Consider the following 144,179-nt stretch of genomic DNA (forward strand, 5'->3'; position numbering starts at 1 on the left):
ATCATTACACACATCTGCTCCCCATCACTACACACATCTACTCCCCATCATTACACACACCTGCTCCCCATCATTAAACACACCTGCTCCCCATCATTACACACACCTGCTCCCCATCATTAAACACACCTGCTCCCCATCATTAAACACACCTGCTCCCCATCATTAAACCCACCTGCTCCACATCACTAAACACACCTGCTCCACATCACTAAACACACCTGCTCCCCATCATTAAACACACCTGCTCCCCATCATTAAACACACCTACTCCCCATCATTAAACATACCTGCTCCACATCACTAAACACACCTACTCCCCATCATTAAACACACCTACTCCCCATTAATACACACTTGCTCCCCCATCATTAAACCCACCTGCTCCCCATCATTAAACAAACCTGCTCCCCATCATTAAACACACCTGCTCCCCATCATTAAACCCACCTGCTCCACATCATTAAACACACCTGCTCCCCATCACTAAACACACCTGCTCCACATCACTAAACACACCTGCTCCCCATCATTAAACACACCTGCTCCCCATCATTAAACACACCTGCTTCCCATCATTAAACACACCTGCTCCCCATCATTAAACACACCTGCTCCCCATCATTAAATCCACCTGCTCCACATCACTAAACACACCTGCTCCACATCACTAAACACACCTGCTCCCCATCATTAAACACACCTGCTTCCCATCATTAAACACACCTGCTTCCCATCATTAAACACATCTACTCCCCATCATTAAACACACCTGCTCCCCATCATTAAACACACCTGCTCCACATCACTAAACACACCTACTCCCCATCATTAAACACACCTACTCCCCATTAATACACACCTGCTCCCCCATCATTAAACCCACCTGCTCCCCATCATTAAACACACCTGCTCCCCATCATTAAACACACCTGCTTCCCATCATTAAACACACCTGCTCCCCATCATTAAACACACCTGCTCCCCATCATTAAATACACCTGCTCCCCATCATTAAACCCACCTGCTCGTCATCATTAAACACACCTGCTTCCCATCATTACACACCTGCTCCCCATCATTAAACAAACCTGGATTTTATCATCACCTTGATTACCTTCCCTTTATGTATCCCTCAATAGCCTCAGTCATCAGGCAATATTGGTTTGTTTTCATGTTCAGTACGCGACTCCTGTTTTGTTCATCTGCCTTGTATGATTTGTGGCGTACAGCAGGTCAGCCACCTGGGGGAGACTCGTCGAGGCCTGGTAACAGATGGAGTATACATCACGAGATGATGGCTCCATCTGCTGGACGTGCCAGGTCTCCATGGGCTCTCCGCCCAGGACTAATTGAGGCTGATTGGGAGCTGGTGAGTAATCAAGGGCGGATTGCTCACCAGCTGTGCGAGGCCCATAAATCTGCCAAAAGGGCAGCACACAGGGAGAGGACTAGGGGAAGTGAGGTGACTTCCATGTGGTTGGATACGGTTACCCGAGGGAGTTGAGTTGAGTTGAGTTGAGTTGAGTTGAGTTGAGTTGAGTTGAGTTGAGTTGAGTTGAGTTGAGTTGAGTTGAGTTGAGTTGAGTTGAGTTGAGTTGAGTTGAGTTGAGTTTGTGTGCAGGAAGACCCGGAGCCCAGGAGAAGGTATCCCGGAGAGGGTCTCATGGGGGAGACCTGTTCTTTTCTTTTTGATTTATTTTTTAATAAACACCCTTGAAACCGAGGTAATCGTACTCTGTCCGTGTCTGATCTACGTAAACGTCTTGACCAAACCACCTGGTCTGCTACAGATTATTAAACTCTCTTTCTGCACCTGCTTCCTGACTCACTGCGTATACGTCACAGTCCTAATATTCATACATTTCTTACTTCCATTATTTTGTTAGATACAACTGAATTGTTAGATACTACTGCACTGTTGGAGATAGGAACAAAAGCATTTCACTACACCCGCAATAACATCTGATAAATATGTGCATGTGACCAATAACATTTGATTTGATTTGAGATTATTAGTAAATGATAATGATGTGAATTTGAGTCTAATTATATTAATTTAGTAACTGCTAATGATGAAACTGCATTACATTTTGTTTTTCCACAGGTTTTGTGCAGCCAGCTGATCTGAGGATAGTTCTGCTGGGGAAGACTGGAGCAGGGAAGAGTGCAACAGGAAACACCATCCTGGGGGAAACGGTGTTTCAGTCTAAGTCAAGTCCAAATCCAATGACTAAACAGTGTGAGAAACAAAGTGCAGAGGTGAATGGGAAGAGGATTGATGTCATCGACACTCCTGGGATCGGTGACATATTATTGACAGAAACATATTTGATTGAGAAAATATGGAAACAGTTTTCTGGAAAAGATAAAGTAGAAATAGAGAGATGCATCAAGATGTCAGTCCCAGGACCCCATGTGTTCCTGCTGGTGATCAAGCTGGAGAGATACACAGAGGAGCAAAGAAAAGCAGTGAAGTACATCCAGGACAACTTTGGAAAAGTGGCCTCAGACTTCACTATAGTATTATTCACTGGTGTAGATCAGCTGGATAACTCAACAGTAGAGGAGTTTCTGAAGGACAGTCAGGAACTTCATACACTGGTCAGAGTCTGTGGAGGCAGATATCATGTCTTTAACAACAGAGAGCAGATAGACCGTACTCAGGTCACAGAGCTGCTGAGGATGATAGACAATATGGTGAAGTTCAACGGACACTACACCAATGAGATGTATGTGAAGGCTCAGGAAGAGATCAGGAACAGACAGTTGTTGGAGTTGGGTGAACAACCAGCAAAAGGAGCTATAGTAGTTGGCTGTGCAACTGCAGTAGTAGGACTAGGTCTTATCGCAGCCCCAATAAAAGCTGCAGTTGTAGGGAAAGTGATAGCAGGAGGAGCAGCAACAGCTATAGCAGGAGGGATAACACAACTTGTAACCAAGAAGAAAAGCAATAATTAACTGCAGGGTTAGTGTCTGTAAATAAGGCCTGAAGGACCAAAATGATTATTGTCTGATGTATTATTTCTTTGATATGGTTTAAACTTGACCCTCATGTGGTTATGTCACTGCATACTGCATTTAACCAAATGACTAAATCATTCATTAAAGTGTTTAAGTTAATTATTGTTTTACTTCTCATAAATGAAGAAGTGTGACACAGTACATTTGTACAACATGGCTTCCATACCTGATGTGTTGAAGCTGTAATCATGGTTGTAATCTAGTTTAATGTGCTGCTCACTAATCACATTTATTTATAGTCTTTTGTTAAGTACCTTTAACATGCTGTTAGGTAGTGATGGGCACTGATATGGAACATCTATATCGACGTCAGTTGTATTGTTTCTAACCTACCCAACCAGTTGTATTGTTTCTAACCTACCCAACCAGTTGTATTGTTTCTAACCTACCCAACCAGTTGTATTGTTTCTAACCTACCCAACCAGTTGTATTGTTTCTAACCTACCCAACCAGTTGTATTGTTTCTAACCTACCCAACCAGTTGTATTGTTTCTAACCTACCCAACCAGTTGTATTGTTTCTAACCTACCCAACCAGTTGTATTGTTTCTAACCTACCCAACCAGTTGTATTGTTTCTAACCTACCCAACCAGTTGTATTGTTTCTAACCTACCCAACCAGTTGTATTGTTTCTAACCTACCCAACCAGTTGTATTGTTTCTAACCTACCCAACCAGTTGTATTGTTTCTAACCTACCCAACCAGTTGTATTGTTTCTAACCTACCCAACCAGTTGTATTGTTTCTAACCTACCCAACCAGTTGTATTGTTTCTAACCTACCCAACCAGTTGTATTGTTTCTAACCTACCCAACCAGTTGTATTGTTTCTAACCTACCCAACCAGTTGTATTGTTTCTAACCTACCCAACCAGTTGTATTGTTTCTAACCTACCCAACCAGTTGTATTGTTTCTAACCTACCCAACCAGTTGTATTGTTTCTAACCTACCCAACCAGTTGTATTGTTTCTAACCTACCCAACCAGTTGTATTGTTTCTAACCTACCCAACCAGTTGTATTGTTTCTAACCTACCCAACCAGTTGTATTGTTTCTAACCTACCCAACCAGTTGTATTACAATATGAAGCTTGTTGATGGCCATCAGCAGGCAGCAGTAAGCTAAGTTGAGAGCCTGTGTAAGGGTGTTGTGCCTGTAGGAACAGTCATGTATGATAAGTTGAGAGCCTGTGTAAGGGTGTTGTGCCTGTAGGAACAGTCATGTATGATATGTTGAGAGCCTGTGTAAGAGGGTTGTGCCTGTAGGAACAGTCATGTATGATATGTTGAGAGCCTGTGTAAGAGGGTTGTGCCTGTAGGAACAGTCATGTATGATAAGTTGAGAGCCTGTGTAAGGGTGTTGTGCCTGTAGGAACAGTCATGTATGATATGTTGAGAGCCTGTGTAAGGGTGTTGTGCCTGTAGGAACAGTCATGTATGATATGTTGAGAGCCTGTGAGAAGGTATTGTGCCTGTAGGATCAGTCATGTTTGATATGTTGAGAGCCTGTGAGAAGGTATTGTGCCTGTAGGAACAGTCATGTATGATATGTTGAGAGCCTGTGAGAAGGTATTGTGCCTGTAGGAACAGTCATGTATGATATGATGAGAGCCTGTGAGAAGGTATTGTGCCTGTAGGAACAGTCATGTATGATATGTTGAGAGCCTGTGAGAAGGTGTTGTGCCTGTGGGAACAGTCATGTATGATATGATGAGAGCCTGTGAGAAGGTATTGTGCCTGTGGGAACAGTCATGTATGATATGATGAGAGCCTGTGAGAAGGTGTTGTGCCTGTAGGAACAGTCATGTATGATATGATGAGAGCCTGTGAGAAGGTATTGTGCTTGTAGGAACAGTCATGTATGATATGTTGGGAGCCTGTGAGAAGGTGTTGTGCCTGTAGGAACAGTCATGTATGATATGTTGAGAGCCTGTGAGAAGGTATTGTGCCTGTAGGAACAGTCATGTATGATATGTTGAGAGCCTGTGAGAAGGTGTTGTGCCTGTAGGAACAGTCATGTATGCTCTTTTACATACAGTAAGGTTAACAGCAAGGATAAGGCCATATCAAGATATGCCTTGCTCATATTGATATTAAATGATATCATATTGAATTATCGATATTGATGCCCATCTTTACTGTCTTTCATTACATAATAATATATTTATTTTAAAACTTTGTAATACTTTTTGATTATTTACAAAATAGAGAAATGTAAGATGTTGTTGATCAATTGAAACTGCCCTTGATGATGACCTGATGATATAACATGCCCAGGTTAAAGGGGAAGTGTGTTGACCTGTATTTAATGATAAAACATGCCCAGGTTAAAGGGGAAGTGTGTTGACCTGTATTTAATGATAAAACATGCCCAGGTTAAAGGGGAAGTGTGTTGACCTGTATTTAATGATAAAACATGCCCAGGTTAAAGGGGAAGTGTGTTGACCTGTATTTCATGATAAAACATGCCCAGGTTAAAGGGGAAATGTGTTGACCTGTATTTAATGATAAAACATGCCCAGGTTAAAGGGGAAGTGTGTTGACCTGTATTTAATGATAAAACATGCCCAGGTTAAAGGGGAAGTGTGTTGACCTGTATTTAATGATAAAACATGCCCAGGTTAAAGGGGAAGTGTGTTGACCTGTATTTCATGATAAAACATGCCCAGGTTAAAGGGGAAATGTGTTGACCTGTATTTAATGATAAAACAAGCCCAGGTTAAAGGGGAAGTGTGTTGACCTGTATTTAATGATAAAACATGCCCAGGTTAAAGGGGAAGTGTGTTGACTTGTATTTAATGATAAAACATGCCCAGGTTAAAGAGGAAGTGTGTTGACCTGTATTTAATGATAAAACATGCCCAGGTTAAAGGGGAAGTGTGTTGACCTGTATTTAATGATAAAACATGCCCAGGTTAAAGGGGAAGTGTGTTGACCTGTATTTAATGATAAAACATGCCCAGGTTAAAGGGGAAGTGTGTTGACCTGTATTTAATGATAAAACATGCCCAGGTTAAAGGGGAAGTGTGTTGACCTGTATTTCATGATAAAACATGCCCAGGTTAAAGGGGAAATGTGTTGACCTGTATTTAATGATAAAACATGCCCAGGTTAAAGGGGAAGTGTGTTGACCTGTATTTAATGATAAAACATGCCCAGGTTAAAGGGGAAGTGTGTTGACTTGTATTTAATGATAAAACATGCCCAGGTTAAAGGGGAAGTGTGTTGACCTGTATTTAATGATAAAACATGCCCAGGTTAAAGGGGAAGTGTGTTGACCTGTATTTAATGATAAAACATGCCCAGGTTAAAGGGGAAGTGTGTTGACCTGTATTTAATGATAAAACATGCCCAGGTTAAAGGGGAAGTGTGTTGACCTGTATTTAATGATAAAACATGCCCAGGTTAAAGGGGAAGTGTGTTGACCTGTATTTAATGATAAAACATGCCCAGGTTAAAGGGGAAGTGTGTTGACCTGTATTTAATGATAAAACATGCCCAGGTTAAAGGGGAAGTGTGTTGACCTGTATTTAATGATAAAACATGCCCAGGTTAAAGGGGAAGTGTGTTGACCTGTATTTCATGATAAAACATGCCCAGGTTAAAGGGGAAATGTGTTGACCTGTATTTCATGATAAAACATGCCCAGGTTAAAGGGGAAGTGTGTTGACCTGTATTTAATGATAAAACATGCCCAGGTTAAAGGGGAAGTGTGTTGACCTGTATTTCATGATAAAACATGCCCAGGTTAAAGGGGAAATGTGTTGACCTGTATTTAATGATAAAACATGCCCAGGTTAAAGGGGAAGTGTGTTGACCTGTATTTAATGATAAAACATGCCCAGGTTAAAGGGGAAGTGTGTTGACCTGTATTTAATGATAAAACATGCCCAGGTTAAAGGGGAAGTGTGTTGACCTGTATTTCATGATAAAACATGCCCAGGTTAAAGGGGAAATGTGTTGACCTGTATTTAATGATAAAACATGCCCAGGTTAAAGGGGAAGTGTGTTGACCTGTATTTAATGATAAAACATGCCCAGGTTAAAGGGGAAGTGTGTTGACTTGTATTTAATGATAAAACATGCCCAGGTTAAAGGGGAAGTGTGTTGACCTGTATTTAATAATAAAACATGCCCAGGTTAAAGGGGAAGTGTGTTGACCTGTATTTAATGATAAAACATGCCCAGGTTAAAGGGGAAGTGTGTTGACCTGTATTTAATGATAAAACATGCCCAGGTTAAAGGGACAATCTGCAGTTGCTACATCCTTTTTAAGACTTATAGATTAATTAAACGTACCCATTTGTTCTTGAAGAATTTAACTTACACATGTCTCAGGAGCTTAGTTCAACTGTCATACCCCATCAAATAACCATTCATTAAATAGGGTTTTCAATACATTTATCTTAAGCCATCCCTTTAAATACAGTGTACCTTTAATAAAAAAATTGTCAACAGACTTAAAAGAATACATAAAGAGAACGTGTTCAGAATACAGGGATCAATGAAAGAAATATATGCATATTGTCTCAGTTTCAGCAACAATTGGCAGAAAAAAATAATCTAATCCCAAGATTATTTAGGCACATTTTTGGATAAGAAAGTATATACACTACCGGTCAAAAGTTTTAGAACGCCTACTCATTCAAGGGTTTTTCTTTATTTTTACTATGTTCTACATTGTAGAATATTAGCCAAAACATCAAAACTATGAAATAACACATATGGAATTATGTAGTAACCAAAAAGTGTTTAACAAATCAAAATATATTTTACATATTTAAAAAAAGCTCTTACTCTGCCACGTTTTTGTTGAACAGCTAAGGAATGGGTCTGGAGATATCTGTCACACATTCATAAACAGGGCTATGGGTGTAAGGACTGACCATAACTTAACAACTATAGTTTTAACCATGTTTTGTTATTTTTAAACAAACAAGCTATAGTGTTTGTTTACAATTATTATTTTAACTAAGCTCATTGGGGAAGATTTAGACCAGAGTTATGCGTGTGAAATGGAACTTCATTCCCTTGTTATGCATGTTTCTCTCTATGCGCATTCTGAGGTTAAACTTGAGTATGGGTTAGGGTTAGTTGATGTATAAATTGATAAGAACTATTGATAAGACCTAGCAAGAAGTAAGAGAATGTATGCACTCACTACTGTAAATCATTCTGGATAAGAGTGTCTGCTAAATGACTAAAATGTAAAAATATATATATGTAAAATGTCAGCTAGGTAAATGAGTAGGTTCTAATCTGTTTGGAGAAGGGGATTGTAAATGTAACATTTTGCTTCTGCTTGCTGGATACAAATGTGAAACCAGTCATGGAAGCAAACTGAAAACTCAAGTCTACCAACAAGTGGCCCTTTTGCACAGTAAATTGTGGAATGCTGTGACCTTATGGAATGCTGTGACCTTATGGAATGTTGTGACCTTATGGAATGTTGTGACCTTATGGAATGCTGTGACCTTATGGAATGTTGTGACCTTATGGAATGCTGTAACCTTAATGTCCAACGGGACATAAAAAATTGTAATATCTTATGTTCCACTGAGTCGTGGATGTACGACGACATTAAGAACATACAGCTGGCAGGTTATGCACTCTATCGGCAAGACAGAATAGCAGCGTCTGGTAAGACAAGGGGTGGGGGCCTATGTATTTACGTAAACAACAGCTGGTGCACGATATCTAAGGAAGTCTCGAGGTTTTGCTCGCCTGAGGTAGAGTACCTCATGATAAGCTGTAGACTACAATATCTACCAAGAGAGTTTTCATTTGTATTTTTCGTAGCTGTCTACATATCACTACAGACCGATGCTGGAATGTTGTGACCTTATGGAATGCTGTGACCTTATGGAATGCTGTGACCGTATGGAATGCTGTAATCTTATGGAATGTTGTGACCTTATTGAATGCTGTGACCTTATGGAATGCTGTGACCTTATGGAATGCTGTGACCTTATGGAATGCTGTGACCTTATGGAATGCTGTGACCTTATGGAATGCTGTAATCTTATGGAATGTTGTGACCTTATTGAATGCTGTGACCTTATGGAATGCTGTGACCTTATGGAATGCTGTGACCTTATGGAATGCTGTGACCTTATGGAATGCTGTGACCTTATGGAATGCTGTGACCTTATGGAATGCTGTGACCTTATGAAATGTTGTGACCTTATGGAATGCTGTGACCTTATGGAACGCTGTGACCTTATGGAATACTGTGACCTTATGCATCATTTTAACTATATGTCCTTTTAACTTGCAGTGATGCAACTTGATGATTCAAGCCAAATAGGTAGTCTACTGCAGCCTGGAGCATGTGGCCACTCGTTGAATATACGTTGTTTCCAAGTCCTTTCAAGCAAAAAAATATATGTGATGACATTTAATCAATGTGGATATCCAAAAAGTCCAAGACCAATTAGATTTGCAAAATGTTTGGGCATGGTATAGTTTTTTTCACCCAACTTCTTTGTTTTTTGATTTCACGTCAAATTCACAGTTAGTTGACAACTCGATCAAACGTAAATCAAAACTAGACGTGCACTGACTGATGACGATGCAAAGCATTGCCCAATGACAGTTGTACCAAATGTAATCAAATCAAAATACATTTTATTTGTCACATACACATGGTTAGCAGATGTTAATGCGAGTGTAGTGAAATGCTTGTGCTTCTAGTTCCGACCATGCAGTAATATCTAACAATTTCACAACAACTACCTTATACACACAATTTTAAAGGAATGAATAAGAATATGTACATAAAAATATATGAATGAGTGATGGCCGAACGGCATAGGCAAGATGCAGTAGATGGTATAGAGTACAGTATATACATATGAGATGAGTAATGTAGGGTATGTAAACATTATATAAAGTGGCATTGTTTAAAGTGACTAGTAACACATTTATTACATCCAATTTTTAATTGTTAAAGTGGCTCGAGATTTGAGTCAGTATGTTGGCAGCAGCCACTCAATGTTAGTGATGGCTGTTTAACAGTCTGATGGCCTTGAGGGAGAAGCTGTTTTTCAGTCTCTCGGTCCCAGATTTGATGCACCTGTACTGACCTCGCCTTCTGGATGGTAGCGGGGTGAACAGGCAGTGGCTCAGGTGGTTGCTGTCCTTGATTATCTTTATGGCCTTCCTGTGACATTGGGTGGTGTAGGTGTCCTGGAGGGCAGGTAGTTTGCCCCCGGTGATGCTCTGGAGAGCCTTACGGTTGTGTGCGGAGCAGTTGCCGTATCAGGCGGTGATACAGCCCGACAGGATGCTCTCGATTGTGCATCTGTAAAAGTTTGTGAGTGTTTTTGGTGACAAGCCAAATTTCTTCAGCCTCCTGAGGTTGAAGAGGTGCTGTTGCGCCTTCTTCACAACGCTGTCTGTGAGGGTGGACTATTTCAGTTTGTCCGTGATGTTTTGTTTACGCCGAGGAACTTAAAACTATCCACCTTCTCCACTACTGTCCAGTCGATGTCGATAGGGGGGTGCTCCCTCTACTGCTTCCTGAAGTCCACGATCATCTCCTTTGTTCTGTTGACGTTGAGTGTGAGGTTATTTTCCTGACACCACACTCCGAGGGCCCTCACCTCCTCCCTGTAGGCCGTCTCGTTGTTGTTGGTAATCAAGCCTACCACTGTAGTGTCGTCTGAAAACTTGTAACCTTTGGGGGGCAGTCACAAACTGTTTCAATTATATAACTTTCTCTGTTTCCTACTATCTCCATTATTCTCTAATCTTCCAACATCACTATGGGTTGAAGAACATGTGTCAGTTGTTTTGATGGCTACCTTTCATCGGTCTCCATTCTGAATGCATTCTCCATAGACTACATTCTAATATTGTGCCATATCAAATTCTAATTAATTGTACGCAGTATCTAAAGGGATTGGTTTACATAAATAAACACAACAACTAATTTAAGAAAAACCCTCATCAAGTTGGTAGGCCACCCAGTTGGTGTGTTTTCTGGGAATGAATTGAATGTATTCAGTATGCGCAAGGGAGCCACACCTGTAAACCTTGTTACACACCTGCATTAGGTACGTCTGAATACCAAATACTGAGAGGTGCTTAAATCAAAACGCGCAAAAAAAGGGATACATTTACTAAGTCTGAATCGGCTCCATGATGCAATTATGAGTTTGACTATTCAAGAATAAATGGCTATATCACAAATATTTTTTGTTGTTGATATACCTACCCCTTTAACCCCTTATTAACTCTAAGGTCACCACAAACCACAGATGATTCATCAGGGCCATCACTGCTGTTTGCTGACTTCACCCAATTAGACACTGGCATGGCAGGAATGTATGTAACCCTGTACTCTGCCCTCCTTCAGGTACAGGTCGCTATAGCTACAGGAAAAACACCTCATTTCCATAACTCCTCTTCTTTTCTAGTCTGTGATTTCCCAGATCTCTGTTGTGCTGTCATAGAGAGAGAGATGTGAGATGCCAAGCAACAACAACTTTGTGTTTAGTTTGTAACACATGTAATACCTCAGCAGTCCAAGACTGGCAATAATCAGATTCTACAGCGGAACTTGCTGGACTTTTTTCATCTATTCTCATCTGACCACAAGACAAGATGGTGGAAACATGCAGCATTTGGTGTTTGTGTGCAGTTCACTTAAATGTTGCCTGTGAATAAACAAAAAAAAACTATATTGAGGTTATGTTTTCAAATTGACCTGTTCATACCTGTCACATTGCCTTACAGTATTGTTTAGGAACCTTGGGTTGAAGTTTTAGTCCAATGCTCTCCACAGTACACTGCTTGCGGTTTAGGATGAGAAGGTGGAAGACCTCCCACTCCCTTCCCTAATTTTGTCCTCACGGCCTCTCCCTACTGATACTGCCTCACCCTCGCGACCACCACTGAGCTGTAATGTCTTGTGGAACCGAGTATGTTAGCAGCTCGTATTTTCTTTCCAAATCTATAAAATAAGGGAGCACCAAATTTGTGGTGCGAATACTATATGTTCTAGTCCTCAGCAGGGACATTTAATCGATACATTACAACGGAACGACTTAATTAGTGTAGTGTTAGCTAGCTACATAGTTGTCTTTGCTGTCTTTGTATCCAAGATAATTGTGTAGTTTAGAGTAATTATCGAGGTTATCGAGGTTACCTAGCCAGTTATCGAGGTTACCTAGCCAGCTACACTTTCAAACAAAGTCAACAACGCAGCCACTGCTAGCTAGCCTACTTCACCAGCCAGCAATACTGTATCATCTTAGTCAATAAGATTTTTTGCAACGTAAGCTTAACTTTCTGAACATTCGAGACGTGTAGTCCACTTGTCATTCCAATCTCCTTTGCATTAGCGTAGCCTCTTCTGTAGCCTGTCAACTATGTGTCTGTCTATCCCTGTTCTCTCCTCTCTGCACAGACCATACAAACGCTTCACACCGCGTGGCCGCTGCCATTCTAACCTGGTGGTCCCAGCGCGCACGACCCACGTGGAGTTCCAGGTCTCCGGTAGCCTCTGGAACTGCCGATCTGCGGCCAACAAGGCAGAGTTCATCTCAGCCTATGCTTCCCTCCAGTCCCTCGACTTCTTGGCACTGACGGAAACATGGATTACCACAGATAACACTGCTACTCCTACTGCTCTCTCCTCGTCTGCCCACGTGTTCTCGCACACCCCGAGAGCTTCTGGTCAGCGGGGTGGTGGCACTGGGATCCTCATCTCTCCCAAGTGGACATTCTCTCTTTCTCCCCTGACCCATCTCCTTTGAATTCCATGCTGTCACAGTTACCAGCCCTTTCAAGCTTAACATCCTTATCATTTATCGCCCTCCAGGTTCCCTTGGAGAGTTCATCAATGAGCTTGACGCCTTGATAAGTTCCTTTCCTGAGGATGGCTCACCTCTCACAGTTCTGGGTGACTTTAACCTCCCCACGTCTACCTTTGACTCATTCCTCTCTGCCTCCTTCTTTCCACTCCTCTCCTCTTTTGACCTCACCCTCTCACCTTCCCCCCCCCTACTCACAAGGCAGACAATACGCTTGACCTCATCTTTACTAGATGCTGTTCTTCCACTAATCTCATTGCAACTCCCCTCCAAGTCTCCGACCACTACCTTGTATCCTTTTCCCTCTCGCTCTCATCCAACACTTCCCACACTGCCCCTACTCGGATGGTATCGCGCCGTCCCAACCTTCGCTCTCTCTCCCCCGCTACTCTCTCCTCTTCCATCCTATCATCTCTTCCCTCTGCTCAAACCTTCTCCAACCTATCTCCTGATTCTGCCTCCTCAACCCTCCTCTCCTCCCTTTCTGCATCCTTTGACTCTGTATGTCCCCTATCCTCCAGGCCGGCTCGGTCCTCCCCTCCTGCTCCGTGGCTCGACGACTCATTGCGAGCTCACAGAACAGGGCTCCGGGCAGCCGAGCGGAAATGGAGGAAAACTCGCCTCCCTGCGGACCTGGCATCCTTTCACTCCCTCCTCTCTACATTCTCCTCTTCTGTCTCTGCTGCTAAAGCCACTTTCTACCACTCTAAATTCCAAGCATCTGTCTCTAACCCTAGGAAGCTCTTTGCCACCTTCTCCTCCCTCCTGAATCCTCCTCCCCCTCCCCCCCTCCTCCCTCTCTGCGGATGACTTCGTCAACCATTTTGAAAAGAAGGTCGACGACATCCGATCCTCGTTTGCTAAGTCAAACGACACCGCTGGTTCTGCTCACACTGCCCTACCCTGTGCTTTGACCTCTTTCTCCCCTCTCTCTCCAGATGAAATCTCGCGTCTTGTGACGGCCGGCCACCCAACAACCTGCCCGCTTGACCCTATCCCCTCCTCTCTTCTCCAGACCATTTCCGGAGACCTTCTCCCTTACCTCACCTCGCTCATCAACTCATCCTTGACCGCTGGCTATGTCCCTTCCGTCTTCAAGAGAGCGAGAGTTGCACCCCTTCTGAAAAAACCTACACTCGATCCCTCCGATGTCAACAACTACAGACCAGTATCCCTTCTTTCTTTTCTCTCCAAAACTCTTGAACGTGCCGTCCTTGGCCAGCTCTCCTGCTATCTCTCTCAGAATGACCTTCTTGATCCAAATCAGTCAGGTTTCAAGACTAGTCATTCAACTGAGACTGCTCTTCTCTGTGTCACGGAGGCGCTCCGCACTGCTAAAGCTAACTCTCTCTCCTCTGCTCTCATCCTTCTAGACCTATCGGCTGCCTTTGATACTGTGAACCATCAGATCCTCCTCTCCACCCTCTCCGAGTTGGGCACCTCCGGCGCGGCCCACGCTTTGATTGCGTCCTACCTGACAGGTCGCTCCTACCAGGTGGCGTGGCGAGAATCTGTCTCCGCACCACGTGCTACCACGTGCTCACCACTGGTGTCCCCCAGGGCTCTGTTCTAGGCCCTCTCCTATTCTCGCTATACACCAAGTCACTTGGCTCTGTCATATCCTCACATGGTCTCTCCTATCATTGCTATGCAGACGACACACAATTCATCTTCTCCTTTCCCCCTTCTGATAACCAGGTGGCGAATCGCATCTCTGCATGTCTGGCAGACATATCAGTGTGGATGACGGATCACCACCTCAAGCTGAACCTCGGCAAGACGGAGCTGCTCTTCCTCCCGGGGAAGGACTGCCCGTTCCGTGATCTCGCCATCACGGTTGACAACTCCATTGTGTCCTCCTCCCAGAGTGCTAAGAACCTTGGCGTGATCCTGGACAACACCCTGTCATTCTCAACTAACATCAAGGCGGTGACCCGTTCCTGTAGGTTCATGCTCTACAACATTCGCAGAGTACGACCCTGCCTCACACAGGAAGCGGCGCAGGTCCTAATCCAGCCACTTGTCATCTCCCGTCTGGACTACTGCAACTCGCTGTTGGCTGGGCTCCCTGCCTGTGCCATTAAACCCCTACAACTCATCCAGAACGCCGCAGCCCGTCTGGTGTTCAACCTTCCCAAGTTCTCTCACGTCACCCCGCTCCTCCGCTCTCTCCACTGGCTTCCAGTTGAAGCTCGCATCCGCTACAAGACCATGGTGCTTGCCTACGGAGCTGTGAGGGGAACGGCACCTCCGTACCTTCAGGCTCTGATCAGGCCCTACACCCAAACAAGGGCACTGCATTCATCCACCTCTGGCCTGCTCGCCTCCCTACCTCTGAGGAAGTACAGTTCCCGCTCAGCCCAGTCAAAACTGTTCGCTGCTCTGGCACCCCAATGGTGGAACAAACTCCCTCACGACGCCAGGTCAGCGGAGTCAATCACCACCTTCCGGAGACACCTGAAACCCCACCTCTTTAAGGAATACCTAGGATAGGATAAAGTAATCCTTCTAATGCCCCCCCCCCCCTTAAAAGATTTAGATGCACTATTGTAAAGTGGTTGTTCCTCTGCATATCATAAGGTGAATGCACCAATTTGTAAGTCGCTCTGGATAAGAGCGTCTGCTAAATTACTTAAATGTAATGTAAATGTATTGTGTGTCTACTGATCAATCAGGAGGTTTGATGACATAACATGCTTTATGTCCTTTCATAAACTGGTCCCACAACAGATTCCACCAACATAAGGATAGTTCTGCTGGGTAAGCCTGGAGCAGGGAAGAGTGTAACAGGAAACACCATCCTGGGGAGAGAGGTGTTTAGAGAGGAGACTGGAGCAGGGAAGAGTGCAACAGGAAACACCATCCTGGGGAGAGAGGTGTTTAGAGAGGAGACTGGAGCAGGGAAGAGTGTAACAGGAAACACCATCTTGGGGAGAGAGGTGTTTAGAGAGGAGACTGGATCAGGGAAGAGTGCAACAGGAAACACCATCCTGGGGAGAGAGGTGTTTAGAGAGGAGACTGGAGCAGGGAAGAGTGTAACAGGAAACACCATCCTGGGGAGAGAGTTGTTTAGAGAGGAGACTGGAGCAGGGAAGAGTGTAACAGGAAACACCATCCTGGGGAGAGAGGTGTTTAGAGAGGAGACTGGAGCAGGGAAGAGTGTAACAGGAAACACCATCCTGGGGAGAGAGGTGTTTAGAGAGGAGACTGGATCAGGGAAGAGTGCAACAGGAAACACCATCCTGGGGAGAGAGGTGTTTAGAGAGGAGACTGGATCAGGGAAGAGTGTAACAGGAAACACCATCCTGGGGAGAGAGGTGTTTAGAGAGGAGACTGGATCAGGGAAGAGTGTAACAGGAAACACCATCCTGGGGAGAGAGGTGTTTAGAGAGGAGACTGGAGCAGGGAAGAGTGCAACAGGAAACACCATCCTGGGGAGAGAGGTGTTTAGAGAGGAGACTGGATTAGGGAAGAGTGTGTTGGGGAAAAGAGAGGTGGGGGGGAGGAGCATCAGTGTGATTGACACTCCTGGTATTTACAGCACAACACTGACTGAAGAACAACTGAATGAGGAAATGAGAAGGTGCATCTCTCTCTCTTCTCCGGGCCCCCATGTGTTCCTTCTGGTTATCAGACTGGAGAGATTCACACAGGAAGACAGGAATACTTTGTCATGGATCCAGAAAAACTTTGGCTAGGAGGCCTTGAGTTACACCATGGTGTTATTCACCGGAAGAGAAAAACTAACCAGGAAGCAATGGGAGGACTTTGAGAGGACTGAAACAACTAAACAACCAATCAGTGTGTGTGGGGGAGGGCATATTGTCCTCAACAGTAAGCTAGAGGTCCACACCACTCAGGTCACAGAGCTGCTGAGGAAGATAGAAGAGATGGTGGAGAGAAATGGAGGAGGTCACTGCCTAGAGGAGAGGTACCAGGAGGCTCAGAGAAAGATCAGAGAGGAGCAGGAGAGGGAGAAGAGAAAGGAGGAGATAAATGAGAGGAAGGGGAAATTAGAGAGGAGAGAGGAAGAGGTGAGGAGGATGGAGGAGGAGTTGAGGAAGTCACTGGAGGGGGTAAAGAGAATAGAAGAAGATTTGAAGGAGAGACAGAAAGAGTTACAAGAAAAGAGAGAGGAGTTTAAGAAAGTGGAGAAGAGAACAAGACAAGAGGAGAAGGATAAATTGACAGAAAAGGAGGAGCAGAAGAGAGAAGAGAATCTTCAAAAGGTAAAGGAAGAGGCAAGGAAGCAAGAGAACAAAGTAAAGGAAATAGAGGAAGACTTGAAGCTAGCACAGGAACATGTGAGGAAGATGGCAGGAGAGGTGAATGAGATAGAGGAAGTGATGAAGAGAGACGAGCAGAGGAGGAGTGAGCAGAGTACACAGGAGAAGAAGAAAATAGTGGAATTGATGAAGAGAGAGATAGACAAAAGGAAGAGAGAGGAGCAGAAGAGAGAGGAGGAGAAGAAAATAGAGGAGCAGAAGAGAGAGGAGGAGAAGAAAATAGAGGAGCAGAAGAGAGAGGAGGAGAAGAAAATAGAGGAGCAGAAGAGAGAGGAGGAGAAGAAAATAGAGGAGCAGAAGAGAGAGGAGGAGAAGAAAATAGAGGAGCAGAAGAGAGAGGAGGAGAAGAAAATAGAGGAGCAGAAGAGAGAGGAGGATAAGAAAATAGAGGAGCAGAAGAGAGAGGAGCAGAAGAGAGAGGAGAGGAAGAGAGAGGAGCAGAAGAGAGAGGAGCAGAAGAGAGAGGAGGAGAAGAGAGAGGAGGAGAAGAGAGAGGAGGAGAAGAAGAGAGAGGAGCATAAGAGAGAGGAGGAGAAGAATATAGAAGAAGAGAGGAAGGGAGAGGAGCAGAAGAGAGAGGAGAAGAAGAAAATAGAAGAGAGGAAGAGAGAGGAGCAGAAGGAACTCTTGATTTTAACAACTGTTACAGGTGGGTTAGCATTACTAGCTGCAGCGTGTTTTTGGGCCAAACAATAGAAGATTGAATAAGGTGTTTGATTGAATGCTGAATGCTGATTCAATGTTTCATCTCTCCTTACCACAGAAGTTATTTAAGGTATTGTGATATGAGGGTGAAATGTAGCCTAGCTGTTAAGAGCGTTGGGCCAGTAACCAAAAGGTTGCTGGTTGGAATCCCTGAGTCGACTAGGTGAAACATCTGTCTATGTGCCTTTGATCAAGGCACTTAACCCTAATTGCTCCTGTAAGTTGCTCTGGAAAATAGCATCTCCTAAATACTTCAAATGTAATATGATATGAATTTATGTCAGATTAACGGTTTCATGTTCTACCAACACTTTTGTTTATCTTAGTTGGAATCTCCTTTGTGTTTGACACACGACACAACGTGCGTTTCTTCAGTAGAGAATATGTAGTACTGCATCTCCTTAGTCAACGATATTGGATATCATGTCAAATAAAATAGGCATATTTGTTTTGTAATTTTAACAAAATCAGCCCAGAAACATCTGACATGTAGGTAGCAAACTTAAAGACCAAATAAGTGTTTCTCTTGAAATGCTGCTGTCATACCTAACAATGACTCTACAGGTGGATACCACAAGATTATTAATAAGGCAGAGCTAGGGGTTTTCATAAACTCTGTGGGCATTTGTGTGTGAGTGTGTGTTTGTGTGTGTGTGAATGCATGTGTGTGTGTGTGTATGTGTGTCTAGCCGGCAGCTCAATAATGTGAGAGTTGTTGGCCACCTCTGCTATGTCGTCACCATTAAACCAGTTCCTCCAGAAACATGCAAACCACACCTCTTTAGTTCCTCCTATTCTTTACTGATGTCTGATTTCCCAGAATCATTTACATATTCTAACAGAGAGGACAGTGGTTTTTAATTAAACCAGTCTACTATTTGAAACATGGTTTACTTTGACAACTTATCTATGTACAGATGATATTAATTTGATCACTCTTTTGTTGCAAACTTGTAGTGTATTTTTAAATGCAGTTTTAAAAAGGCTTCTAAAGTTTGTAATTTCCACTTAGAAACTTCAACTTTCTCTTTCTACCATTTTATTTTGATTTTCTCTTAACTTCCTCGCCTCTTCCTGTTATCTAGCTTCCTCTTCCTCTTTCCTCTCCTCCTCCTCTCTGATCTTTCTCTGAGCCTCCTGGTACATCTCCTTGGTGTAATAGTGTCCTCCATTCTGCTTCACCATCTCCTCTATCTTCCTCAGCTGGGGCCTCATTTATAAACCGTGCGTATGCACAACATAGACCCCAAAATGTGTGTGCCCTGGTTTTCACGCAAAAGTTATAATTTGTAATATCTGAACTTCACGTGAGAATGTGCTTTCCTCCCCGCAAACTTTACACCATGTATATCCACAGTTTCTAGTGGTAGAAGTATTTCATTGCAAGAAGGCAAAAGTATCCTTGTAGCCTAGTAGCCTTGTAGCCTTGTAGCCTAGTACCCTTGTAGCCTAGTAGCCTAGTAGCCTTGTACCCTAGTACCCTTGTAGCCTAGTAGCCTGGTTGCCTGGTAGCCTTGTGTAAATGGGGAATACAGTGCCTTTAGAATGGATTCATACCCCTTGACTTATTCCACATTTTGAATTAAAAATGGATGAAAACATCTAAACACAATGATAATGTGAGAATGTGCTTCTAGTTTCTAGTGGTAGAAGTATTTCATTGCAAGAAGGCAAGAATAGCCTAGTAGCCTAGTAGCCTAGTAGCCTTGTTGCCAAGTGGCCTGGTAGCCTAGTAACCTAGTAGCCTTGTAGCCTAGTAGCCTAGTAACCTTGTAGTCTAGTAAGCTGGTACCCTTGTAGCCTATTAGCCTTGTAGCCTAGTACCCTTGTCACCTAGTAGCCTGGTAGCCTTTTAGCCTGGTAGACTATTAGCCTTGTAGCCTAGTAGCCTAGTACCCTTGTCATCTAGTAGCCTGGTAGTCTTTTAGCCTGGTAGACTAGTAGCCTTGTAGCCTAGTAGCCTTGTAGCCTGGTAGCCTTGTGAAAATGGGGAACACAGTGCCTTCAGAAGGTATTGCACATTTTGTTGTATTAAAAACTGAATTGAAAATTGTATCACCCATCTACACACTATACCCCACAATGACAAAGTGAAAACTTGTTTTTAGAGATCTTTGCAAATGTATTAAAAACGAAATGCAGAAATATTACATTTACAGTTGAAGTCGGAAGTTTACGTACACCTTCCTCACATTTAATCCCAGTAAAAAATCCCTGTCTTAGTAGCATTGCCTTTAAATTGTTTAGCTTCGGTCAAACATTTTGGGTAGCCTTCCACAAGCTTCCCACAATAAGTTGGGTGAATTTTGACCCATTCCTCCTGACAGATCTGGTGTAACTGAATCAGGTTTGTAGGTCTCCTTGCTCACACACGCTTTTCCAGTTCTGCCCACAAATGTTCTATGGGATTGAGGTCAGGGCTTTGTGATGGCCACTCCAATACCTTGACTTTGTTGTCCTTAATGCCATTTTGCCACAACTTTGGAAGTATGCTTGGGGTCATTGTCCATTTGGAAGACCCATTTGCGACCAAACTTTAACTTCCTGACTGATGTCTTGAGATGTTGCTTCAATATATCCACATAATTTTCCTTCTCATGATGCCATCTATTTTGTGAAGTGCACCAGTACCTCCTGCAGCAAAGCACCCCCACAACATGATGCTGCCACCCCCGTGCTTCACGGTTGGGATGGTGTTCTGCGGCTTGCAAGCCTCCCCCTTTTCCTCCAAACATATCAATGGTCATTATGGCCAAACCGTTCAATTTTTGTTTCATCAGACCAGAGGACATTTCTCCAAAAAGTACGATCTTTGTCCCCGTGTGCAGTTGCAAACCGTAGTCTGGCTTTTTTATTGCTGTTTTGGAGCAGTGGCTTCTTCCTTGCTGAGCGGTCTTTCAGATTATGCCGATATAGGAGTCATTTTACTGTGGATATAGATACTTTTGTACCTGTTTCCTCTAGCATCTTCACAAGGTCCTTTGCTGTTGTTCTGGGATTGATTTGCACTTTTCGCACCAAAGTACGTCCATCTCTAGGAGACAGAATGCGTCTCCTTCCTGAGTGGTATGACGGCTTCGTGGTCCCATGGTGTTTATGCTTGAGTACTATTGTTTTTACAGATGAACGTGGTACCTTCAGGCATTTGGAAATTGCTCCCAAGGATGAACCAGACTTGTGGAGGTCTACAATTTTTTTTCTGAGTTCTTGGCTGATTTATTTTGATTTTCCCATGATGTCAAGCAAAGATGCACTGAGTTTGAAAGTAGGCCTTGAAATACATCCACAGGTACACCTCCAATTGACTTAAATGATGTCAATTAGCCTATCAGAAGCTTCTAAAGCCATGACAATTTTCCAAGCTGTTTAAAGGCACAGTCAACTTAGTGCATGTAAACTTCTGTCCCACTGGAATTGTGTCGAGGCACAGATCTGGGGAAGGGTACCAAAAAATGCCTGCAGTGTTGAATGTCCCACAGTGGCCTCCATCATTCTTAAATTGAAAAGGTTTGGAAACACCAAGACTCTTCCTAGAGCTGGCAGCCAGGCCAAACTGAACAATCGGGGGAGAAGGGCCTTGGTCAAGGAGGTGACCAAGAATCCAATGGTCCCTCTGACAGAGCTCTAGAGCTCTTCTGTGGAGATGGGAGAACCTTCCAGAAGGACAACCATCTCTATAATACTCCACCAATCAGGCCTCTATGGCAGAGTGGCCAGATGGAAGCCACTCCTCAGTAAAATGCACATGACAGTCCACTTGGAGTTTGCCAAAAGGCACCTTAAGACTCTCAAACCATGCGAAACAAGATTCTCTGGCCTGATAGCCAAGCCTCACAACTGGAGGAAACCTGGCACCATCCCTACGGTGAAGCATGGGAAAATGGGGCTCTGCAGTGAAAAATGGGATAAACTGCCCAAATACAGGTGTGCCAAGCTTGTAGAAGACTCAAGGCTGTGATTGCTGAATTATATGATGCCATCTGCTGTAGTTTCAAGCCTGTCATCAACCAAAATATGTTTATTTTCTTTGTTTCATTTACAACTTTTCAAGTATATTTCTGTTTCCTGAAACAAATAACCTAGTGTGTGTGCTAACAAATCATCAACTATGAGTTTGTCTTGTCAGAATAATGCAACGTGTGTTTAAACTATGATACACACTCTACATGATACTATTATACTTGTGTTTTTGTTTTTAGAATTGAAATGCTTTTTTTACTACATCTCTTTAGTCACTGGGTTGAAGTTTAAAGGTCAATATCTAAAATAATAGACCACGTTAGTTAAAATCTGCTTTATTTGTTTCAATGAGCCCTGGAGATACTGACATGTTGATGACCAGAAACAAATGAGTTGAAGAGAAACATGCATTCAACTGATTGGTTAGAAAACATATTAAGTCTATGTTCAACTGATCTATAAGGCACTTACAACTATAAATCACACATAGCGACAAAGTACAAGAAAAGTACGAGTACACAGAGATGGCCAGAGATGGAAAGGGATCTTCTTCACATTAAAATGGGATGACAAATACATCTAGCCAACTATGAATCACTTTTTCCAAATGTTGTTTACAGTTCAGTCATTTAGCAGATGTTCTTATCCAGAGCGACTTGCAGGAGGAATTAGGTGCCTTACTCAAGGGCACATCGGCAGATTAGTCTGCTTACGGATTCAAACCAGCAACCTTTCAGTTACTGGCCTAACAATCTCAACAGCTAGGATATCTGCCGCCACCTTTTCATCAACAATGGACACATGCATTTTCGGAAAAGTATTTTACTGCTATGTATAACAAATGTACATAACAACGTACAAATCAGTAATTTATTCAATCGTTTTGTGTGACTGACTAAGAAGTGTTTGCTAATTGTAGGAGTCATGCTTCAGTATCCCTCTATACTTCCTGTTTCTTCAAGTTCAGAAGCACCATGATAGAAACAAAAAATAAAACAGGGACAAAGACATAAACCTTCCATAGATGTTGTTGAAGGAAACGGTCTGTGGCCACCTTCAGTTTCACTCCAACGGCGATTCCAATGACCAACGTCAACAATCCAACAGTAATCACCATCGGCCCACAATCTGGCATATCAGGAGCTGTGACACACATACACACCGAGTATTAATCATTTAGAATCTGCTGCATATTACAGTATTCACGTCACGATCGTCTTGCGGAGAGAGAGTAGACCAAGGCGCGGCGTGTGCAAAATACATTCTCTTTTATTGTAGAGAAAGGAAAACAACACGCAACGAACACTATAACAAACTGAAACAAAACAACAAACTAATCGTGAAGCTATAGACGTAAGTGCACATACAGGCTACAAACGTACAACATAGACAATTACCCACATAGACCTAGTGCCTATGGCTGCCTTAAATATGGCTCCCAATCAGAGACAATTAATGACATCTGTCTCTGATTGAGAACCATTCAGGCAACCATAGACACAGCTAGACACCAATACTAAACACAAACCCATCTACTCTACATAACCCCCTAAACCATCCAACCACCCTAGACACTACAAAAACACATACATTCCCCATGTCACACCCTGACCTAACTAAAATAATAAAGAAAACCAAGAACACTAAGGCCAGGGTGTGACAATTCACTTGTCATTTAATGATACTTGAAAGAATAAAAACAGAACAAGTGGTTGTCTTTTCCTTTGGCATCTCTGTCAGTTCTATGTTCCCCATTCTGTTACACTGCAATAGTACAGCATCAATACTGAACTGTCCTCTCCTATAGGATAGGGAAGCTGTTACACTACAATAGTACAGCATCAATACTGAACTGTCCTCTCCTATAGGATAGGGAAGCTGTTACACTACAATAGTACAGCATCACTACTGAACTGTCCTCTCCTATAGGATAGGGAAGCTGTTACACTGCAATAGTACAGCATCACTACTGAACTGTCCTCTCCTATAGGATAGGGAAGCTGTTACACTACAATAGTACAGCATCAATACTGAACTGTCCTCTCCTATAGGATAGGGAAGCTGTTATATTACAATAGTACAGCATCACTACTGAACTGTCCTCTCCTATAGGATAGGGAAGCTGTTACACTACAATATTACAGCATCACTACTGAACTGTCCTCTCCTATAGGATAGGGAAGCTGTTACACTGCAATAGTACAGCATCACTACTGAACTGTCCTCTCCTATAGGATAGGGAAGCTGTTACACTACAATAGTACAGCATCACTACTGAACTGTCCTCTCCTATAGGATAGGGAAGCTGTTACACTGCAATAGTACAGCATCACTACTGAACTGTCCTCTCCTATAGGATAGGGAAGCTGTTACACTACAATAGTACAGCATCACTACTGAACTGTCCTCTCCTATTGGATAGGGAAGCTGTTACACTACAATAGTACAGCATCACTACTGAACTGTCCTCTCCTATATGATGTGGAAGCTGTTACACTACAATAGTACAGCATCACTACTGAACTGTCCTCTCCTATATGATGTGGAAGCTGTTACAATACAATAGTACAGCATCACTACTGAACTGTCCTCTCCTGTATGATAGGGAAGATGGTACACTACAACAGTACAGCATCACTACTGAACTGTCCTCTCCTATAGGATAGGGAAGCTGTTACACTACAATAGTACAACATCACTACTGAACTGTCCTCTCCTATAGGATAGGGAAGCTGTTACACTACAATAGTACAGCATCACTACTGAACTGTCCTCTCCTATATGATAGGGAAGCTGTTAAACTACAATAGTACAGCATCACTACTGAACTGTCCTCTTCTCTATGATGGGGAAGCTGTTACACTACAATAGTACAGCATCACTACTGAACTGTCCTCTCCTATAGGTTAGGGAAGCTGTTAAACTACAATAGTACAGCATCACTACTGAACTGTCCTCTTCTCTATGATGGGGAAGCTGTTACACTACACTAGTACAGCATCACTACTGAACTGTCCTCTCATATAGGATAGGGAAGCTGTTACACTACAATAGTACAGCATCAATACTGAACTGTCCTCTCTTATAGGGTAGGGGAGCTGTTACACTACAATAGTACAGCATCAATACTGAACTGTCCTCTCTTATAGGGTAGGGAAGCTGTTATATTACAATAGTACAGCATCACTACTGAACTGTCCTCTCCTATATGATAGGGAAGCTGTTACACTACAATAGTACAGCATCAATACTGAACTGTCCTCTCTTATAGGGTAGGGAAGCTGTTACACTACAATAGTACAGCATCACTACTGAACTGTCCTCTCCTATATGATAGGGAAGCTGTTACACTACAACAGTACAGCATCACTGCTGAACTGTCCTCTCCTATAGGATAGGGAAGCTGTTACACTACAACAGTACAGCATCACTACTGAACTGTCCTCTCCTATAGGATAGGGAAGCTGTTACACTACAATAGTACAGCATCACTACTGAACTGTCCTCTCCTATAGGATAGGGAAGCTGTTACACTACAATAGTACAGCATCAATACTGAACTGTCCTCTCTTATAGGGTAGGGAAGCTGTTATATTACAATAGTACAGCATCACTACTGAACTGTCCTCTCCTATAGGATAGGGAAGCTGTTACACTACAATAGTACAGCATCACTACTGAACTGTCCTCTCCTGTATGATAGGGAAGCTGTTACACTACAATAGTACAGCATCACTACTAAACTGTCCTCTCCTCTATGATAGGGAAGCTGTTACACTACAATAGTACAGCATCAATACTGAACTGTCCTCTCCTATATGATAGGGAAGCTGTTACACTGCAACAGTACAGCATCAATACTGAACTGTCCTCTCCTATAGGATAGGGAAGCTGTTACACTACAATAGTACAGCATCACTACTGAACTGTCCTCTCCTATAGGATAGGGAAGCTGTTACACTACAATAGTACAGCATCACTACTGAACTGTTCTCTTCTATAGGATAGGGAAGCTGTTACACTACAATAGTACAGCATCACTACTGAACTGTCCTCTCCTATATGATAGGGAAGCTGTTACACTACAATAGTACAGCATCACTACTGAACTGTCCTCTCCTATAGGATAGGGAAGCTGTTACACTACAATAGTACAGCATCACTACTGAACTGTCCTCTCCTATAGGATAGGGAAGCTGTTACACTACAATAGTACAGCATCACTACTGAACTGTCCTCTCCTATAGGATAGGGAAGCTGTTACACTACAATAGTACAGCATCACTACTGAACTGTCCTCTCCTATAGGACAGGGAAGCTGTTACACTACAACAGTACAGCATCACTACTGAACTGTCCTCTCCTATAGGATAGGGAAGCTGTTACACTACAATAGTACAGCATCACTACTGAACTGTCCTCTCCTATAGGATAGGGAAGCTGTTACACTACAATAGTACAGCATCACTACTGAACTGTCCTCTCCTATATGACAGGGAAGCTGTTACACTACAATAGTACAGCATCACTACTGAACTGTCCTCTCCTATAGGATAGGGAAGCTGTTACACTGCAATAGTACAGCATCACTACTGAACTGTCCTCTCCTATAGGATAGGGAAGCTGTTACACTACAATAGTACAGCATCACTACTGAACTGTCCTCTCCTATAGGATAGGGAAGCTGTTACACTGCAATAGTACAGCATCACTACTGAACTGTCCTCTCCTATAGGATAGGGAAGCTGTTACACTACAATAGTACAGCATCACTACTGAACTGTCCTCTCCTATTGGATAGGGAAGCTGTTACACTACAATAGTACAGCATCACTACTGAACTGTCCTCTCCTATATGATGTGGAAGCTGTTACACTACAATAGTACAGCATCACTACTGAACTGTCCTCTCCTATATGATGTGGAAGCTGTTACAATACAATAGTACAGCATCACTACTGAACTGTCCTCTCCTGTATGATAGGGAAGATGGTACACTACAACAGTACAGCATCACTACTGAACTGTCCTCTCCTATAGGATAGGGAAGCTGTTACACTACAATAGTACAACATCACTACTGAACTGTCCTCTCCTATAGGATAGGGAAGCTGTTACACTACAATAGTACAGCATCACTACTGAACTGTCCTCTCCTATATGATAGGGAAGCTGTTAAACTACAATAGTACAGCATCACTACTGAACTGTCCTCTTCTCTATGATGGGGAAGCTGTTACACTACAATAGTACAGCATCACTACTGAACTGTCCTCTCCTATAGGTTAGGGAAGCTGTTAAACTACAATAGTACAGCATCACTACTGAACTGTCCTCTTCTCTATGATGGGGAAGCTGTTACACTACACTAGTACAGCATCACTACTGAACTGTCCTCTCATATAGGATAGGGAAGCTGTTACACTACAATAGTACAGCATCAATACTGAACTGTCCTCTCTTATAGGGTAGGGGAGCTGTTACACTACAATAGTACAGCATCAATACTGAACTGTCCTCTCTTATAGGGTAGGGAAGCTGTTATATTACAATAGTACAGCATCACTACTGAACTGTCCTCTCCTATATGATAGGGAAGCTGTTACACTACAATAGTACAGCATCAATACTGAACTGTCCTCTCTTATAGGGTAGGGAAGCTGTTACACTACAATAGTACAGCATCACTACTGAACTGTCCTCTCCTATATGATAGGGAAGCTGTTACACTACAACAGTACAGCATCACTGCTGAACTGTCCTCTCCTATAGGATAGGGAAGCTGTTACACTACAACAGTACAGCATCACTACTGAACTGTCCTCTCCTATAGGATAGGGAAGCTGTTACACTACAATAGTACAGCATCACTACTGAACTGTCCTCTCCTATAGGATAGGGAAGCTGTTACACTACAATAGTACAGCATCAATACTGAACTGTCCTCTCTTATAGGGTAGGGAAGCTGTTATATTACAATAGTACAGCATCACTACTGAACTGTCCTCTCCTATAGGATAGGGAAGCTGTTACACTACAATAGTACAGCATCACTACTGAACTGTCCTCTCCTGTATGATAGGGAAGCTGTTACACTACAATAGTACAGCATCACTACTAAACTGTCCTCTCCTCTATGATAGGGAAGCTGTTACACTACAATAGTACAGCATCAATACTGAACTGTCCTCTCCTATATGATAGGGAAGCTGTTACACTGCAACAGTACAGCATCAATACTGAACTGTCCTCTCCTATAGGATAGGGAAGCTGTTACACTACAATAGTACAGCATCACTACTGAACTGTCCTCTCCTATAGGATAGGGAAGCTGTTACACTACAATAGTACAGCATCACTACTGAACTGTTCTCTTCTATAGGATAGGGAAGCTGTTACACTACAATAGTACAGCATCACTACTGAACTGTCCTCTCCTATATGATAGGGAAGCTGTTACACTACAATAGTACAGCATCACTACTGAACTGTCCTCTCCTATAGGATAGGGAAGCTGTTACACTACAATAGTACAGCATCACTACTGAACTGTCCTCTCCTATAGGATAGGGAAGCTGTTACACTACAATAGTACAGCATCACTACTGAACTGTCCTCTCCTATAGGATAGGGAAGCTGTTACACTACAATAGTACAGCATCACTACTGAACTGTCCTCTCCTATAGGACAGGGAAGCTGTTACACTACAACAGTACAGCATCACTACTGAACTGTCCTCTCCTATAGGATAGGGAAGCTGTTACACTACAATAGTACAGCATCACTACTGAACTGTCCTCTCCTATAGGATAGGGAAGCTGTTACACTACAATAGTACAGCATCACTACTGAACTGTCCTCTCCTATATGACAGGGAAGCTGTTACACTACAATAGTACAGCATCACTACTGAACTGTCCTCTCCTATATGATAGGGAAGCTGTTACACTACAACAGTACAGCATCACTACTGAACTGTCCTCTCCTATAGGATAGGGAAGCTGTTACACTACAATAGTACAGCATCACTACTGAACTGTCCTCTCCTATAGGATAGGGAAGCTGTTACACTGCAATAGTACAGCATCACTACTGAACTGTCCTCTCCTATAGGATAGGGAAGCTGTTACACTACAATAGTACAGCATCACTACTGAACTGTCCTCTTCTATAGGATAGGGAAGCTGTTACACTACAATAGTACAGCATCACTACTGAACTGTCCTCTTCTATAGGATAGGGAAGCTGTTACACTACAATAGTACAGCATCACTACTGAACTGTCCTCTCCTATAGGATAGGGAAGCTGTTACACTACAATAGTACAGCATCACTACTGAACTGTCCTCTCCTATAGGATAGGGAAGCTGTTACACTACAATAGTACAGCATCACTACTGAACTGTCCTCTCCTATATGATAGGGAAGCTGTTACACTACAATAGTACAGCATCACTACTGAACTGTCCTCTCCTATAGGATAGGGAAGCTGTTACACTGCAATAGTACAGCATCACTACTGAACTGTCCTCTCCTATAGGATAGGGAAGCTGTTACACTGCAATAGTACAGCATCACTACTGAACTGTCCTCTCCTATAGGATAGGGAAGCTGTTATATTACAATAGTACAGCATCACTACTGAACGGTCCTCTCCTATTGGACAGGGAAGCTGTTATATTACAATAGTACAGCATCACTACTGAACGGTCCTCTCCTATAGGATAGGGAAGCTGTTATATTACAATAGTACAGCATCACTACTGAACGGTCCTCTCCTATTGGACAGGGAAGTTTGGGTAAAGCACTCGCCTGAAGTCGTCATGTTGTTGTACTTTTCCTCTGTTGTTGATCCTGAACTCAATTCAACTCAATGAAGAGGGTGTCTACAATAAAGCACAGAAATTAGACAACGAAGTGAGGTTGTTTACTAGTTAAACAATGAACATAGAACAGAATATACATAGAAAATAGAACAGAATAAACATAAAACATAGAACAAAATAAACATAGATCACAGAGAAGAATACACATAGAACATAATAAACATAGAAAATAGAACAGAATACACATAGATCATAGAGAAGAATAAAGATAGAACATAATAAACACAGAACATAATTAACATAGAACAGAATAAACACAGGACAGAAGATTATACATATAGAACAGAATAAACATAGAACACAATAACAGATTAAACAGAACAGACTGTTTCACAATAAACAACGAGTCTATTGATTCATCCTTGCTTCAATCAAAGTAAAATAATTTAAAAATCCCCATTAAAATCCTTCAGTTTAAGTTAAAGATACTGTGTGTGTTGTTTTGCATGGGCTGCTTCTCAAACTCAGAACGGAAGAACATACGCACGTCCAAGCACTTTCCGCAGGCGCTGGAGTTGTAGGCAAACTCATGGAAAAGTGTGCAGCGCTTTCCTTTCTGTTTTCCACTGCTTCTCAATCTACCAAATCCGCCTATATCGGATATCTGCATCTGCGGTGGAGGAAGGTGGCGGAGATATAGCGGTGTTTGTCAGACCATGAGGCATCCCGAAAATCGGTCTTCTCACTAAAACGGCTGTAGCGTCCGAACGGTTTGGCCTACAAACGATGTTCTTCGTTTTGCTCTACGACCCCCACAAGTGTTACCAGACTCGCCTGAAGTCTGTACCGCCGATGTGCCAACTTCTGTCTGTAGCGTCTGAATGGTTTGGACTACAAACTAATATGACTCCGCTATGGCAAGGGGAGATTCTCACAAGCACGATGGTATGTGACGGGACTCATCTAAAGTAACTGGTACCATTTTTAAAAAAATAATGGAAGAATGTAGCAGTACTTGGGACGTTAACGTGTATCCTTTCATACACATTGTTCAGGTATCCTTGATTCAAATAGATTTTTCATGAAACTTAATCATTCAACACCTACCTGTTACTTTGTCTCGTTTGTCTCTGCTGCCTCAGTTGATGATATTGTGATGGTGAAGATTTAAGTTTCATTTTCCCTGACCTGAAACCAAGATGAGAGGCACCACCCCCATTCATAGTTCACTACTGCTTAGTGACAGATACAAACCATTATTAACACAGGACAATAACACAAACAGTACAGTTATCACTACACCAACCTACTGCTTAGTGACAGATACAACCCATTACTAACACAGGACAATAACACAAACAGTACAGTTATCACTACACCAACCTACTGCTTAGTGACAGATACAAACCATTACTAACACAGGACAATAACACAAACAGTACAGTTATCACTACACCAACCTACTGCTTAGTGACAGATACAAACCATTATTAACACAGGATAACAACCCATTATTAACAGAGGACAATAACACAAACAGTACAGTTATCACTACACCAACCTACTGCTTAGTGACAGATACAAACCATTACTAACACAGGATAACAACCCATTACTAACACAGGATAATAACACATTACTAACACAGGACAATAACACAAACAGTACAGTTATCACTACACCAACCTGGAAGTCCCCTTCAGTCACAGTTTTTGTTCTAAAATGAAGGGATGTCCAATAGAACGTTATTTTCACTTTGTTGCTTTTCTCATGTACTCACTATCTCCTCTTGTATTTGTTAGAGAGATCTGTAGTCACATGATATATTAATATCATTCTGTTAGAGAGATCTGTAGTGACATGGTCTATTAATATAATTCTGTTAGAGATCTGTAGTCACATGGTATATTAATATCATTCCGTTAGAGAGATCTGTAGTCACATGATATATTAATATCATTCTGTTAGAGAGTTCTGTAGTGACATGGTCTATTAATATAATTCTGTTAGAGATCTGTAGTCACATGGTATATTAATATCATTCCGTTAGAGAGATCTGTAGTCACATGGTATATTAATATCATTCCGTTAGAGAGATCTGTAGTCACATGGTATATTAATATCATTCCGTTAGAGAGACCTGTAGTGACATGGTATATTAATGTCATTCTGTTAGAGAGATCTGTAGTCACATGGTATATTAATATCATTCTGTTAGGGAGACCTGTAGTCACATGGTGAATTAATATCATTCTGTTAGAGAGACCTGTAGTCACATGGTATATTAATATCATTCTGTTAGATCTGTAGTAACATGGTATATTAATATCATTCTGTTAGAGAGATCTGTAGTCACATGGTATATTAACTCACTCTGGAGCATTAGAGGGGCGTGTCCTTACAGGTGTTTATCTGGTGTTGTCTTGACAACTGGCACAGGTAATTTGAGATAATACAAGGTTTAGATTCTTTGAGGTAAGAGACCCAGGAGGGAGGGAAGGTGACCTCACATACTTACTACGGCACCAGTCTAGAATGTGTGTAGCCAACAAGTGTTGGTTCACCTGAGAGAGAGAAGGACTGGAGCACACAGCAATAGGAATATTACGTGAGTGTTTAGATGACTTGCTGCACGGCTTGCTGATATACACACACATACACACACACACACACACACACACACACACACACACACACACACACACACACACACACACACACACACACACACACACACACACACACACACACACACACACACACACACACACACACACACACACACACACTCACACACACACCCTGAAACACCACAGTTTGTGATTTCCTCATTCAGTAATAGTATTTTCCATAACTTCCTCAGTGTGGTGTGATAACATTACTTGTTGTGAGAGTCTCCTTTTCCCCGGCTGAGCTGAGATGGACGTGCGTCTGAGTAAGTTCTGAACTTTCCTTGACTTGCTTATTTCCTTATATTAAACAATACTAAAGATCACTAAATATCCTGTTGTAGTGCCTTGCTCAGGCCAAACTCCAATGTGGAGAATGTTACATAGCAGAACAAAACTCCAATGACTACATTTCCCACCTCACCAGCCAGTTTCACTGGGGGGAGAACCCAGAGGAGTATCAGCAAAGGATCATGGGAGACAGAGTCCAGAGACAACTGCTGACTTCCTACAAAGAGAAGCTGGCCAGAGCTGCACAGAGTACTCCTGTGATTCAGAGACCTACAGTGGGTGAGTGACTCATCATAAAGCAACATACTACATTTCATATTGGCCCCTATATATCTGGTATGATTTAGCTCTTTAATGGTGTGGTTAGTATTTAGTCAGGGTAATCTGATCCTAGGACAGCCATTAGGACCTGTATTAAAGCTGTACTGTAGTTCCACCTTACTCTTTAATGGTTTGGTTAGTATTTAGTCAGGGTAATCTGATCCTAGGACAACCATTAGGACCTGTATTAAAGCTGTACTGTAGTTCCACCTTACTCTTTAATGGTTTGGTTAGTATTTAGTCAGGGCCATCTGATCCTAGGACAGGCATTAGGACCTGTATGAAAGTTGTACTGTAGTTTCACCTTACTCTTTTAAAGGATACAGTATGTGGACATTCCCACACCTTGATTGCCCCTATCCATTTCTATCAGGCCCCCTTCATAGGTCAAAAACACAAAACTGACCTTTTCTGATGTATATACATGGAAGGATTTTGGTGATGGATCATGTTTCTTGATGCGATTATCGAACTTTAATTATGAATCATTTGGAAGTGAATAAAATCCCAATAAAGAGAGAAAAGAAACAGAGAATATATTGATTATTTTAAAGAGAGATGAAACTCTCATATTCATCACCAGTGCTAACCTACTTCTGTGAAGTCAGTCCTGATATGGGTCTGAACCTGTTAGTCATGAAGGGATTAAAACATCCGGATGAGATTCATCCAGAAATATCTTTCCCTGATTTTCATCTGACCAAGTATTCAGATATTGTGTGACGAGAGTTACAGCCCAGGCCACTGAATTAAAGGCCTTTATCCTACCCTGTAAAGTCCTTAAAAATAACATTAACCAGCATTTATGACTAGTTCACCAAAAACACATGATCAGATAATCCTGATTCAACCCATGGTTGCATCAACGTTGTTTCCACGTCATTTCAAGCAAACAACGATTGGTTTTGTAAAAAGTGGATGACGTGAAAGGCATTTCGTTGTGTTTTCACCTGACCTTTAACTTAAATTCAATTATTTAAAGTATTCAGATATTGTGTGACAGGAGTTATGGCCAGGCCAATGATAAGCCTCTATCCTGTAAAACCATCACAATGTACAATAACAACAACAATAACAACAACATGACCAGTGTTTAAGTTGGACATCGGGTGGTGCCAGAACAGAACATGACCAGTGTTTAAGTTGTACATCGGGTGGTGCCAGAACAGAACATGACCAGTGTTTAAGTTGGACATCGGGTGGTGCCAGAACAGAACATGACCAGTGTTTAAGTTGTACATTGGGTGGTGCCAGAACAGAACATGACCAGTGTTTAAGTTGTACATCGGGTGGTGCCAGAACAGAACATGACCAGTGTTTAAGTTGTACATCGGGTGGTGCCAGAACAGAACATGACCAGTGTTTAAGTTGTACATCGGGTGGTGCCAGAACAGAACATGACCAGTGTTTACGTTGTACATCGGGTGGTGCCAGAACAGAAAATGACCTGAGGGGCTCTGAGGTAACGGAACAGATTAAAAAATATATTTCCTTTATAATAAAGCATTGCACATCATAGCATTTGCATCGTGGCATAAAGCATTAAAGTAGAGTTACACTTACAGAAGTTGCACTCATGGCGTTTATACATTTTTACTTTGGTCCGGGAAGAAATGCCTTTTATGAACACATTTCATGCAATTCTAACTCATTTTATATGGCTGGAGACGAGCAGAATATTTTTTCCGCATAAAGATCTAAATGACAGGCTACTTTGACACTGGCAAACTGAGGTCAATAAAGTAAACTTGTCTTGACTATATCAATAACCTAGGCCTAGGTGTGACATACTGTACAATATGAGGAGGAAATGATAGTCCTAGAAAACAGTGGAGGCTGCTGAGGGGAGGACGGCACATAATAATGTCTGGAACGGAGCAAATGGAATGGCAACAAACACCTGGAAACCATGTGTTTGATGTATTTGATACGTTCCACTGATTCCGCTCCAGCCATTAACACAAACCCGTCCTCCCTAATTTAAGGTGCCACCAACCTCCTGAGCTAGAAAATCTTTCCACTTTCCCTGACTCACTCAATGATGCACAGCTCACTCATTGGAGATGGCCAATAGTCTCTTGCCAAAAGCCTCTCTCTTTTGTAATACTTTGTAAAACAATGTTTGCTCATTAGGCCTACTTGGAAGTTTATACAATATTTTGTTAGCCTACAGTCAGAGTAGAGTCTTCTGTTTTAAGCAGGAGACATTTGCTTTCCAACCTGTGTTTTCCTGCGATTGTAGCCTATTTGAAATACTGGGAAAGGTTTGTTCTGGCTGCATGCTGTTTACTGACAGATTTGCAGCGCGTTCCTGGGTTAGGTCTATATGCCTTATGATTGGGCTACACAAACACAATCCACAGCTAGTCTATTGTTTAAAGAAGCTATTGTTCCTCTGTGGCTAAATTATAGACCTACTCCTGGTGTAGTATTCAGAATAATTGAATTTCTTTCTGAACAGAAAGCAGTAATTTTATAACTTCGGCAAATGTATTTAAATGAATCAGGGGTGCTGCAGCTCCTCCAGCACCTTGCCGCGGTATGATTCTATAAGTGTATAAATGATGAAGTGCAACCGATAAGAGATGAGAGTTGCGTGTCTATTAGAGCAGAAAGAGGGAGCGAGATCATAGATCTCTCTCTCACCGCAGCAACGGCTACGCGTTGGTCTCAAAAACATAGTCTATAATATTGCGCAAACCATAAGACCGGGCCGGCCCAACACGAATGAATTCTAAGAATATCAGGCGCAGGCTGAAAATCTACGTTTTACAATTACGAAGCACTGTGCATGTCTAGATCAACCAAATATACACGATCAAAGAATCATTTATGAACACAAAAATAGTGAGCCCCAAATGGGGCACGAACCCAGGGACTGTCCACCCAACACCTAAAGGCTAATATCAGGTCACTACAAATCTCAACAATGTTGTTATTGTTGTTGCCTTTATGTGTAACAGAATCAGTAAATCCTATAAGAATTATATTTCACCAGAAATGACGTGATAGAAAATGGCATAAGAGTGGAAATCCCCCCTAATCCCAGACAGAGCAGCCAGACTCTTTTCCAATAAACTGTCAGTGAGTAATTCACGTTTCGCTAAACTGAACAAAGAAGTCTACATCGATTTGCACACGATTGTCCAACAGTTTCAACAAATCACACCAAATGCAGGTACGTGGTTGTTTCATAATGATCGCTAATAACATTTTCTATTGAACAACATTTACATTATTTACGTCGAAGAAACTGTCAGATCCTGAAATGTAACTTCCGTATTTTTATTTTGTACGCTAAAAATGAGTCTAAAAGTTTGCATTGTCAAAGACATGAAAACGCGATCATATTAAGATAAATATTAAAATGTGTAAGTGTTTCCGGGTGAATTTACTTTTATTTGCCGGTTTTCAAAGTATTTGACAAAGACGTACAGTATGAAGCTATTCAAACTGATGACGTCATCTAGTCTAAGGCAAACTGCGCATGTGCGGACCGTCAAATCAAAGGCACTACTTCAATATAAAGTTTTTTCGAAAATGAAAACGTGTCCGTTTTTACTTTCAGAGGTTGGAGTAATACCATGTTCAACTACTTAAGACATTGGCTCCAATCTAGGTTGTGCCTTTAGATTTCGAGAAAGTTAACAACTTCGGAAGAATCTTTCACTTCTCTAATTGACTTCTGAAACCCCAAACCCCGGGCTGGTCTGTTTGGTGTGTATCGCAATCTTTCCCGGAAGTCTAGTCTTGCACCTCTGGGTTTCGAAACTCTGTATTTGACTGCCAAGAAGAAACGCGAAGCCGAAAAGTTACATTTGTTTATTTAGAACTACAAACATGAACTACAACTCCCACCAGCTGTATAATGTCTCTCTTTCCACAGTTTGCCGGTCTAAAACAACTATATTTTTGCATTTTCTAAATTTACATTAATTCAGAACACCCCCACCCAATATGAATGTAATTTTATATATATATATATATATATATTAAATAAATTATGGTCATGTTCCATTGGTCAGACTTTACTGACACGTGCCAGATCTTACAACGGCTGGATAGCTATTTTATATATCAGCTAACCACATCATATATTATAACAGTCTGGTTCCCAACGGCACAGTTGATGATATGCTACTCAACCATTGGTTGATGAATGCAACCGCTGAGCAGGTTAACACGACCTTTAGGACATGATACTGAAGTGAAGCGAAAGGTTCATTTCACAGGTTATTGGCATGCGAATCCCAACACAGAGTCTAAACAATTAAACTCTCAATTAAACTATATATATATATATATATATATATATATATATATATATATATATATATATATATAAAGAAACTAATTAGGCCAAATAACTGTTGCAATAGTCTGTTATCTACTTTTTGTATCAACTCCATATCTATATATATATATATATATATATATATATATATATATATATATATAGCACTAAACAATTAAACTCTTAATTAAACTATATATATACATATATATATAAACAAACTAATTTGGCCAAATAACTGTTGCGAAAGTCTGTTATCTACTTTTTGTATCAACTCCATATCTTGACTGTAAATGTTTTCATGCTATTTTGATAAGTCTGCTATTTTGATAAGTATTTAACATCAGTGTTTTTAAATATTTTTTTAAATGAAAGATGGCGCTGCCGCTGCCCAGCAGCCCGGCACTGGACTTGATGGGGAATGACAGCCTGCAGGACTGGGAAGTGATTGGTGGAGGGGGATTTGGACAGATCCACAAGGCCAGGCATATAAAGTGGAGGTTTGATGTGGCCATCAAGTTGCTGCATTATGATGATGGGTAAATATGACCATCCCACAGCCGTGCATAAGACAATATGTTCATTCTGTTTGCTCCGGTGCATTCACAATCTCCAAATAAGGGCCCTGGCCAATATGAAAGAAAACTAATAGAACTGTATTACATTTAAAAAATAATATATACTACCGTTCCGTTCAAAAGTTTGGGGTCACTTAGAAATGTCCTTATTTTTGAAAGAACAGCACATTTTTTTGTCCATTAAAATAACATCAAATTGATCAGAAATACAGTGTAGACATTATTAATGTTGTAAATGACTATTGTAGCTGGAAACAGCTGATTTTTAATGGAATATCTACATAGGCGTACTGAGGCCCATTATCAGCAACCATCACTCCTGTGTTCAAATAGCACGTTGTGTTAGCTAATCCAAGTTTATCATTTTAAAAGGCTAATTGATAATTAGAAAAACCCTTTTGCAATTATGTTAGCACAGCTGAAAACTGTTGTCCTGATTAAAGAAGCAATAAAACTGGCCTTCTTTAGATTAGCTGAGTATCTGGAGCATCAGCATTTGTGGGTTGGATTAGGCATTTACAACATTAACAATGTCTGCACTGTATTTCTAATCAATTTGATGTTATTTTAACTGACAAAAAATGTGCTTTTCTTTCAAAAACAAGGACATTTCTAAGTGACCCTAAACTTTTGAACGGTAGTGTACATGTTTTAATGATGTCAACCATTTTGATTAAAGGTGCAATCTGTAATTTATTTCTGGTTTAAAGTGCTGCCCCTACAGTCTTTGTTAAATATTTTTGTTGTTGTTGTTGCTCTTAGGTCAAATGTATTTACGTCAAGGTACCACTAGGGGAAGTAAAGGATTCGTTAAGGCTCTAGTCCACGTGTCAAACTCATTCCACAGAGGGCCGAGTGTCTGTAGGTTTTCACTCCTCCCTTGTACTTAATTTATGAATTAAGGTCACTAATTAGTAAGGAACTCCCCACACCTGGTTGTCTAGGTCTTAACTGAAAGGACAAAAACCTGCAGACACTAGGCCCTCCATGGAATGCGTTTGACACCCCTGCTCTAGTTCATGAGCCAGGGGGGTCGGACCGGCTCACTTGGGGTGACGATGTCTCATAGAGATTTTTGTTGAAGGTCTAATTCCCTCAAGTTTGAAAATGTGTGATAGCAGTGTAGCAATGGGAGCTTTCTCTGTGTTATCACTCTTTTATTCATCCATCCCATCCATTTTCTCTGTGTTATCACTCTTTTATTCATCCATCCCATCCATTTTCTCTGTGTTATCACTCTTTTATTCATCCATCCCATCCATTTTCTCTGTGTTATCACCCTTTTATTCATCCATCCCATCCATTTTCTCTGTGTTATCACTCTTTTATTCATCCATCCCATCCGTTTTCTCTGTGTTATCACTATTTTATTCATCCATCCCATCCATTTTCTCTGTGTTATCACTCTTTTATTCATCCATCCCATCCATTTTCTCTGTGTTATCACTCTTTTATTCATCCATCCCATCCATTTTCTCTGTGTTATCACTCTTTTATTCATCCATCCCATCCATTTTCTCTGTGTTATCACTCTTTTATTCATCCATCCCATCCATTTTCTCTGTGTTATCACTCTTTTATTCATCCATCCCATCCATTTTCTCTGTGTTATCACTATTTTATTCATCCATCCCATCCATTTTCTCTGTGTTATCACTCTTTTATTCATCCATCCCATCCATTTTCTCTGTGTTATCACTCTTTTATTCATCCATCCCATCCATTTTCTCTGTGTTATCACTCTTTTATTCATCCATCCCATCCATTTTCTCTGTGTTATCACTCTTTTATTCATCCATCCCATCCATTTTCTCTGTGTTATCACTATTTTATTCATCCATCCCATCCATTTTCTCTGTGTTATCACTCTTTTATTCATCCATCCCATCCATTTTCTCTGTGTTATCACTCTTTTATTCATCCATCCCATCCATTTTCTCTGTGTTATCACTCTTTTATTCATCCATCCCATCCATTTTCTCTGTGTTATCACTCTTTTATTCATCCATCCCATCCATTGTTCCCATAGGGATTTTACCCTATGACAAACAATGCCAGTATACAAGAAGTTACTGATCACGTATTCCCTCATCATTGGAAAGCTAAGATTCACAGCTATCCGTCAGACACATTTTCGGAATGTTCAGGTCAACAGAAATGTTACCTTTGACCTCTAGGGTACACATCAGAATGACCTGTATAAATTGCTTTAACCAAGAAAAACCCCTCATACAAGTAGTTCTAAAAGATCATGAAATTACCTTTCAACTTATATGTAATATAACCTACTTTGAAAATACCAGCTACAACTATTAAAACATTGTGAAAATTGTACCGTTGACATTCCACGAAGAGAGGAAGCTATGTTTTTGTATTGTAACTTTGGTGATAGAGGCACCACATTTCACACACACAGCTAGAACAGGGTTTAAAAAGCATCTGTAGATGCAGGGCTGAAGGGTCAGTCTAGAATATGTGGAAGGGGTGAATCTACACTCTTAGAAATGAGGTTACGGTTAGGGTACAGTATTTTCCCCTGGGGTACAGAAAGATATCAGGGATTCTGTTTTACGTAATCATCGCTCTCTCCGGATATACTGTCCCCGTCCATTCAGCCAGCGGGGTTCTCCGTCCATCACACGGACAGGAAGAAAGAACCCTCTGGGGGAAAAGAAGAGGAGGTGTTTGTTTCATGATTAAGTCACCGTAGTAACGTACAAGAAGTCAAGTCCTTTTGTTCTCTCGATCTGAAATACCTCACCATCAAACGCCGCCTGTATTACCTCCCAACCTTCTTCGGTCATCGTCACTGCTGTGTACCCCCCCCCCCCCCCCCCCACACACACCCCACTGCGACGGCTCTCAATGAACTACACTGGACTTTGTGAAAACTGGAAACCGCGTATCCTGAGGCCTTATTTATTGTATCTGGGGACTTTAATAAAGGAAATCGGACAAATGCTGCCAACGTTTTATAAACACCTCCTCTGCTACTCTTGGATCTTGACTATTACTACTCCCCCTTCCAGGAAGGCTACAAGGCCCTTCCATGCCCTCCCTTCAGCAAATCCCATTTTGCTCCTCCCTTCCTATAGGCAGAAACTTAAACCGTAAGTACCCGTGGTAAGGACTGTTCAATGATGGTCTGACCAATCGGAATCTATGCTAAGAATGTTGTCCATCGACTACAGCTCAGCCTTCAACACCATAGTGCCCTCCAAGCTCATCACTAAACTCAGGACTCTGGGTCCAAACCCCGTCCTGTGAAACTGGGTCCTGGAAGGACGTAACAACACCTCTGCCACACTGATCCTTAACATGGGGGCCCCACAAGGGTGCATGCTCAGCCCCTTCCTGTACTCCCTGTTCACCCATGACTGTGTGGCCACGTATGACTCCAACTCAATCATCAAGTTTGCTGACATCACAACAGTGGTAGGTCTGATAACCACCAATGAGGACAGCCTACAGGGAAGAGGTGAGTGTCCTGGCAGAGAGGTGCCAGGAAAATAACCTTTCCCTAAACTTCAACAAAACGAAGGAGCTGATCGTAGACTTCAGGAGACAACAGAGGTCATCCACATCGACAGGGCCACAGTAGAGAGGATGAAAAGCTTAAAATCCCTCGGCGTGCACATCGCTGACACCCTGCTGTGTGACTTAAAATCTATAATGCATTGTGACTTAATCTCAGTGTGGTTTTATTTGATCACCCACATGAAATACTGGGGTAAACTGGTCCCGTGTAGCTCAGTGTAATACTGGGGTAAACTGGTCCCGTGTAGCTCAGTGTAATACTGGGGTAAACTGGTCCCGTGTAGCTCAGTGAAATACTAGGGTAAACTGGTCCCGTGTAGCTTAGTGAAATACTGGGGTAAACTGGTCCCGTGTAGCTCAGTGAAATACTGGGGTAAACTGGTCCCGTGTAGCTCAGTGAAATACTGGGGTAAACTGGTCCCGTGTAGATCAGTGAAATACTGAGGTAAACTGGTCCCGTGTAGCTCAGTGTAATACTGGGGTAAACTGGTCCCGTGTAGCTCAGTGAAATACTGGGGTAAACTGGTCCCGTGTAGCTCAGTGAAATACTGGGGTAAACTGGTCCCGTGTAGCTCAGTGAAATACTGGGGTAAACTGGTCCCGTGTAGCTCAGTGTAATACTGGGGTAAACTGGTCCCGTGTAGCTCAGTGAAATACTAGGGTAAACTGGTCCCGTGTAGCTCAGTGTAATACTGGGGTAAACTGGTCCCGTGTAGCTCAGTGAAATACTGGGGTAAACTGGTCCTGTGTAGCTCAGTGTAATACTGGGGTAAACTGGTCCCGTGTAGCTCAGTGAAATACTAGGGTAAACTGGTCCCGTGTAGCTCAGTGAAATACTGGGGTAAACTGGTCCCGTGTAGATCAGTGAAATACTGGGGTAAACTGGTCCCGTGTAGCTCAGTGTAATACTGGGGTAAACTGGTCCCGTGTAGCTCAGTGAAATACAAGGGTAAACTGGTCCCGTGTAGCTCAGTGAAATACTAGGGTAAACTGGTCCCGTGTAGCTGAGTGAAATACTGGGGTAAACTGGTCCCGTGTAAATCAGTGTAATACTGGGGTAAACTGATCCCGTGTAGCTCAGTGAAATACCGGGGTAAACTGGTCCCGTGTAGCTCAGTGAAATACTAGGGTAAACTGGTCCCGTGTAGCTCAGTGAAATACTGGGGTAAACTGGTCCCGTGTAGCTCAGTGAAATACTGGGGTAAACTGGTCCCGTGAAGCTCAGTGAAATACTGGGGTAAACTGGTCTCGTGTAGACCAGTGAAATACTGAGGTAAACTGGTCCCGTGTAGCTCAGTGAAATACTGGGGTAAACTGGTCCCGTGTAGCTCAGTGTAATACTGGGGTAAACTGGTCCCGTGTAGCTCAGTGAAATACTGGGGTAAACTGGTCCCGCACCATTTTAGGGTTCTAGATAGCACCTTTTTTTCTAAGAGTATAAACACTGTAGTGAAAGAAAATGTAGTATATACCATAGTAATTAATGTGGTGTTTTTGCTAATTGTAGTATACTGTAGTATTTAATATTTTTTGTTGTTGTTGCGGACATTACCGTAGCTTTTACTAAAGTGTTGTTGTTGTTGTTGGGTTTTTTTTTTACATAGAAGTGCAGGCTTTCTACTTGAGGAAACCGACTGGTGAAATATTAAAGCAGCACATTTTCCATAACCTGTAGGTCGGTAGAACTGGAGTCTGAACGGATCATTCAGAGCTTCTGCTCTTTTCTTTAATTAACCTTTTATGAAAACAGTTGATAGGATAACATTGTATGTCATTTGAATAAGCTCACATCCATGACTATTCACTTGTACATATCCGTCGTACAGCTTTTAAGACACCACAATTCTGTGGATAATGTGACATCATAATGCGACATCATAATGTGACGTCATAGTGTGACATCATAATGTGACATCTTAATGTGACATCTTAATGTGACATCTTAATGTGACATCATAATGTGACGTCATAGTGTGACATCATAATGTGACATCTTAATGTGACAGCATAAAGTGACATCATAATGTGACATCTTAATGTGACAGCATAAAGTGACATCATAATGTGACATCTTTATATATTTGGGTCATGTGGTTGTGTGTTCTACATCACTATGGACATTTTAAGACATTATTGGGCGTACTACAATTATATTTCATACAGGTATGGTCATTCAAAATGAATCCAATAAGACCCCATTGAGTTGTTTGGCGGTCATATCGGAATGAGTCTTCTGTCGGGTTATTGTGTAAATCCTGTGATGGCCCTGTATCTACAAATCTTTTTTTAAACCCTGTTCTAGCCGTGTGTGTGAAATGCGGTGCCTCTATCAACAAAGTGTACAATCCAAAAACATAGCTTCCCCTCTTCGTGGAATTCTATGGCAAAGCTTCCAACATTCTAATGTCAATGGCATAATATGGCTGATTTTTAAACAATAGTTGTAGCTGGTCCTTTCAAAGTGGGTTATGTTATATATCATTTGAAAGGTAATTTCATGACCTTTCAGTACCACTTGTCAAACAAAGTTAAAATGTATGTTTCTTTTTTAAAGCAATTTATACAGGTTATTCTAATATGTAACCTAAAGTTATGTTGACCTGAACTTTTCCCGAAAATTAGTCTGATGGATAGCTGTGACTCTAATCTTTCTAAAAGGGTGTGCAGTATGTGATCAATAACTTGTTGGTCTGGCTCATGGACTATAATCCCTGTCTTTATCCCCCCCTCCCCACACACACACCTCATTCCAGCTCTAGCACTTCCCTGCTTAAGGAGGTAAAGAATATGCAGAAGGGAGGGAGCCCCCATGTGGTGAGGATTCTGGGGGTGTACCAGGGGTGCCCTCCATCTCCAGGTAGAGGCCTCTCCACCCAGCTGGGTATTGTGATGGAGTTAATGAAGATAGGTTCACTGGCCACCCTCCAGGCCAGCCTCTCTGGCCCCCCACCCTGGCCCCTGGCCTTCCGCCTGGCCCACCAGATCGCTCTGGGAATTAACTTCCTTCACAACCTCCCTCAGCCACTTCTGCATCGCGACCTGAAGCCCAATAACGTGCTGCTGGATGACAACCTTAATGCAAAGGCAAGTCCCAAGATCCTGAGTCTCTACTAGTGGTGAGATACGTCTGAACTATGTGCAGTCATCACTACCAACTGGCAGTATACATATTTACTGAACATGACTATTTCTCTTTAGTCTATGTGAAGCCCATCTCTCTCTCTCTCTCTCTTTCTCACACGCTCACTCTCTTTCTCTCTCTCTCTCTCTCTAGCTTACAGATTTTGGCCTTGCTGAAGTCTCCCATAGTGCTTTGAAGACGCCCAGAGAGGAGCCTGGGACAGAAGGAGGCACTCTAAGCTACATGCCCCCTGAGGCTTTTGAATCATCATATGAACCAACTCGAGCCACTGACATCTACAGGTACAACACAGAGAGAGAGCACTCAGAAAGCACCACTGACATCTACAGGTACAACACACAGCGAGACAGCACTCAGAAAGGACCACTGACATCTACAGGTACAACACAGAGAGAGACAGCACTCAGAAAGCACCACTGACATCTACAGGTACAACACAGAGAGAGACAGCACTCAGAAAGCACCACTGACATCTACAGGTACAACACAGAGAGAGACAGCACTCAGAAAGCACCACTGACATCTACAGGTACAACACAGAGAGACAGCACTCAGAAAGCACCACTGACATCTACAGGTACAACACAGAGAGACAGCACTCAGAAAGCACCACTGACATCTACAGGTACAACACAGAGAGAGACAGCACTCAGAAAGCACCACTGACATCTACAGGTACAGCACAGAGGGAGACAGCACTCAGAAAGCACCACTGACATCTACAGGTACAACACAGAGAGAGACAGCACTCAGAAAGCACCACTGACATCTAGAGGTACAGCACAGAGAGACTGCACTCAGAAAGCACCACTGACATCTAGAGGTACAACACAGAGAGACAGCACTCAGAAAGCACCACTGACATCTACAGGTACAACACAGAGAGACAGCACTCAGAAAGCACCACTGACATCTACAGGTACAACACAGAGAGAGACAGCACTCAGAAAGCACCACTGACATCTACAGGTACAACACAGAGAGAGACAGCACTCAGAAAGCACCACTGACATCTACAGGTACAACACAGAGAGAGACAGCACTCAGAATGGACCACTGACATCTACAGGTACAACACAGAGAGAGACAGCACTCAGAATGCACCACTGACATCTACAGGTACAACACACAGAGAGAGACAGCACTCAGAAAGCACCACTGACATCTACAGGTACAACACAGAGAGAGACAGCACTCAGAAAGCACCACTGATATCTACAGGTACAACACACAGAGAGAGACAGCACTCAGAAATCACCACTGACATCTACAGGTACAACCAGAGAGAGAGACAGCACTCAGAAAGCACCACTGACATCTACAGGTACAACACACAGAGAGACAGCACTCAGAAAGCACCACTGACATCTACAGGTACAACCAGAGAGAGAGACAGCACTCAGAAAGCACCACTGACATCTACAGGTACAACACAGAGAGAGAGACAGCACTCAGAAAGCACCACTGACATCTACAGGTACAACACAGAGAGAGACAGCACTCAGAAAGCACCACTGACATCTACAGGTACAACACACAGAGAGACAGCACTCAGAAAGCACCACTGACATCTACAGGTACAACACAGAGAGAGAGACAGCACTCAGAAAGCACCACTGACATCTACAGGTACAACACAGAGAGAGAGACAGCACTCAGAAAGCACCACTGACATCTACAGGTACAACACAGAGAGAGACAGCACTCAGAAAGCACCACTGACATCTACAGGTACAACACAGAGAGAGAGACAGCACTCAGAAAGCACCACTGACATCTACAGGTACAACACACAGAGAGACAGCACTCAGAAAGCACCACTGACATCTACAGGTACAACCAGAGAGAGAGACAGCACTCAGAAAGCACCACTGACATCTACAGGTACAACACAGAGAGAGAGACAGCACTCAGAAAGCACCACTGACATCTACAGGTACAACACAGAGAGAGACAGCACTCAGAAAGCACCACTGACATCTACAGGTACAACACAGAGAGAGACAGCACTCAGAAAGGACCACTGACATCTACAGGTACAACACAGAGAGACAGCACTCAGAAAGCACCACTGACATCTACAGGTACGACACAGAGAGAGACAGCACTCAGAAAGCACCACTGACATCTACAGGTACAACACAGAGAGAGAGACAGCACTCAGAAAGCACCACTGACATCTACAGGTACAACACAGAGAGAGACAGCACTCAGAAAGCACCACTGACATCTACAGGTACAACACAGAGAGAGACAGCACTCAGAATGCACCACTGACATCTACAGGTACAACACAGAGAGAGACAGCACTCAGAAAGCACCACTGACATCTACAGGTACAACACAGAGAGAGACAGCACTCAGAATGCACCACTGACATCTACAGGTACAACACACAGAGAGAGACAGCACTCAGAAAGCACCACTGACATCTACAGGTACAACACAGAGAGAGACAGCACTCAGAAAGCACCACTGACATCTACAGGTACAACACAGAGAGAGACAGCACTCAGAAAGCACCACTGACATCTACAGGTACAACACAGAGAGAGAGACAGCACTCAGAAAGCACCACTGACATCTACAGGTACAACACAGAGAGAGAGACAGCACTCAGAAAGCATCACTGACATCTACAGGTACACCACAGAGAGAGAGACAGCAGTCAGAAAGCACCACTGACATCTACAGGTACAACACAGAGAGAGACAGCACTCAGAAAGGACCACTGACATCTACAGGTACAACACAGAGAGAGAGACAGCACTCAGAAAGCACCACTGACATCTACAGGTACAACACACAGAGAGAGACAGCACTCAGAAAGCACCACTGACATCTACAGGTACAACACAGAGAGAGACAGCACTCAGAAAGCACCACTGACATCTACAGGTACACCACAGAGAGAGAGACAGCACTCAGAAAGCACCACTGACATCTACAGGTACAACACAGAGAGACAGCACTCAGAAAGCACCGTGGGCATTCGATAACTCTCTCTCTTTCCTCTGTCTCAGTTACGGCATACTGCTGTGGTCCATCTTCACTGGAAAAGAGCCCTATTATGCAGATAACCCTCGTAAGTGGTAGTGTCACTGTTAAGCACACACACATTAACACACACATTAACACACACACATTAACACACACGTCTTCTTCTCCGTCTCTCATCCATCTCACCCCTCACTTCTCACTATTATTTAGACTTTCTTGTTCTCTTATTTCACTCTCCTGTAGATCTCCAGTCCAGTATGGTGAGGTTCCGGGTCCCCTTGGGCGACAGGCCCCCTCTTGAGGCAGTGGACAGGGACCAGGCTGGTGGGCTCGGGGAGATGGTGGACCTCATGGTGAATTGCTGGGACCAACAGCCTTCTAATAGACCCCATTTCCTGGGTGAGACTACAGGAAGGTTGTTTATACTTTGCCCTGTCACTTGATGAGGAACAGGTGTCATTAATCATGATCATTAACCTTTTTTGTATACCTTGGTATGTTGTTTGGTTGTTCGTATTGGAACCCAGGACCAAATACTGATTGGACATTTTATGTCAGCGGTCTGTCACAGGAGACTATTTGGTTGTTAACTCTTTTTGCTTATTATTCAGATTGCCTCACTGTGACAGAGAGAACATATGAGAGGCACAAGCAGTCAATAAACGACGTTGTCCATCAAGTGCTCCTTAAACTGGTACTTTACAAGACACTCTGATTCAAACCTCTCGTTCTATATGTGTAACATTCACTTATAGCAACATAACTGAACAACTCCTCATTTTAGTGCCACCTTTTCTCTCCCTCCCTCCCTCCCTCCCTCCCTCCCTCACTCACTCACTCACTCACTCACTCACTCCCTCCCTCCCTCTCTCTCTCTCTCTCTCTTTACTCTCTCTCTCTCTCTCTCTTTACTCTCTCTCTCTCTCTCTCTCAGGAGGAGGAGAGGATGAGGAGACAGGAGGAGGAGAGGATGAGGAGACAGGAGGAAGAGGAGAGAGAGAGACAGGAGGATGAGAGGATGAGGAGACAGGAGGAAGAGGAGAGAGAGAGACAGAGTAAGTACATTTTTTGTTGTTATAATCATCAACATTACTATGTACTGTAAATTACATTATTTGAATACTTTACTTGATAATTTGTTCAGCATATAATGGTGCCTCTATGTTCTTTTTTTTAATTCACAGAAACTGGTCTAGCTCATCTGAGGATAGTTCTGGTGGGGAAGACTGGAGCAGGGAAGAGCGCAACAGGAAATACCATCCTGGGTGGGGAGCGGTTTAAAGAAGACTCCTCCCCTGAGTCTGTGACTGCTCAGTGTGAAAAACAGAGTGGAGAGGTGAATGGAAGGAAGATTGATGTGATTGACACGCCAGGACTCTTTGACACATCAGTCACTATAGAGAAAATGAAATGTGAACTAGAAAGGTGCTTCTATATGTCAGTCCCAGGACCCCACGTGTTCCTGTTGGTGATCAGACTGGGGAGGTTCACACCTGAAGAGAAGAACACTGTGAAGTGGATCCAGGAGAACTTTGGAGAAGAAGCCTCAAAGTACACCATGGTGCTGTTCACTGGAGGAGACCAGCTGAGAAAAAAATCTGTTGAGCAGTTTGTAGGAGAAAGTGTTAACCTCCAGGATCTCATCAGCAAATGTGGAGGTGGATATTACTCTGTCATCAATGACAGTGACAGTAGCGCCAACCCTGACCAAGTCCCAGAGCTGCTGAAGAAGATAGATGAGATGGTGACGAGGAATGGAGGACAACACTACACCAATGAGATGTACCAGGAGGTCCAGAGGAAGATCGAAGAGGAGGAGGAAAGGAAGAGAGAGGAGGAGAGGAAGAAAAAAGAGGAAGAAATGAAGAAACAAGAGGAGGCGATCAGGAAACGGGAAGAGGAGGTGAGGAGAGAGGAGGAAATGAAGAGAGAGGAGGAGTTGAGGAAGATAGAAGAGGAGAGACAGGAGGAGAGAAGGAAGATGGAAGAGGAGAGACAGGAGGAGAGGAGGAAGACGGAAGAGGAGACGAGGAAGATGGAAGAGGAGAGACAGGAGGAGAGGAGGAAGATAGAAGAGGAGAGGAGGAAGATGGAAGAGGAGCGGGGGAAGATGGAAGAGGAGAGGAGGAAGAGGAGCAGGAGAAATTGGTTCGAGCGGGTTTTAAACCTTTAACCTTGTTGTGGCCAGCACCATGCTCTAACCCAATGAGCGGAACTGTGTGTACTTTCATCTTTATACAAACATTAACCAGACTTTTAACGTCATAACATGCCATAATCATACCAATCTTCAACTTTCCTTTCACATTAAATCCCTGTTCTTCAATAAATACAAAAACATGCTGACTATTACTCAACTGGGTCGTTGATTGTAGACTTTACTCTCTGTAGGAAGGTAATTGACTCTGGATAATATGAAAAATATGCTGTCTGTTTCTATGACTGTATATGGCTCAGCTAATGATAAACGTACCCTAACCCTCCTTTGAGCTTCAGTCACCAGCACCATCTCCCACCTAAATTCATGTTTTTTTCTGGTCATTACTGTCCACTGTCCACCAATGTTATTTAAGCAATAACACACAAGGGGGTGTGGTAGCCTAGTGGTTAGAGCGTTGGGCCATTAACCGAAAGGTTGCTAGATTGAATCCCCGAGCCGACAAGGTAAAATTCTGTCGTTCTGCCCCTAAACAAGGCAGTTAACCCACTGCTCCTAGGCCGTCATTGTAAATAAGAATTTGTTCTTAACTGACTTCCCAGTTTAAAAAATAATATATATACTACGGTCTGCGATACCACTGCTGTCAGCCAATCAATATTCAACCACCCAGTTTATAATAAAGAAGGATTCTGGAAAATATGCTGTCTGTTTCTATGACTGTGTCATGACTCTCCTGTGACGATCTGAAGGATCAGGTTACAGTGGGTCCCCTCTACAGCGTGCTCTCTCTCGTAGAGGGGGAACGTCATGACTCTCCTGTGACGATCTGAAGGATCAGGTTACACTGGGTCCCCTCTACAGCGTGCTCTCTCTCGTAGAGGGGGAATGTCATGACTCTCCTGTGACGATCTGAAGGATCAGGTTACACTGGGTCTACTCTACAGTATGCTCTCTCTCGTAGAGGGGGAATGTCATGACTCTCCTGTGACGATCTGAAGGATCAGGTTACACTGGGTCTGCTCTACAGTGTGCTCTCTCTCGTAGAGGGGGAATGTCATGACTCTCCTGTGACGATCTGAAGGATCAGATTACACTGAGTCTGCTCTACAGTGTGCTCTCTCTCGTAGAGGGGGAGAGCGGAAAGTCGGCTGTTTTATGGTCGGTCATAAAATACGCTGCCTCTATGCTCGGTAGTGTTCGAGTTTGGAATGTAAACTGTGGAACACAGAGAGACCCTTGGACATCAAAAGTTTGATTAATTAAACAATATTTCTACTTTTGAGAAAGTGGGAATGGTCCGTGGACACTAAGGGACAGTCATGACGGGTGTGTTTCATTGGTGATCTTATGAAGGAAACACACATTGCTGTATCTCTGTTTGTGGACACTTTTCAATTATCAGGTTTACATCTACATTTTGTGAAACGTATGTGATTAAACATGAAACTATTTGTGAAAAGATGTAATGTGATGTTAACCTTCTAAATGAGAAAATATGGGTTTTCATATAAAGTTAACCAAATCAGTGGCCACGTCAACGTGAGCATAGGACATTACGTCGGCGTCATGGACCGCCCTTTTCTCAGAAGTGTATAAAACCCGCAGCGGTGGCAACACGGCTGACAAATGGTTTAAGACTACAAGACCAGAAAATATGGAACTGACGCTACATGTTGAAATGGTTAAGAACTACAACTCTCTAGGCCCAGGAGACCAGACAGCGTGTAGTGTTGGCTACACGGCTGGAAATGGTTCAACTCTGAGACTAGCGATGACTACAGAATAAGAGCAAATGCTGTAGTCTGCAGCTAGAAATTACATAAGTCTAGTACGAGAATACCGACAACCGTGGAAGCATCTGTTTTATGCAACGACCATCTGTACACCTGACGTATCCATTACAACCTACACTATCCAGAGCTCCTGAGGAAGCTACAACCACAAAAGACATTGTGACTTCTGGGGAAATTAACCAGAGACTCTGATGAACTGACTCTCCAGCAGACGGACCGGATTCCAACAGAGAAGACAACAACGACATATGGGCGTAAATATATACATTGCAATTATTCTCGAATGAGCTGCCGTTCATGTGCAAACGATTAGCATTTCAATTAATTAATTATAAACTGTGTGTAGTGAATCCGTTTTGTCTTTCCCGCTCTTTTATCTGTCCCCACCCCTTTCCATTGTCTACCAAGCCGTCATACCGGTTTAGCCCACTAGGGACTTATCAATGCATTGTGTTAGTAACCAATATCTACTGTTTGTTATGTATTTCTGTGCTTATTTAGTTAGTTAGTAATTAAATAATTAAGCCAATTTGTATATCGCTGATTCATCATTTATGCTAAGGTTCGTGCAGATATCCAAGGGTTTTACAACGTTCAGTAATGACAACTGATGAGGTAATAATAATACATTAATACAAGACTGTACTCGATAAGATATGAAAATATCTGAAGAGTCGATTCAGGAAATAAACATTTTCCCGTGGTGCCCCGACTTCCTAGTTAATTCAAGTTTGCATGATTAGCTTAATCACGTAATAATAATCACACATACATAATTTATTTGATAAAATAACAGTCTTCACATTTAATGATAGTCGCAGAAACGACAACTGTATATGGCTCAGCGAATGTTAAAATGTACCCTAACCCTCCTTTAGGCTTCAGTCACCAGCACCATCTACCCACCTAAACGAATGTTTTTCTGTTCATTAGTGTCCACTGTCCACCAACGTTATTAAAGAATGGTTCCCACCTTCTGGTTGATTTCCTGGTTTCATGGCTACTTGTGCTTGTCTCATCCTGTTTGTTTGTCAACATCAGACTTACTTTGTTTGTATTTACATATGAGATGTAATTCACTCTCTACTTGCTGACGTAAAAACAAATGAAATCATCCAGAATTCTAGTGAGTTTTCCCCTCTGGTATTTTATTGAGACTCAGAGAACTACAGATGTACTAGAGATTCAGGACAGTTATGCCCTTTTATACAATGGGTGGGTCTAATCCTGAATGCTGATTGGTTAAAACCTCATTCCAGTTGGTGTCTATTCCACAACCAGCTCTGAATACTGTCTGTGATTTAAGGAATGATGATGCAGGAACATCACAGACAGCCTTTGATTTTGAATTCATCTCACACACAAACTTAAGGTAGATTTGATTTGATTGATTGTATTATTAAGCGTCTTCAGAATGCCCAGCCCACATTGGTTTATAAAACACTGTATTCATCATTCCTAATTGCATTTACAGTGTTACTAATCTTGAAAATCCAGAGCTAAAATATTGCCTGCTTTTATTTATTTATCCCTTATTTTATCAGGCAAGTTGAATGAGAACACATTCTCATTTACATCAACAACCTGTGGAATAGTTACAGGGATGAATGAGCTAATTGTAAACTGGGGATTATTAGGTGACCGTGATGGTATGAGGGCCAGATTGGGAATTTAGCCAGGACACCAGGGTTAACACGCCTACTCTTATGATAAGTGCCATGGGATATTTTAGTGAACACAGAGAGTCAGGACACCCGTTTAACATCCCATCCAAAAGACAGCACCCTACACAGGGCAATGTCCCCAATCACTGCCCTGGGGATTGGGATTTTTTTTTTAGACCAGAGGAAAGGCTGCCTCCTACTGGCCCTCCAACACCACTTCCAGCAGGAGCTAGTCTCCCATCCAGGGACTGACCAGGACCAACGCTGCTTAGCATCAGAAGCAAGCCAGCTGTGGGATGCAGGGTGGTTTGCTGCTAGCTGAATGGTGTCAGTTCTGGATGGAGAGGTATGAGAAAGGAGAGAAGGTATGAGAAAGGAGAGAAGGTATGAGAAAAGAGAGAAGGTATGAGAAAAGACAGAAGGTATGAGAAAAGAGAAGGTATGAGAAAAGACAGAAGGTATGAGAAAAGACAGAAGGTATGAGAAAAGACAGAAGGTATGAGAAAAGAGAGAAGGTATGAGAAAAGACAGAAGGTATGAGAAAAGAGAGAAGGTATGAGAAAAGACAGAAGGTATGAGAAAAGAAAGAATAAATAGTCCTGTGAGCTCCAATGGGGTTTCAAATGTACCCCCAAAAAGGATCCACTTTTCACTACGTTCAGACTGTATAATAGGGAAACAATACGTGATTATACAGATATACTAATCACAATATTTCACATTGTATATTGTGGTAGAAAGGGCAATAGAGGAGAAAATGTATCTCTCCGAGGTGATATACTTCACTTTACTGACTTCACTGTCCCCATGGGGAAACGTTGCAGTATCACGTACACGTTTAATTAAAGTGCCGTTTCAATACAACAGACAACAAATTGACAATACAACATTCACAGCCGTTACACAGTTACATCGTCTTTCCTCTTCCATTTCACCACAATACCAACCTGTTTCAATACGCAGAGACAATATCCCTGATCTTACCTGTTTCAATACGCAGAGACAATATCCCTGATCGTACCTGTTTCAATACGCAGAGACAATATCCCTGATCGTACCTGTTTCAATACGCAGAGACAATATCCCTGATCTTACCTGTTTCAATACGCAGAGACAATATCCCTGATCTTACCTGTTTCAATACGCAGGGACAATATCCCTGATGTGACCTGCTTTAGAGCTTATGTGTTTGTTCCTCCTGCTGTCCTCATAGCAGCCTATATATATCCCTCTAGTGGTGTGGGGGCTGTGCTTTGGCAAAGTGGGTGGGGCTATATCCTGCCTGTTTGGCCCTGTCCGGGGGTATCGTCGGACAGGGCCACAGTGTCTCCCGACCCCTCCTGTCTCAGCCGCCAGTATTTATGCTGCAACAGTTTATGTGTCGGGGGGCTAGGGTCAGTCTGTTATATCTGGAGTATTTATCCTGTCTTATCCAGTGTGAATTTAAGTATGCTCTCTCTAATTCTTTCTTTCTTTATTTCTTTCTCTCTCGGAGGACCTGAGCCCTAGGACCATGTCTCAGGACTACCTGGCCTGATGACTCCTTGCTGTCCCCAGTCCACCTGGTCGTGCTGCTGCTCCAGTTTCAACTGTTCTGCCTGCGGCTATGGAACCCTCACCTGTTCACCGGACGTGTTACCTGTCCCAGACCTGCTGTTTTCAAGTCTCTAGAGACAAGAGGAGCGGTAGAGACACTCTCAATGATTGGCTATGAAAAACGAACTGACATTTACTCCTGAGGTGCTGACCTGTTGCACCCTCTACAACCACTGTGATTATTATTATTTGACCCTGCTGGTCGTCTATGAACATTTGAACATCTTGGCCATGTTCTGTTATAATCTCCACCCGGCACACCCCTCAGAGCCTGGTTCCTCTCGAGGTTTGAAACCTAGATGGTGAAACTATAAGGCAGACAGTCACTCTGACATAATACAGGGATGAAACATGTTCTAAAGCATATCAGAGAAATGTAATAAAAACATTAGTCATCAGTCAGACTCTTTACTTCTCTTTATTAAGTGTTCATAAATGTTATCCCTGAACACATGATTAAATAAATAGATCACTGGACACCCAGAGAAATACTTAAGGGAACAGATTTAAGACAATTTTTATCTATCTATCTATCTATCATTCAATCTATGTTTCTGTTGTTTGGTCTTGTTCGGCTTCGTTTACACAGGCAACCTAATTCTGATCTTTACACAGGCAGCCTAATTCTGATCTTTACACAGGCAGCCTAATTCTGATCTTTACACAGGCAGACAAATGCTGATATTTTGCCCAATTATTGATAATAGATCGGATTGGTCAAAAGACCAATTAGTGGCAAAAGTTCAGAATTGGGTTGCCTGTGTAAAAACAGCCTTAATGAGGTATACAGTATGTGAATGTTATACAGCTACAGAGACAGGTGTTTTAGCTCCACACCTTCCATTCTTCAGGCAGATAGCCGTTATTCCACTGGCTGCTGCCAGCACCAGTAAGAGTGGAGCTAGAGCCAGGGCCACTGTGGTATCAGCAGCAGCTGCTATGATCACCCCTACTACTACACACACTACTGTTACTGCGAGAGCGATGTGGAGATTCCTCGTTTTATCTACCTTCTCCCTTTTCTCTTCCTCCTTTTCTTTCTCTATCTCTACCTTTACCTCTTCTTTTAATTTTCTCTCCTCCTCCTCCCTCCTTCTTTTCTCCTCCTCCCTCCTCCTCTCCTCCGCCTCTCTGATCTTCCTCTGAGCCTTCTGGTACATCTCGTTGGTGTAGTGCTCTCCTCCGTTCAGCTCCACCATCTCTTTGATCTTCTCCAGCAGCTCTGGGACCTGAGCGGGGTCGTCTTTGGCGTCGTTGTTGAACGAGTGATACCCGCCGCCTAAAGTGATGGAGAGTCTCCGTAGCTCTTTACACATCTTCAGAGAATCTGTCACCTGTTTCCCCTTCAGCTGGTCTTTACAGGTGAACAGCAAGATGGTGTACATGGAGGCGTCCTCTCCAAAGTTCTCCTGGATCCACCTCACGGCGTTCCTCTCCTCCTCTGTGAACCTCACCCCCAGCCTGATCACCAGCAGGAAGGCGTGGGGTCCCGGGACTGACATGTTAACGCACTCCTCTATTTTCTCTTTCACTTCTTCGTCCGACCTGGCTGTGTCGAAGAGGCCCGGTGTGTCAACCACATGAACCGTCGTCCCGTTGACCTCTCCACTCTGTCTCTCACACTGTCCGGTCACTGACGCAGGGGAAGAGTCGACTTTAAACACATTCTTCCCCAGGATGGTGTTTCCTGTTGCACTCTTCCCTGCTCCAGTCTTCCCTAGCAACACAATCCTCAGGTCAGCGGTCAAACCAGACCCTGTAAAAACCACACAGATAAAGTCAATGTAGCTACCAGTAACTATGACAACAACAAAACATTAAAAGTAATTCAAGTATCACACTGTAAAATAGAGATAATGTATGTTGATTCATTTAATTCATTCAATTGATTCAATGATTCATTCAATGATTATTTTAACCATAACATCCTGCTTAAAGTTACTAGTAGAGTTAGTATTATAAGTTACTAGTATAGTTAGTATTATAAGTTACTAGTATAGTTAGTATTATAAGTTACTAGTATAGTTAGTATTATAAGTTGCCCAGCTGTAATGTGCAGTGTGTTATGTTTTGACTCAACCATGAGACCATAACATCACAGTCCAAACAGAGTACATACCATCATGATTTGACTCAACCACGAGAGACCATAACATCACAGTCCAAACAGAGTACATACCACAGTCCAAACAGAGTACATACATCATGATTTGACTCAACCATTAGAGACCATAACATCACAGTCCAAACAGAGTACATACCATCATGATTTGACTCAACCACGAGAGACCATAACATCACAGTCCAAACAGAGTACATACCATCTCAATTTGACTCAACCATGAGAGACCATAACATCACAGTCCAAACAGAGTACATACCATCTCAATTTGACTCAACCATGAGAGACCATAACATCACAGTCCAAACAGAGTACATACCATCATGATTTGACTCAACCATGAGAGACCATAACATCACAGTCCAAACAGAGTACATACCATCATGATTTGACTCAACCATTAGAGACCATAACATCACAGTCCAAACAGAGAACATACCATCATGATTTGACTCAACCATTAGAGACCATAACATCACAGTCCAAACAGAGTACATACCATCATGATTTGACTCAACCATTAGAGACCATAACATCACAGTCCAAACAGAGTACATACCATTATGATGTGGCTCAACCATGAGAGACCATAACATCACAGTCCAAACAGAGTACATACCATCATGATTTGACTAAACCATTAGAGACCATAACATCACAGTCCAAACAGAGAACATACCATCTCAATTTGACTCAACCATGAGAGACCATAACATCACAGTCCAAACAGAGTACATACCACAGTCCAAACAGAGTACATACCATCTCAATTTGACTCAACCATTAGAGACCATAACATCACAGTCCAAACAGAGTACATACCATCATGATTTGACTCAACCATTAGAGACCATAACATCACAGTCCAAACAGAGTACATACCATCATGATTTGACTCAACCATTAGAGACCATAACATCACAGTCCAAACAGAGTACATACCATCATGATTTGACTCAACCATTAGAGACCATAACATCACAGTCCAAACAGAGTACATACCATCATGATTTGACTCAACCATGAGAGACCATAACATCACAGTCCAAACAGAGTACATACCATCATGATTTGACTCAACCACGAGAGACCATAACATCACAGTCCAAACAGAGTACATACCACAGTCCAAACAGAGTACATACCATCATGATTTGACTCAATCATTAGAGACCATAACATCACAGTCCAAACAGAGTACATACCATCATGATTTGACTCAACCACGAGAGACCATAACATCACAGTCCAAACAGAGTTCATACCATCATGATTTGACTCAACCACGAGAGACCATAACATCACAGTCCAAACAGAGTACATACCACAGTCCAAACAGAGTACATACCATCATGATTTGACTCAACCATTAGAGACCATAACATCACAGTCCAAACAGAGTACATACCATCATGATTTGACTCAACCACGAGAGACCATAACATCACAGTCCAAACAGAGTACATACCATCATGATTTGACTAAACCATTAGAGCCCATAACATCACAGTCCAAACAGAGTACATACCATCTCAATTTGACTCAACCATGAGAGACCATAACATCACAGTCCAAACAGAGTACATACCATTATGATTTGACTCAACCATGAGAGACCATAACATCACAGTCCAAACAGAGTACATACCATCATGATTTGACTCAACCATTAGAGACCATAACATCACAGTCCAAACAGAGTACATACCATCATGATTTGACTCAACCATTAGAGACCATAACATCACAGTCCAAACAGAGTACATACCATCATGATTTGACTCAACCATTAGAGACCATAACATCACAGTCCAAACAGAGTACATACCATCATGATTTGACTCAACCACGAGAGACCATAACATCACAGTCCAAACAGAGTACATACCATCATGATTTGACTCAACCATTAGAGACCATAACATCACAGTCCAAACAGAGTACATACCACAGTCCAAACAGGGTACATACCATCATGATTTGACTCAACCATTAGAGACCATAACATCACAGTCCAAACAGAGTACATACCACAGTCCAAACAGGGTACATACCATCATGATTTGACTCAACCATTAGAGACCATAACATCACAGTCCAAACAGAGTACATACCATCATGATTTGACTCAACCACGAGAGACCATAACATCACAGTCCAAACAGAGTACATACCATCATGATTTGACTCAACCACGAGATACCATAACATCACAGTCCAAACAGAGTACATACCATCATGATTTGACTCAACCAGTAGAGACCATAACATCACAGTCCAAACAGAGTACATACCACAGTCCAAACAGAGTACATACCATCATGATGTGACTCAACCATGAGAGACCATAACATCACAGTCCAAACAGAGTACATACCATCATGATTTGACTCAACCAGTAGAGACCATAACATCACAGTCCAAACAGAGTACATACCACAGTCCAAACAGAGTACATACCACAGTCCAAACAGAGTACATACCATTATGATTTGACTCAACCACGAGAGACCATAACATCACAGTCCAAACAGAGTACATGCCACAGTCCAAACAGAGTACATACCATCATGATGTGACTCAACCATTAGAGACCATAACATCACAGTCCAAACAGAGTACATACCATCATGATGTGTTGAGCCACACCCATCAGACTCAGGCAGCCGTTTCAGCTCCATCTCTCTGAGTGGTATAGCTGTTAGGATAACATAACAAGTATATTTCAGTTAAATGTTAAACAGCTGAATTTGAAGTACAGAATCATTGTGATAGCTACACGTGTTCCAGGTTTAATGAACAGATCAGTCTGCTACATCCTTCTCAAACAGTGAACGTATATGATATTTCATTATATAATATAAGATATTAAACCAAATATTGAGTTTTACCTTCAGCCATGGTTCTGTCCCTCTTTGCCAATATATTGTCAAATGTCACCAGCTCGTTCAGGTCCCCTGCCTGCGTTCAACCAGCTCTTTCAGCTCCCCTGCCTGCGTTCAACCAGCTCTTTCAGCTCCCCTGCCTGCGTTCAACCAGCTCTTTCAGCTCCCCTGCCTGTGTTCAACCAGCTCGTTCAGCTCCCCTGCCTGTGTTCAACCAGCTCTTTCAGCTCCCCTGCCTGTGTTCAACCAGCTCTTTCAGCTCCCCTGCCTGCGTTCAACCAGCTCTTTCAGCTCCTCTGCCTGTGTTCAACCAGCTCTTTCAGCTCCCCTGCCTGTGTTCAACCAGCTCTTTCAGCTCCCCTGCCTGCGTTCAACCAGCTCTTTCAGCTCCCCTGCCTGTGTTCAACCAGCTCGTTCAGCTCCCCTGCCTGTGTTCAACCAGCTCTTTCAGCTCCCCTGCCTGTGTTCAACCAGCTCTTTCAGCTCCCCTGCCTGCGTTCAACCAGCTCTTTCAGCTCCTCTGCCTGTGTTCAACCAGCTCTTTCAGCTCCCCTGCCTGTGTTCAACCAGCTCTCTCAGCTCCCCTGCCTGTGTTGAACCAGCTCTTTCAGTTCCTCTGCCTGTGTTGAACCAGCTCTTTCAGTTCCTCTGCCTGTGTTCAACCAGCTCGTTCAGGTCCCCTGCCTGTGTTCAACCAGCTCGTTCAGGTCCTCTGTGTTGAACCAGCTCGTTCAGCTCCTCTGCCTGTGTTGAACAAGCGTCTGAGTACTGAAGTTCTCACAAACAAAGAAAGGAATATCCTGTGCATCTGGCAGAATGGAGGGGAGGTTCCTGCTTCCCTGGATTGTCTACAGTTCTGACAAACATGGGCTGCGTCCCAAACGACACCCTATTCCCCTCATAGTCTGCTACTTTAGAGCAGGGCCCTGGTCAAAAGTAGTGCACTATATAGGAAACAGAGTGCCATTTGGTATGAACACGTGGACTGTTTCTCTAAACTTCCCCTACCCCTCTGCATCCCCTCGCCCCAACCCCCCTGCATCCCCTCGCCCCTACCCCCCTGCATCCCCTCGCCCCAACCCCCCAGGGACTGGAGTAGATCTGAAAGGCTTGTGTAGGTGTCAGCAGTATGGTGGAAGGTCCACCTAACCTATCAGCAGTATGGTGGAAGGTCCACCTAACCTATCAGCAGTATGGTGGAAGGTCCACCTAACCTATCAGCAGTATGGTGGAAGGTCCACCTAACCTATCAGCAGTATGGTGGAAGGTCCACCTAACCTATCAGCAGTATGGTGGAAGGTCCACCTAACCTATCAGCAGTATGGTGGAAGGTCCACCTAACCTATCAGCAGTATGGTGGAAGGTCAACCTAACCTATCAGCAGTATGGTGGAAGGTCCACCTAACCTATCAGCAGTATGGTGGAAGTTCAACCTAACCTATCAGAAGGCAAGGTAGAGTCACTACCATGTTGCTTATACCTGTCCAACTCCTCCAGATCTACAGGAAGTATGTAGGCTGTAGTAATGAGGCTAGTGGTTGGTTGTAAGGAGCCAGCCTGTAAGGACCAGGCTTGAGGTCAGGCTAGGGGTTGGTTGTAAGGGGCCAGGCTCTAGGGGCCAGGCTAAGGGGCCATGCCAAGGCCAGGCTAGGGGCCAAGCTGTAGGGGGCAGGCAGTGGCCAGGCTAGGGATTGGTTGAATCTGGACTGGGCCTGGAGACCCAATAGGGTGGTTATTGACAATATAGGCCAAGTTCTGAAGAATGAATGAATGAATGAAAGAATGAATGAATTCATTTTATTTGACAGATTTTAATACATATAGAGTTGATTCAGCCACGTACAACAATGCATATAGCTGTAGGATCTTAATTTAATCACTGTTTTGTTGCTGAGAATTTTCCTGCTTTGTGATTAACATAAATGAACTGAAAACCCACACTAACACATGGTCATATTAACACTATTGCTCAGTACTACAGTACTTTTGTCTAGCTAATAGCCTAACCACCGATCAAGCAACATTATCGACAAAACTTTTAAATCCTGTTGCCGCAGTGTTATTTTGCCGCAGTAATATTGGTAAAATTAAGATTTTACATCTGTACATCAAAAAATGATGATTCAAACTTCTCTGATTGTCTGGTGTAGGTGTTGCTGAACCTGTAAGGGAAGTAGCTATACATGTTTTTCTACAACTCTCTCTCTCTCTCTCTCTCAGCCTCACACAACAACTGTAACGATTTCCCTTGCAACTACATTTTAAAAACTGAAATATAATTACTGCACGTTGGCTAGAAACGTATTCAGAACTAAATTAGTGTGGTAAAACATGAGTATACATACTCACCCGACAGACGTACCATGTCTCGTCCTCTAATAACAATTCTGTACACAAAAATACACATCATATAGATATAATTAATTATTAGCAATGTGCTGTCAGAGTCGTGTGTATAGGTGGCAGGGAAGTCAGGCGCAGGAGAGTCAAACGGAGTGTAAATGGAGTCTTTTAATAAATGTCCACTTAACATGCTCCAAACACTAATATGTACATACATAAAATAAACATGGGTACGAGGACCCGTCGCGCACCTATACAACCATAAACAACACTGACATAAAACAATCTCTGATAAAGACATGAGGGGAAACAGAGGGTTAAATACACAACAGGTAATGAATGGGATTGAAAACAGGTGTGTGGGAAGACAAGACAAAACCAATGTAAAATGAAAAATGGATCAATAATGGCTAGAAGACCGGTGACGTCGACCGCCGAGCACCGCCCGAACAAGGAGAGGTAACGACTTCGGCAGGAGTCGTGACATGTGCACTTCCTGTACGGCAGACAGTTGATTCCTACATTAACTATTAGCAATGTGCACTTCCTGTATGGCAGACAGTTGATTCCTACATTAACTATTAGCAATGTGCACTTCCTGTACGGCAGACAGGTGATTCCTACATTAACTATTAGTAATGTGCACTTCCTGTACGGCAGACAGTTGATTCCTACATTAACTATTAGTAATGTGCACTTCCTGTACGACAGACAGTTGATTCCTACATTAACTATTAGCAATGTGCACTTCCTGTACGGCAGACAGTTGATTCCTACATTAACTATTAGTAATGTGCACTTCCTGTACGGCAGACAGTTGATTCCCACATTAACTATTAGTAATGTGCACTTCCTGTATGGCAGACAGTTGATTCCTACATTAACTATTAGTAATGTGCACTTCCTGTATGGCAGACAGTTGATTCCTACATTAACTATTAGTAATGTGCACTTCCTGTATGGCAGACAGTTGATTCCTACATTAACTATTAGCAATGTGCACTTCCTATATGGCAGACAGTTGATTCCTACATTAACTATTAGCAATGTGCACTTCCTGTATGGCAGACAGTTGATTCCTACATTAACTATTAACAATGTGCACTTCCTGTATGGCAGACAGTTGATTCCTACATTTTCCTAAATTCATTGCACTTTTTTATTTCCATTTGAGAACTTAACCCACTAAGGTCAACGCCCCACGCAAATCAAATTAGCATAATACCAAAATCCCCGTAAAAATCTCTCAATTTAAGCTAGACATATCTGTTTTTATTTTGCATAGGTTGCGTCTCAATCCACTGCATTCTCCGATGTTGAATTTTTTTGCTTTGGATGCGTCTCAATCCACCAACATTCTTCTATGTCACGTTTAAAGATAGAGGTGCCTTTAAAAGATCTAAAAAACAGCGATTAGAAATAAAGGGTGAAAAGAACAGCAGGTATTTACTTAATTTGTAAAAGAGAAGAGGTCATCTGAATTTGGTTAGGAGACTCAACATTGATGAGAAGAGGTGAACTGAATATGGTTATCTTTCTCAACTCTACGTGCATAACTTTCGTCACTTTTGTTGAAAGTGAGGCCCGGGAAGCAGCCTCTTCCAAAACGAATGCAATCACTTTTCACCCATGTCAACATAATTTTCCGTTAATTTGCAAGTGGCTGAATCTCAACAGAGAAATCATCTGAGCGAGGAAAACGCCCCTCTGTCTCAGGATGTGTAGCAAATGTGTCTGATGCCGTCTGGACCAAAATAGAATATATAACATGTTGCCGCCGTAGCATTTGATTGATGCCAGCAAGCATTTAGCCTCTCTTGATAAAAACATTGTAAAATAATTAGCTAATCAGCGTTGAGCTGAAATGTGGGTTGTCCTGGTGCAGCAAAACAGCCCCAAGGGATACACCAATCAAATCACATCCTAAGAAAAACCTAATCTTCATAAAAACGTGTCTGTTTCTGGTCTGTTTGTGTTTGTGTCCTGCAGTAGCTAGCTTGCTAAATTGGCCCTTTCCTAAGCCATGGATGGAGACTAGTTTTGACTTAATTCTCTGTACAGGTCAATGATTATGACAGCATTCTGATCTAACCAGAAATTAATATGTTGTGCCACTGGCCTAAGAAGATTGAAGTTCTATCTTAGCCTAGATGTAGCCTAGTAGGCTCACTTTAACTAGCTAGCTAACTTAGCTGGTTCATTGTTGCCAATGTGAGGAATTTAAGCTAGCAAGCATTTTAGCTAGGTAGCATATGACAACAAAAAATGAATGGTGTACTGTATGACAGAGTCATAGACCGTTTAGCCAACCTGAAAGAGAGGAGGATGACATTGGCGTTCAACTAGTCTACAAGTAGGGTGAGTCAACATGTTTTGTTTTACTTGCACAGACAGGAATCAGTACCAAGGGAAGCCACATGATATTTAGCAACATTGATTGGACTAAATTGTTTTTGGTATCTTTAAGTGTGCTTTCTGTGTATTATACTATGCAGATATAGCCTTCTTGATTTGATGATATTTAAATGTTTAAGTGTAAATGGTGCTGGAATAGCGGAGGCGGTGCTCCTGTTGTCTTTGTGCTGACTTGAGGTAACTTCATGGTTCTAAATCAGTAGTGGTTTAGTAAACTGTAGAAAACATTAACCTTCTGGACCATGCTGTACACTGTAAGACTGTTCTGTAATTTCAACAGTAAAACACGGTAGAATTCACAGTAAAATAACTTAAATGTGTTTTAAAGCATTAATGCCGTAGATTGCACTGCATCATGGGTAAAATGCTGAAAAATACTGTTAACTGTAAATGTAAGCCTCCTGTAAAAAATTACTCTAACTTACTGTATTTCTTTACAGTAGTGCAGGAACACTGCTGTAGTGGGCGGTGCCAAACGGTCTGTGGTGTGTGTGAGAGAAAGAGAGCTGTAATCTCATAGTTGAAACCAAGACTGTTCTCAGGGCAGCTCTGCCGGATTTGACTAGCAGAATATACTTTTCGTAGCAGGTTAGGAGAATTAACGCAGCAGGTTAGGATAATTAGGTAAAGGTTATAGAAAGCTAAAATACTAACAATGTCCCCGACGCGACTCGAATCTATCTACAACCAGGCCTGCCCTGAGAAAAGTCTTGATTTCCACTAACGCGATGCGCCTCGCCAAACGGTCTGTGACGGAAGACTCATGAGAAAATAAGCTTTATGTTCTACTCTAGCTATTTTATTGTTGTGGAAAAGTCGCCTAAATATTTTTGTGCAGCTGATTAGTATGTAGTAATTCCATACACTATATTATTCTATATACCTACTGCAGGTTTTCTTAACTAAGCTACTAACTAACTAGCTAACGTTAGCTTGTTAGGATTGTGTTAGCCAACAGTAGCCTAGTTGACATGTCGGTCTGTTGCATTGATCTTTCAGGTTTCTCTGTTTCCCTGAATCACTCAGTGTGTTCTTCTTAAACCAGTGTAGGCATGGAGGATCTTCAAGATGCAATAAAACACCAATTGGCCAAGTTGGAGACCGAGACGGTGAGATCTTTGTCAGAGCATCTGAGGGCAAATGTTGGAGTGGAGAATATTAAAGACCTTGAATATGTTCAACCGGAGGACATCAAAGACCATTTGACGCCAATATAGTGCCAGGAATTGCTTCAGTCCTTCAACCAAAGAGGTGAGATCTTGATTGATGAATGTAACATATTTACATAATTGTTATTAAAAAAGGTGCTATCTAGAACGTAAAATGGTTATTTGACTGTCCCCATAGGAGAACCCTTTGAAGATCCCTTTTTGATTCCAGGTAACATTACATTTATAACCCTTTTGGTTCCAGGTAGAACTATTCTGGGTTCCATGCAGAACCCTTTCCACAGAGGGTTCTACATAGTACCCAAAAGGGTTCTACCTGGAAACAAAAAGGGTTCTCCGATGGGGACAGCCAAAGAACCCTTTCGGAACCCTTTTTCTAAGTGTACACACACACACAAGGTTAAAAAGGTTCTGGAAATAGTTAAATTGTTTGCCCTCAAAATAAATGGTTTATGCTATGAGGGAGCGAGACAAATGTAATAAAAGGGACAGAAATGCCAAAAATACATAAAAGTACAAAATAATACAAATGTTTCTTTAAATTGTTTGTTTGTCTTGTTGTGCTGGTATGGAGCACACTTTTTTCTTTGTAATTTTTTAAGAAAATTAAGAATGGATATTATCTGTAACAATGGATAGGACTCTTGTCCTCCTCCAAGCATCAGTGACCTCCAGGAACAGTGGCCTTTCCTGCGACCACTTCAAAACCCTCCCTGACATCGTGATTGACAGTCGCCTGACTCAAGCTCTCCTGGACAAGAGTAAGAGAATTGTCAAAATTTTTAAAAGCCAAAAGACCATTCTGCCATTCTTTTGTTGATGTCCCACTTCAAAGAGGAGGACGAATCTCTGTTTCTCTTGGCAGATGTAAATAATAGTGTTTTTAGACTTATAAAGTTTATATGATTAATGGTGTTTATACTGTACTATTACACATTATATGAATATTTTTAATGTTTTGTGATTATAGGTTACTGTAACTTTGTTGATGTCGAGACGCGAATTCCTTCCATTTCACATCCAACATTTTTATGCAAGTAAAGTCCAGGTCAGATAAAGAATGTTATGACAGGAATGGAAACAAACAAAATTCAAACAGAATGTGGGCAGGTAGTGTTCTCCTGGCATCCGCCAAACCCAGATTCATCTGTCGGACTACCAGATGGTGAAGCTTGATTAAACACTCCAGAGAACGTGTTTCCACTGCTCCAGAGTCCAATGTCGGCGAGCTTTACACCACTCCAGCCGACGCTTTGCGTATGGTGATGTTAGGCTTGTGTACGGATGCTCGGCCATGGAAACCTATTTCATGAAGTTCCCGACGAACAGCTCCTGTGCTGACGTTGCTTCCAGAGGCCGTTTGGAACTCGGTAATGAGACGAGCAACCGAGGACAGAGACGGACAGAGATGAGCAACCGAGGACAGAGACGCGGCTCAGCTGTTGTTGCTCCTAGACGTTTCTACTTCACAATAACAGCACTTACAGTTGACCAGGGAAGCTCAAGCAGGGCCGAAATTTCAAGAACTGACTTGTTGGAAAGGTGTCATCCTATGACGGTGCCATGTTGAAAGTCACTGAGCTCTTCAGTAAGGCCATTCTACTGCCAATATTTGTCTATAGAGATTGCATGGCTGTGTGCTCAATTTTATAAATCTGTCAGCAACGGGTGTGGCTGAAATAGCCGAAACCACTAATTTGAAGGCGTGTCCACATACTTTTGTATATATAGTGTATATTTATTGAATATCTTATCAATTAAAATAGCCAATTTGTGTGCAGTCAATTAGCTTAATTTCTCAGTGATCAAATTATATTTCCACCCCCCCCCAAAAATAGCTTGAAAACTAATCTTAACTTCAGAACAATCTGAGATGGTGAAGTTCTATTCCTCGTGCTCTTTTGAGTCAGAACCACCCCAATTGAAATAGGCGTCCATGCATTGATAACCTTCAAAAATGGCTGATACAGACCCTGCTGCTAACCACAATGGAGAGGAGAATTTGTATCCCCACCCCAATACGGCCGAACTGACCAACGCTGATATCTTGCATCGAGACAATATTTATTCTCTTTTGATCCTTTCTCTCTCCTTCTGTTGCCTCTCTTTCTCTCTCTTATCCTTTTCCTGTCTCTTCCTCTCCTCCTCTTCTTCGATCTTCCTCTGGGCCTCCTGGTACATCTCATTGGTGTAGTGTTTTCCTCCATTCTTCTTCACCATCTCATCTATTTTCTTCAGCAGCTCTGGGACCTGAGTGTTGTGTTTTCTCTTGTCATTGATGAGGGAGTGATATCTGCCCCCACAGATATTGATGAGTTTCCGTAACTCTTTGCTCTCAGCCAGAAACTCCTCCACTGATTTTCCCTTCAGTTGATCTCCATGTGTGAACAGCAAGATGGTGTACATTGAGGCTTCTTCTCCAAAGTTATCCTGGATCCACTTAACAGTGTTCTGCTCCTCCTCTGTGAACCTTACCCCCAGTCTGATCACCAGCAGGAACACATGGGGTCCTGGGACTGACATATAGATGGCCTTTTCTATTTCACTTTTCATTTCCGTATCAGTCAATTTTGTGTCAAAGAGTCCTGGTGTGTCAATCACATGAATCTTCTTTCCAGCCACCATTCCACTCTGCTTCATACAGTGTGAGGTAACAGACTCAGGGGAGGAGTCTTCTTTAAACCCCTCCCTCCCCAGGATGGTGTTTCCTGTTGCACTCTTCCCTGATCCAGTCTTCCCTACCAGAACTATCCTCAGGTCAGAGAGCTGCCCTGAAACTGGAAACAGACAAGAAGTGCTTGAGTTGATAGTGTCTTGATAAAAGGCTTCTGAAAACTGTGTGTGTGTGTGTGTGTGTGTGTGTGTGTGTGTGTGTGTGTGTGTGTGTGTGTGTGTGTGTGTGTGTGTGTGTGTGTGTGTGTGTGTGTGTGTGTGTGTGTGTGTGTGTGTGTGTGTGTGGTGTGTGTGTGGTGTGTGTGTGGTGTGTGTGTGTGTGTGTGTGTGTGTGTGTGTGTGTGTGTACCTTGGCATTGACCAGTGAAGTCTTGCAGACAGAGTGTCAACAGGAACATAATCTTCAGAGTCCCTCCTGTCCCTTGTTCCATCTCTACTACTGCAGCCAATCAAACACATGGAAACAGACGATGACCTCATTACAAAATACAAAGTCCACATTTCTTCAGTGACTCATCTGGGAGTGTTTGGCAGAGTTCCAATGTTTACAGATGAGAATAAACAAAATTATATTTTTGTCTCAGTGTCACGCCCTGGCCTTAGTATTCTTTGTTTTCTTTATTATTTTAGTTAGGTCAGGGTGTGACATGGGGAATGTTTATGTTTTGTTGGTTTTGGGTGTTTCTATGGTAAAGGGGTTATGGGGTGTAGTATATGGGTTTGTGTTGAGTTCAGATGTCTAGCGTTGTCTATGTATGTTTAGTTATCTAGGAGAGTCTATGGTTACCTGAATGAGTTCCCAATTAGAGACAGCTGATTTCGGTTGTCTCTGATTGGGAGCCTTATTTAGGGTAGCCATAGGCTCTCATTGGTGGTGAGTAATTGTCTATGTAGAACGTTTGTAGCCTGTATGTATGTGCACAACGGTTGTAGCTTCACGGTCGTTTTCTTGTTTTGTTTAGTGTTTAAGTGTTTTTGTTTTGTTCTCCTTCTTCTTAAATAAAAGAAGATGGCTTATTTTCCAACTGCTGCGTTTTGGTCCGTCAATCCCCCACACGATCGTGACAGAATTACTCACCATAGGACCAAGCGGCATGGAAGGCGGCAACAGGACTTACCTACACAAGATTCATGGACATGGGAGGAGATACTGGATGGTAAGGGGCCGTGGGCTCAACCGGGAGAATATCGCCTTCCTCGTGAAGAGCTGGAGGCAGCTAAAGCCGAGAGGAGGCGATATGAGGAGGCAGCACGGAGACAAGGCTGGAAACCCGTGAGTACAACCCAAAAATTTCTTGGGGGGGGCCTTAAAGGGAGTGTGGCGAAGTCAGGTAGGAAACCTGCGCCTACTCCCTGTACTTACCGTGGAGAGCGGGAGTACGGGCAGACACCGTGTTACGCAGTAGAGCGCACGGTGTCTCCTGTACGCGTGCATAGCCCGGTTCGGTACATTTCAGCTCCACGTATCGGCCGGGCTAGACTGAGCGTTGAGCCGTATGTCATGAAGCCGGCCCAACGCATCTGGTCACCAGTGCGTCTCCTCGGGCCGGCGTACATGGCACCAGCCTTACGCATGGTGTTCCCGGTTCGCCTACATAGGCCGGTGCGGGTTATTCCACCTCCCCGCACTGGTCAGGCGACGGGGAGCATACAACCAGGTAAGGTTGGGCAGGCTCGGCGTTCAAGGGAGCCAGTACGCCTGCACGGTCCGGTATTTCCGGCGCCACCTCCCCGCCCCAACCCAGTACCACCAGTGCCTCCTCCACGCACTAGCTATATGGTGCGTGTCTCCAGCCCTTTACCACCAGTGTCTAAACCACGCACCAAGCCTCCTGTGTGTCCCCAGAGTCCTGTGCGTCCTGTTGCTGCTCCCCGCACTAGCCCTGAGATGCGTGTCCCCAGCCCGGTGCCACCAGTCCCGGCACCACGCACCAGGCCTACAGTGCGCCTCAGCCGGCAGGAGTCTGCCGTCTGCACAGCGATGACTGAACTGCCCGTCTGCACAGCGATGACTGAACTGCCCGTCTGCCAAGCGCCATCTGAGCCGCCCGTCTGCCAAGCGCCATCTGAGCCGCCCGTCTGCCAAGCGCCATCTGAGCCGCCCGTCTGCCAAGCGCCATCTGAGCCGCCCGTCTGCCAAGCGCCATCTGAGCCGCCCGTCTGCCAAGCGCCATCTGAGCCATCCGTCTCCCCAGCGCCATCTGAGCCATCCGTCTCCCCAGCGCCATCTGAGCCATCCGTCTGCCATGAGCCTGCAAAGCCGCCCGTCTGCCATGAGCCTGCAAAGCCGCCCGTCTGCCATGAGCCTGCAAAGCCGCCCGTCTGCCATGAGCCTGCAAAGCCGCCCGTCTGCCATGAGCCCACTGAGCCGCCAGCCAGACAGGAGCCGCTAGAGCCGCCAGCCAGACAGGAGCCGCTAGAGCCGTCCGTCAGACAGGATCTGCCAGAGCCGCCAACCAGACAGGATCTGCCAGAGCCGCCAACCAGACAGGATCTGCCAGAGCCGCTAATCAGACAGGAGCAGCCAGATCAGTCAGCCAGCCATGAGCAGCCAGATCCGTCAGCCAGCCATGAGCAGCCAGATCCGTCAGCCAGCCATGAGCAGCCAGATCCGTCAGCCAGCCATGAGCAGCCAGATCCGTCAGCCAGCCATGAGCAGCCAGATCCGTCAGCCAGCCATGAGCAGCCAGATCCGTCAGCCAGCCATGAGCAGCCAGATCCGTCAGCTAGCCATGAGCAGCCAGATCCGTCAGCCAGCCATGAGCAGCCAGATCCGTCAGCTAGCCATGAGCAGCCAGATCCGTCAGCTAGCCATGAGCAGCCAGATCCGTCAGCTAGCCATGAGCAGCCAGATCCGTCAGCTAGCCATGAGCAGCCAGATCCGTCAGCTAGCCATGAGCAGCCAGATCCGTCAGCTAGCCATGAGCAGCCAGATCCGTCAGCTAGCCATGAGCAGCCAGATCCGTCAGCTAGCCATGAGCAGCCAGATCCGTCAGCTAGCCATGAGCAGCCAGATCCGTCAGCCAGCCATGAGCAGCCAGATCCGTTAGCCAGCCATGAGCAGCCAGATCTGTCAGCCAGCCATGGGCCGTCCCTCAGTCCGGAGCTGCAGTCCCTCAGTCCGGAGCTGCAGTCCCTCAGTCCGGAGCTGCAGTCCCTCAGTCCGGAGCTGCCATTCCTCAGTCCGGAGCTGCCATTCCTCAGTCCGGAGCTGCCCCTTATCCTGGTGCTGCCCCTTACCCTGGTGCTGCCCCTTACCCTGGTGCTGCCCCTTACCCTGGTACTGCCCCTGACCCTGGTACTGCCCCTGACCCTGGTACTGCCCCTGACCCTGGTACTGCCCCTGACCCTGGTACTGCCCCTTACCCTGGTACTGCCCCTTAGTCCGGAACTGCCCCTTCATGCAATGGGGTTAATGTGGAGGGGGGTCGTTTGGAGGAAGCCTAGGAGGTGGTTAGGTACTGTGGTGACGTGGGGACCACAACCAGAGCTGGAGCCGCCACCGTGGATGGAAGCCCACCCAGACCCTCCCCTAGACTGTGTAATGGTGCGCCCGGAGTTCGCGCCTCAAGGGGGGGGTTATGTCACGCCCTGGCCTTAGTATTCTTTGTTTTCTTTATTATTTTAGTTAGGTCAGGGTGTGACATGGGGAATGTTTATGTTTTGGGTGTTTCTATGGTAAAGGGGTTATGGGGTGTAGTATATGGGTTTGTGTTGAGTTCAGATGTCTAGCGTTGTCTATGTATGTTTAGTTATCTAGGAGAGTCTATGGTTACCTGAATGAGTTCCCAATTAGAGACAGCTGATTTCGGTTGTCTCTGATTGGGAGCCTTATTTAGGGTAGCCATAGGCTCTCATTGGTGGTGAGTAATTGTCTATGTAGAACGTTTGTAGCCTGTATGTATGTGCACAACGTTTGTAGCTTCACGGTCGTTTTCTTGTTTTGTTTAGTGTTTAAGTGTTTTTGTTTTGTTCTCCTTCTTCTTAAATAAAAGAAGATGGCTTATTTTCCAACTGCTGCGTTTTGGTCCGTCAATCCCCCACACGATCGTGACACTCAGCTATTTGACTTTCAATTGATGAAAACTATAAAACTACAAACTATAAAAAGAGTAATGATATGCGGTACTTCTGTTGTAAAACCCAGTACATTCCCTAAGATAGGGCATACATAATGTACCCACATGCATATCAAATGACATTCTAAACATGGTTATTATTCTACCGTTGCCTGGCTGCTGCTGTTAAGACCAGATAAACCAGTTAGAGGTTGTGTCCCATTACCATCAAACAGCACAGCTACTGTGTAGACAGACAGGAAAAGTTCAAACAATAATTAAGTGGAATCAGTATAACTGAAACCAGTACTTAAAACCTTTTGTCAATAGGGGGAGCTGTTAGCACTATTTTTTTCATGACTTTTCCAAATTAAACTGCCTAGTACTCAATTCTTGCTCGTACAATATGCATATTATTATTATTATTGGATAGAAAACACTCTCTAGTTTCTAAAACCGTTGGAATTATGTCTCTGAGTGAAACAAAACTCATTCTACAGCACTTTTCCTGCCAGGGAGTGAGATTTCAGAAATCTTGGCCTCTGTTCCCAGGTCAGTTTTTAAGTCCCTGTGAATGCTATGGGGCTACAAATACTGCCTACGCCTTCCTCTAGATGTCAGTAAGTGGTGACAATTTGAATGGAGTCGATTGTGCAATCTGGGACTTTATAAAAGACCAAAGGGCGGAAGTACCTTTCTTTTCTTCCCTGCGCTTGACGCACGATGGACGTCGGACTGGCCTCCTTCCAAGCTTTGGTTTAGCCAGTAATATATCTCCGGTCATGTTTTTACTTGTTATAGGTGTTAAAGACATCATAAGGTAGTTAATTTAAACCGACTTATAGCAATTTATGTCAGTTTATTGCGATTTTCAGGTATTTCTTTGTGACGCACTTTGAAGAGTTGGACACTTTTCCTGTACATGCCGAACGTTAATGGCCATTTCGACATGACAAGAGGACATCTTTCGACCAAAAGACGATTAGACCGGAGAAAGGACACCTTGCCCAAGATTCTGATGGAAGTTCAGCTAATAGTAAGAACTATTTATGCTGATAAATCGTTGTTCTGTTGAAAAATGTTAAATGCATTATCCGCCATTTTTTTGGGGGTAGCTTCGCTTTGGCGCACCCTGTATTGCACAGTAAGGATAATTTTAAACATGTAATTCAGCGATTGCATTAAGAACTAATTTGTCTTTCAATTGCTGTCCACCCTGTATTTTTTAGTCAAGTTTACGATTATTTATCGATTAGACTAGGTGACTATTCAAGATGGCGCACGACATTTTTCTTGCCAGTTTGGCTACTTTTCTCATTGTATAACCACGATTTTTGTGGCTAAATATGCACATTTTCAAACAAACTCTATATGTATGTTGTAATATGATGTTACAGGAGTGTCATCTGAAGAATTCTGAGAAGGTTAGTGAAAAAATTAATATACTTTGGTGGTGATAACGTAATCGCTCTTTTTGCCTTGAATCAATGCTGGGGTAATGTTTGCACATGTGGTATGCTAATATAACGATTTATTGTGTTTTCGCTGTAAAACACTTAGAAAATCTGAAATATTGTCTGAATTCACAAGATCTGTGTCTTTCATCTGCTGTACGCTGTGTATTTTTAAGAAATGTTTTATGATGAGTAAATTGGTAATACACGTTGCTCTCTGTAGTAATTCTAGTCGCTTTGGTGAGATTTGTGATGGTGGCTGCAATGGCAAACTATGATTTATACCTGAAATATGCACATTTTTCTAACAAAACCTATGCTGTACAATAAATATGTTATCAGACTGTCATCTGATGAGGTTTTTTCTTGGTTAGTGGCTATCAATATCTTTATTTGGTCGAATTGGTGATAGCTACTGGTGGAGATGTCATGATCGTGTGGCGGATTGACAGACCAAAATGCAGCAGTTGGAAAATAAGCCATCTTCTTTTATTTAACAACCCGAAGATGAACACGACACAAAAACACTTTAACAAAACAACAAAACGACCGTGAAGCTACAAACGTTGTGCACATACATACATACAGGCTACAAACGTTTTACATAGACAACGCTAGACATCTACACTCAACACAAAACCATATCCTACACCCCATAACCCCTTTACCATATAAACACCCAACACCAACAAAACATAAACATTCCCCATGTCACACCCTGACCTAACTAAAATAATAAAGAAAACAAAGAATATTAAGGCCAGGGCGTGACATAACCCCCCCCTTGAGGCGCAAACTCCGGGCGCACCATACACAGTCTAGGGGAGGGTCTGGGTGGGCTTCCCTCCACGGTGGCGGCTCCGGCTCTGGTCGTGGTCCCCACTTCACCACAGTCCCTAACCACCTCCTTAGCTTCTTCAAAATGACCCCTCTCCACATTAACCCCATTGCATTAAGGGGCAGTTCTGGACTAAGGGGCAGCTCCGGACTAAGGGGCAGTACCAGGGTAAGGGGCAGTACCAGGGTAAGAGGCAGTACCAGGGTCAGTACCAGGGTAAGGGGCAGTACCAGGGTAAGGGGCAGCACCAGGGTAAGGGGCAGCACCAGGATAAGGGGCAGCTCCGGACTGAAGAATGGCAGCTCCGGACTGAGGGACTGCAGCTCCGGACTGAGGGACTGCAGCTCCGGACTGAGGGATGACCCATGGCTGGCTGACGGATCTGGCTGCTCATGGCTAGCTGACGGATCTGGCTGCTCATGGCTAGCTGACGGATCTGGCTGCTCATGGCTAGCTGACGGATCTGGCTGCTCATGGCTAGCTGACGGATCTGGCTGCTCATGGCTAGCTGACGGATCTGGCTGCTCATGGCTAGCTGACGGATCTGGCTGCTCATGGCTAGCTGACGGATCTGGCTGCTCATGGCTGGCTGACGGATCTGGCTGCTCATGGCTAGCTGACGGATCTGGCTGCTCATGGCTAGCTGACGGATCTGGCTGCTCATGGCTAGCTGACGGATCTGGCTGCTCATGGCTGGCTGACTGATCTGGCTGCTCCTGTCTGGTTGGCGGCTCTGGCAGATCCTGTCTGGTTGGCGGCTCTGGCAGATCCTGTCTGGTTGGCGGCTCTGGCAGATCCTGTCTGACGGACGGCTCTAGCGGCTCCTGTCTGGCTGGCGGCTCTAGCGGCTCCTGTCTGGCGGACGGCTCAGTGGGCTCATGGCAGACGGGCGGCTTTGCAGGCTCATGGCAGACGGGCGGCTTTGCAGGCTCATCGCAGACGGATGGCTCAGATGGCGCTGGGGAGACGGATGGCTCAGATTGCGCTGGGGAGACGGATGGCTCAGATGGCGCTGGGGAGACGAGCAGTTCAGTCATCGCTGTGCAGACGGCAGACTCCTGCCGGCTGAGGCGCACTGTAGGCCTGGTGCGTGGTGCCAGGACTGGTGGCACCGGGCTGGGGACACGCATCTCAGGGCTAGTGCGGGGAGCAGGAACAGGGCATACTGGACCCTGGGGACGCACATTAGGCCTAGTGCGTGGGGCCGGAACTGGTGGTACCGGACTGGGGACACGCATCTCAGGGCTAATGCGGGGAGCAGCAACAGGATGCACAGGACTCTGGAGACGCACAAGAGGCTTAGTGCGTGGTGCCGGAATTGGTGATACCGGGCTGGAGACACGCACCATAGGACGAGTGCGTGGAGGAGGAACAGGGCTCTGGAGACACACTGGAAGCCTGTTACGTGGTGTAGGCACTGGTGGCACTGAACTGGGGCGGGGAGGTGGCGCCGGAAATACCGGACCGTGCAGGCGTATTGGCTCCCTTGAGCATTGAGCCTGACCAACCTTACCTGGTTGAATGCTCCCCGTTGCCCGACCAGTGCGGGGAGGTGGAATAACCCGCACCGGGCTATGTAGGCGAACCGGGGACACCATGCGTAAGGCTGGTGCCATGTAAACCGGCCCGAGGAGACGCACTGGTGGCCAGATATGTAGGGCCGGCTTCATGACATCCGGCTCAATACTCAATCTAGCCCTGCCAGTGCGGGGAGGTGGAATAACCCGCACCGGGCTATGCACACGTACAGGAGACACCGTGCGCTCTACTGCGTAACACGGTGTCTGCCCGTACTCTCGCTCTCCACGGTAATTACAGGGAGTAGGCGCAGGTTTCCTACCTGACTTCGCCACTCTCCCTTTAAGCCCCCCCCAAAGAAATTTTTTGGGTTTTCCCACAGGCTTCCTACCGCTTCGTCGTGCTGCCTCCATTCGCCGGTATCCCTCCTCGCACTGCGCCAGAGAATCCCAGGCGGGCTCCGGCACTCTCCCTGGGTTGATCGCCCACCTGTCGATCTCCTCCCACGTAGTGTAACCCAGATCCTTTGTAGGTTCCTTTTCCTGCCTCCGAGCTAGCTCCTCATATCGCCGCCTCTCTGCTTTCGCTGCCTCCAGCTCAGCTTTGGGGCGGTTATATTCTCCTGGTACCTCCCGGTCTAAAATTTCCTCCCATGTCCATAAATCCTTGTATTGCTCCTGTTGCCGCTGGTCATGCCGCTTGGTCCTATGGTGGGTAATTCTGTCATGATCGTGTGGCGGATTGACAGACCAAAATGCAGCAGTTGGAAAATAAGCCATCTTCTTTTATTTAACAACCCGAAGATGAACACGACACAAAAACACTTTAACAAAACAACAAAACGACCGTGAAGCTACAAACGTTGTGCACATACATACATACAGGCTACAAACGTTTTACATAGACAACGCTAGACATCTACACTCAACACAAAACCATATCCTACACCCCATAACCCCTTTACCATATAAACACCCAACACCAACAAAACATAAACATTCCCCATGTCACACCCTGACCTAACTAAAATAATAAAGAAAACAAAGAATATTAAGGCCAGGGCGTGACAGGAGAGAAAAAATGGTGGACTAAGAAAAATGGTGTCTTTTGCTAACGTGGTTAGCTAATAGATTTACATATTGTGTCTTCCCTGTAAAACATTTTAAAAATCAGAAATGATTGCTGGATTCACAAGAAGTGTATCTTTCATCTGGTGTCTTGGACTTGTGATTTAATGATATTTAGATGCTAGTATTTACTTGTGACGCTATGCTAGGCTATGCTAGTCAGCTTTTTTACTGGTGGGGGGTGCTCCCGGATCCGGGTTTGGGAGGAACTAGAAGTTAATGTGTAAATCAGGAGGTGTCTGAACACAAAGTACGTGTTCCTCTGTTCCTCTGCTCAGACGTTGCTGACACCAGATCTTACAACACCTGGATAGGTATTTTACATATCAGCTAACCACATCATGTGTTTCAGCAATCTGTCAGTCAACCAATGGTTGACGCATGCAACGTCTAAGCAGTGGAACGCGACCTTATTCAGTATTGACAAAAACCTGCAGGTGTGTCCCTCACAGCAACAACCTGCTATAAGATGGCTGTTGACCCAAGATCGACCCCCTTGAACAAGATACAGTATACTGCACTATCTCTGCACTAAACAAGGTACAGTATACTGCACTATCTCTACACTAAACAAGGTACAGTATACTGCACTATCTCTGTACTAAACAAGGTACAGTATACTGCACTATCTCTGCACTAAACAAGATACAGTATACTGCACAATCTCTCCACTAAACAAGGTACAGTATACTGCACTATCTCTGCACTAAACAAGGTACAGTATACTGCACTATCTCTGCACTAAACAAGGTACAGTATACTGCACTATCTCTGCACTAAACAAGGTACAGTATACTGCACTATCTCTGCACTAAACAAGGTACAGTATACTGCACTATCTCTGCACTAAACACGGTAAATGTTTCAGGTAAAAGTCTAACCATGGTTCTCCTTTCACTGTTCTACAATATTAAAACGTGTATAAATACAAACATACTGTAATCACATGATTATTTACACAAATATTAACAGACCTGTTATCAATAAAATGTCTACTTAATATTGTGCTACAGTTATTCAAATACTTTAAGTAGATTGTTGTACAACATTTAATTAGTAAGGTAGTTAAGTTGAATACTCACTTTTACTGTGGTTGCACAGATCTGTATATTGTTGTCTGCTGTTGTCACAGAGAGCTGAAGCAGTGGTCCTGCTGGTTTTACAGAGCCATGTGCCTCAGGTGGGTGGAGATTTACCTTAGGGACCAATGGAATGGTCTAAAACTCATGCAATACTAAAGTGCTGCACCTTACAATACCATTGTGCTGCAGCTTACATTCTGTTAAGTTTCATTTTCCCAGCACGTACTCAATTCTAGCCAATGAGAGAATGTTGCTAGGCAAACATTATTCTACTCAGGATAGGCAAAATCTGAATTTTGATTGGGTATCGCTGTTCAACCTTGGCTGCTTGCCAGAATCATAAGATAGGCCACATCTTTGGATAAAATGAAATGTGTTGGATACATAGAACTCTACTGGGAAAAAATTGGTTAAAAATTAAATAACAAATAAAACTGCATTTTGAAATGTAACTGTATACTGTAACTTTATAGTTGCCTAACCTGGTCCCAGATCTGTTTCTGCTCTTTCCAACTCCATAGATTACCACAGTATGAGTCATAATACCCATAAAACACCGCTGTCAAACAGGAAAATGGTTCCAATCATTTTTCCACCATTCATTTTTCACATAGAGGATTTTAGAAACACTTAAAATGGTAACACTACGGTCATAACCATGTCATAATATGTCTTAACAACTGACATAACTTGTCATAACCTGTCATAATATGGTCATAACACTGTCATGACACATATATTTAGACCTGACATAGTGAATAATCAGTGTCCTCGGTTCCTGAACTTATACTTTCAGTAACTTACTCTGGTGTCATTTACTATAAACACTGCAGATATCAGCTCAAATTTGTATCTGGTTTAATACAAGTTACAACAGGGAGACACCATCCAGCACAGAAGCTGGTCTTCTATCTGGTCTTCTCTGAGTTCTATCTGGTCTTCTCTGAGTTCTATCTGGTCTTCTCTGAGTTCTATCTGGTCTTCTCTGAGTTCTATCTGGTCTTCTCTGAGTTCTATCTGGTCTTCTCTGAGTTCTATCTCTTCTCTGAGATCTATCTCTTCTCTGAGTTCTATCTGGTCTTCTCTGAGTTCTATCTGGTCTTCTCTGAGTTCTATCTGGTCTTCTCTGAGTTCTATCTGGTCTTCTCTGAGTTCTATCTGGTCTTCTCTGAGTTCTATCTGGTCTTCTCTGAGTTCTATCTGGTCTTCTCTGAGTTCTATCTCTTCTCTGAGATCTATCTCTTCTCTGAGTTCTATCTGGTCTTCTCTGAGTTCTATCTGGTCTTCTCTGAGTTCTATATGGTCTTCTCTGAGTTCTATCTGGTCTTCTCTGAGTTCTATCTGGTCTTCTCTGAGTTTTATCTTGTCTTCTCTGAGTTCTATCTGGTCTTCTCTGAGTTCTATCTGGTCTTCTCTGAGTTCTATCTGGTCTTCTCTGAGTTCTATCTGGTCTTCTCTGAGTTCTATCCTCTCTTCTCTGAGTTCTATCTGGTCTTCTCTGAGTTCTATCTGGTCTTCTCTGAGTTCTATATGGTCTTCTCTGAGTTCTATCTGGTCTTCTCTGAGTTCTATCTGGTCTTCTCTGAGTTCTATTGCTCTGGTGTCATTCACTATATCAACAGATATGAGAACAAACCATAACAAGTCTAGTGACTATAAACCTGCACCTTGAGTGTCACAAATAGATCACTGTATATCATGTGTATTACAGAAACTCTAAATATGCTAAATAATGTGTTGATGTTTAATACGAGATTTAGGGAACTTACATTTCCCCATTGGGTTTGTGTTGTGGGAGGTACGTGTGGGGTTTGTCCCAAATGGCACCCTTTTAACTTTATAGTGCACTAGGGCCCTGGTCAAAGTAGTGCACTAGGGACCTGGTCAAAGTAGTGCTCTAGGGCCCTGGTGAAAAGTATTGTAAAGGGAATAGGGTGCCATTTGTGACACAATCCCACATGTGCTGATGTGTTTCAGACTGTCCTTCCTATTTAGATACCTGTCTCTTACCACATGTGCTGATGTGTTTCAGACTGTCCTTTCTATTCAGATACCTGTCTCTTACCACATGTGCTGATGTGTTTCAGACTGACCTTCCTATTTAGATACCTGTCTCTTACCACATGTGCTGATGTGTTTCAGACTGTCCTTTCTATTCAGATACCTGTCTCTTACCACATGTGCTGATGTGTTTCAGACTGTCCTTTCTATTTAGATACCTGTCTCTTACCACATGTGCTGATGTGTTTCAGACTGTCCTTCCTATTTCGATACCTGTCTCTTACCACAGGTGCTGATGTGTTTCAGACTGTCCTTCCTATTTAGATACCTGTCTCTTACCACATGTGCTGATGTGTTTCAGACTGTCCTTCCTATTCAGATACCTGTCTCTTACCACATGTGCTGATGTGTTTCAGACTGTCCTTCCTATTTAGATACCTGTCTCTTACCACAGGTGTATGAAATGTCTGCTTTGTTCTGCAGTCATCAACATGATGCACTGACTTCCCTCACGGTCCTTGTCATCACGAGGTGTGTTTTGATGGAATGACGTCCTTGTCATCACTAGGTGTGTTTTGATGGAATGACGTCCTTCTCATCACGAGGTGTGTTTTGATGTAATGACGTCCTTGTCATCACTAGGTGTGTTTTGATGGAATGCTGTCCTTCTCATCACAAGGTGTGTTTTGATGGAATGACGTCCTTGTCATCACTAGGTGTGTTTTGATGGAATGACGTCCTTCTCATCACGAGGTGTGTTTGTAATGTAATTTCCAGTAAAAGTTGTGGCAACGTAGCCTGTGTACCCGGATCATACTTCTTTGTGTGTAACAGTCAGTTTAGCGTAAAAAAACATTTGCTTAGGTACCGGACACCAACGTGATCTGTTGGACCAAACGTGATCTGTGATAGAGTTACTATATTTACACAACCCTTGTGATAAGGATATATGTGAGGGTTTTTGAATCAGGATAAATCCTCTTATCTGTTCGAGCTCATTATTGATAGAATGTTCATATGTGACCCGATTCAAGAAGCTAGGCACTACTTCACCACTTGTTTGGCAGAAATGCCTTAAAAAACAAACTTGTATGCCATCTGCAAATACGAGCCTAGTCGGTTTAGCCACGGAAAAAGTCAGGAACCTTCCCGCTAGCCATGATTGGTGGAGATAATGGATGTGCTGGATATGCCAAGCGATGAGTTTGGATTGGTCTGCCATGTAGCATACTTCTGTCTATAACGTGAGTTGCTCAGTATGTGAAGATACTGAGCAGCTTTTTAAAAAGATATAACGTTAGCAATGGACTGCTCTCAACAACATTGCTGCCTTGAATTCATTAGACGCTATAGACAAAGATCAGTGGGGACAAGTTGTGATGGACTACTACTATGCTCAGTGTGAACTGGAGTGACTTGGCACAGGTTGTGATAAGAGTCACAATGATAATAGTCATTGACTCAAAGCAGCATTCCAAACGTTGCTTGTTAGGGGGGTAGTTGCAGAAACGTTGGAATGGTTTAGTCGGCTTCCTAAATAGTTGGTCAGGATGATCCACCGCCTGCAGGAGCGGCGCCACCAGCACCGGGGAATCCACCAGCCATGCCTTCAGGCATACCACCAGCACCGGGGAATCCACCAGTCATGCCTTCAGACATACCACCAGCACTAGAATCCACCAGTCATGCCTTCAGGAATACCACCAGCACCGGGGAATCCACCAGTCATGCCTTCAGGAATACCACCAGCACCGGGGAATCCACCAGCCATGCCTTCAGGTATTCCACCAGCACCGGGGAATCAACCAGTCATGCCTTCAGGCATACCACCAGCACCAGGGAATCCACCAGCCATGCCTTCAGGCATACCACCAGCACCGGGGAATCCACCAGCCATGCCTTCAGGCATACCACCAGCACGGGGGAATCCACCAGTCATGCCTTCAGGCATACCACCAGCACCGGGGAATCCACCAGTCATGCCTTCAGGCATACCACCAGCACTAGAATCCACCAGTCATGCCTTCAGGCATATCACCAGCCCCGGAGACCACCAGTCATGCCTTCGTTCATACCACCAGCACGGGGGAATCCACCAGCCATGCCTTCAAACATACCACCAGCACGGGGAATCCACCAGCCATGCCTTCGTTCATACCACCAGCACGGGGAAATCCACCAGCCATGCCTTCGTTCATACCACCAGCACCGGGGAATCCACCAGTCATGCCTTCAGGCATACCACCAGCACCGGGGAATCCACCAGCCATGCCTTCAGGCATACCACCAGCACGGGGGAATCCACCAGTCATGCCTTCAGGCATACCACCAGCACCGGGGACCACCAGCCATGCCTTCAGGCATACCACCAGCACCAGGGAATCCACCAGCCATGCCTTCAGGCATACCACCAGCACTAGAATCCACCAGTCATGCCTTCAGGCATACCACCAGCATGGGGGAATCCACCAGCCATGCCTTCGTTCATACCACCAGCACCGGGGAATCCACCAGTCATGCCTTCAGGCAGACCACCAGCACGGGGGAATCCACCAGTCATGCCTTCAGGCATACCACCAGCACCGGGGACCACCAGCCATGCCTTTAGGCATACCACCAGCACCGGGGACCACCAGCCATGCCTTCGTTCATACCACCAGCACCGGGGAATCCACCAGTCATGCCTTCGGGCATACCACCAGCACCCTGGTACAACTTGGTGATGATTGGGTTGTACACATTGTATCAATTGATGGTTCAGACTTTTCCATATTCTGTTCCAGTTAAAGGGTTGTTCAGATTCAATTAGATCTGTGGACCATACTTTTTTAATGGTTAGCTCAGAATATGAGCTTTCCAATAGTTCTTTATACATTTTTTATTTATTAACTTTTACTTATTGAGGGTAGCCCAATTGAGACCAGGGTCTCATTCCCAATGGTGCACTGAATACAAACATTTTCTCCCAAACAGGAAGGAAAACTAACATGACAAATTGAACAAGGAGAATAAAAATAAGCACAAATAACCAACTCAACACCACAATTTCAAAATATAAACCACCACAATCAATCGAAAGAACTGCAATTCGCCTCCAGAGTGGCACAGCGGTCTAAAGCCCTTATTGCAGTGCTAGGGGTGTCGCTACAGACCCGGGTTCGATCCCAGGCTGTATCACAACTGGCTGTGATTGGGAGTCCCCATAGGGCGGCACACAATAGGCCGGCATCGTCCGGGTGAGGGGAGGGTTTGGCCGACTCCTTGTGGCGGGTCGGGCGCCTACAGGCTAACCCCGGTTGTCAGTTAAATAATGTTTCCTTCGACACGTTGGTGCGGCTGGCTTCCGGGTTAAGCGGCGGGTGTTAAGAAGTGCGGTTTGGTGCGTCATGTTTCAGATGGCGCATAACTCGACCTTCGCCTCCCGAACTCATTGGGGAGGTGCAGCGATGAGACAAGATCGAAGTTGTGGAGAAAAAAGGGGTAAAATACAATCTTCATTGAAATAATTCAACACCAGAGTCCTAACCTGCACTAGAGGCTCCAGGGAAACAAGATGCAAGGAATTGTGTAGGTTATTCCAACAATGGGGCAATAAAACTGAATGAGTATTTACCTAAATTGGTAGAGACTAGAGGGACCTCAAGAGTTAAGTAATCTTACGAGCGGCTTTGGTAGCTCATTCTTTCATGCAATAGTAACAAAGTTCGATACGTTGGAAGCTTCTGTAGAAGAGCTTTGTAAACAAAAAGGGAGGAATGAAGAGATCAACAAGACTTTAATGAGGACCAGCCAACCTTTTAATACAGGATGTAGTGGTGAGTATTAAAACTGTCACCTGTGATAAAGCAAAGGGCACTATGGTAGACTGCAGCCAAAGGTTTAAGAGTAGTGGCTGCTGCAATCTGGTAAATGGTGTCACCATAGTCAAGAACTGTCAGGAAAGTTGACAGTACAATCTGCTTCCTGCTATTTAGGGAGAGGCAAGATCTAGTCCTAAAACAGAAGCCCACTTTACATACAGATGAATACTACAAGTTATAACAGATAAACCAATATTATTTATATTAATAGTAAAGAGAACAGGTTCCAGTAGCAGGAAACTGGACTTGATACCATCAGAAATCACACATTGAGTCCTGTCTGACAGATCATTCTCAAACCACTTTCAACAAGCCTGATCCAGGCTTATTTCAGTCAACCTTTAAATGAGTGTGATGGTCAACAGTGTCAAAGTCTTTATAATGTTTCTGATCAAAGTAATTGAACATCTAAAACAAGTGTAGCAGCTAAACCTGCTCTGTCCAGGTCTGACACCTGATTGGTTCACAGTAATAATAGATGGGATTCTAACACCTGATTGGTTCACATTAAGAATAGATGGGATTCTTACACCTGATTGGTTCACATTAAGAATAGATGGGATTCTAACACCTGATTGGTTCACATTAAGAATAGAGTGGGATTCTAACACCTGATTGGTTCACATTAAGAATAGAGTGGGATTCTAACACCTGATTGGTTCACATTAAGAATAGAGTGAGATTCTAACACCTGATTGGTTCACATTAAGAATAGAGTGGGATTCTAAAACCTGATTGGTTCACATTAAGAATAGAGTGAGATTCTAACACCTGATTGGTTCACATTAAGAATAGAGTGGGATTCTAAAACCTGATTGGTTCACATTAAGAATAGAGTGAGATTCTAACACCTGATTGGTTCACATTAAGAATAGAGTGGGATTCTAAAACCTGATTGGTTCACATTAAGAATAGAGTGAGAAGTTTAAAAGGTTCTTAGTTGACAGTTGGCCAGGGATTCTAGAACTTTGGGAAGGCAAGATAAATTGCAAATTGTACGGTAGTTATCTAAGTCAGAAGGATCTCCTCCTTTATGTAGGGGATGACATGTCCTGCGTTACAGATACCACACATGTAAATGTATTCTAGTATGGGACCAGAGGCTGTGAAACCCTGCTGGGACAACAAGGGAAAGGGGGATACTAGTCAGTTGTACAAATGAAATGTGTCTTCCACATTTAACCCTTCAGAATCAGAGCAGTGCAGAGGGCTGCCTTAATCAACAGCCACATCTTCAGCACCTGGGGAACAGTGGGTCAACTGCCTTGTTCACGAGCAGAACAACAGATTTATACCTTGTATGCTCAGGGATTTGATCCAGTAACCTTCCAGTTACTGGCCAAATGCTCTAATGTCTTGGCTATCTGCCAACCCCAAGGGGGAGGAGTTGTTTAAAATGTTTTACCACTTTACAGAAGTTAGCATATATAGCACATGTGTTATAAAGATCAGTCCTTTCAGGAGCCCAGATCATTTATTTATAAATCCCATCATTGAATGGTTTGGTAGTTGGGTTTCCCAAGGGACTCCATAGGCTAACATAGCTGACCTAAATTGTAAATATAAACAAAAAGAGTTGCCTGGTAATGTGTATGTATCTGGTAATGTGTATGTATCTGGTAATGTGTATGTATCTGGTAATGTGTATGTATCTGGTAATGTGTATGTATCTGGTAATGTGTATGTATCTGGTAATGTATATGTATCTGGTAATGTATATGTATCTGGTAATGTGTATGTATCTGGTAATGTGTATGTATCTGGTAATGTGTATGTATCTGGTAATGTGTATGTATCTGGTAATGTGTATGTATCTGGTAATGTGTATGTATCTGGTAATGTGTATGTATCTGGTAATGTGTATGTATCTGGTAATGTGTATGTATCTGGTAATGTGTATGTACCTGGTAATGTGTATGTATCTGGTAATGTGTATGTATCTGGTAATGTGTATGTATCTGGTAATGTGTATGTATCTGGTAATGTGTATGTATCTGGTAATGTGTGTGTATCTGGTAATGTGTATGTATCTGGTAATGTGTATGTATCTGGTAATGTGTATGTATCTAGTAATGTGTATGTATCTGGTAATGTGTATGTATCTGGTAATGTGTATGTATCTGGTAATGTGTGTGTATCTGGTAATGTGTATGTATCTGGTAATGTGTATGTATCTGGTAATGTGTATGTATCTGGACATGTGTATGTATCTAGTAATGTATATGATATCGGCATGGTTACAGATTCCACATTTGGACCATTGGGGAGATGCAAATGGCCGCCCTCCAGATAACAAGGCATTAGTGTGAAATAATAGCCAACATCTGATCTGAGGCTTTTGACCATTCTTTGTTCTTAATCATTGTTGGGGAAAAATTGGATCCAGATCAGATGTTGGGTACTATATTAATTGAATAGTATATGAATCCTGTTAATTAAAATGTCAAATTTGGCCACAATAAATTAGCTTAATTTCTCAGAGATCAAATGACAATTATATTATATAACACAATAATGAATCTTAATTTTATATTATATAACATAATAATTCATCTTAATCTGAGATGGTGGATGTGGAAATCTTATTCCTTCTGGTCTTCTGAGTTGGAACTACCTGAGGTGAAATAGGTGCCCATGCACTGATAACCTTTAACAGCGGCTAATGCAGCCCCTGCTGCTAACGACCATGGAGAGCTGTACATGGCTCCCAACCCCAATGCAGTCGTACTGGCAAGTGCTGACCACTTGCAGTCATTCAATTTTTCTTCTCTTCTTCTTATTTCTTCCTCCTCCTGTCTCCTCTCTCTCTCTCTCTTCTCCTCTTCCTGTTTCTTCCTCTCCTCCTCCTCTTCGATCTTCATCTGGGCCTCCTGGTACATCTCATTGGTGTAGTGTTTTCCTCCATTCTTCTCCACCATCTCCTCTATTTTCTTCAGCAGCTCTGTGACCTGAGTGTTGTGTTTTCTCTTGTCATTATTTAGGGAGTGATATCTGCCCCCACAGATATTGATGAGTTTACGTAACTCTTTGCTCTTAGCAAGAAACTCCTCTACTGATTTACCCTTCAGTAGATCTCCATGTGTGAACAGCAAGATGGTGTACATTGAGGCATCTTCTCCAAAGTTCTCCTGGATCCACTTCACAGTGTTCTGCTCCTCCTCTGTGAACCTCCCCAGTCTGATCACCAGCAGGAAGGCGTGGGGTCCTGGGACTGACATGTAGATGGCCTTTTCTATTTCACTTTTCATCTCTTCTTGAGACATTGTTGTGTCATAGAGCCCCGGGGTGTCGATGACATCAATCTTCCTCCCATCCACCACTCCACTCTGTTTCTCACTCTGTGCAGTCACAGACACTGGAGAATCCTCTGCTTGAAACACCTCTCTCCCCAGGATGGTGTTTCCTGTTGTACTCTTCCCTGCTCCAGTCTTCCCCAGCAGAACTATCCTCAGGTTAGAGGGATGCCCTGAAACTGTGGAAACAGACAAGAAATGATTGATTTTGTAATAATATTTTAAGATAAATGCACAAGTCAGAGGACTAAAGGTCAAGAGGACTAAAAGTCGATAGAGAACTAACGATCAATGGAAATAGTGTTTTTTCTGTAATAGCAAATTATTGATCAATGGGTCAGAGACATGGGAGGAATTTGTCTAGACATTGATCCTGAAATAGGCCATTGGCCCAGTTTTATTGCAAGGAATTATGATTGGTCAACCACACGCTAGGCTTGCGTTATAAAACTACATCCCGTCCCTTTGTTCTGCGGAGAGAATCACTGAAAGGAGAGAATATCTGAGGACAGGGGAGAATGAACATCTACCTCTCAGCATAACATCTATGATTTGTCCTCTTTGAATAAACCTATTTGTCTCCCCCTGATTTGCTTTGGGGTCTGTGTTATTGATGAGTAACATCAACTGCTAACACTGATAGTGGTTGTCTTGATAGAAGGCTACTGAAAACCCTATGTAAGTCCATGTATATACTGTATATATATATGTGTGTGTGTGTGTGTGTGTGTGTGTGTGTGTGTGTGTGTGTGTGTGTGTGTGTGTGTGTGTGTGTGTGTGTGTGTGTGTGTGTGTGTGTGTGTGTGTGTGTGTGTGTGATCAGACTGGTACCTTGGCATTGACCAGTGAAGTCTTGCAGACAGAGTGTCAACAGGAACAGAATCCTCAGAGTCCTTCCTCTTCCTCGTGCCATTACTACAACTGCAGCCAATCAAAAACATGGAAAAAGACGATGACCTCATTACAAAATATAAAGTCCACATTTCTTTGGTGACTCATGCAGTGTTCTGCAAAGTTCCTACTTTTACAGATAATAATTTTTCTCAGCTATTTGACTTTCAAACAATTAAAACTATTGAGCTATAAACTATAAAAAGAGTAATGATATGTGGTATAACTGTAGATAAACACAGTACATTCCTTAACAAAGTAGCCTACATCAGGTGAACAAAATGTACTCATATGGGGCGTATCAAATGACATTCCAAACATGGTTATTATTCTACCGTTTCCTGGCTGCTGCTGTTAAGACCAGATAGACCAGTTAGAGGTTGTGTTTCTATTACCATCAAACATCACATCTACTGTGTAGACAGACAGGAAGAGTTCAGACAATAATTACATTACATCACATCTACTGTGTAGACAGACAGGAAGAGTTCAGACAATAATTAAGTGGAATCAGTATAACTGAAACCAGTACTTAATGTGTAAATCAGGAGGTGTCTGAACACAAAGCATGTGTTCCTCTGTTCCTCTGCTCAGATGTTGCTAAAACCAGATCTTACAACGCCTGGATAGGTATTTTCCATATCAGCTAACCACATCGTGTGTTTCAGCAATCTGTCAGTCAACCATTGGTTGATGAATGCAACATCTAAGCAGCGGAACGTGACCTTAGTCAGTACTGACAAAAACCTGCAGGTGTGTCCCTCACAGCAACAACCTGCTATATGATGGTCGTTGACCCAAGGTACAGTATACTGCACTATCTCTGCACTAACCAAGGTACAGTATACTGCACTATCTCTGCACTAAACAAGGTACAGTATACTGCACTCTCTCTGCACTAACCAAGGTACAGTATACTGCACTATCTCTGCACTAAACAAGGTCCAGTATACTGCACTATCTCTGCACTAAACAAGGTACAGTATACTGCACTATCTCTGCACTAACCAAGGTACAGTATACTGCACTATCTCTGTACTAAACAAGGTACAGTATACTGCACTCTCTCTGCACTAACCAAGGTACAGTATACTGCACTATATCTGCACTAAACAAGGTCCAGTATACTGCACTATCTCTGCACTAAACAAGGTACAGTATACTGCACTATCTCTGCACTAACCAAGGTACAGTATACTGCACTATCTCTGCACTAAACAAGATACAGTATACTGCACTATCTCTGCACTAACCAAGGTACAGTATACTGCACTATCTCTGCACTAAACAAGGTACAGTATACTGCACTATCTCTGCACTAACCAAGGTACAGTATACTGCACTATCTCTGCACTAAACAAGGTACAGTATACTGCACTATCGCTGCACTAAACAAGGTACAGTATACTGCACTATCTCTGCACTAACCAAGATACAGTATACTGCACTATCTCTGCACTAACCAAGATACAGTATACTGCACTATCTCTGCACTAACCAAGATACAGTATACTGCACTATCTCTGCACTAACCAAGATACAGTATACTGCACTATCTCTGCACTAACCAAGATACAGTATACTGCACTATCTCTGCACTAACCAAGATACAGTATACTGCACTATCTCTAAACTAAACAAGATACAGTTTACTGCACTATCTCTGCACTAAACAAGGTACAGTATACTGCACTATCTCTGCACTAAACAAGATACAGTATACTGCACTATCTCTGCACTAAACAAGGTACAGTATACTGCACTATCTCTGCACTAAACAAGGTAAATGTTTCAGGTAAAAGTCTAACCATGCTTCTCCTTTCACTGTTCTACAATATTAAAACGTGTATAAATACAAACCTACTGTATAGCATCATGTGATTGTTAACAGCTACATGATTAAACTGTTTTGACATTTTGATGTTAAGTAATGTAATCATATGATTATGTATGCAAAAATGTGAACAGACCTGGTATCAATAAAATGTCTACCTAATATTGTGCTACAGTTATTCAAATACTTAACATAGATTGTTGTCCAACATTTAATTAGTAAGGTGGTTAAGTTGAATACTCACTTTTAGTGTGGTTGCACAGATCTGTATATTGTTGTCTGCTGTTGTCACAGAGAGCTGAAGCAGTGGTCCTGCTGGTTTTACAGAGCCAGGTGCCACAGGTGGGTGGAGATTTACCTTAAGGACCAATGGAATGGTCTAAAACTCATGCAAAACTAAAGCGCCCAATGTGCTGCACCTTACATTCTGTTAAGTTTCATTTTCCCAGAAACTAGTCATTTCTAGCCAATGAGAGAGTGTTGCTAGGTAAACATGATTCTACTCAGAATAGGCAGAGTTTGAATTCTGATTGGGTGTAGCTTTTTAACCTTGGCTGCCTGCCAGAATCAGAAGATAGGCCACATCTTTGGGTAAGATGAAATGTGTTTGACACATTGGACACAAAAAAAGGTAAAACATTTAATTAGCAAATAAAACTGATTTTTTAAATGTAACTCTATAGTTGCCTAGTCTGGTCCCAGATCTGTTTGTTCTCTTTCTTTTTTTTCTTTTTTATTATTATTTTTATTAACAAATATCAACAAACAAAAGAGGAATAGTCTCATGCAAACAAGCATACATACAAACTATTTACATTGCCAGGAATCCTAAACAAACAAATCACATTCTTTGATAATACAACATGTTTTAATTGCCTTTTTGTTTTTCATTTTAGTTAAAGTAGTGCCATAGTGTTTAAATGAATTTATAAAGTGAAAGAAGTTAGGTTTTGAATTAGACCATTTGCATTTGTGAATATTAAACTGACCTAGTATTATTAGCAGTTTAATTAAATATACTACATCTTTATCTATGTCAGAATTTCTGAAATAATTATATCAAAACCATTAAATAGTACTACCGGTCCAATTTGTTTTGTAACTAAATTCTGTATGTCAATCCCAAAAAATCGACTATAAATACAGGCAAAAAACAAATGCAAAATGGTCTCCTTCTCCATTCCACAGAAATCACAATTATAGTCAATATTCAGCTTGAATCTTTCCAAAACATGTTTCACAGGATAAATTCTATGTAACATTTTAAATGAAACTTCCTTTACCTCGTTACTGATACAATATTTGTTATCCATTTCCATGCTTTCCCCCATTGTATATCACCATAGATATTCAACCAAAAGAGTCTTGATGAGGGAATTGTAGTATCACAAACAATATTCCTAATCTGTTTATTACTACATTTATCTTTGATGTTAATATTGCCAATAAATATATTTTAATGTAAATCTATGTTACTTACATCAACCACAGAGGAATTTAAAAAAGATACAACCCCCATTGGAATCGCATCAAAAACAATATGTCACGATCGTCTTGATGAGAAAGAGTGGACCAAGGCGCAGCGTGTGAAAAATACATTATCTTTATTTAGAGAAGAGTGAAACACGAAACGAACGCTTATGACAAAACTAAACAAAACAACAAACGACCGTGAAGCCACAAACGTAAGTGCATACAAAAGCTACAAACGTTTACATAGACAATTACCCACAAAACCCAATGCCTATGGCTGCCTTAAATATGGCTCTCAGAGACAATGAACCACAGCTGCCTCTAATTGAGCACCAATCTAGGCAGCCATAGACATACAAACACCTAGACAAGTTGCCTGACCCATTTAACATACAAACCCCTAGACAATCCAAAAACACATACATTCCCCATGTCACACCCTGACCTAACTAAAATAATAAAGAAAACAAAGAATACTAAGGCCAGGGCGTGACACAATAGCATATTATTTTGGGGTTACTGGAATGATAAACTTATCAAGAAATGTCCCATATGAGAGTAGATATCCATCCTCATTCAGTAACTGACCAACCAAAATTATTTTATTCTCAAACCAGTTACGAAAAAAGAGACTTCTTTTTAAATCGTATATCTTTGTTGTTCCATATAACGTATCTGTGAGGGGAAAATTTGTGTTTATGCGCTAACATCCAAGCTACAATTGCCTGCTTATGGAATAAGGAAGACTTTACTGGAATTTAATCAACATATAAATTAAAACCTGTTGGGGATGGGGGCGCTGTTGAGACTATTTATGCTAATTGGGTAATTTTTGAAACGGCTTCCCACAAAATCCTTGATCGTACAATATGCATATTATTATTATTATTGAATAGAAAACAGTCTATAGTTTCTATAGGAGTTGAAATTTTGTCTCTAAGTGGAACAGAGCCCATTCTACAGCAATTTCCCTGACATGGAGTCAGATTTGAGAAATGTTGGCCACTGTTCTGAAGTCAGTTAAAAGGGCACTGCTATTGCTATGACTATACGGACACTTCTTACGTCTTCCCCTGGATGCCTTTACGTGATGACGATTCCAATGGGGTCGATTGCGCGTTCACAGGCACTACAAATGAAAAAACCCTGTAGCTAGCAAGTCTTTTCTTGCTGCGTAACGCGCGTGGAGGACACCGACCCCCTCCTGTTCCAAGCGTTAGTTTAGCCTGTTATATTTCTCCGGTCATCTTTTCACTCGTTATAGGAGTTAAAAACATCATAAGGTAGTTAATTTAAAGCGTTTTATAGCAATTTATATCCGTTTAGTGCGATTTTGGGACATTTATTTTTGAAACGATGTGAATAGTTGGGCACGCTTTTCAGTTCATCCCGAACGCAGTTGGCATTTCCACATGGCAAGAGGACAGCTTTCCACCAAAAGATGATTACTCCCAAGAAAGGATCCTTTGCCCAAGATACTGATGGAAGAACAGCTCAAGGTAGGACATTTTTATTATGATAAATCGTGTTTCTGTCGAAACATTTTAGTGGCTTAGGACGCCATGTTTTTTGACGTAGCTTCGCTTGGCGCAAACTGTATTGAAAAGTAAGGATAAATTAAAAAATGTAATTCCGCAATTGTATTAAGAATTAAATTGTCTATCAATCCCTGTCCACCCTATATTTTTTAGTCACGTTTATGAGTATTTATGTATAAGAGTAGATCACTGTCTAAGTGGCGCAAGGACATATTCTGACCAGCTGAGTTACATTTCACATTGTCTAACCATGATTTTGGTGGCTAAATATAAACGTTTTCGATCAAACTCTATATGCATTGTGTAATATGATGTTACAGGAGTGTCATCTGAAGAATTCTGAGAAGGTTAGTGAAAAAATTAATATATTTTTGGCGATGTTGACGTTATCGCTCACTTTGGCTAGAATCAATGCTGGGCTGCTATGTGCTATGTGCTATGCTAATATAACGATTTATTGTGTTTTCGCTGTAAGACACTTAGAAAATCTGAAATATTGTCTGTATTCACAGGATCTGTGTCTTTCGATTCGTGTATGCTGTGTATTTTTACGAAATGTTTGATGATTAGTAAGTAGGTAAACACGTTGCTCTAAGTAGTTTTTCTATTCCATTTGTGACGGTGGGTGCAATTGTAACCTATGCCATCTACCTGAAATATGCACTTTTTTCTAACAAAACCTATCCCATACCATAAATATGTTATCAGACTGTCATCTGATGAGTTTTTTTGTTGGTTAGGGGCTATAAATATCTTAGTTTAGCCGAATTGGTGATGGCTACTGGTGTTGGTGGACAAATAAAAGATGGTGGATTATACTAATGTGTTTTTAGGTAATAGATGTACATCTTTACATATTGTGTCTTCCCTGTAAAACATTTTAAAAATCGGACATGTTGACTGGATTCACAAGATCTGTGTCTTTCATTAGCTGTATTGGACTTTAATGTGTGAAAGTTAAATATTTAAAAAAAATATTTTTTTTGAATTTCGCGGCACTGGTTTTTCAGTGGGGGGGGGGGGGGGGGGTGTGCCGCTAGCGCCACGCTGATCCTAGACAGGTTAATTTGAAGCAAAAATTCTAAACCACCAACAGAGCCAAATAAATACTTAGGGAAGACATTCCAAATAATGTTCTGGTGCTTAACATACTTCAGAATCCAATTTATTTTAAAAGTATTATTTAGAGTATTGAAATCTAAAACCTGAAGACCTCCTTGTTCTTGGGAAATAGTGAGAATATATTTTCGTAGATAGTGAGGCTTGTTCCTACAAATAAAATTATAAAGAATCATATTGTCAGGGTATGGGTGAAGGGCTGTAGGAAGTCAGGCGCAGGAGAGCAGATAATTGTTAACAAAACGGAGCCTTTTATTTGGCGACCCAAAAGCACATGGCACAAACTAACACGAAATACAAATAAGGGTTAACATAACCCAGTTTAACCAGCCTAACGTGCGCATACATGAACAGATAAACAATACCACACAAAGACATGGGGAAAAACAGAGGGTTAAATACACAACACATAATGAGGAAAATTAAAACCAGGTGTGTGGAAAAACGAGACAAAACAAATGGAAAAGGAAAAATGGATCGGTGATGGCTAGAAGAACGACGACTTCAACCGCCGAACACCGCCCGAACAAGGAGAGGCATCGACTTCGGTAGAAGTTGTGATAACAGAGTGTCAACAGGAACAGAGTGCTCTGAGTCCCTCCTCTTCCATCTCTGTTACAACAGCCAATCACAAACATGGTAACAGACGATAACCTCATTACAAATAAACAAAGTCCACAAGTCTTCTGGTTCCAAAGTTTACAGATGAGGATAAACTAAATGATGAGGATAAACTCAAATATTTGACTTTCAAACAATCTAAACTATTAAGAGACTAATGATATCTGGTGTAACTGTCCTAGATGTGTGGAGACTATAAAGAGAGTAATGATATGTGGTAAACCTGTCCTAGATGTGAGGGGTCTATAAAGAGAGTAATGATATGTGGTAGAACTGTCCTAGATGTGTGGACACTATAAAGAGAGTAAAGATATGTCTTGTAACTGTACTAGATGTGTGGAGACTATAAAGAGAGTAATGATATGTGGTATAACTGTCCTAGATGTGTGGGGACTATAAAGAGAGTAATGATATGTGGTGTAACTGTCCTAGATGTGTGGGGACTATAAAGAGAATAATGATATGTCGTGTAACTGTCCTAGATGTGTGGGGACTATATATCGTTGAAGAATGAAACAGTATGAATAAATTCATAAAAATAATTTATAAATGAAAATATGTTAATCATTATTTTAATATGTTGGGTAACACATTGTATTAAAGTGATAATGCCCTGGAAGCTGGTGTTTGGAGGAAATATTGACACTGTGGCATAGTTTGCAACACCTAACAACACCCGTGCCAATAACACCGGCTTGTCGGGCATCATCACTTAATTATATATTTTTTCTCAGCAATTTGACTCAGCAATTTGACAACATAATATTCCCGTAAAAAAACTGTAGATTGTTGTACATATAATTGGTGAAGTAGTTAAGTTGAATTCTCACTTTTAGTGCCGTTGTCTCCTGTTGTGACAGTGAGAGCCTATTTTCAGAGTTAGGTTTTGTTTTCCATGTAACTAGTTACTTCTAGCCAATGGAAGAGTGTTGCTAGGCAAAAATAATTCAATTCAGGACAGGCAGAGGGTGAATTCTGATTGGGTGTCGCTGTAATCAGCCTCCTCCTGACAACTTAACCCTGTCTGTCTGCCCAGAATCAGAAGGTAGCCCACATCTCTGATGAAATGAAATGTGTCTGACACTATTAGGGGAAAAGGTATATGATTTTTATTTTATTTTTTACAGCATTTTAAAATGTAACTGTGTAGTTGCCTAGCCTGGTCCCAGATCAGTTTGTTCTCTTTCCAACTCCATTGATCACTACATACTGTAGTTGTCTAGCCTGGTCCCAGATCAGTTTGTTCTCTTTCCAACTCCATTGATCACTACATACTGTAGTTGTCTAGCCTGGTCCCAGATCAGTTTGTTCTCTTTCCAACTCCATTGATCACTACATACTGTAGTTGTCTAGCCTGGTCCCAGATCAGTTTGTTCTCTTTCCAACTCCATTGATCACTACATACTGTCGTTGTTTAGCCTGGTCCCAGATCAGTTTGTTCTCTTTCCAACTCCATTGATCACTATCAAGCCATGACAATGAGTGACAAGGAGATGGAATGATGGCACAAACAGACTGGCACTCAAGGTATCAGTTGCCTAGGTCTTCTATTGTAAAGATTTTCCCAGAAGAAGAGGTCTGTGTCCAACACGTTTCATTTTACCCAGAGATGTGGCTTATCCAAGGTTGAGTTGTCAGAGGAGCTTGATAATAGTGACACCCAATCAGAATTCAGCCTCTGCCTGTCCTGAGGTGAATGATTTCTCTCGTTGGCTAGAAATGACTACTTACAGGTGAAACGAAACTTAACTCGGACTATAAGGTGCAGCACATAGCTTCAGCTCTCACAGTCACAACAGGGGACAACAATTAACAGATACGTTGTTGATGAATCGTTACTTGAGAAATGAGACCAAGTTGAGACGCTGGACGCGGTGGATAAGGTATAGTAAAGACAGTTTATTCAGAGGCAAAGATATCTGGCAAAGCGTGCTGCACGGACTCGTTCGTCTAGTTCTTAGGGAACTATCGGAAGGGTCCATATACATAGTGTGCAGTGCATTTTATACAGTAAATGACGTAGGTAGATTCTGGTAGCTCGTGCTTCTGACTGGTCGTTGGAAGTGGAGGATCGTCCCCTCCAGGCTGTTGTCAATGTCCCATTGGTTCTTGGCACTGTTCTTTGTTCGTGGAACTCCCGCCTGAAACAGGGGGGTGTGTGTGTGTGTGTGTGCATGCGCGTGCTCGTTTAGTGGCATGCCTGTCTGGGTTGTTTCTGCAATGACAAGATGTTGTTGCAGACACCAGCAGCTGGCGCCCGAGGTCAGAGCGCCCCCCCGAGGTCAGAGCGCCCCCTGCCTTATCAGTACTCATAAAAGGTCTGAGTCAACCATCTATCTCTGTGTGTGGGAGTGAGGTTAGTATCTGTTAAAGGCAGAACGTGATTAACTGTGGGGTGTAGCAAAGTGTCACAACAAAGTCTGCTTTAATAAAGAAGGCATTATATCAGTATTATAGCTATGTGTTAAGAACTAATTTGTCTTTCGATTCCTGTCAACCCTGTATTTTTTAGTCAAGTATATGATTAGCTTTTGATTAAACTAGATCACTAAAAGATGGCGACCGACATTTCCAGGCTTGTTTTGCTACTATTTTCATTGTATAACCACGTTTTTTTATGGCTAAATATGCACATTTTCGAACAAACTCTATATGTATGTTGTAAAATGATGTTACTGGAGTGTCATCGGAAGAATTCTGAGAAGGTTAGTGAAAAAATTAATATATTTTGGCGATGATAACGATATCGCTCTCTTTAGCTTGAATTCATGCTGGGGTAACGTTTGCATATGTGGTATGCTAATATAACGATTTATTGTGTTTTCGCCGTAAAACACTTAGATAATCTGAAATATTGTCTGAATTCACAAGATCTGTGTCTTTCCAATGCTATGCTTTGTCTATTTTTAAGAAATGTTTTATGATGAGTAAATTGGTAATACACGTTGCTCTCTGTAGTAATTCTAGTCGCTTTGGTGAGATTTGTGATGGTGGCTGCAATGGCAAACTATGATTTATACCTGAAATATGCAAATTGTTCTAACAAAACCTATCCTATACCATAAATATGTTATCAGACTGTCATCTGATGAGGTTTTTTCTTGGTTAGTGGCTATCAATATCTTAGTTTAGCCGAATTGGTGATAGCTAGTGGTGTTGAGAAAAAATGGTGGACAAAGAAAAGTGGTGTATTTTGCTAACGTGGTTAGCTAATAGATTTACATATTGTGTCTTCCCTGTAAAACATTTTAAAAAACAGAAATGATGGGTTTATTCACAAGATCTGTATCTTTCATCTGGTGTCTTGGACTTGTGATTTAATGATATTTAGATGCTACTATTTACTTGTGAAGCTATGCTAGCTATGCTAATCAGTGTGGGGGGGGGTGGGGGGTGCTCCCGGATCCGGGTTTCTGAGGCAGTAGAAGTTAAGAACTAATTTGTCTTTCGATTCCTGTCAACCCTGTATTTTTTAGTCAAATATATGATTAGCTTTCGATTAAACTAGATCACTCTGAAAGATGACGTCCGACATTTTGAGGCTTGATTTGCTACTATTTTCATTGTATAACCACGTTTTTTTATGGCTAAATATGCACATTTTCGAACAAACTCTATATGTATGTTGTAAAATGATGTTACAGGAGTGTCATCGGAAGAATTCTGAGAAGGTTAGTGAAAAAATTAATATATTTTGGCGATGATTACGTTATCGCTCTCTTTGGCTTGAATCGATGCTCTGGTAACGTTTGCACATGTGGTATGCTAACTTATCGATTTATTGTGTTTTCGCTGTAAAACGCTTAGAAAATCTGAAATATTGTCTGAAATCACAAGATCTGTGTCTTTCCATTGCTATGCTTTGTCTATTTTTATGAAATGTTTTATGATGAGTAAATTGGTCATACACGTTGCTCTCTGTAGTAATTCTAGTCGAGTTGTGATGGTCGGTGCAATTGTAAACTGTGATTTCTACCTGAAATATGCACATTTTTCTAACAAAACCTATCCTATACCATAAATATGTTATCAGACTGTCATCTGATGAGGTTTTTTCTTGGTTAGTGGCTATCAATATCTTTATTTGGCCGAATTGGTGATAGCTAGTGGTGGAGAGAGAAAATGGTGGACAAAGAAAAATTGTGTATTTTGCTAACGTGGTTAGCTAATAGATTTACATATTGTGTCTTCCCTGTAAAACATTTTAAAAAACAGAAATGATGGGTTTATTCACAAGATCTGTATCTTTCATCTGGTGTCTTGGACTTGTGATTTAATGATATTTAGATGCTACTATCTACTTGTGAAGCTATGCTAGCTATGCTAATCAGTGTGTGGGGGGGGTGGGGGGTGATCCCGGACCCGGGGTAGAGGCTCGTGAAAGGTTAAAAACTAACTTGAATGCCATCTGCAAATACGAGCCTAGTCGGTTTAGCCACGGAAAAAGTCAGGAACCTTCCCGTTAGCCATGATTGGCTGAGATAATGGATGGGCTGGATATGCCAAGAGATGAGATCGGATTGGTCTGCCATGTAGCATGCTTCTGTCTATAACGTGAACTGCTCAGTATTTTCACATAGCATACATGGCTACATATGTATATAGCTACATGGCATACCAATCCGAACTTATCTCTTGGCAGCCCATCCATTATCTCAGCCAATCATGGCTTTCAATCATCTTTAAAAAAAAATTATAACGTTAGCAATGGACTGCTCTCAACAACATTGCTGCCTTGAATTCAGCAGACGCTATAGACAAAGATCATTGGGGGAAAGTTGTGATGGACTACTACTACTGTCACTGTGAACTGGAGTCACAATGATAATAGTCATTGACTCAAAGCAGCATTTCAAACGTTGCTTGTTAGGGGAGGTAGTTGTAGGAACGTTGGAATGGTTTAGTCGGCTTCCTCAATAGTTGGTCCAGATGATCCACCGCCTACAGGAGCGGCGAACACCAGCACCAGGGAATCCACCAGTCATGCCTTCGTTCATACCACCAGCACCGGGGAATCCACCAGTCATGCCTTCGGGCATACCTCCAGCACCGGGGACCACCAGCCATGCCTGGTGGTCATGCCATCAGGCATACCACCGGCCATGCCATCAGGCATACCACCTGTGGACAATACTTTTTTAATGGTTAGCTCAGAATAAGACCTTCCAATAGTTATTAATACATTTTTTATTTATTAACTTTTACTTATTGAGGGTAGCCCAAATGAGACCAGGGTCTCATTCCCAATGGTGCACTGAATACAAACATTTTCTCTCTAAATTCTATCTGGTCTTCTCTGAGTTCTATTTGGTCTTCTCTGGTGTTGTCTTAGTTCTATTTCGTCTTCTCTGAGTTCTATCTGGTGTTCTCTTAGTTCTATTTCGTCTTCTCTGAGTTCTATCTGGTCTTTTCTGAGTTCTATCGGGACTTCTCTAAATTCTATCTGGTCTTCTCTGAGTTCTATCTGGTCTCCTCTGAGTTCTATCTGGTCTTCTCTGAGTTCTATCTGGTCTTCTCTGAGTTCTATCTGGTCTTCTCTGAGTTCTATCTGGTCTTCTCTGAGTTCTATCTGGTCTTCTCTGAGTTCTATCTGGTCTTCTCTGAGTTCTATCTGGTCTTCTCTGAGTTCTATCTGGTCTTCTCTGAGTTCTATCTGGTCTTCTCTGAGTTCTTGTGGTTTTCTCTGAGTTCTATCTGGTCTTCTCTGAGTTCTATCTGGTCTTCTCTGAGTTCTATCGGGACTTCTCTAAATTCTATCTGGTCTTCTCTGAGTTCTATTTGGTCTTCTCTGAGTTCTATCTGGTCTTCTCTGAGTTCTATCTGGTCTTCTCTGAGTTCTATCTGGTCTTCTCTGAGTTCTATATGGTCTTCTCTGAGTTCTATCTGGTCTTCTCTGAGTTCTATCTGGTCTTCTCTGAGTTCTATTGCTCTGGTGTCATTCACTATATCAACAGATATGAGAACAAACCATAACAAGTCTAGTGACTATAAACCTGCACCTTGAGTGTCACAAATAGAACACTGTATATCATGTGTATTACAGAAACTCTAAATATGCTAAATAATGTGTTGATGTTGAATACGAGATTTAGGGAACTTACATTTCCCCATTGGGTTTGTGTTGTGGGAGGTACCTGTGAGGCTTGTCCCAAATGGCACCTAGTTCACTTTAGAGTGCACTAGAGCCCTGGTCAAAGTAGTGCACTAAGGTCCTGGTCAAAGTAGTCCTCTACGGCCCTGGTCAAAGTAGTGCACTAGGGACCTGGTCAAAGTAGTGCTCTAGGGCCCTGGTGAAAAGTATTGTAAAGGGAATAGGGTGCCATTTGTGACACATCCCACATGTGCTGATGTGTTTCAGACTGTCCTTTCTATTTAGATACCTGTCTCTTACCACAGGTGCTGATGTGTTTCAGACTGTCCTTCCTATTTAGATACCTGTCTCTTACCACGTGTGCTGATGTGTTTCAGACTGTCCTTCCTATTTAGATACCTGTCTCTTACCACATGTGCTGATGTGTTTCAGACTGTCCTTCCTATTTAGATACCTGTCTCTTACCACATGTGCTGATGTGTTTCAGACTGTCCTTCCTATTCAGATACCTGTCTCTTACCACATGTGCTGATGTGTTTCAGACTGTCCTTTCTATTTAGATACTTGTCTCTTACCACATGTGCTGATGTGTTTCAGACTGTCCTTCCTATTTCGATACCTGTCTCTTACCACATGTGCTGATGTGTTTCAGACTGTCCTTTCTATTTAGATACTTGTCTCTTACCACATGTGCTGATGTGTTTTAGACTGTCCTTCCTATTTAGATACCTGTCTCTTACCACAGGTGCTGATGTGTTTCAGACTGTCCTTCCTATTTAGATACCTGTCTCTTACCACATGTGCTGATGTGTTTCAGACAGTCCTTCCTATTTAGATACCTGTCTCTTACCACATGTGCTGATGTGTTTCAGACTGTCCTTCCTATTTAGATACCTGTCTCTTACCACATGTGCTGATGTGTTTCAGACTGTCCTTCCTATTTAGATACCTGTCTCTTACCACATGTGCTGATGTGTTTCAGACTGTCCTTCCTATTTAGATACCTGTCTCTTACCACATGTGCTGATGTGTTTCAGACAGTCCTTCCTATTTAGATACCTGTCTCTTACCACATGTGCTGATGTGTTTCAGACTGTCCTTTCTATTTAGATACCTGTCTCTTACCACATGTGCTGATGTGTTTCAGACTGTCCTTTCTATTTAGATACCTGTCTCTTACCAGATGTGCTGATGTGTTTCAGACTATCCTTCCTATTTAGATACCTGTCTCTTACCACATGTGCTGATATGTTTCAGACTGTCCTTCCTATTTAGATACCTGTCTCTTACCACAGGTGCTGATGTGTTTCAGACTGTCCTTCCTATTTAGATACCTGTCTCTTACCACATGTGCTGATGTGTTTCAGACTGTCCTTCCTATTTAGATACCTGTCTCTTACCACATGTGCTGATGTGTTTCAGACTGTCCTTCCTATTTAGATACCTGTCTCTTACCACAGGTGCTGATGTGTTTCAGACTGTCCTTCCTATTTAGATACCTGTCTCTTACCACATGTGCTGATGTGTTTCAGACTGTCCTTCCTATTTAGATACCTGTCTCTTACCACATGTGCTGATGTGTTTCAGACTGTCCTTCCTATTTAGATACCTGTCTCTTACCACATGTGTTGATGTGTTTCAGACTGTCCTTCCTATTTAGATACCTGTCTCTTACCACATGTGCTGATGTGTTTCAGACTGTCCTTCCTATTTAGATACCTGTCTCTTACCACAGGTGCTGATGTGTTTCAGACTGTCCTTCCTATTTAGATACCTGTCTCTTACCACATGTGCTGATGTGTTTCAGACTGTCCTTCCTATTTAGATACCTGTCTCTTACCACATGTGCTGATGTGTTTCAGACTGTCCTTCCTATTTAGGTACATGTCTCTTACCACATGTGCTGATGTGTTTCAGACTGTCCTTCCTATTTAGGTACATGTCTCTTACCACATGTGCTGATGTGTTTCAGACTGTCCTTCCTATTTAGATACCTGTCTCTTACCACAGGTGTATGAAATGTCTGCTTTGTTCTGCAGTCATCAACATGATGCACTGACTTCCCTCACGGTCCTTCTCATCACGAGGTGTGTTTTGATGGAATGACGTCCTTGTCATCACGAGGTGTGTTTTGATGGAATGACGTCTTTGTCATCACGAGCTGTGTTTTGATGGAATGACGTCCTTCTCATCACGAGGTGTGTTTTGATGGAATGACGTCCTTGTCATCACGAGGTGTGTTTTGATGGAATGACGTCCTTCTCATCACGAGGTGTGTTTTGATGGAATGACGTCCTTCTCAACAAGAGGTGTGTTTTGATGGAATGACGTCCTTCTCATCACGAGGTGTGTTTTGATGGAATGACGTCCTTCTCAACACGAGGTGTGTTTTGATGGAATGAGGTCCTTCTCATCACGAGGTGTGTTTTGATGGAATGACGTCCTTCTCACCACGAGGTGTGTTTCTAATGTAATTTCCAGTAAAAGGTGTGACAACGTAGCCTGTGTACCCGGATCCTATTTCTTTGTGTGTAACAGTCAGTTTAGCTTACGAAACATTTGCTTAGTAACCGGACACCAATGTGATCTGTTGGACAAAACGTGATCTGTGATAGAGTTACTAAATTGACACAACCCTTGTGATGAGGATATATGTGAGGGTTTTTAAATCAGGATAAATCCTCTTATCTGTTCGAGCTCATTAATGATAGAATGTTCATATGTGACCCGATTCAAGAAGCTAGCTACCACACTGCTTGTTTGGCAGAAATGCCTTTAAAAACAAACTTGAATGTCTGCAAATAAGAGCCTAGTCGGTTTAGCCACGGAAAAAGTCAGGAACCTTCCCGCTAGCCATGATCGGCTGAGATAATGGCTGTGCTGGATATGCCGAGAGATGAGTTCGGATTGGTCTGCCATGTAGCTGGCTTCTGTCTATAATGTGAACTGCTCAGTATGTGAAAATACTGAGCAGCTTTTTAAAAAGATATAACGTTAGCAATGGACTGCTCTCAACAACATTGCTGCCTTGAATTCAGCAGACGCTATAGACAAAGATCAGTGGGGACTAGTTGTGATGGACTACTCCTACGCTCAGTGTGAACTGGAGTGACTTGACACGGGTTGTGATAAGAGTCACAATGATAATAGTCATTGACTCAAAGCAGCATTCCAAACGTTGCTCCACCAGTCATGCCTTCGTTCATACCACCAGCATCCTGGTACAACTTGGTGATGATTGGGTTGCACACAATGTATAAATTGATGGTTCAGATTACAGGATGCCATATTTTTCCATATTCTGTTCCAGTTAAAGGGTTGTTCAGATTCAATTAGATCTGTGGACCATACTCTTTGAATGGTTAGCTCAGAATAAGACCTGTCACGATCGTCGTAACTTGGAAGAGAGGACCAAGGCGCAGCGTGATAGAAATACATCTTCTTTTATTATGAAGACGAAAAACAAACACTATACAAACTACTACAAAAACAACAAACGATCGTGAAGCTATAACAAACAATAAGTGCAGACACTGGCAACTTACACATAGACAATTACCCACAACAGCCCAATGCCTATGGCTGCCTTAAATATGGCTCCCAATCAGAGACAAATGAATGACAGCTGTCTCTGATTGAGAACCATTCAGGCAACCATAGACATACCTAGATACCTACACTCAACACAAACCCATACACTCTAACAAAACCCCCTAGACACTACAACCACCCAAGACAAGACAAAAACACAAACTTCCCCCCTGTCACACCCTGACCTAACTAAAATATTACAGAAAATAAAGATAACTAAGGCCAGGGCGTGACAAGACCTTCCAATAGTTGTTTATACATTTTTTATTTATTAACTTTTACTTATTGAGGGTAGCCCAGTTGAGACCAGGGTCTCATTCCCAATGGTGCACTGAATACAAACATTTTCTCCCAAATAGGAAGAAAAATTACCATGACAAATAGAACGAGGAGAATAAAAATAAGGAACAACCTCAACACCACAATTTCACCATACAAACCACCACAATCAATCAAAAGAACTGCAATCCGCCTCCTGCGATAAAGCCCTTTATCGCAGTGCTAGGGGTGTCGCTACAGACCCGGGTTCGATCCCAGGCTGTATCACAACTGGCTGTGATCGGGAGTCCCCATAGGGCGGCACACAATAGGCCGGCATCATCCGGGTGAGGTGAGGGTTTGGCCGGGGGGCTTTACTTGGCTCATCACGCTCTAGCGACTCCTTGTGGCGGGTCAGGCGCCTACAGGCTGACCCCGGTCGTCAGTTGAATAATGTTTCCTTCGACACGTTGGTGAGGCTGGCTTCCGGGTTAAGCGGGTGGGTGTTAAGAAGCGCGGTTTGGTGCGTCATGTTTCAGAGGGCGCATGACTCGACCTTCGCCTCCCGAGCCCATTGGGGAGGTGCAGCGATGAGACAAGATCGTAGTTGTGGAGAAAAAAGGGGTAAAATACAACCTTCATTGAAATAATTCAACACCAGAGTCCTAACCTGCACTAGAGGCTCCAGGGAAACAAGATGCAAGGAATGTTGTAGGTTATTCCAACAATGGGGGCAATAAAACTAAAGGAGGATTTACCTAAATTGGTGGAGACCAGAGGGACCTCAAGAGTTAATTAATCTGACGAGCGGCTTTGGTGGCTCCTTCCTTCATACATTATTAACACAGTAGGTACGTTGGAAGCTGCTGTAGTAGAGCTTTGTAAACAAAAAGGGAGGAATGAAGAGATCTACGGGACTTTAATGTGGGCCAGCCAACCTTTTAATACAGGATGTAGTGGTGAGTATTAAACCTGTCACCTGTGAAGGGCACTATAGTAGACTGCAGCCAAAGGTTTAAGAGTAGTGGCTGCTCCAATCTGATAAATGGTGTCACCATAGTCAAGAACTGTCAGGAAAGTTGACTGTATAATCTGCTATTAGGGAGAGGCAAGATCTAGTCTTAAAACATAATCCCACTTTGCATACAGATGAATATTAAAAGTTTTAACAGATAAACCAATATTATTTATATTAGTAGTAAAGAGAACAGGTTCCAGTAGCAGGAAACTGGACATGACACCATCAGAAATCACACATTGAGTCCTGTCTGACAGATCATTCTCAAACCACTTTCAACAAGCCTGATTCAGGATTATTTCAGTCAACCTTTAAATGAGTGTGATGGTCAACAGTGTCCAAGTCTTTATCATGTTTCTGATCAAAGTAGTTGAACATCTAAAACAAGTGTAGCAGCTGAACCTGCTCTGTCCAGGTCTAACACCTGACTGGTTCACATTAAGAATAGATGGGATTCTAACACCTGATTGGTTCACATTAAGAATAGAGTGGGATTCTAACACCTGATTGGTTCACATTAAGAATATAGTGGGATTCTAACACCTGATTGGTTCACATTAAGAATAGAGTGAGAAGTTTAAACAGTTCTTAGTTGACAGTTGGCCAGGGATTCTAGAACTTTGGAAAGGTAAGATAATTGGCAAATTGTACGGTAGTTATCTAAGTCAGAAGGATCTCCTCCTTTATGTAGTGGGAGGACATGTCCTGCTTTACAGTTCTTAAGGACATCACCAGAAACAACTATCAAGTTATAATATATAGTTCAATGGTTCTGTGATCAGTGGTGCAGAGTAAGAAGGATTATGTGAATCAGCTATGGATATATATATATTTACACTCTTTATCATAGCACATAGTACATCATAGACATCAAATGGGGAAATGAAGATAGAGTCTGTGAGTCTGTTAGTGCATCGTTCTCTACAAGGTAATGTGACTAGAGGACTATAGTAGAATGATATGCATTTTCAGAGTTTATCCTTTCTAATAATTGTCCAGCTGAAGCTAAATGGTTATTAAAGTACCACACATGTAAATGTATTCTAGTATGGGACCAGAGGCTGTGAAACCCTGTTGGGACAACAAGGGAAAGGGGGATACTAGTCAGTTGTACAAATGAAATGTGTCTTCCACATTTAACCCTTCAGAATCAGAGCAGTGCAGAGGGCTGCCTTAATCAACAGCCACATCTTCAGCACCTGGGGAACAGTGGGTTAACTGCCTTGTTCACGAGCAGAACAACACATTTATACCTTGTATGCTCAGGGATTTGATCCAGTAACCTTCCAGTTACTGGCCCAATGCTCTAATGTCTTGGCTATCTGCCACCCCCAAGGGGGAGGAGTTTTTTAAAATGTTTTACCACTTTACAGAAGTTAGCATATATAGCACGTATGTTATAGAGATCAGTCCTTTCAGGAGCCCAGATCATTTATTTATAAATCCCATCATTGAATGGTTTGGTAGTTGGGTTTCCCAAGGGACTCCATAGGCTAACATAGCTGACCTAAATTGTAAATATAAACAAAAAGAGTTGCCTGGTAATGTGTATGTATCTGGTAATGTGTATGTATCTGGTAATGTATATGTATCTGATAATGTGTATGTACCTGGTAATGTATATGTATCTGGTAATGTGTATGTATCTGGTAATGTATATGTATCTGATAATGTATATGTATCTGGTAATGTGTATGTATCTGGTAATGTGTATGTATCTGGTAATGTGTATGTACCTGATAATGTGTATGTATCTGGTAATGTGTATGTATCTGGTAATGTATATGTATCTGGTAATGTGTATGTATCTGGTAATGTGTATGTATCTGGTAATGTGTATGTATCTGGTAATGTATATGTATCTGGTAATGTGTATGTATCTGGTAATGTGTATGTATCTGGTAATGTGTATGTATCTGGTAATGTGTATGTATCTGGTAATGTGTATGTATCTGGTAATGTGTATGTATCTGGTAATGTGTATGTATCTGGTAATGTGTATGTATCTGGTAATGTGTATGTATCTGGTAATGTATATGTATCTGGTAATGTGTATGTATCTGGTAATGTGTATGTATCCGGTAATGTATATGTATCCGGTAATGTATATGTATCTGGTAATGTGTATGTATCTGGTAATGTGTATGTATCTGGTAATGTGTATGTATCTGGTAATGTGTATGTATCTGGTAATGTGTATGTATCTGGTAATGTATATGTATCTGGTAATGTGTATGTATCTGGTAATGTGTATGTACCTGGTAATGTGTATGTACCTGGTAATGTGTATGTATCCGGTAATGTATATGTATCCGGTAATGTATATGTATCTGGTAATGTGTATGTATCTGGTAATGTATATGTATCTGGTAATGTGTATGTGTCTGGTAATGTGTATGTATCTGGTAATGTGTATGTACCTGATAATGTGTATGTATCTGGTAATGGGTATGTACCTGGTAATGTATATGTACCTGGTAATGTGTATGTATCTGGTAATGTGTATGTATCTGGTAATGTGTATGTATCTGGTAATGTGTATGTACCTGATAATGTGTATGTATCTGGTAATGTGTATGTACCTGGTAATGTGTATGTACCTGGTAATGTGTATGTACCTGGTAATGTGTATGTATCTGGTAATGTGTATGTATCTGGTAATGTGTATGTACCTGGTAATGTGTATGTATCTTACAAATCTTGGCATGTTCTCAAACCATTACTGTCCACGATATCGGCATGGTTACGGATTCCACATGTGGACCATTGGGGAGATGCAAATGGCCGCCCTCCAGATAACAAGGCATTAGTGTGAAATAATAGCCAACATCTGATCTGAGGCTTTTGACCATTCTTTGTTCTTAATCATTGTTGGGGAAAAATGGGATCCAGATCAGATGTTTGGTACTATATTTATTAAATAGTATATGAATCCTATCAATTAGCTTAATTTCTCAGAGATCAAATTATATTTATATTATATAACACCATAATGAATCTTAATTTCAAAACAATCTGAGATGGTGGATGTGGAAATCTTACTTCTTCTGGTCTTTTGAGTTGGAACTATCTGATTTGAAATAGGTGCCCATGCATTCATAACCTTTAACAGCGGCTAATGTAGCCCCTGCTGTTAACGACCATGGAGAGCTGAACATGGCTCCCAACCCCAATGCAGCCGTACTGGCAAGTGCTGACCACTTGCAGTCATTCAATTTCTCTTCTCTTCTTCTTATTTCTTCCTCCTCCTGCATCCTATGGTAGAGAAATTACAAGATTATGTTTTAATACTGTTTATGCATCGAATAAGGTTCCTTAGTACTGTCTCATCTGTGTCTGTGGGACTGAGTTGAGCTTCTGAAGCTTGGGCTGGCAATTGATTTGGTGATAAAACCTCAAGACTGCATTCCATTCCATGATTAGTGTATGTGCGCCTGTCTACCGGTGCCTGGCAGACCCTCCCTCCAGTTTATTTCTCCAACATGGCAGATTCATTCTGGACTTCATCATTTGAGGGAAGGACCTAGTGTCTATGTTACATTAGTATTTATGTATAAACAAGCAGTAAATGACCTAGAGACAGAAACCTGGTGCAATGTAAATCTTGTTGTCTGTTACTTGATATCACAATGTAACTTTTTTATAATTCTACACATCTGTTGACTGTCATGCACATCCAGGAGGATGGACTTCGCTATAAAGTATTGTAGCTCAATTCTGCTCGTGGATCAGAGTCTGCGGTCGACCAGCTTCATTATTGCAATAATTAAACAATATAAAAAAGATAATTATTTGAAGAAATTAAAGTCTCTCTCACCTGATTAGAATTTCCTCCACAGTCCTCTCTCTCTCTCTCTCTCTCTTGTTCTCTTCCTGCCTCCTCCTCTTCAGCTTTTCTTCTTCGATCTTCCTCTGGGCCTCCTGGTACATCTCAGTGATGTAGTGTTTCCCTCCATTGTCCTCCACCATCTCATCGATCTTCTCCAGCAGCTCTCTAACCTGAGTGTTGTCTTTTCTCTTGTCATTGATTAGGGAGTGATATCTGCCCCCACAGATATTGATGAGTTTCCGTAGCTCTGGGCTCTCGGCCAGAAACCCTTTGACTGATTTACCCTCCAGTTGATCTCCATGTGTGAACAGCAAGATGGTGTACATAGAGGCTTCTTCTCCAAAGTTCTTCTGGATCCACTTCACAGTGTTCTGCTCCTCCTCTGTGAACCTCACACCCAGTCTGATCACCAGCAGGAAGGCGTGGGGTCCTGGGACTGACATTTCTATACACCTGACTATTTCACTTTCCATCTCTTCTTTAGACAGTGTTGTGTCATAGAGCCCCGGGGTGTCGATGACATCAATCTTCCTCCCATTCACCACTCCACTCTGTTTCTCACTCTGTACAGTCACAGACACTGGAGATGACTTTGCTGTAAATGCATCTCCTTCCAGAATGCTGTTTCCTGTTGTACTCTTCCCTGATCCAGTCTTACCCACCAGAACAATCCTCAGGTCAGAGGGCTGCTCTGAATCTGTGAAAACAGACAAGAAGTGCTTGAGTTGATAGTGTCTTGATAAAAGGCTAATGTGTGTGTCTGTGTCTTTCATGGTTGAGGGTTGATGAGACATGAACTGTTTCTCTTCTAGTCAAATAATCAAATAACATTCAGCTTTTACACCCATATATACCCCACAAGACATGCCACCAGAGGTCTCTTCACAGTCCCCAAATCCAAAAGGATTTTTTATTTATTTAACGTTTTTTTAACTAGACAAGTCAGTTAAGAACAAATTCGTATTTACAATGACGGCCTACCGGGGAACAGTAAATTAGCTGCCTTGTTCAGGGGCAGAATGACAGATTTGGACCTTGTCAGCTCGGGGATTCGATCCAGCAACCATTTGGTTACTGGCCAAACGCTCTAAACACTAGGCTGCCTGCCGCCCCTAATAAATAAATAAAAGATTAAGCAACTTCTCATTGAATGGCAGGAACACAATCACAATCATAATTATTTTTATTGTATTGTATTATTATTATTATATCTATTTATACATGTATTTGTGTGACTGTCCTTGTCTATCAGTGTTTAGTTACTTGTCATGTTTTGTGATTTCTGTTGACCCCAGGAAAATAATCTGCTGCCTCTGGGAAAGATAATGTGATCCAAACAAACAAACAAACATCAAGTGTGTGTGTATGTGTGTGTGTGTGTGTGTGTGTGTGTGTGTGTGTGTGTGTGTGTGTGTGTGTGTGTGTGTGTGTGTGTGTGTGTGTGTGTGTGTGTGTGTGTGTGTGTGTGTGTGTACTGTACCTTGGCATTCACCAGTGAAGTCTTGCAGACAGAGTGTCAACAGGAACAGAATCCTCAGAGTCCTTCCTCTTCCTCGTGCCATTACTACAACTGCAGCCAATCAAAAACATGGAAACAGACAATGACCTCATTACAAAATAAAAAGTCCACATTTCTTCGGTGACTCATGCAGTGTTCTGCAAAGTTCCAACGTTTATAGATGAGGGTGAACTAAATTATAATTTTCTCAGCTATTTGACTTTCAAACAATAAAAACGATTAAACTATAAACTATAAAAAGAGTGATGATATGTGGTATAACTGTGGATAAACACAATACATTCCTTAACAAAGTAGCCTACATCAGGTGAACATAACGTACTCACATGCGTATCAAATGACATTCTAAACATGGTTATTATTCTACCGTTGCCTGGCTGCAGCTGTTAAAACCAGATAGACCAGTTAGAGGTGAACACAAACAACGTGTAAATCAGGAGGTGTCTGAACACAAAGTACGTGTTCCTCTGTTCCTCTGCTCAGACGTTGCCGACACCAGATCTTACTACGCCTGGATAGGTATTTTACATATCAGCTAACCACATCATGTGTTTCAGCAATCTGTCAGTTAACCAATGGTTGATGAACGCAACGTATAACTCTCGATCTGCCTCTGCTAATGTTGCAAGGCCAATGCAGCGTTTCATTGGAAATGAATGTAATTCTGGTGTACCAAAATGCAACGACGCTGTCGGTGTGTTCGAAGCATTAGTCAGTACTGACAAAAACCTGCAGGTGTGTCCCTCACAGCAACAACCTGCTATAAGATGGCTGTTGACCCAAGATCGCCCCCCTTGAACAAGATACAGTATACTGCACTATCTCTGCACTAAACAAGATACAGTCTACTGCACTATCTCTGCACTAAACAAGGTCAATGTTTCAGGTAAAAGTTTAACCATGTTTCTCCTTTCACTGTTCTACAATATTAAAACGTGTATAAATACAAACCTACTGTATAGCAGAATGTATAAATACAAACCTACTGTATAGCAGAATGTATAAATACAAACCTACTGTATAGCAGAATGTATAAATACAAACCTACTGTATAGCAGAATGTATAAATACAAACCTACTGTATAGCAGAATGTATAAATACAACCTACTGTATAGCAGAATGTATAAATACAAACCTACTGTATAGCAGAATGTATAAATACAAACCTACTGTATAGCAGAATGTATAAATACAAACCTACTGTATAGCAGAATGTATAAATACAAACCTACTGTATAGCAGAATGTATAAATACAAACCTACTGTATAGCAGAATGTATAAATACAAACCTACTGTATAGCAGAATGTATAAATACAAACCTACTGTACTGTCTACTTTCACTGTTCTATAATTTTAAAACATGTGTATGAATACACACATATAGCAGAATGTGATTGCTAACAGCTACATGATTTGTTTTGACATTTTGATGATAAGTAATGCAATCATATGATTATTTATGCATAAATGTTAACAGACCTGGTATCAATAAAATGTCTACTTAATATTGCGCTACAGTTATTCAAATACTGTAGAGTAGATTGTTGTACAACATTTAATTAGTAAGGTAGTTAAGTTGAATACTCACTTTTAGTGTGGTTGCACGGATCTGTATAGTGTTGTCTGCTGTTGTCACAGAGAGCTGAAGCAGTGGTCCTGCTGGTTTTGCATAGCCAGGTGACCCAGGTGGGTGGAGATTTACCTCAACGACCAATGGAATGGTCTAAAACTAATGCGACACTAAAGCGCCCAATGTGCTGCACCTTACATTCTGTTAAGTTTCATTTTCCCAGCAACTAGTCATTTCTAGCCAATGAGAGAGTGTTGCTAGGCAAACATTATTCTACTCTTGACAGGTAGGATCTGAATTCTGATTGGGTGTCGCTTTTTAAACTTTGCTGCTTGCCAGAATCCGAAGATAGGCCACATCTTTGGGTAAAATGAAAAACATAGACGTCTCCTTCTGGGAGAAAAAGGTTACAAATTAAATAACAAATTAAACTACATTTTCAAATATAATGTTATACTTGTCTAACCTGGTCCCAGATCTGTTTGTTCTCCTTCCAACTCCATAGATTACCACAGTATGAGTCATAATCCCCATAAAACTCAGCTGTCAAACACGGAAATGGTTCCAATCGTTTTTTCACCATTCTTTTTTCACATAGAGGATTATAGAAACACTTAAAATGGTAACACTATACTTTACACCTAGCATCATAACATGTTATGACACGGTCATAATCATGTCATGTCATAATATGGTCATAACACTGTCATGACATATATTTAGACCCGTTTGTAACATATATTGCATCCTTTTAAGGCTGGTTATGACACCTACATAAGACTTAAAACCCACAGAACCGACCACTGTAGTTATTTTATGGTTAGCTATGACACCTACATAAGAGTATGTTGAAAACACATGACTGTTTTCTCTCAGCCTCATGACAAAATGTTTAATGGGTGGGTCTAATCCTGATTGCTGATTTATTAAAACCAATTCCACGTGTTACCACCTGCTAAATCTGTGACATTACTTTTTACCCTGTTCCATCTGACTTTTTTTCATTGCCTGCCATCATTCCTTTGTCTTCAGAAAAGCAAATGGAACGGGAGCTACCTCTCATGTGAATGCGCGTGACCAGCTCGTGGCTGCTGGCAGACCTCTGACTCATTCCCCTCTCATTCGGCCCCACTTCACAGTAGAAGCCTCAGGCAAGGTTCTAAAGACGGTTGACATCTAGTGGAAGCCTTAGGAAGTGAAACATGACCCATATTCCACTGTGTATTCGATAGGCGATGAGTTGAAAACCTACAAACCTCAGATTTCCCACTTTCTGGTTGGATTTTTTTCAGGTTTCTGCCGGCCATATGAGTTCTGTTATACTCACAGACATCATTCAAACAGTTTTAGAAACTTCAGAGTGTTTTCTATCCAATGCTAATAATACTATGTTATATATTAGCAACTGGGACTGAGGAGCAGGCAGTTTACTCTGGGCACCTTATTCATCCAAGCTACTCAATACCGCCCCCTTGTCACCAAGAAGTTAACCAGGTGTGCATAATAACATGCTGCTTATCTCTCAAACACTACAACTGTTGTTTGGGTGGAGAAAATAAAAAACCCTATTACGTATTCCTGCGCATGTCTCCAATCTTTAGACAACGTGACAGAATAACCAACCCATCTAATGGAGACAGCGGGAAAGGCCGAGCTGGAGACCATCGCAGGGACAGTCCAGCATCACGAGGACTGTCTATCCAGACTCGGCAGTTCCATGGACAGCGTGCTGGCAACCATCCTACGTCGTGAAGGGGTGTGCAGTGCCTCCAGTCTCCAGCACCGGTTCCGGCACCAGCCCCCACACCACGACCTGCCTCCGTCCCATCTGAGCCGGCCTGCTGAATACCCCTGTCCCTCTCTGAGCGCTTTGACGGCACGCCAGCGAGATGCAAGGGATTCCTTCTGCAATGCGACCTGTACCTCACTCGCTACGACGAGGCTGTCTCCAGGAGAGACAGGGTTGCCACCGTCATCTCGGCACTGACCGGATGAGCCCTAAACTGGTCTGGGAAATGGGAGGACCCGAGGTCGAGTCCTACGAGTACTTCATCCTCCTCTTCTACTCGGTGTTTGATCATGTTGTGGAGAGCCAAGAGGGGGATGAGCGCCTACTCCGACTACACCAGGAATCTAGGACTGCCTCAGTGTTTGCCCTGGAGTTCCTGACCATCGCGGCCTCCATCGGATGGAATGAGTCGGCTCTGGTCACCATGTTCCGCAGCGGACTGCAGGAGGAGGTACAGATTGAATTAGCCTGCTCTGATGACAACGTGGCACTCGACCAGCTCAACAGCATGGCGATTCATTTGGACAACCTCCTGCGGTCCCGACGAAGACATGCGCAGAATCCGGAGCTTATGGCTACATCTGCTGGGCTCTGCATGTTTGCCCGAAGCAGAGCGTAGGAGAAGGAGGAGGAATCTGGACCTCGGCTCCTATTGTGGAGAAAGGGGTCATTTCTCCCCGAACTGCCATCTATCCACAAATAGGCGAGGAGGTGACAAGCCAGGGAATTCTCCTGCACCAACCCAGGAGTGTCAGTGGAGGTGTCTGGCTGTGTCTGTCAACACCAACATGGTGGAATGTCCAGACCACGCCCCTCAAGTGGAGTTACCGGAGGAATACTAGGTACTAGGTTTTCTCTAAGACCCAGGCTACACGCCTGCCTCCTCATCAACCCTGGGACTGTGCCATTGACCTGCTGTCTGATGCAGCCCTCCGGAGTGGACACATCTATCCCCTCTCCTATGCGGTGACCGAGGCAATGGAGACCTACGTACAGGAGAGCCTCCACCAGAATTTTATCCGCCCCTCTACGTCACCAGCCTCCTCAAGCTTATTTTTTGTTAAAAAGAAAGATGAGTGACTGCGCCCCTGCAGTGATTATCGAACTCTGAATAATGTCACCATCAAGTTCAGCTATCCTTTACCCCTCATCCCAAACATCATCAAACAAATGCACGGTGCGCAGTACTTCACGAAACTGGACTTGAGGAGCGCCTACAATCTGGTGCACATTCGTTCAGGTGATGAATGTAAAACATCCTTTTCCACAACCACGGGCCATTACTAGTATCCCGTGATGCCTTTTGGCCTGTCTAATGCTCCTTCAGTCTTCCAGGCCTTTCTCAACAACGTTTTTCGGGACATGCTGGGTCTAGTTAGTCAGGTCTGTGCTGGGATGACTGTTGGAGTATGATCTATATGTTAAACAAGAGAAGTGTTTGTTTTTCCAGCAGTACGGGTCCTTTTTGGGCTACCTCATATCCACTGAGGGAGTGGAGATGGAGGAGCAATGGGTCGGCGTAGTTAGGTCATGGCCCATCCCCAACTCCGTGAAAGCATTCCAGCAATTCCTGGATTTCGCCAACTATTTCAGGAGTTTCATCCAGGGCTTCAGCACGGCAGTTGCGCCTCTTACCCCCCTGCTGAAAGGAGGTCCCCAGCAGCTTCGTTGGACGGTGGAGGCGGAGAGGGCGTTCGAGACACTGAAGGCATGCTTCACCACTGCTCCCGTGCTGGCACATCCTGACCCCTCACTTCCCTTCATCGTTGAGGTGGATGCCTCCGAAGTAGGAGTCGGGCTGTGCTGTCCCAGCGCACCGGAACCCCTCCAAAGCTACGGCCTTGCACCTTCTACTCCAAGCAGCTGAGCCCCACCAAGAGGAACTACCATGTCGAGAACCGGGACTCTTGACAGTCAAGAAGGCTTTGAAGGTGTGGAGGCACAGGCTGGAGGGGTCGAAACACCCTTTCCTGGTATGGATGAACCACCGCAACCTGTAACACATCAGGCCAGCGAAAAGTCTAAACCCAAGACAGGCCAGGGGGGCTCTTTTCTTTGCCAGGTTCGAATTCACAATTTCTTATAGGCCAGGCTTGAAGAACGTGAAGGCGGAAGCCCTGTCTCGCCTCTTTGACGTAGAGTAGAGAGAGGGAGAAGCCCCCATCATCCCGCCATTCTGTATCATTGCGCCAGTGTTGTGGGACATGGACGCTGATATACGGCAGGCCCTGCGCGCGGAACACACACCTGCACAGTGCCCGGAGAAACGCGACTATGTGCCCACAGGTATGCGGGACCGCCTGCCTTGGCGCACACTGCGCTTGTGTCGTGTCATCCTGGGATAAGCCATTCCATCGCCTGCCTGACGGAGAGGTACTGGTGGCCCACCTTGGCTAGGGACTGCCGGGTTTACATCTCTTCCTGCTCCATCTATGTCCAGTCTAAGACACCCATACACCTCCCGTATGGAAATCTCCTTCCTCTGCTGGTTCCACAATGACCCTGGTCTCACCTCTCGGTGAACTTTGTCACTGACCTTCCCTCTTCCCAGGGAAACACCACCTTTCTCGTCGTTGTGGACCAGTTTTCCAAAGCTTGTCGCCTCCTTCCTCTGCCTGGGCTCCCGTCGGCCATGCAAACTGCGGAGGCTCTTTTTTACGCATGTCTTCCGGCACTACAGGATCCCGGAGGACATTGTGTTAGACCATGGCCCTCAGTTCACCTCACACGTGTGGAAAGCGTTCATGGAATGCCTGGGGGTCACGTCAGTCTCACCTCTTGGTTCCGTCCTCAAGCTAATGGGCCGGTGGAGAGAGTCAGTCATGAGGTCGGCCGGTTACTGTCAGGACCAGCTGGGGGAGTGGGCGGAATATCAACCTTGGGCTGAGTATGCGCAGAGCTCCCTCCGCCACTCCTCAACTAACCTCACTCCTTTCCAGTGTGTGTTGGGGTATCAGCCCTGGCACCTTGGCATCCGAGCCAGACCGAGGCCCCTGTGGTGGACAAGTGGTTTCGGCATGCGGAGGAGACCTGGACCGCTGGCAGCACACTTGTCTCCAGTGGGCTGTGCATCGGCACAAGGAATAGGCCGACAGCCACCGCAGTGAGACGCCTATCTTCTCTCCAGATGACCAGGTCTGGCTCTCCACCCAGAACCTGCCCCATCGCCTGCCCTGCCGGAAGCTGAGCCTGCGGTTTGTGGGGCCGTTTAATGTCTTAAGGAGGCTTAATGAGGTAACGTACCATTTGCAACTCCCTGCTGATTATTGCATTAACCCGACTTTTCATGTACATCTCCTCGGGCCACTAGTGCCTGGTCCCCTCGCTGAGGCTGGTCCCAGTGACGCCCCGCCTCGTCCTCTGGACATTGAGGGAGGTCCGGCGTACTTGGATTCGAGGTGTCGGGCATCTCCAGTACCTCATCGACTGAGAAGTGTACGGCCCAGAGGAGCGGTGCTGGGTTCCTGCGGTGGACATCCTGAGCGCTTCACTGACCAGGGATTTTCACCTTCGGCGCGCTGACCGACCGGCACCGCATCCCTGGGGTCGTCCCCGAGACCGGTGTCGTCCCCCTGCTAGTGCAGCGCGTCGGGGGCGGGAGTGGGCGGTATTGTCACGGATCCCCCCGGTACTGCTGCTCATACCAATCACCAGCTCCAGGAGATGTACTTCACTGAACTGGATTCATTACCACCGACCCCGGACTGTCTTGTCATTACGCACACCTGGTTCCCATTCCGCCTGATTAGTATGTTATATATGTGCCCTCTGTTACCATGTCCGTTGGTCCTGTGAGTACCTGTGTTAATTGTATCGGCTTCCATGCTACGTGTATTTGTGCACTTGTTTTACAGGTCTCGTCCCGTGTATTATTTAGAGGTTTACACCTCGCTCTTTTGCTTGGGTGTAGAAAATAAAAACCCTATTACGTATTCCTGCACCTGTCTCCAATATTTAGACAACGTGACAACCTACGCAGTGTGTTAAATGTTAGAATTTCTGATAAACAACTATATTGTATACATTAGCAATATTTTTTGGTCACAACAATATAAATATAATAATAATAATAATAAACTGTTACCTGCTGATCATGCTCTATTTGAACTACATTTTGCTTACATTATTTTGCAGTGAAACCTTTATTGATCTTAAATCATTATTGAAGACATGTAAAACTAAGTATATGTTTTTTTTCTAGAGTTCACAAAATGATTCTGATGATTGAAGTGTATGTACCTAGTATGGTGTATATGTACAATACACACGTTAATCTGTCTTCTAAAAACATATTGATGAGTTAGTTAATTAAGATGCTGAGTATGAAAAGGGTCTTCTATAGAAATAGGTCAGGCCTCTTGCTTAATAGTACAAAGCAGATAATTCAATCTATGTTCTTACTGGTCGTAGACTATGGCGAAATCATCTTTATGAATGCAGGTGTCACTTCATTAAAGCCATTAGATGCATTTCACCATAGAGCACTTTGTTTTATTATGGGTACAGGTTCAGTACACATCCCTGCATTCTCTATCATAAAGTAGGCTGACCCTCTTTGAGGTGACGTAGGTCAATCATTTTCTCTCTTTGCCTTTATAAAGCTCTTTGACATACTGTAAACTCCATCTGTAGCTAAGATCTACGATAACCATTAGACGTACGAGTTGGAGTTATCATCACAGTCTCAGGGATGGCTATCTCTGGAAATTCCTTTGGTCTGTACAGAGATAGGTAAATCAGCTCTTTGCACCTTACTTGTGGAATAATCTCCAAGCTTCTCTAAACATTTATGTTTTGGTGCCTATTTTTAATTTTAATTTGACCTCTGTTTAACTAGGCAAGTCAGATAAGAAAAAATATTATTTACAATGACAATTTAAGCCAGACAAAACCGGCAAACCCGGACGACACTGGGCCAATTGTGCACCGCCCTATGGGACTCCCAATCACGGCCGGATGTGATACAGCCTGAAATCGAACCAGTGCCTGTAGTGACATCTCTGGAACTGAGATGCAGTGCCTTAGGCCGCTGAACCATTCGGGAGCCCTCTAGTGTCACGCCCTGGCCATAGAGAGGTTTTTATTCTCTATTTTGGTTAGGCTAGGGTGTGACTAGGGTGGGCATTCTATGTTTTGTTATCTATGATTTTGTATTTCTATGTTTTGGACGGGCATGGTTCTCAATCAGGGACAGCTGTCTATCGTTGTCTCTAATTGGGAACCATACTTAGGTAGCCCTTTTTCCCTCCTGTCTTTGTGGGATGTTGATTTTGTTTAGGGCACATAGCCTTTGAGCTTCACGGTTTGCTTTTGTAGTGTTTATTGTTTTTGTTCGGCATCATTTTTGATTAAAATAAAGAAAATGAACGCTCACTACGCTGCACCTTGGTCCTCTCCTTTCAACAGCCGTGACATCTAGGTCAATTCAGACTGCTGAATATATTTATTTTATTTATTGAACCTTTATTTAACTAGGCAAGTCAGTTAAGAACAAATTCTTCTTTAAAATTACGGCACACCCCGGCCAAACCCTACCCCGGACAATGCTGGGCCAATTATGCTCCATCCTATGAATGCACCCAAACTGAATGAGGTCTGTTACAACTACAAAGGTATAAATACCAAATGATCTACTATCTAAGTGTCTACTGTATTTGTCAAAATGTAACTTGTCTATCGCGTAACATCATTTTTTTGTCTCTCTGGATTTATTTATTATTTATTTATCTATTGTTTATTAACATTTTTTTTAATATGTGATAGCTTTATATTGTTTTATACAATGCTCGTGTAACACAATGTTTTTTTTTATAAAGCCTATGTCACACTTCCGCATCTGTTGTGAAATGTGACAGAGCTAGAGCAGTGTTTGTCAGACCATGAAACGTCCTGAAAATCAGTCTACTCGCAACACCGTCTGTAGCGTCCGAAAAAACTACAAACTATTATGACCCCTCTATGGAAAGATGAGACTCACACGGCCAACAAAATGGTGTTCTCCGTTTTGCTCTACGACCTCCACAAGCATCTTGGGACTCGTCTGACCTTGGTACAGCTGATCTGCCAACTTCTGTCTGTAGCGTCCGAACAGTTTGGCTACACACTAATATCACCTCTCAAATCAAATCAAATTTATTGGTAACATACACATGGTTAGCAGATGTTATTGCGGGTGTAGCGAAATGCTTGTGCTTCTAGTTCCGACCGTGCAGTAATATCTAACAAGTAATCTACCCTCTGAACAGGTGCATGTTGGTAGGATTGCTCTAGGACGCACACAGGCCTCACAAACCTCATCTGAATGTCCCCCGGTATCAGTTGAAATAATTCATAGAAGTATATATGGAGACTGTTTAGTTCCAAAAAATAAGGGGTTAAATACATGTAAAACAAAATCTTAACATTTTTCTGATCTTTCTCATATGTCTCAGATATAGGACAGACACTTCAGAACTAACTTCATTTAGATTTTTGAGATCCATTATTCAATGCCTATGAATCAGTTATTCAATGCCTATGTATGGGCTAATCATTTATTTTCATTTTTTTTGCTATACTTCAACGGTTTTTAAAATTCGAAATCAAATGAATGATAGTCTTAAAAAATGTCATATAGCTTAGTAGATAACTATCTCATTGTAACAACACAATAACAACTATGTCATCATAATAACACAATAACAACTATGTCATCATAATAATACAATAACAACTATGTCATCATAATAACACAATAACAACTATGTCATCATAATAACACAATAACAACTATGTCATAACAACACAATAACAACTATGTCATCATATTAACACAATAACAACTATGTCATCATATTAACACAATAACAACTATGTCATCATAATAACACAATAACAACTATGTCATCATAATAACACAATAACAACTATGTCATCATAACAACACAATAACAACTATGTCATCATAACAACACAATAACAACTATGTCATCATATTAACACAATAACAACTATGTCATCATAATAACACAATAACAACTATGTCATCATATTAACACAATAACAACTATGTCATCATAATAACACAATAACAACTATGTCATCATAACATCTCAGGTCTCTCTCTGGTGGGAAGGTATCAGAACATCTCTCAACTTCATGTCAGGTGGGGGTTTCTAGCTGTTGTTTGGTCCTCTTAAAGACCACACATACGCTCTACAGTGAACTCTAAAAGACAACACATATGCTCTACAGTGACCTCTAAAAGACCAGACATACGCTCTACAGTGAACTCTAAAAGACAACACATATGCTCTACAGTGACCTCTAAAAGACCACACATACACTCTACAGTGACCTCTATAAAACCAGACATACGCTCTACGGTGACCTCTTAAAGACCACACATACGCTCTACAGTGAAGTCTTAAAGACCACACATACGCTCTACAGTGACCTCTAAAAGACCACACATACACTCTACAGTGACCTCTATAAAACCAGACATACGCTCTACAGTGACCTCTAAAAGACCACACATACACTCTACAGTGACCTCTATAAGACCACACATACACTCTACAGTGACCTCTAAAAGACCACACATACGCTCTACAGTGACCTCTAAAAGACCACGCATACGCTCTACAGTGACCTCTAAAAGACCACACATACACTCTGCAGTGACCTCTAAAAGACCACACATACGCTATACAGTGACCTCTAAAAGACCACACATACGCTCTACAGTGACCTCTAAAAGACCAGACATATGCTCTACAGTGAACTCTAAAAGACCACACATACGCTCTACAGTGACCTCTAAAAGACCAGACATACGCTCTACAGTGAACTCTAAAAGACCACACATACGCTCTATAGTGACCTCTAAAAGACCACACATACACTCTACAGTGACCTCTAAAAGACCACACATACGCTCTACAGTGACCTCTAAAAGACCACACATACGCTCTACAGTGAACTCTAAAAGACCACACATACGCTCTACAGTGTACCCTAAAAGACCACACATACGCTCTACAGTGACCTCTAAAAGACCACACATACGCTCTACAGTGACCTCTAAAAGACCACACATACGCTCTACAGTGACCTCTATAAGACCACACATACGCTCTACAGTGTACCCTAAAAGACCACACATACGCTCTACAGTGACCTCTAAAAGACCACACATACGCTCTACAGTGTACCCTAAAAGACCACACATACGCTCTACAGTGACCTCTAAAAGACCAGACATACACTCTACAGTGACCTCTAAAAGACCACACATACACTCTACAGTGACCTCTATAAGACCACACATACGCTCTACAGTGTACCCTAAAAGACCACACATACGCTCTACAGTGACCTCTAAAAGACCACACATACGCTCTACAGTGACCTCTAAAGGACCACACATACGCTCTACAGTGATCTCTAAAAGACCAGACATACGCTCTACAATGAATTCTAAAAGACCAGAAAGAGGGGAAGTGTCTAAAACAAGAGTTTGTTTACAAGAAAAGGTCCCTCAGACTGGTCTGTGCAGCCAGGGCTTCCCTATCTGTCTGCTCCTCAAGACAGGAGCACTGTTTCTGGGACCCTTTTTGGCTCACAAGTGCCCGACCAAATTAACAGGGTTTCTTTACATTTTAAAACTTATGTCATCCTAATTAGCACACAAAAAGACCTGAAATCATAGCTGGTCTGCAGTATTGCTTATTGTCCTCTAGATGGTGCTGATTCAGAAGAAGGGGAGAGAATAGAGGAAGAGGGAGGTGGTGGACAGAATAGGCAGTGGTGTTTTCTAAAAGGTCCACACTTCTGAAGGAGGATCTCAGTTACATTGTCTTGATTCCCTGAGTCCTCCACTGAGGGAGTTTGATTGACATGAACCGTGGTGCACAGGGCTTTGGCCCATGACATGAACAGATAAAATAGAACAGTAATCTACTCTGCTCAGTCATGTTAACATCGTTCAAAAACATACAACATCTCTATTCCATAAAACATGTTAGAATTTCTAACTACAATTCAATGGTAATGCACATGTTTTTGTCAAAAGCGATCACTTTTTCATGTGAATATAAAGAATCCTTCTCGTCACTCTACGTGCTTGATAAGGATCCGCCCATTTTTGCAATTTTTGCATGAAATAACATGTCCAAATCTAACTGCCTGTAGCTCAGGACATGAAGCATATTCTTGATACCATTTGAAAATAAACATGTTGAAGTTTGTGGAAATGTGAAATGAATGTAGGAGGAAATGACACATTAGATCTGGTAAAAGATAATCATACGTTTAAAAAAATAAAAATTGTACCATCTTTGAAATGCAAGAGAAAGGCTATCATGAAATAGTCGACCCCAGACACAATTTAGACTTTGGTCACTAGACGGCAGCAGTGTACCAGTGGATATCAACCAGGACTGATTGGGCCCCTACGGTTACTCCCTGGGCCTCTCCACAGGGGGTACTTGAGAACTCATGAGACCATAGGTTTACTGGTAAAATCACGAGGGAGTACCTCAGGGCTACTCCAGGCAGAACAAAATATACTTGGTGGTACAGCAACAGAAAAGGTTGAGAACCACTGGCCTTCAAAACACAGACGCATTGCAACAACATAACGCACTGTTCTCATCTATTGTTGTGTTCATGGTCACCTCTAGAGGGACCCAGCAGACCAAAGAGTGTTGCTAGGCAGAAAAATAATTATTCAGGACAGGCAGAGTGAATTCTGATTGGATGACTGGTCACTGTTATCAACCTCCTCCTCACAGCGTTGGCTGTCTTCCCAGATTCAGAAGGTAGACCACAGAATAATGAAATGTGTCTGACAAATTTGTTCTTCAGGATAAAAACTTCAATTCAAACAGCTTTTTAAAAATGGAACTATAGAGTTGTCTTTCCTGGTCCCAGATTAGTTTGTAGTCGTTCCAACGTTATTGCTCTATCACACCCTGATCTGTTTCACCTGTCTTTGTGCTTGTCTCCACCCCCCTCCAGGTGTTGTCCATCTTCCCCATTATCCCCAGTGTATTTATACCTGTGTTTTCTGTTTGTCTGTTGCCAGTTCGTCTTGTCAAGTCTACCAGTCCCTGATTTCTAGTCCTCCAGGTTTTGACCAGTCTGCCTGTCTTGTCCCTGAGCCTGCCTGCTGTTCTGTACCTTACGGACCCTGCCCTGGATTACTGCCCTTTGCCTGCCCCCTGTTTTGTAAATAAATCTCTGTGATTCGAACTGTCTGCATCTGGGTATTATCTTGAGTTCTGATATGCTCACTATCAAGCCATGACAATGAGTGACAAGGAGTTGGACCGATGGCATAAACAGTCTGACACTCAGGCTATTAGTTTCACTCAGGCTATTAGTTTAACAAAAATGTAAGCTTTATCCAGTATTAACTATTGTATAGAATTTATTATACAAGAGACAAAATTCACAAATTCTACAACACAATGGCAAAGTCAAGTCTTAAGTGTAAAACTGACAATGACTCAATAATCCCAGCTTTCTGGGATTGCTAAGAAGTTAAAAAGTTGTGGGCGAAGCTAGAAAGTTGGCTGACAGAAGTATTACAATGTAAACGTACTTTAATCCAGCATATTTCAAGACATGTCATATGGGGGTGTAGTGAGATAGCCAATGGGCTGGAAGATTCTCTTCTCATCACTCATCTTGAGAAAAAACATGTACTAAAGACTTGAAAGTCAATCTGCCATCATTAACACAATGGAAAAATCTAATGATTTATTATTGAAATATCATGGGTGACAGAGAAAAGCAAATTGGTACATTTTAATTTTAAGGCCATGTGACGAACTCTGATGCAGGCACTAGGGATGGGGGTGTGAGGAGGATCAATGGAAACAGGATGCACCTGAGCTCCGTTTCAAGTCTCATAGGGAAGGGTCTGAATACATGTGTAAATAAGTTATTTCTGTTTATTTTTTAATAAATTTGCTAAAATGTCTAAAAACCTGTTTTCGCTTTGTTATTATGGGGTATTGTATGAAGATTATTGAAAAATTCAAGGGGTCTGAATACTTTCCGAACGCATTGTAGATATTTGAAATAAAGTTTGATGAAAAAATAACTGATTGATGAAAAAATAAGTACTCCCCATAAACAAACACGAACAATTGCATGCTGGAATAAACCCATTGGTATGTAGATACTGGTAATCAACATGGCTGATCTTCCAATGTCAAGTTATAATAGTCCTGCTCTTTGGTGATGCACCATAGAGTAAGTACATTATAACGTTACTCACTACAGACCTACACATGTGGTGTGGTACAAGTGTTACACTAGAGGGAGCTTGTGAACCATTTAGGGTGAAGAAAGCAGTATCTGGAAGTAGATTCAAATCTGTCACTATATGGGTCCAGGAGATCAGACGGGGTGGATAGAACCATTTATCTAATACCGTTCAAAAGTTTGGGGTCACTTAGAAATGTCCTTTAAAAAAATTACATCAAAATGACAAGAAATACAGTTTAGACATTGTTAATGTTGATGTTAATTGTTAATGTTAATGGCTGATTTTTAATGGAATACATACATTGGCGTACAGAGGCCAATTATCAGCAACCATCATTCCTGTGTTCCAATGGCATGTTGTGTTAGCTAATCCAAGTTTAGCATTTTATAAGGCTAACTGATCATTAGAAAACCCTTTTGCAATTATGTTAGCACAGCTGAAAACTGTTGATCTGATTAAAGAAGCAATAAAACTGTCCTTCTTTAGACTACTTGAATATCTGGAGCATCAGCATTTGTGGGATCGATTACAGGCTCAAAATGGCTAGAAACAAAGACCTTTCTTCTGAAACTCGTCAGTCTATTCTTCTAAGAAATTAAGGCTATTCCATGCTAGAAATTTCCAAGATACTGAAGCTCTCGTACAACACTGTGTACTACTCCCTTCATAGAACAGAGCAAACTGTCTCTAACCAGAATAGAAAGAGAAGTGGGAGGCCCCAATGCACAACTGAGTGAGAGGACATGTACCCGCAAAACACCAGTCTCAACATCAACAGTGAAGAGGCGACTCCGGGATGCTGGTTTCTAGGCAGAGTTGCAAAGAAAAAGCCATATCTCAGACGGGCCCCAAAAAATAAAAGATGGGCAAAAGACACTGGACAGAGGAACTCTGCCTAGAAGGCCAGCATCCCGGAGTCGCCTTTTCGCTGTCGACGTTGAGACTGGTGTTTTGCGGGTACTATTTAATGACGCTGCCAGTACAGTACTCTAATCAACAATAGAGTACTCTAATCAACAGTACAGTACTCTAATCAACGTCAACACAATCAAATCATTACCAGTGGAATCACCAGGATTTTATCTCCCCTATCTATTGGTATTTCTAACCCATCAACATTAAGCCTGTATATACTGCAAATATATCTATTGGTACTTCTAACTAATCAACATTAAGCCTATATTCACTGCAAATATGCAGTTACTAGAACAGTTCACACTGTCAGATATAGTGATGTCCTTGCAAATGGTGGAATATTGCTTGTAAATGTGGCTGCCATGGTGGCTGGGATATGGGCAACTGGGGAGGCTTGGTTGATACTGAAACGGCTTGGGTTGATAATGAAATGGCTTGGTTTGATACTGAAACTGCTTGGGTTGATACTGAAACAGCTTGGTTTGATACTGAAACAGCTTGGTTTGATACTGAAACAGCTTGGTTGATACTGAAACGGCTTGTGTTGAAACTGAAACTGGCTTGGTTTGATACTGAAACAGCTTGGGTTGATACTGAAACAGCTTGGTTTGATACTGAAACGGTTTGGGTTGATACAAAAACATCAAAACCTGTATTTGCTCCTGAATCCACTATATTTTCTTGATTCATTTTTTGCATCACATCCCTGATATTTATTAATCAGCGCAAATGTTTAACCTTTTCTCCAAGGGACATGTATTTACTTGGGGTGAATATCATATAAGGTTTAGACCACGATGCTACCGTTTTTACCAATGTACTGATAACCCACACAAGCATTTCCTGGGCCCTCTCAAACATCTCACTAGTGTAGTGTTGTCTTCCATTCCCCTCCACCATCTCCTCTATCTCCCCCAGCAGCTCTTTGACCTGATTGCGGTCAGCACTGTTAGCGTTATTGAAAGAGTGGTATCTGCCGCCACATTCAGTGATGAGATCCAGGAGCTCTTCACTCTCATGCAGAAACTGATTCACTGTTCTTCCCCCAACTGATCTTTACCAGTGAACAGCACCATGGTGTACTTTGAGGCTTCTTCTCCAAAGTTCTCCTGGATCCACCTCACAGTGTTCCTCTCCTCTGTGAATCTATCCAACCTGATCACCAGCAGAAACACAAGAGGTCCTGGGACTGACATCTTAATGCACTTGTCTATTTCTCCTTTCATCTTCACTGCATCCACTGATGTGTCAAAGAGCCCTGGGGTGTCGATGACTTCAATCTTCCTCCCATCCACCTTTCCTCTCTTCTTCTTAGTCTCTGCAGTGACAGACACTGGAGACGCCTCTGCTTTAAACACCTCTTTCTCCCCAGGATGGTGTTTCCTGTTGAAAGACTGCTCCAGTCTTTCCCACCAGAACTATTCCAGATGTCTTTCCTGAATCTGTGGAAACACACAGGTTTATAAGAATGTCTTTAAAATATAGAATTATAACAGTTAAAGAAAATAATTAACAAGAACATGATTGCACTACAGGAAATATGTATATACTGTGTTCCAGGAGATTGGTGATTCCATGTAATACCTGCATGGCTACTTTTACTATGTGGTTGATGGTTGGGCTATTGAGTGGAGACTGAGACAAATAAAACAAGCCAATTGGCCGGTTGACAACATCAGTTAATTATAATATAATTTTATTATATTCTTGTTGATTATCAAGGAAATCACAGACACTGAATACACACTATGACACTAACATTAAATAACTGTTATCTAATAATCAAAGATTGGAATATCACAAGATAAATGGGATGTAGTATACTGTAAAGGACACATACATGACACAATTCATTTTTTAAATTATTCTAACAAAATTGACACAGTTCTATTGAATGCATTTGTAGAAAATGAATACAGACATTTGGAACAGGGATTTTCAAGCCTCTCCTCCGGGACCCCCAGCTGTTCCATGTACTTGTCAACTAGTTATCAAGCCCTTCATTAGGTGAATCAGGTTAGCTAGTTCAGGACTACAACAATATTGTGAAATATCTGGGGGTCCCCGAGGAGAGGTTTGAAAACCACTGATTTAGACCTAAGAATGAATGTAATGATCTTAAGGTCTAAAATGATATATGGTAGCCTACCAGTTCTTTCAGTGGGTGATGCTGCTACCAACATAATCATCCTTTGTCCTATCTACCAGTTATTTTAGTGGGTGATGCTGCCACCAACATAATCATCCTTTGTCCTATCTACCAGTTATTTTAGTGGGTGATGCTGCCACCAACATAATCATTGCTTTATCCTATCTACCAGTTCTTTCAGTGGGTGATGCTGCCACCAACATAATCATTCCTTTATCCTATCTACCAGTTATTTCAGTGTGTGATGCTGCTACCAACATAATCATACCTTTATCCTATCTACCAGTTATTTCAGTGGGTGATGCTGCTACCAACATAATCATTCCTTTATCCTATCTACCAGTTCGTTCAGTGTGTGATGCTGCTACCAACATAATCATACCTTTATCCTATCTACCAGTTCTTTCAGTGTGTGATGCTGCTACCAACATAATCATACCTTTATCCTATCTACCAATTATTTCAGTGTGTGATGCTGCTACCAACATAATCATTCCTTTATCCTATCTACCAGTTCTTTCAGTGTGTGATGCTGCTACCAACATAATCATTCCTTTATCCTATCTACCAGTTCTTTCAGTGTGTGATGCTGCCACCAACATAATCATTCCTTTATCCTATCTACCAGTTCTTTCAGTGTGTGATGCTGCTACCAACATAATCATTCCTTTATCCTATCTACCAGTTCTTTCAGTGTGTGATGCTGCTACCAACATAATCATTCCTTTATCCTATCTACCAGTTATTTCAGTGGGTGATGCTGCTACCAAAATAATAATTCCTTCATCCTATCTACCAGTTCTTTCAGTGTGTGATGCTGCCACCAACATAATCATCCTTTATCCTATCTACCAGTTCTTTCAGTGTGCGATGCTGCTACCAACATAATCATTCCTTTATCCTATCTACCAGTTCTTTCAGTGTGTGATGCTGCTACTAACATAATCATTCCTTTATCCTATCTACCAGTTCTTTCAGTGTGTGATGCTGCTACCAACATAATCATTCCTTTATCCTATCTACCAGTTCTTTCAGTGGATGATGCTGCTACTAACATAATCATTCCTTTGTCCTATCTACCAGTTCTTTCAGTGGATGATGCTGCTACCAACATAATCATTCCTTTATCCTATCTACCAGTTCTTTCAGTGTGTGATGCTGCTACCAACATAATCATTCCTTTATCCTATCTACCAGTTCTTTCAGTGTGTGATGCTGCTACCAACATAATCATTTCTTTATCCTATCTAACAGTTCTTTCAGTGGGTGATGCTGCTACCAATATAATAATTTCTTTGTCCTATCTAACTTTGAAATCTTTCCTCTATTGACACATATCCGTTTCTTTGACCTCTAGAGGGACCCAGCAGACCAAATAGGGAGAAAGACTCAAAGAACAGGCATTGCAACATCTGCAGGTGGAGGTACTACTGATGCTACTACTGTACCACCATCTGAACAACTGCTGTTGCTGTCATCACGCCATCTTACATCTCCTTCTTCTTCACTTTATATTTCCATTCATTCTGTCTCCTGTTCTTTCCTCCACTTCCCTGAACAAACATACTTTAGCAAGAAACAAAGAGTCTATACATGAAGTGTAGAACAAGATCAATTCATTATATTATAGTCTTGTTAAAACTTCTTCTTAATAGGGGGGCGCTGTTTTCACTTTGGGGAAAAATCGTGCCCAATTTAAACGGCCTTGTACTCTATTCTAGATCATACAATATGCATATTATTATTACTATTGGATAGAAAACACTCTCAAGTTTCTAAAACTGTTTGAATTATATCTGTGAGTAAAACAGAATTCATTTGGCAGCAAACTTCCAGATAGGAAGTGAAAAATCTGAAAACGAGGCTCTGTTTTAGGGCCTGCCTATTGAATTGCCTTATATTTATGGATATGCATGCACTGCATACGCCTTCCACTAGATGTCAACAGGCAGTGGAATGTGGAATGGGGTGTCTAGCTTGATCTGAGGTCGAACAAGAGCTTTTGGAATGACGTGTCCAGAATTTCCTTTCTCTACCTAGGCGCGGGAAGCACCTCCATATTGTCTTCTGATAAGCGTTCGGAATACACGGCTAATATCTCCGGCTATGATTTTATTTGATACATGTGATAATAACATCGTAAAGCAGGTTTTTTCAACCGAGTTCTATCAGTTTATTCAACGTTTATTTGGACTTATGGAATTTTCCGTTCTATGCGTCAAGAAAAGATGTGCATGTTCGCGCCACATGGCTAGCTAAGGTTGCTAATTCGACAGGAGAGAAGGACATTCTAAAACCAAACAACGATTTATTCTTGACCAAGGACTCCTTGTACAAGATTCTGATGGAAGCTCAGCAAAAGTAAGAACAATTTATGATGTTATTTCGTATTTCTGTGGAAAATGTTGAGTCCTATTATCTGCGTTTTGGCGGGCGCTGTCTCGCTATAACGTAAGCTGTTTGTTATGGTAAAGTTATTTTTAAAAATCTAATACGGCGGTTGCATTAAGAATCAGTGTATCTTTCATTTGCTGTCCAACAAGTTTATGATGAGTTCTTTGGTCAGATTAGGTGAGTGTCCAAAATATCTCCGGAGATTCTGGTGAATCGATGCTACATATTCACAATGTATAACCACGGTTTGCAGCTCTAAATATGCACATTTTCTAACAAAACATAAGTGTATTGTATAACCTGATGTTATAAGACTGTCATCTGATGAAGTTGGTCAAGGTTAGTGATTAATTTTATATCTTTTGCTGGTTTTTGCGATCGCTACCTTTTGCTGCTAATAAATGCATTTGTGTGTTTGGCTATTGTGGTAAGCTAATATAATGCTATATTGTGTTTTCGCTGTAAAACACTTTTAAAAAATCGGAAATATTGGCTGGATTCACAAGATGTTTATCTTTCATTTGCTGTACACCATGTATTTTTCATAATGTTTTATGATGAGTATTTAGGTTGCTCTCTGTAATTATTCTGGCTGCTTTGGTGATATTTTTGATGGTAGCTGTAATGTAAAACTATGATTTATACCTCAAATATGCACATTTTCGAAAAAAACATACATTTATTGTATAACATGTTATAAGACTGTCATCTGATGAAGTTGTTTCTTGGTTAGTGACTAATTATATCTCTATTTGGTCGGTTTTCTGATAGCTACCTATGCGGTAGAAAAAATGTGAAAATATGCGGTTGAGTCTTTTGCTATTGTGGTTAGCTAATAGAAATACATATTGTGTTTTCACTGTAAAACATTTTAAAAATCAGAAATGATTGCTGGATTCACAAGATGTTTATCTTTCATTTGCTGTATTGGACTTGTGATTTCATGAAAATTATATAATATAATATCCCTGTCGCGTTAGGCTAGGCTATGCTAGTCAGCTTTTTTGATGAGGAGGATCCCGGATCCGGGAGAGAGAAGTGGTAGAGGTTATTAACAATATGGAAAAATCATACAACACTAGATATAATGGTCACCTCAAATCATCAAAGATAGGAAAATCAAATCAGCTTCATTTATCTAAAACACTTTTATAAAGACTATTTAAGAAATCAACCATGAAATACAGATGGCTAAATGGTAAATGTATATGATTTTTAAATAGATTATTATTATTATCATAGAATTATTGAAGACGTAATAAAAGTATATATGTGAAATAAAGTGGAACTGATTGATGAAAAAAAATACTCCCAATAAAAAACACAAACACTTGCATGCTGTAATAAACCCATTGGAATGGAGATACTGGTATTCAAAATGACTGATCTTCCAAGGTCAAGTTATAATTGTCCTGCTCTCTGACTTGTTGGAAAAGTGGCATCCTATGACGGTGCCACATGGAAGATCACTGAGCTCTTCAGTTATAGACCTACATATACTGCAAAGATGCACACTACAACAGCTCCCACTGTCAGATAAAGAGATGCATTTGCAAGTGGTGAAATGGTGATTGTAAAGGTGGTTGCCATGGTGGCGGCTGGGATAGGGGTGTCTGGGATAGGGGCAGCTGTGGCGGCAGGGGCTGATACTGGGCCGGCTTGGGTTGAAACAAGACCGTCAGAACCTGTATTTGCTCGTGAGTCCACTATATTTTCTTGATTTGATAAGTCTGCACTTTTTCTGATCTCATCCCTTAACGTATCTGTTCCCCACAACAAGTCTTTGAGCTTTCTCATCATTCTAATATGTTGCTTTTTCAGATCCAACCTGGTCTTTAAAAATAAATGGCGAGCAGGGTTTACAGGAAAAGGGACCAAAGTGAACCACAATGGTGATGTTAGTATTCTTACAGGTCGAGGACACCATTTTACAAATTTTACAACCGGATTATTTTCCCAGTCCAGTATTTCCTGGGCCTTCTGGAACATCACATGGGTGTAGTATTTTTCTTCATTCTCCTCCACCATCTTCTCTATCTTCCTCACCAGCTCTGTGACCTGAGTGTTGTCAACTCTATTAGCGTTATTGAAGAAGTGGTATCTGCCGCCACATTGACTGATGAGATGCAGGAGCTCTTCACTCTCCTTCACAAAGTTCTCAGCTGTTTTCCTCCCCAGCTGGTCTCCTCCAGTGAACAGCACCATGGTGTACTTTGATGCTTCTACTCCAAAGTTATCCTGGATCCACTTCACAGTGTTCTTCTCCTCCTCTGTGAACCTCCCCAGTCTGATCACCAGCAGGAACACATGGGGTCCTGGAACTGACATCTCAATACACTTGTCTATTTCTCTTTTCATCGTCACTGCATCCACTGATGTGTCAAAGAGTCCTGGGGTGTCGATGACTTCAACCTTCCACCCTTCCACCTCTCCTCTCTCCTTCTTAGTCTCTGCAGTGACAGACACTGGAGAAGCCTCTGCATTGAACGCATCTTCCTTCCCAAGGATGGTGTTTCCTGTTGCACTCTTCCCTGCTCCAGTCTTACCCACCAGAACTATCCTCAGGTCAGAGGGCAGCCCTGAATCTGTGGAAACACACAGGTTTTAAAATTGTTTTTAAAATTATAACAGTTAGTGAAAATAATTAACAAGGGCATGATTGCACTACAGAAAATATATATACGCTGTGTTCTAGGCGATTGGTGATTCCATGCAATACCTGCATAGCTATGTTTACTATGTGGTTGATGGTTGGGCGCTTGATTGGAGACTGAGACAAATAAAACAAGCCAAATGGCCAGTTGAAAACGTCATAATTGTTTTTACAGGAAATTTGAGAAAGGGAAATGTTTTTTGTTAATCATAATTTAGTTTAATTCAATTATTGTTGATTGTCATGGAAATTACAGACACTGAATAAACACTAACATCAATTAAATCTCAACTAAGCTACAAACATCTAAGGAAAAACAGCTTATAGAATATAGCACATGACAACAAAACATTCTCCCCAAGGAATAGTCAGTTACTGTACATCTGGCAAACGAATAAAAATGACAACTTTCAATTTAAATATTTTTGAAAAAGCTTAAAGACAAACCATAACAAGGCAACTCACAATATTACACTGAACAAAAATATAAATGCAACATGTAAAGTGTTGGTCCATGTTTCATGAGGTGAAATAAAATATCACAGAAATATTACATACGCACAAAAAACGTATTTCTCACATTTTGTGCACAAATGTGTTTACATCCCTGTTAGTGAACATTTCTCATTTTCCAAGATAATCCATCCACCTGACAGGTGTGGCATATCAAGAAGCTGTTTAACCAGCATGATCATTAAATTAAATCAAATCAAATTGTATTTGTCACATACACATGGTTAGCAGATGTTAATGTGAGTGTAGCGAAATGCTTGTGCTTCTAGTTCCAACAATGCAGTAATAACCAATGAGTAATCTAACCTAACAATTCCAAAACTACTACCTTATACACACACAAGTGTAAATGGATAAAGAATATGTACATAAAGATATATGAATGAGTGATGGTACAGAACGGCATAGGCTAGATGCAGTAGATGGTATCGAGTACAGTATATACATATGAGATGAGTAATGTAGGGTATGTAAACAAAGTGGCATAGTTTAAAGTGGCTAGTGATACATGTATTACATAAAGATGCAGTAGATGATATAGAGTACAGTATATACATATACATATGAGATGAGTAGTGTAGGGTATGTAAACATTATATTAAGTAGCATTGTTTAACCTGTTTGGGGTGCAGCCCGACACCGGAACACTTATGACAACATCCAGCTCAAGTGCAGGGCGCGAAATTCAAAATCTAGTTTGTTAAAATATTTAACTTTCACACATTAACAAGTCCAATACAGCATATGAAAGGTACACATCTTGTGAATCAAGCCAACATGTCCGATTTTTTAAATGTTTTACAGGGAAGACAAAATATGTAAATCTATTAGCTAACCACGTTAGCAAAAGACACCACTTTCTAACACCATCAGTTTTTTACTCCATCACCAGCTATCACTAATTCGACCAAATAAAGATATATATAGCCACTAACCAAGAAACAACTTCATAAGATGACAGTCTGATAACATATTTATTGTATAGCATATGTTTTTTTTGAAAAATGTGCATATTTATGGTATAAATCATAAATTACATTTCAGCTACAATCAGAAATTGCACCGAAAGCAGCCATAACATTTACAGACACCAACGTCAAATACCTAATTACACCTCATAAAACATTTCTGAGAAATACATACTGTGCAGCAATTGAAAAACAGGATTCTTGTGATTCCAGACAATATTTCCGATTTATTAAATGTTTTACAGCGAAAACAAAATGTAGCGCTATATTAGCATAGCCAAATTAGCCAGACACACTTGGGCGCGCACGACCAGTTGACATGCACGACAGATATATGAAATAACATTATAAATTGGGTCTTACTTTTGCTGATCTTTCATCAGAATGTTGATCAATGTGTCCTTTGTCCAGATGAGTCGTTGTTTGGATTCATAATGGCAACTTTCCACCTTAATTTAGCATGGGTACCTGTCCACTGGCACGGATCTGTCCAACATAAATATATTCACAGAACGGAACACGGCAAAACTCCCGAAAAAATTCAAATAATCTGATTAAACTATATTGAAAAAACATACATTACGATGATATGGTCTCATTTATCAACTAAAAACCGAGCCGGAGATTGTTCCCGTCCAAAACGGCAGCAAAACAGAACCCAATGTCACTCCCAAGTCGCGCGTTTCAGACTTCCGGAATTGGTCGGTCACGCCAAAGAAATAGCTATTATTCAACCTCTAAACAAGATGAACACAAAATTCCTTCTCTCACACCCTCTTGACACCCAGAGGAAGGCGTCTGAAGTGTCCGTAGGGTCCTACGTCAAATGACCATGTATAGGCATAACGTTGAAGAGAGCAGAGATTTCTGACATTCTACTTCCTGGTCAGGGAAAGTGCTGCCAAATGACTTCTGTTCCACTCAGAGAAAAAATTAAAACGGTTTTAGAAACTAGAGACTGTTTTCTATCCAATAGTATTAATAATATGCATATTGTAAGAGCAAAAATTGATTAAGAGGCCGTTTGAAAATTGGCACATATTTTCCAGTTTTTCCAATACGCCCCCTGCAGCCATAACAGGTTTTAAAGTGGCTAGTGATATATTTTACATCAATTTCCATCAATTCCCATTACTAAAGTGGCTGGAGTTGAGTCAGTGTGTTGGCAGCAGCCACTCAATGTTAGTGATGGCTGTTTAACAGTCTGATGGCCTTGAGATAGAAGCTGTTTTTCAGTCTCTCGGTCCCTGCTTTGATGCACCTGTACTGACCTCGCCTTCTGGATGATAGCGGGGTGAACAGGCAGTGGCTCGGGTGGTTGTTGTCCTTGATGATCTTTATGGCCTTCCTGTGACATCGGGTGGTGTGGGTGTCCTGGAGGGCAGGTAGTTTGCCCCCGGTGATGCGTTGTGCAGACCCCTCTACCCTCTGGAGAGCCTTACGGTTGTGGGCGAAGCAGTTGCCGTACCAGGGGGTGATACAGCCCGACAGGATGCTCTCGATTGTGCATATGTAGAAGTTTGTGAGTGCTTTTGGTGACAAGCCAAATTTCTTCAGCCTCCTGAGGTTGAAGAGGCGCTGCTGCGCCTTCTTCACGGTGCTGTCTGTGTGGGTGGACCAATTCAGTTTGTCCGTGATGTGTACGCCGAGGAACATAAAACTTACTACCCTCTCCACTATTGTCCCGTCGATGTGGATAGGGGCGTGCTCCCTCTGCTGTTTCCTGAAGTCCACAATCATCTCCTTTGTTTTGTTGACGTTGAGTGTGAGGTTATTTTCCTGACACCACACTCCGAGGGCCCTCACCTCCTCCCTGTAGGCCGTCTCGACGTTGTTGGTAGTCAAGCCTACCACTGTAGAGTCGTCCGCAAACTTGATGATTGAGTTGGAGGCGTGCATGGCCACGCAGTTGTGGGTGAACAGGGAGTACAGGAGGGGGCTCAGAACGCACCCTTGTGGGGCCCCAGTGTTGAGGATCAGCGGGGTGGAGATGTTGTTACCTACCCTCACCACCTGGGGGTGGCCCGTCAGGAAGTCCAGTATCCAGTTGCACAGGGCGGGGTCGAGACCCAGGGTCTGGGTCTCGAGTCACAAGTGCACCTTGTGCTGGGGGCAATTAAAGGCCAGTCTAAAATTTGCAGTTTTGTCACACAACAAATCGCAGTGCCTCACTGTACGCGCCCACATCGCAGTGCCACAGTGAACGCGCCCACATCGCAGTGCCACACTGAACGCGCCCACATCGCAGTGCCTCACTGAACGCGCCCACATCGCAATGCCGCACTGAACGCGCCCACATCGCAGTGCCGCACTGAACGCGCCCACATCGCAATGCCGCACTGAACGCGCCCACATCGTAATGCCGCACTGAACGCGCCCATATCGCAATGCCGCACTGAACGCGCCCACATCGCAGTGCCACACTGAACGCGCCCACATCGCAGTGCCTCACTGTACGCGCCCACATCGCAGTGTCGCACTGAACGCGCCCACATCGCAGTGTCGCACTGAACGCGCCCACATCGCAGTGCCGCACTGAACGCGCCCACATCGCAGTGCCGCACTGAACGCGCCCACATCGCAGTGCCGCACTGAACGCGCCCACATCGTAGTGCCGCACTGAACGCGCCCACATCGCAGTGCCGCACTGAACACGCCCACATCGCAGTGCCTCATTGAACGCGACCACATCGCAGTGCCTCATTGAACGCGCCCACATCGCAGTGCCTCATTGAACGCGCACACATCGCAATGCCTAACTCTAACAGACAGTAGCACTTTGATCGACCTGCATGCTGAGTTTTCCCACCGCGTCTCATACTTCACCATGATTGAGACTGAGCTGGAGCTTGTATCATGCCCCCTGTCTTTCAACACTGCGAAAGGACCACCAGACACACAATTGGAGCTCATCGCCATCCAATGAGATGGGCTTCAAAAGAGAAGTATAAAACAGCAACAATAGACTAGTTCTATGGCTCACTGAATGAAACAAGGTTTCCAAACATGAAAAAGCCCAGAGGATGCTGTTTTTATTCGGGGCCACATATGTGTGTGAAAACTTTCTCAGCCGTGAACTACAACATATCCCCTCACAGGTCAAATTTAACAAATCACCACTTGTCAGCTGTTCTGAGGATCTCTACTTCAGAAATTACACCAGACTTTGATGCCCTTTAAGAGAGGTGACCAGAAACATTGCTCACATTAAGACTGAAATCACCAAGAGTCAGGCTTATGTTTTCTTTGCCTGTTTGCAACATTATTTCATTATTATTATGGTGATGGTTACTGCAGTGAGAATTATCCAGCAATGCACTTGTCCGAATGCATTTGACATTGAACACTTAATCACCACTTGATTAAGTGTTCAATGGATCACATTGTATTTTGTTTGGACTGAGATTATTTGAGAACTGTTCAGTAATCTGCTTTAATAATATAAAGAGTTATAGATCATCTACATATCAACATGAAGCCAAATGTTGTTCTGAGTTCTGTATGTGGCTCACAATGTTCTTTTTTAGGGTGAAGGTAAAATGAAAACTGTTCCATAATATGCTGTCATAAACAGCCCACTCAATATGAACTCAAATTATATACTTTTTTCTCTTATTTGTGTCACTCAGATTTTACTTTAGGAAAGGAGATGGTCTGTATCAGACATCTTCTGTTTCCAGTCATATAAACATGTTTTTTCATATTTTAAATGTTTGCACTTACTTTTTGTGGCTGGGAGTCCGATTGTAGGTAGAGATAATACAGTGACAGAATTGTTCTGTAATCTTAGCAGCATATGTACACCTACAGTACACTACTAGTTGTGTGTCAACTTGAACAAAGGCTTCATATGTTTTGTCACACAGTATGTGGCCCTTCACTTGGTTTCAAAACCTGAATGTGGCCATTGAGACAGAGGTTTGCCCACCCCTGAACTAGGCAGTGCCATTGAGGCCGTCTCCATAGGAAGTCATCAATGTTCTTCTTCTACTACTTCTATGAGTTAGTAAACAAACTGAAAGGGTGCACACTGCCACCTGGAGTGTATTGTTTGAACAGGTATAAAGCCAAAGTTGGGGATTTACTGCCACCTGAAGTTGTGGAATGTTTGCTCACAAGTATAATTCATTAGCTGATCCCTCCTGGCGACCTGGATGGAATTATGTGATCCTTTCTTAAACCTTTTTAGGGCTTGAATCCCGTTAACGGGATTGAGCCAGTGAAAGTGAAGGGCGCCAAATTCAAAACCACATTTTTCTCATAATTAAAATTCCTCAAGCATACGAGTATTTTACACCATTTTAAAGATACACTTCTCGTTAATCCCACCACAGTGTCCGAGTTCAAATATATTTTACAGGAAAAGCATTACAAATGTTAGGTCAGAGTCAAGTCACAAAAATCACAGAATCCATTTTCCAGCCGAAGAGAGGTGTCACAAAAAGCAGAAATAGAGATAAAATGAATCACTAACCTTTGATCTTCATCAGATGGCACTCATAGGACTTCATGTTACACAATACATGCATGTTTTGTTCGGTAAAGATCATATTTATATCCAAAAATCTGAGTTTACATTGGCTGGTTATGCTCAGTAATGTTTTGCTTCCAAAACATCCGGTGATTTTGCAGAAATACTCATCATAAATGTTGAAAATACAAGTGTTATGCATAGAACTTTAGATAAACGTCTCCTTAATGCAACTGGTGTGTCAGATTTTTTTTTTAACTTTACAGAAAAAGCACACATGCAATAATCTGAGAACGGAGCTCAGACTTGATACAGAAATCCGCCATGTTGGGTAGTCAGAAAAAGTCAGAAATGTATCATAAATATCCCCTTTGATGATCTTCATCAGAATGCACTCCGGGGAGTCCCAGTTTGACAATAAATGTGTCTTTTTTTCATATAGTCCATCATTTATGTCCAAATACCTCGTTTCTGTTCGCGCCTTGAGTTCACAAAATCCAAATCCACGACGGGCACATGAGAGGAAAAGTCAAACAGATCCATTACAGTTCGTAGAAACATGACAAACAATGTATAGAATCAATCTTTAGGATGTTTTTAACATAAATCTTCAATAATGTTTCAACCGGATAATTCCTTTGTCTTCAGAAATGCGATGGAAACTCAGGTCTCTCTCGCGGGAGCGCACGCGTCACTTCAGAAGGCACTTGACTGAATGATCTCTCCTTCTCTCGTTCTTCACAGTAGAATCATCAAACCAGTTTCTAAAGAATGTTGACATCTAGTGGAAGCCTTAAGAAGTGCAATATTACCAATATCCCACTGTATATTGGATAGGCAGACCTACAAACCTCAAGTCTCCAACTTCCTGTTTGGATTTTTGTCAGGTTTTTTCCTGCCATATGAATTCTGTTATACTCACAGACATCATTCAAACAGTTTTGGAAACTTCAGAGTGTTTTCTATCCAAATCTACTAATACTATGCATATCTTAGCCTCTGGGTCTGAGTAGGAAGCAGTTTACTATGGGCACCTTTTCATCCAAGCTACTCAATACTGCCACCCAGCCCAAAAAGGATATTATTAACCAATAGGAAGTCCCACCCAGTTGACTACCTAAAAATTGTGAAAGTCCTCAATGGCACTACCCATGCTAAAACGGGCTTTTGGCACTAGTCCTCTAGAGGGCTGAAAGTACAAGCTGAGGGACAGGGAGCTAATAGACTGAGTGGGAGGGGGGCTCGCCATGACTGACAGTTCTTAGCACCAGTAGACTATCTAGCTATGTAAACAACACCTTCTACGAAGTTGAGGATGGTTAACAGTACTTTAAATGTGATAAGAGAATAAGACGTTACCAATGTTGTATTAAAATGAGAGGATAAGGCACCCCTGCTCAGACTCATCAACCAATAGTTGCGTGTCACGTCATCGACTGTGGCATCGGGCACCAGCTGGCTATGTCTTTAGCTGACAGTATTGTTAGATGATAGTATTATTAGCTGATAGTATTGTTAGATGATAGTATTGTCAGATGATACTATTGTTAGCTGAGAGTATTGGTAGATGATAGCATTGTTAGATGATAGTATTGTTAGCTGATACATATTGTAAGATCTGACATGTGTCAGCAACGCCTGTGCAGAGGAATGTGTCCTAAATGTGACACTGCATCTATCAGACAATAAGCCAATAATCTCTGGCTTCCTGAATTTATGTTTTTTGACACAAAGTAAGAAGCCGGGAGCTAGGTAGCTAGCTAGCTCTATAGCGTTTCAAAGGTAACGGCTTAATTTGACCAAAACAACTTAGCTATTTCTGAATGTTTATCAACATTTATTAATTTCAGCATGCTTAGTGTTACACTCAGCAATCATATGAGACAGAATGTACTCACTAGCTGTCATTTCTCTCTCTTTAACCTTTTGTCAATAGGGGGAGCTGTTAGCATTATTTTTTTTTTTACATTTCCAAATTAAACTGCCTCGTACTCAATTCTTGATCGTACAATATGCATATTATTGTTATTATTGGATAGAAAACAGTCTATAGTTTCTATAGGAGTTGAAATTTTGTCTCTGAGTGGTACAGAACAATTTCTACAGCACTTTTCATGACAGGGTTCAGATTTCAGAAATTTTTACCTCTGATCTGGGGTCTGTTTTTAAGGCGACAGTGAATGCTATGAAGAAACCGACACTGCCTACGTCTTCCTCTGGGTGTCTGTACGTCATCACGTTTTCAATGGAATCGATGGGACGTTCACAGCCATTATAAAAGACGAAAATGTACAGAGACCACCCTTTCTCAACGTGCGCCTGAAGCGTAAAGGACATCGGACCTGCCTCGTTCCAAATCGTTTTCTAACCAGCAGTATTTCTCCGGTCATGTTTTCAGTCGTTATAGTTGTTAAAAACATCATAATGTAGTGAATTTTAACCGTTTTATATCAATTTATATCCGTTTAGTGCGATTTTGAGGAATTTCTTTGTCGTGCACTCTGAAAGTTTGGACACGCTTTAGGGTGTCGGTCGTTGGTGATGGACATTTCGAAGGACAGAGGACATCTATCGACCAAAAGACGTTTATAACATAGAAAGGATACATTGCCCAAGAATATGATGGAAGATCAGCTCAAAGTAAGCAATATTTAATATGATAAACCGTGTTTCTGTCGAAATATTTTAAACGCATATATCGCCATTTTGTTTGGTATAGCTTCACTTGGCCAACCCTGTATTGAAAAGTAAGGATAATTTTAAAAATGTAAATCAGCGGTTGCATTAAGAACTAATTTGTCTTTCGATTCCTGTCAACCCTGTATTTTTTAGTCAAGTATATGATTAGCTTTTAATTAAACTAGATCACTCTGATAGATGACGTCAGACATATTGAGGCTTGATTTCCTAGTATTTTCATTGTGTAACCACGGTTTTGTATGGCTAAATATGCACCTTTTCGAACAAACTGTATATGTATGTTGTAAAATGATGTTACAGGAGTGTCATCGGAAGAATTCTGAGAAGGTTAGTGAAAAAATTAATATCTTTTGGCGGTGGTTACGTTATAGCGCTCTTTGGCTGGAATCGATGCTCTGGTAACGTTGGAACATGTAGTATGCTAACTTATCGATTTATTGTGTTTTCGCTGAAAAACGCTTAGAAAATCTGAAATATGGTCTGAAATCACAAGAACTGGGTCTTTCCATTGCTATGCTTTGTCTATTTTTATGAAATGTTTTATGATGAGTAAATTGGTCATACACGTTGCTCTATCTAGTAATTCTAGTGGATTTGTGATGGTCGGTGCAATTGTAAACTGTGATTTCTACCTGAAATATGCACTTTTTTCTAACAAAAACTATCCTATACCATGAATATGTTATCAGACTGTCATCTGATGGTTTTTTTTATAGGTTATTGGCTATCAATATCTTAGTTGAGCCGAATTGGTGATAGCACCTGAAGGAGTAAGAAACTGATGGAGTTAGAATAGTGGTGTATTTTGCTAACGTGTTTAGCTAATAGATTTACATATTTTGTCTTCCCTGTAAAACATTTTAAAAATCTGAAATGGTGGCTTTATTCACAAGATCTGTATCTTTCATCTGGTGTCTTGGACTTGTGATTTAATGATATTTAGATGCTACTATCTACTTCTGAAGCTATGCTATCTATGCTAATCAGTGTGTGGGGGGTGGGGGGTGCTCCCGGATCCGGGTTTCTGAGGCAGTAAAAGTTAACTCCCTGCTGACCCAACTCCCTTTCAATAAAATGTAATAATCTCAGTGGGTTTATAACAAACAGTCTTCTTCTTCTCCACTGAACTTTCCTACAGTGGCAGCTAGGTTTCAATGTAGACCTATGTGTCCAAGTTCAGACGCCAGCCAGTGAGAGCGTAATATCTTACTGTAGTTGAAAACATTATATTTCCCAAATGTTCATTAATAATATCTTACTGTAGCTGACAACGTTCTATTTCCCAAATGTTAATTAATAATATCGTACTGTAGTTGATAACTTTATATTTCACCAATGTTCACTGATAATATCTTACTGTATTTGATCAATAATTGATAACAATAGCATATGAAGAGTTTAAACTTAATATCTCCGATAAATTTAGGAACATTTTTTTGGGAAATCATTTTTTTACTAATTATATGTAACATTTCATTGATTAAATCTAGTGGGGCTCCGCCCCTAACACC

At 42.3% G+C, this 144,179-nt stretch overlaps 5 protein-coding genes and 1 long non-coding RNA gene across 8 annotated transcripts; 2 read left to right on the plus strand and 4 right to left on the minus strand.

Moving 5' to 3' along the window:
- The first annotated feature begins 16,169 nt into the window (after positions 1 to 16,169).
- Positions 16,170 to 21,788, plus strand: LOC139541708 (golgin subfamily A member 6-like protein 26). The gene is made up of 2 exons (XM_071346663.1): positions 16,170 to 17,319; positions 21,638 to 21,788. The coding sequence occupies exons 1-2, from the start codon at positions 16,556 to 16,558 to the stop codon at positions 21,786 to 21,788; spliced, it is 915 nt and encodes a 304-aa protein (XP_071202764.1). The 5' UTR covers positions 16,170 to 16,555.
- A 321-nt stretch (positions 21,789 to 22,109) lies between these two features.
- Positions 22,110 to 31,135, minus strand: LOC139568288 (uncharacterized). Its single transcript, XR_011673566.1, has 3 exons — positions 30,725 to 31,135; positions 29,604 to 29,677; positions 22,110 to 22,933 (listed from the first exon to the last, which is right to left on the minus strand). It is a non-coding gene; the product is annotated as an uncharacterized lncRNA (long non-coding RNA).
- LOC139568270 (uncharacterized) lies at positions 30,172 to 50,309 on the plus strand. 3 transcript variants are annotated; one of them, XM_071390019.1, is made up of 11 exons: positions 30,172 to 30,562; positions 32,481 to 32,552; positions 32,714 to 32,856; positions 37,568 to 37,731; positions 44,061 to 44,391; positions 44,582 to 44,730; positions 47,473 to 47,534; positions 47,693 to 47,848; positions 48,061 to 48,143; positions 48,384 to 48,504; positions 48,634 to 50,309. In XM_071390019.1, exons 4-11 carry the CDS (start codon positions 37,568 to 37,570, stop codon positions 49,620 to 49,622), a joined length of 2,055 nt encoding a protein of 684 aa, XP_071246120.1. In that variant the 5' UTR covers positions 30,172 to 30,562; positions 32,481 to 32,552; positions 32,714 to 32,856; the 3' UTR covers positions 49,623 to 50,309. The 3 variants fall into 3 exon arrangements, with proteins under 3 accessions (XP_071246120.1, XP_071246119.1, XP_071246121.1); XM_071390018.1 differs by lacking the exons at positions 30,172 to 30,562; positions 32,481 to 32,552; positions 32,714 to 32,856 and adding an exon at positions 35,938 to 36,076; XM_071390020.1 differs by lacking the exons at positions 30,172 to 30,562; positions 32,481 to 32,552; positions 32,714 to 32,856 and adding an exon at positions 35,938 to 36,076 and having other exon boundaries at positions 48,408 to 48,504.
- Positions 50,310 to 55,062: 4,753 nt separating this feature from the next.
- Positions 55,063 to 90,617, minus strand: LOC139568285 (GTPase IMAP family member 8-like). The gene is made up of 5 exons (XM_071390033.1): positions 90,471 to 90,617; positions 88,333 to 88,422; positions 87,049 to 87,680; positions 67,740 to 68,354; positions 55,063 to 56,399 (listed from the first exon to the last, which is right to left on the minus strand). The coding sequence occupies exons 2-5, from the start codon at positions 88,412 to 88,414 to the stop codon at positions 55,464 to 55,466; spliced, it is 2,265 nt and encodes a 754-aa protein (XP_071246134.1). The 5' UTR covers positions 88,415 to 88,422; positions 90,471 to 90,617; the 3' UTR covers positions 55,063 to 55,463.
- A 13,914-nt stretch (positions 90,618 to 104,531) lies between these two features.
- Positions 104,532 to 108,642, minus strand: LOC139568275 (uncharacterized). The gene is made up of 2 exons (XM_071390024.1): positions 106,399 to 108,642; positions 104,532 to 106,359 (listed from the first exon to the last, which is right to left on the minus strand). Exon 1 carries the CDS (start codon positions 108,640 to 108,642, stop codon positions 107,443 to 107,445), a length of 1,200 nt encoding a protein of 399 aa, XP_071246125.1. The 3' UTR covers positions 104,532 to 106,359; positions 106,399 to 107,442.
- LOC139568277 (GTPase IMAP family member 7-like) lies at positions 108,633 to 112,974 on the minus strand. Its single transcript, XM_071390028.1, has 4 exons — positions 112,875 to 112,974; positions 111,245 to 111,334; positions 109,753 to 110,461; positions 108,633 to 109,190 (listed from the first exon to the last, which is right to left on the minus strand). The coding sequence occupies exons 2-4, from the start codon at positions 111,324 to 111,326 to the stop codon at positions 108,974 to 108,976; spliced, it is 1,008 nt and encodes a 335-aa protein (XP_071246129.1). The 5' UTR covers positions 111,327 to 111,334; positions 112,875 to 112,974; the 3' UTR covers positions 108,633 to 108,973.
- Positions 112,975 to 144,179: the final 31,205 nt, after the last annotated feature.

Source organism: Salvelinus alpinus, chromosome 2 (genome assembly GCF_045679555.1).
Source record: "Salvelinus alpinus chromosome 2, SLU_Salpinus.1, whole genome shotgun sequence".
NCBI classification, from domain to species: Eukaryota; Metazoa; Chordata; class Actinopteri; order Salmoniformes; family Salmonidae; genus Salvelinus; species Salvelinus alpinus.

Coding starts and splice junctions, on each gene's coding strand:
- LOC139541708 (XM_071346663.1), top strand. CDS start 16,556: ATGGTGTTATTCACCGGAAGAGAAAAACTAACCAGGAAGCAATGGGAG. Junction 17,320..21,637: donor GAGGAGAAGAAAATAGAGGA/GCAGAAGAGAGA, acceptor ATGCGAAACAAG/ATTCTCTGGCCTGATAGCCA.
- LOC139568270 (XM_071390018.1), top strand. Junction 44,731..47,472: donor CGAGCCACTGACATCTACAG/GTACAACACAGA, acceptor CCTCTGTCTCAG/TTACGGCATACTGCTGTGGT. Junction 48,144..48,383: donor ATCAAGTGCTCCTTAAACTG/GTACTTTACAAG, acceptor TCTCTCTCTCAG/GAGGAGGAGAGGATGAGGAG.
- LOC139568285 (XM_071390033.1), bottom strand. CDS start 88,414: ATGGCACGAGGAAGAGGAAGGACTCTGAGGATTCTGTTCCTGTTGACA. Junction 87,681..88,332: donor CTTCACTGGTCAATGCCAAG/GTACCAGTCTGA, acceptor CTGTTTCCACAG/TTTCAGGGCATCCCTCTAAC. Junction 68,355..87,048: donor TGAAGATCGAAGAGGAGGAG/GAGAGGAAGAAA, acceptor CAGCTCTCTGAC/CTGAGGATAGTTCTGGTAGG.
- LOC139568275 (XM_071390024.1), bottom strand. CDS start 108,642: ATGCCAAGATTTGTAAGATACATACACATTACCAGGTACATACACATT.
- LOC139568277 (XM_071390028.1), bottom strand. CDS start 111,326: ATGGCACGAGGAAGAGGAAGGACTCTGAGGATTCTGTTCCTGTTGACA. Junction 110,462..111,244: donor CTTCACTGGTGAATGCCAAG/GTACAGTACACA, acceptor CTGTTTTCACAG/ATTCAGAGCAGCCCTCTGAC. Junction 109,191..109,752: donor GTGGAGGAAATTCTAATCAG/GTGAGAGAGACT, acceptor TCTCTACCATAG/GATGCAGGAGGAGGAAGAAA.